Consider the following 115042-nt stretch of genomic DNA (forward strand, 5'->3'; position numbering starts at 1 on the left):
AGCTCTGTAGCCAGGAGCTAAGAGAGAGTAGATACTGTGCTAAAAGAAATGTATTCATTTCCTAGGGCCACAAGAACAAATTGCCACAATCTTGGTGGCTTAAACAAACAGGAATACATTGTCTCACACTTCTGGGGGGCCAGAAGATCAAAATCAAGGTGTCAGCAGGGCCAGGTTCCTACCACGGGCTCTAGGGAACTTCTTGCACTGCAGGGGGCTCTCAGCATCCTTTGGCTGGTTTTCACATGGCATCTGCCTCTGCCCTCACATGGCACTTTCCTTTCTCCTCAGTATGTCTTGTCTTCTGCCTCTTAATGAGGACAGTCATGGGATTTAGGGCCCATCAGTAATCCAGGCTAATCTTGAGATCTTTAATTTAATTACACATGCAAAGACCTTTCTTCCAAATAAGGTCACATTCACAGGTTGTGGGGATCAGGCCATGCCTTGGGGGGAGGGGGTGCCATTCAACCCACTCCAGTCCTGCTCCAGCAGAATGAATCAGAAGGAGAAGATGGATTCAAGAGAGTCCGTAGGTTTGATTTGTGTTGTGTTTGTTCTCAAGACCCAAGTATAAGTAGACTTGATGGGTTTTGGTGACAGATTAGATGTGGGGCATTTGGGAGGGGAAAGAGCTCAAGGATGGTGTTCAGGTTTCCAGCTTGGGTGGCAGGGAGTTGGTTCTGTCTGGAACATTCTTTTCCTAAGAGAGAAGAGAAAGCACAGGCATGGCATACTCCCTCCTTTTATTCTGGTCTCTGCTCATATGTCACATACTCAGAGAGGCTTCCCTTAGCCATCCTATCTAAAATGATAGTTAGATTCTCTGTGGTTTTCTATTATAATTTAGTTTTTCTCTCTCAAGCTCTGGAAATCTGGAGGTTGTCAGTGTAGGGCTGATATGGGGTCCCTGGGTGAGAGGGAAACAGGTTCTTTCTATTTTATTTTGTTGCTTTGTTTTGTATGGCTGCCATTCTCAAGGTTATCTCTTAATCCAAGACAGTTCCTGGATCTCCAGCCAGTCTGTCTGTAGTTCAGCCAGCAGGAGGAAAGGAGGTGGGATGGCAGAGGGGAAGCTGCGCAGGAATGGCTCTGGGAAGCTTCGATGAGATGCTCTCACTTTTTTTTCTGTTACTGATGGAACTTGGGTCCTACCGTCTGATGTGCAGCAAAATCAATCTACAGACACCGGGTGGGTGGTAGAGAACAAAGTCCCGAAGTACCGTCTGTTCAATGTTTACTGTGGGGCCCCAAGGGGCAGCTCATGCACAACAGACTTTCAGGCAAGGGTTTTTTTTTTTTTTTTTTCCAGGCAAGGGCTTTTTTAAAGGGAGCATTAGGGGTAAGGGTCGCAGGGTGTGTGATAGGTTAGCAGACATTCTTCTGATTGGTTGGTGGTGAATTAAGAGATGTTTTCAGGAGTCCTATTCATCAGTCTTTTAGTTCCAATCAGTCTGGGTTCTACATGCTTGGGGTCAGCAAGTTACCATCCTCCTCTGAGTGGGGGTCTTACTTTCTGCAGAACTACTCAAAGATACACACACGCTTCAGATGTTATCTTGGTCCCTTCAGGAGGCCCAGGACCATTGTTCTAATCATTAACTCCAGGAGTTGGTGATGGACAGGGAGGCCTGGTGTGCTGCAGTCCATGGGGTCACAGAGTCAGACACAACTGAGCGACTGAACTGAACTGAAATACTTTTGGGGGCTCAGGGAAGGCCAAACAAGAAGGCAGATGGGGAGCGGGCAGCATGGAGGGATTTTTGGCTGGGAAGACCCTACAGGGTCCCGCTCAGTTTCAGACCCCCTTTTCTTGGATATTCCTCAAGCCTGAGGGGAACAGGGTTGGGAGAAGAAAGGGAATAAAGTTTTGCAAAGAGAGGTTAATCATAAACTTGGCAGGGGAACTCAGTTTTGGGGGACAAGGGGAAATAGAAATTGTAAGAGGTAGTTGTGTGGCCAACACTTTGCTTTATTTTTCCTCCTACCACCTGACATAAGGTACCTTTAATTTGTGATTTGTTTACTGTCTCTCCCCACAGAATGTAGGCAGAGACTCTGTCTTTCTCACCTACACATTTCTAGTGAACTAGGAAGTACAGGGCACCTTAAGTGCTTCACAAGTACTTGTTGAGTGAGTAAATGACAAGGAGAGCAACCAAGAAGAAAATAAATTTAAGAAGAAATGACTGTGATGGGAGACAAATTGAGTTTCAGGTGCCTGTGGGAGCTAGGACTGGATATTTACAGGCAGTTGGAAATATGAATCTGGAGCTCAGGAGAGGTGGGGGTTGCAGTTCTTGACAAACAAGAGTGATTCTTTGGGTAGGGCAGGCTGGGATGCACCCACAGGAGACTCAGAGAGCAGGGAACACTCAGCTCCTTTGACCAAACTAGATGCCCCACCCCCACCGCACTGGGAGGGGCCGCTGCTTTCCTGCCCCCCTTACAGGCCCCTCTCACTGGATCAGCCTCAGCACTTGGTCTGAAAATGCCCTTTATAAGATGGCTCTGCAGAGCCAGGCTCCATGTGCTATGTTTTATACATCTAACCAAAAATGGCTCAGTACACTAGGGGAGACAGGCTCCCCAACTCAGTGCTTGGACCCAGCTGTGACTGAGCCATCACTGGGCTTGGGTGAAATGAATATTTTGCCTTCTTAGAGCAGCAGGGTGGTCTTGAGTCAGACTGCCTGGGCTTAGATCCCAGCTCTTCCAATCAGTAGCCCTGTAACCTTGGAGAAGTCACTTAATCTCCCTGTGACTTGGTGTTTACACCTATAAGATGGGGATAAAATTGGTTTTTACCTCATTGGATTGTTCTGTGGATCAAGCATGTTAACATATGTAAAGATTTTAGAACAATACCTGGTATGTAGCAAATCCTACCTAAACACTTATTATAAAGGGGACTTCCCAGGTGGTTTAGTGGTAAAGAATCTGCCTGCCAAGCAGGAGATACAGGTTTGATTCCTGGGTTGGGAAGATCCCCTGGAGAAGGAAATGGTAACCCATTCCAGTATTCTTGCCATGTACAGAGGAGCCTGCTGGGCTACAGTCCACAGGTTGTAAAGAGTCCGACATGACTTAGCAACTGTGTGTGTGTCAGTCGTTCAGTTGTGTCCAGCTCTTTGTGACCCCATGGACTGCAGCCCAGCAGGCTCCTCTGCCCATCAGATTTTCCAGGCAATAATACTGGGGTGGGTTGCCATTCCCTTCTCCAGAGATCTTCCTGACCCAGGGTTTGAACCCAGGTCTCCCACATTGCAGGTAGATTCTTTACCATCTGAGCCACTGGGGAAGCCTCAATTTCATGACTAACCAGCAGTAAACATTATTATGAAACCAAAGTATTTGATTGAAAAAGCAGCCCTTATTTTTACTTCTCTGGGCTAAAATATATTTTCCTTTAGGATATTATGGTAAGAGGAGATGGAAATTACAATGAAAAAAAAAAAATCAGCAAAACAAAAAGCCAGTGCCTAGGTTTTGTTTGTGTTTAATTTGCTGGCCTGTGCAATCCCACAGGCTGGGGACCCCGCCTAGGTGTTGACGTGGATTCTCCTATGTGAGCATTTCCCTCTATATTTTGGAGCTAATTCCAAGAGGCAGGATTGAGAAACCTTTTTTTGGACCCATGAGGGTGGTTTGTGTGGAGGCACTGGGGAGAAATAGCCCAGGAAACTCAGGGCAGCCAGCAGGGTGATTTAAGATTGCTCTGTTCCAACACGATATGGGTGTCCTTTGGGGAAGGAGCTGGCCTCAGATAAGAAGCAGGCCTGAGGCCAGGCAGGCCTAGCAGTCTGGTTAACCCTTCTTCCTCCAAGCCATTATTCTTTAAGCACAGGAAGCTCGTCAGGTTCAGAGGTAATGGGAGGAGGATGGGGTGTTCAGGGATTGACAAGACTGGATTGGGCTTCCCTTGGCATCCCTGAGGGAGTCATCCTTAAAGGAGAATAGAAGCCTTTTGGGGACAGAAGCGGAACAAGGTGTCTTGGAGGTGGGGGGTGGTGGTGGTGGTGGTGGTTTCAGGCCCTTTCTGAACCAGGTAAACAAGTCAGAGGTGAACAAAAAGCAGGCATGTGGGACCTTGATGATACCTGAGAGGGCTGGGACTTGAGTGAAGCAAAAGAAGTGCTAAGAGTAAAGAGTTGGAGATGACAGAGCGACTGAGCATGCATGCACACATGCAGGGTGCAAGGCCTCTCTTACTTCATCTCAGTACCGCTCTGATACCTGAGGCCTTGGGTCTGTAAATTCCAGTTATCAGTTGAAAGTTGAAATGCCTACCGGGGCCAGTCAACTGTGTGTACCAGTGAAGCAGGTGGACTGGGTGGGGTCTGGGGCAAGCCGCAGTACCTCGCCTTGTCTGAAGGGGGCAGTAGTGCTCAATGCCAGCTGATTGTTGTCAGTAATATCATGGGCTCTGTGAGGCTAGACTTTAGATGCCAGAAATCTGGATTTTAAAGTGACATCTGGGACTTCCCTGCTGGTCCAGTGGGCAGACCATGCTTTCAACATAGGGCATGTGGGTTCAATCCCCGGTGGGAGAATTAAGATCCTGCAAGCCAGGCAGTACAGCCTAAAATTTTTTTAAAAATAAGGTGACATCTCCTAATTTTCAAGGGTTGACCCATACATTTAAAACATTGTGCATGTGTGCTCAGTCATGTCCGACTCTTTGCACCCCTTGGACTGCAGCCCACCAGGCTCCTCTGTCCATAGGATTTCCCAAGCAAGAATACTGGAATGGGTTGCCATACCCTTCTCCAGGGAATCTTGTTGACCCAGGGATTGAACCCATGTCTCCTGCATTGGCAGGCAGACTCTTTACCACTGAGCCACCAGGGAAGCACATAAAACATGAGGTGGGTCCAATACCATGTTTCCACCTGGCAGTTGCCAATTTGTAACTTCTGTTTTGAGGCTGTTGGAAGGCAGCACTCTAGGCAAATGAAGGAGGAAGGGAGCAGGCTGAGGTGATTTTACGACCCCAGCCACTCCTTATCCTTCTCACGCAAGAAGCAGAACTGTGGAAAGTTGATGAGAAAGTCACAATGAACTTTCATCCCAGTGTTCTCCAGATTGACAGGATCTCTAGGACCCTGGAGGAACCACGGCCGGCAGTGTCTGAGGGAGCCTGCTAAAATTATTACCGGTCAGTTCATTTCAGACATTTCCTCCAGATGTCCCTTTAGAAAGTTAGGGTCTAAATTGGTCATTCTCATTCCTGACAGTCCTGGCATTCACCTAGGGAACCTTTAAAAGGCTGTTTGGCGTGCACCCCAGATCAATTCAGCCATCATCTCCGGGATTAGAGCTGGGACATTAGCATTTATAAAAGCTCTCCAGGTGATTATTATTATTTTTTGCTGCACTGCCTGGCTTGAGGGATCTTACGTTCCCCAACCAGGGATCGAACCAGGGCCCACAGTAGTGAAAGTGTTGAGTCCTAACCGCTTTCACCACCAGGGAATTCCCTCCAGGTGATTCATCTATGCACCCAGGTTGAACACCGCAGATCTAACTAACAGAAACACTGGGTCAGTCTCCCCTCCCGGTGGTGCTTTTCAGAATGTGTTCTGCATGCATGACAGGCCCCCCACTGTCAGTATTCCAAGATGCTGCCCTAGTGTGGGTTTTCTTTCTTCACTTTCTCTTTCTCTTTGGGACCTTAAACAAGTTCTATAAACCCCATAACCCTCATTGATTAAGGGTAGATAATGATATTTGCCCTTCTAACCTCACCAGCCTGTTATCAGGAGAAATGAGGCAATAAATGAGAAACTACTCTGTAAACTGTCAACATAATCCAAGCATTGCTGTTACAAGCGTGCTGCCAGATGCTGGGGTACAGCCTTGTTCCTCGGCAGAGAACTTCTGGAGTAAAGTTCCTAGTGCCCATGGGGCTGACGCGAATGGTTTCATTCTGACTTGGCTGCAGCCCTCACTTTCTTACCAGCAGGGGTGTTTTGTGGCTTGGTAGCCCAGCAGTCTGATCCTCTACCCCGCCCCCCCCCACAACTTGAACAGAGAAACCCAGCAGATGTCCAGGAGGAGGGGGCATCTAGAGGGGAGACCTGTGGAAGTAGGTTTCCTATGGTCCAGATCTTTGCTGCTCTTCCTCAGAGTCTGTAAAGTGATTAGCAAAGGGACTTCACTGGGGTCCAAGAGATCCGTGATAGCAACAAAAAAGGAAGCAGAATAATAAAGAAGTACAAGGGGTGATAAATGGCATGACATAAATGGGCAATTCTGAGCCTAGTATGGGACACAGCAGTGCAGCATGGGCCCCGGCCTCAGGAAGCTGTCTGATTGGGGCAGATAAGGCCACCCTCCCCCAGAAGACAGCCGGCAATATCAGGCTGACTGTCATGACTCAGTGTTACTTATCTGTGGACCAGGCTTACAGTAAGGTGGTGGGAAAGGATGAACAGGACACTGGCTGGGCATCAAGACTGGGTTTGAGTCCCAGCTCCAAACTCTACCAACCTGACGCTGGGCAAGATGGTCCACCTACTGCTCCTCACGTTCTTACTCTGTAAGGAAGAGCCTTGGTCTAGATCTAGATGGACTCTGACCACAGTCCGAGTTTGCCCTGTGGAAGTGCTGAGGCCTGGGAAACTGCAGTGAGTAGCCATGGTCAGGGAAGGCTTTATGGGGAGGGTGGGAGAGCTGGGTTTCCGGTGAGAGGGACACTGGTCAGGTGGAGGTGAGTGGAGAAGGCTGAGCAAGCAAGGAAATAGTGCAGGGACTCAAACAGGATGGACCTGGTGTGGGTCAAGGACAGGGGGAAGCGGCCTCCTTGGGGTGGAGAAAAGATAAGTGGGGAAGAGTGGAGTCAGATTACATAAGGCCTCAGACACAAGGCAGAGATGTTTGAATTGGCTCCATCAGGAAGGAGGGGGCCATCAAGGGATTTAGGGCACGGTTATGATGTGATTAGGCTGCTTTTTAGCAGGAATAATGTGGCTCAGACCTCAGAATGACTTGGATGGCGGGAAGCCAGGAGCCAGGAAGGGCAGCTAGAAGACTTGTAATATTTCTGGCATGGGCTGATGAGGACTGAGGGTTGGGAAAAAGCAGTGGGGCAGGCCTAGAGATATTTCTCAGGAAACCTTGATAGGCCTTGGGACCTGGCTGCATTCTGGGGATGGGGAGGAGTGAGTCCTCTTAAGAAGCAGATTCTCTCTCAAAGGCAGCGAAGAGAAAGTACTGGCAGCCTCCCTGCCTGCAAACAGAACATCTCAGGGTAGCCTGGCCAGTGGAAGGGTTAGTTTTCCCCTGGCTCTGGCTCAGGCTCAGATAAACATCTCAGTTGTAATGGGGGCTCAGTGATGATGCTGGCCGGGCCTGGGTAAAAGGGTATGTGTACTCCTGATCACTGCCCTGGACTCATTCCATCTTTGAGTGCCAGGCCCTGGGCTGAGTGTGAGACAGAGCAATTAACAAAGTACAATTCTTGGTCCTTGTGAGTCTGGCAGAATTACATTAGCAAGACTTGAATGGCACTTGAGAACAACCAAATTGTTCTCATCCTCCCAATTTTGCTTTATGGAATTGCAGGTGGTGTAAATGTTTGATGGCTGCCAAGAGACCTCTCTGTTCCTGGCTTATAAGGATACTATCCAGGGGGTGAGGCTTTCCTGATGGCTCAGCAGGTAAAGAATCTGCCTGCAATGCAGGAGATACAGGAGATGCAGGTTTGATCCCTGGGTCAGGAAGATCCCCTGGAGGAGGAAATGGCAATCTACTCCAGTATTCTTGCCTGGAGAATACCATGTACAGAGGATTACAGTCCAAAGAGTTGCAAAGAGTCAAAAAGGACTGAGCAACTGAGCACACATCTAGGAGGCAGAGCCAGGTTTTGTGAGGCTGGTAGCTTAAACAATTTGGGGGAGCGTCTTTGGAAAATAATTCAAAATTGCAAAATAAAGTTGATGGGTCCTCTCAGGGCCTAGACTCAGGGAAATGTGAGCATGAAGTCTCAAAGTGTAAACCTCATCAGCTTCCAAGTCAATCTTATAATACCCACCATTTATTATTTGCATATTATAAGCAAGTGTTTTATTTGACTATTTCACAGCAACCAAGGGAGGTAGGTGCCATTAGTATCTCCATGTTATAAGATGAGAAAGCAGGCTCAGAGAAGTGACTTTGGATGCCTCAGCCATAAAGCAAGGTGAGGGGCGGTGAGGGCTATGCTCTGGACTGACAGCTCTGGGCTCCAGGGCCACAACTGAGATCTTCTTCAATTGATGATGGCAAAAATCATGCTCCTGAGGTTCCTGAGAAATGTTCTGGTCCTAAACCATCCCCTCCTGACTCCACTGTACCTTTCTTAGGCCTGGCCAGGGGCTCCCAGGATCCAGGGCTTGCGTAGAGGTTATGGGGCTGGACAGTGGCCATCTCTCCTGCCTTGGTTCCAGTCCCATGGCCTGTTTAGGCAGAGAGGCTACCTACCACTGGGAGGACATAAAACCCAGGGGTGAGCACGGGTTTGAAAACACACTGACTCAAAGTCTAATCCTAGATCTACAGCTTTCTGGTTGTACAGTAAGACACATGGCCTCAGTGAGCCCCCACTTACTTGCTTACCTGCTGAATCAGTAACCACTTCTTTGTATTTTGAGTTCAGCTCACGTCCTCTCGTAAGGCAGTAAAGCGCCTGGTGGTGTCTGGCACACAGAAGCAATTAATCTAAGAATCCTATGGCTGCCATCAGTCCTAGTAGCAGCATAAACACCTCTGATGCCGCAACTCCCTTCCCTATTTTAGAATTGAATGGTTTTCCGGGGATTCCTCCCAACCTAGCTAACTTCCTTCAGGAAGTGAAAAAGGCGGCATCTAAGAGGGGCGCCCAAACTGTCCTCCACACTCCACCGAGTCTGGGTGCTCAGGAGCCCAGGGGTTGGGGCTAGCGCCTGCAGCTCAAGTCCCGCCCAACGGCGTGCGGCGTGCGCCCTTGGGGAAGACGGCTGAAAGAACCTGTGACTCAGGGACGGACGCTGTGGGGCGTCGCTCTTGGTTTAGCAATACAAATCCGCCAGCTGGAGGATCAGGCCTAGGGGCGCTGCAGCACGGGCGGGCCAGGGTGGAGTGGGGTGATGCCCGGTCGGTGAGGACCCAGGTGGGGCTCTGCGCTTGGCCCCTTGGGCCCGCGAAGGCTGGCAGGCGTGGGGCCCCGGTGCGAGGACCGCCAAGCCTCCCAAGCCTCCAAGTCTCTCGCATTCGCCGCCACAGGCCCCGCTCGCTTTTCAAGCCCACTTCTTCGAGTCCCCTTAGGGCGTCTCCCGTTCCTTGGAACTAACAGGGGCTAACCCTAATTTCCGAGGAAGGGGACTGCGTCCCCGTCCCTCTCCCCCCTCCCCCTAAGGCTGCCCAGTTCCCCAGCCAGCCGGGCCGGGCGGTGCCGCCTCCCCGCCTGCGCCCCGCCCAAGCAGGGCGCCGCCACGCGTGGCGGTGCGCGCGCGACAAAACCTCCCGCCCCTGCGCCGGCTCCCTACGTGGGGGACGTGCCGGGAGATGCCTGGCCGTGGGGGATTTCGCAGCGTCGCCCGCCCTCTTTCAGACGCTGGGAGGAGCGGCCACCGCGCCCCCCAGGTCCTGGCCCGCCCGCCGCCGCCCGGCACAGCCGAGGCGCGCGGCAGCCAATGGGCGCCGAGGAGGTGGGCCGGCTGGCGACTGTCACCCTCGCGCGGACGGGAGCGCGCAGACGGGGAGCGCGAGAGCCGGCGCCGCGCTCCGGGTGGTGGGGGAGGAGCCGCCGGAGGAGGAGGAGGAGGAGGAGGAGCCGCGGAGCAGCCGCCAGAGGACCACTGTTAGCCCGGGCTGCGGAGGACAGACGCCGGCCGCCCGCCTGTCGCCCCGAGCCCTCAACCGCCAGCATGATCGCCGCGCAGCTCCTAGCTTATTACTTCACCGAACTGAAGGATGACCAAGTCAAAAAGGTGAGCCGGGGCCGCTGCCGCCGCCCGGCGCTCTGCCCGCAGCCTTGCATTCCGGCATCCGCTCGCCGCCGCAGCCGCCTCCATCCTCCCGCGCCCAGCCTCCCTCAGGCCAGCATTGGTTGGATTGGCGGGCGGTGGGGAAGTCTTCGCCCTTCGATTCTTCCTGGGGCCGTCTGTGTATGTGTTGGGGAAAGACCCTCGAGACTGGGCTGCCTGCTGCAGTGTCCTTGAAACGGGCTGTGGAAGTCAAATGGGCCCCCGGGCCATGCGGGGAGGTGGCCATGTGGGGACTGGTGGGCTGGTCCGTAGGGCCTGTTTGGTACGGTCCTAGCGCTGTGGGCGGAGTGATCACAGAGATGCTGGGGAGGTGAGTGCGCGGCAGGCGGGGGTGCTGGCTGGAGGCCAGGCATCCCATATTTGGGGTTCCTGGTGGAGGGCGTCAGGGGTCCGGGAAAACTGGCACCCCAGCTCTCCCAGCTATTGCGGCTGCTCCCTTAATCTGAGGACCGAGCGACCCGCATGGCTTCCTGAAACAGGGAGGGGCGCGGAGGCCACCGGAAACTTTGCTCATAGGCCTCAGGTCTGGAGCGGTACGTCTGAATGGAATTTTTTTTTTTTTTAATCATCCCTTTATGTGACCGCTCTCTTATGCTGTAATTTCCAGCCAGCCCAAGGGAGCTCAAATAAGAGACTGCTCTTTTGAGTCGGATGGAGGTCTTGACTTGCATGCTTATGGCATGTGTGTTCTTGAACAAGGACACATCTCCCTCCCTTGACTTCAAACATAAAAAACTGTCAGCTGGCAGGTGTGAAAGGTGTATCTCTCCCTTCTACCAGCTTTGGCACCAAGTATTTAAGAAACAGCCTAAACTGTAGGGAAAGACGCCCATTTTATCATTGCCAAGCCTGGCATATGCTCCTGACCCACACCCAAAGTGAGTGACATTATTGCTGGGATAAGGTGGGCTGGAGAGCAAAGTCAACGTGACTTTGGAGTTCCAACAAGGGACCGCTACCTACAGGTGAGAGGCAGGAGCCGCAGACCTGCAGCCACCGGGAGTTCAGTGCTCTTCATAATCACCCAGGACAGCCCCCGCCTCTGGCACAAGAGGAAACAGGCCTGCTGAGGGTAGTGAGATCACCTCACCAAGGTCACCCGAGGAGTTAGGGGGAAAGCCAGGGTGTGACCCGAGTTTTTGCCTCCCTCCACTGGGAACTTGACCAAGGCTCCTCCTTGAAGTCAGCTGAGGGGGAGGCGCTGAGACAGGATGCTGCTTGGATCTTGGATCCTGTGCTCGGTGGGGACCAGAGTTGGGTAGTTAGGAGACAGGCCTGGGAACCAGCCAGAGTCCTTCATGGCTACAAGTGGCAGTGTCTGGAGTTGTCAAACCATGGGACTCCACTCCTGAGGAACACCCTGGAGCCTCCTGCCCACTGAGCTCTGGGAGCTGTGCATGCCAACGTGTGCATTTCACAGTTGTCTGCAGTGGTGTTGCGTATCACTAATGCTCTTCCCATTTCACAGTGGGGAGTTGAAGACATAGATGGGTTCACCGTCCTCTCCTTGCACGTGGTGCCCTCTGTAGCTCAAGACGGCCGATCACCAAGGTGGGGATCCAGATAACCTTGTAAGCCTCCAGCATCCACACCCACTATCATCTGTGGCTGCCAGGGGCCAAGTTGAGTTGAGGTTTGGACTGCCCTTGGTGGGACCCATTTTATCATGTGGGCAGTTTCTAGTGTGGCCAGAGCCCTCCACTCCTCGTGGTAGCCTGACTCACAGTCTATCCACCAGGCTCCTGTACACATCTGACTGTGTGATTTCTGAATCACTTGATCCTCAAATCCCTCCTCCTCTGAGACTGGCTTTCTGAAATTCCTTCTCTGCCTTCCTCTGACCTCAGAACCTTGCTGGAGGAGGGTCTTGAGGCCAAAGCTTCCACCAAATAATATTATTGGTCAAGGAGAGTCTTAAAAACAAGCTGGCATTCTTGCATCTCATGGAGGAGTTCTCAGGCTGCTTTCTATGGGGAGAGGATGTGGATTCCTGCCAGAGGGTCACCTTGGCCTTCATGATGGGCTGTGTGGCTCTTCCATTGTGTGTGTGATCCTCAGGAAGCTTCCTGGGCCCCCTGAACACATAGTGGGCACTTGTTCTGATAGCCTAGTCAGTTTTCCCAGCCCCTACTTGTGCAGATCCTGAGAGACTGCATCTGTTCTCCTGGGACTCTGGATTATTAGAGACCACTTACCGTAGGGATCCAAGGTAAGTCCTCCACCTGCAGGACTCCAAGCCCTGTTCTTCCTGCGGAACTGGGCCCTACTTGCAACCCGATGAGGAGCCAGTGAAGACAAGCCATGATGATTCAGCCCTCCAGCCCTGGGTGGCCTCTGGAGTACTGAAGACAGCTCTGGCACCCCCAACTAATCTTCATCCATCTCCTTGCCCTCTATCCTCGGGGTGGAAAAGGGGAAGATGGGGATGGTGCCAGCGAAGGTTTATGGGATTGCTTGGGATACAAAAGTGATCATGAAAGGGTATCTTTTCTCTCCCCATTGCTTATGGGACATCAGTAATTCAACCTCATAAATACATCCTGTGTTGAAATGCGCCAAGCATCTAGCTTCCCAGCATGGATCGCTGTTTTCCAGACTGCGTATGCATAGTGTTAGATGATGGGGTGCAGTGAAAAGGGTGTCCTGGCATTAGACTGAAGTACAAAAGTATAAAACATAGATATCCCTTTTACTCTTCTATTGCTTTTGGGAGGAAAAGGATGCTCGTGTGCATTCCATTCATCAGAATTCTAGCCACCTGTTAATTTTGCAGCTACAGCCTGTGTCTTTTGACCTCCAAGCAGCTTTTAACATGCCTCTCCTCTCACCTGCTTCCTCCACTTGGGTTAGCCATTAAGAGCCTGAAGAATGGTGAAGGATGTCATAGAGCTGCATTCCTTCAGGAAAGGAAGATTGGCCCCGCAAGGTTAGAACTTGGCTTCTAAAGAAAGGCTAGACTTCCTTTCCTCCAGAGTTGTCATAATGGTGAACAAATGCCAGTGGATTTTCCCTGGGAGGGATCCCCACGATCTGACAGAATCCCCACAAGCAGGTGAGCAACAACTGTGATTTGTCCAAAGTCCTCCAGTGCTTGTTTTGTGAAGACAGAGGAGAGTATGCTTAGCAGTTACAGGGCTACCGAGTTCTAGTTCCCTGGGGCCCATGTGTCCCAGTGGCAAAAGCAAGCGTTTAAAAAATGCTTGTTTCCTTATTGATTGGGGGTGGGGTGGGGGGAATGAGAGAGAAATGATAGAAAACCGTCACAGGCACCTTTTGATCTGGTGTTATGCAAATATTCAGAAAGAGCCTCACTCCCTGGGGAATCTTCATTACACAGCCCCTGTCCCCTCTACCCTTTGGAAGTTCCTTGGAGTTCTCCACCCAGAAAATCCCCAACACTTCCTTTGGCTTCACAGTTTGGGATTGTCTTGAGGGAATAAACTGGGAGTGCTGGTGGGTATGAGGGACTTTGACATCTGGCCATGCCGTGCAGTCCTCCCACACTCCTCCTGTTTTCTGGAGAAAGCATGGGCAGCTTTCTCCTAGAAGGACTGTGCTCCTGCAGTCAGGGGTTCCTGCCTGGTAGAATTAGCCACTGGAGTCAGCTCTGAACATTTCTGAGGAGGCCCTGGGGGAGATGCTGGAGAGGCCAACATACACCTCTGCGCCCAGGAAGTAGTCCTGGCTAGACCGCCGACACCTGCTTAATTGATTTGAGGACATTTAGAATCAAATCCGATCATGGGAGTGCAGTCATTTCTTCAGAAAATGTTTGAGTCCTTTATTTGGTGCAGAGTATATACTAGGCTGGAGTGCTGACTATAAACCTGGACAAAATAGTCCCTGTTTTCTCATGGAGTATAAATAATTATCTGCTGTCTTATGATAAGTGCAAAGCATAGAATGCTATGAGAGCTCTTGGGGCCATGGTCAGATCTTTAGGTGGGAAGTCACTAGCCTAGGAGTTGCTTAAAGTCAGGCTCTAGGGAATTCCCTGGCAGTCCTGTGATTAGTACTCCATACTTTGACTGCCAAGGGCCCTGGTTTGATCCCTGGTCAGGGAACTAAGATTACACGTGGGCTGTGGGGGCCTGGGGGGGAAGCTAGACTCCAAATGTACAAATGGGAACGTTATACTTAGAAACTTTGTAAGGGTGAGTCAAATGGATAGTTACCAAAATGTAGTTTTGCCTTTTTTTAAATGGTTCTCTTTTTAAAACACCTTCCGGGTGCCATGTGCATGGGTGGTAAGTCGCCTTCAGTTGTGACTCTGTGACGCTGTGAACCATAGGCCTCCAGGCTCCTCTGTCTGGGATTCTCCAGTCAAGAGTACTAGAGTGTGTTGCCATGCCCTCCTCCAGGAGATCTTCCCAACCCAGGGATCAAACCTGTCTCTTAACGTCTCCTGCATTGACTGGCAGGTTCTTTACCACTAGCACCACCTGGGAAGTCCTATCAGATACCAGTTGGGTGTGTAGGTATATATGTCTGTCTATATCCAACAATACACACAGACGTACTGACACCCACATGGGTATGTGTGTGCTTTCATCTGATCTTTCAGAAACCTCAGTGAGGTTGTCACGGCAGGAAGTGTTATCCGTCCCCCTCACTGCTCCTTCCCTGCACATTCTGCTGCCTCGTGTGTATGGACAGAAGGCAGAGATTTTATTCCCCTTTTAGAAACAGGGACTGGCTGGAGGCCCAGAGGAGATAAGTAACTTTCTCAAGGTCTTAGAAAACCTGGAATGGGATCCAGAGGGCTATTGTTTTTAGTGATTTAACTTGGAATCTGTATTTTAATTCTCTCCCCCCACCAAATCAGTACATAAGAGTTAATTTTTTATTGTGAAATATTCAAGGTGCACAAAAAATATTGAAGCTAATATAACAAACACTTGTGTATCCACTGCATAGCTTGAAAAGTAACAGACACAATTGCAATTTTATTACAGACACAACTGAATCCGTTTCTATGCCTGTCTTCAGTCCCATTCATTTCTCCTCCCAGAGGTGACCTCTGTCCTGAATTTAGTGTTTATCATTTCCTGCATGTTTAATATTTTTTTATTACATATGTATCTATTAAGCAGTGTGTACTGTTACTTTATATGGCTTGAACCTTTTGTAAATGGTGTTATTCTGGTCTGTATCCTTCTGCAACTGGCTTTCTTTAAAAGCTCAATATTGTATATTTAAGACTCTTCCATGTTGATCCATGTACCTGTGTTTCATCAATTTCAACTGCGGTATGCTCTCACATTGTGTGAACACACTCAACTAATTTATCAGTTCTTTTGGTGTGCTTTTGCATTTCTGATTTTTTAACTTGCAGTGCCATAGGGATCTTCTGTCCATAAAGAAGTTGCTCTAGGCTGTGATTCTAGGGCTGAAATTGCTTGGCGGAAGAGTGTGTATATCTTCCCATTGTTAACGTTTGCTAGATTGCTTTCGTGATCAGGCTTCCAGTTAGAAGTTTTGTACAGGTTCTGAACTTCGGTGGCCAGGGGGAGGAAGTGGGGAAGGGATAGCTAGGGACTTTGGGTTGGACATGTACACACTGCTATGTTTAAAATGGCTAAGCAACAAGGACCTACTATGTATAGCACAAGGAGCTCCGTTCAATGTTATTGGCAGCCTGGATGGGAGGGGAGTTTGTGGGAGAACATGTATATGTATAGCTGAGCACCTGAAACCATCACAACATTGTGAATTGGCTATCCCCCTATAAAAATAAAAAGGTAAAAAAAGTAGAAAAAACAAAAGTTCTGTACAGGTTCCTGTGGTTCCACAGCCAACCCTTGGTGCAGTAAAACCTTTAACATTTTTCATAGACAATTTTTAAACAGACTGTTTCTTCCCAGACATTTCCACGCACATGACAGCATTTGAGCTTGGTTTAAAAATAGCCATTTCCTAGTTTGCCTTACGAAGGGAGCCCTTGCTGCCAGAGTATTACTGACTGCGGCCGAAAACTCATTGTGAGCAGTGCCCGCCTCCTTGGCTGTTTTCTCAGTGCATGCGGAGGGGATTGGGGTGGGGGGTACAGAGACAAGCTTGTGAGGGCTCTCTGTGTCCCCTTGTGCTCTAGTGTGAATCGTCTAAACTTTCCTGGGAGTTGAAACACACAAGTGTGCTTTTGCCCGTGCGTCCTCTCTCTTCCTGGGTGGATCTGGGTGGGCAGGGCTGGCTTATCAGCCCCGTAAACATTTCTGTTAGAGAACGCTCAAAGCCGGCAGCCTCTCTCAGACTATCTTCCCTAAAAGGAGAGGGTGGCTGTGTCCCCCGCAGCAGGGAAACTGAAATGTGAAGTCTGCAGCCCAGCCCTTTGCAAATAGAAGCAGATCTTGTGAGCCCTGTGAGAGGCAGAAAATGTCGGATCATGTTCATCCAATTCCACGCTTAGTTACCGGCTTGCAGGCGCTGAGGCGTTGAGGGGACCTTGGAGGGAAGGTTGCACTGAATGCCTTCTAGGGGCCTGTCTTTCCTAAAATGGTTCTTATTTAACCGTCAGTAGTAACAATACTAACCGAAGCCAACATGTGATGCCTGTCCTGTTTACTGCACTGAAGGCATTGCATCCCCCCAGCTTCCCTGTTAGTGGGGATCTCTTATGATCACTGCTTTTGGATGAGAACCCTGAGGCTCAGGTATAAACAGAAGAGTCAGCATGCAGACCCATCAAGTCTGCTGGCAGAGCCCCTGCTTTTTTCTACATTGAGATATAATTCACATACTACAAAACTTAACATTGTAAAGAGTGCAAGTCTGTGGTGTCTAATACATTCACGAGCTTGTGTAACTGTTACCACCATCTCATTGCAGAACATTTTCCTCAACCCCAGGAGAAACTCTGTACCCGTTAAGCAGTCACTCCCCATTGCTCCCTACACCTTGGTATCTACTAATCTATTTCTTTTTTAAATGAATTTACTTCTTCTGAACATTTCATATGAACAGAATTGTATAATAATGTGACCTTTGTGTGTGGTTTCTTTCGCTTAGCATCTTTTCATGGTTCATTCATATGTACGTACTCCTAAGTACGTGTACTCCAGTTCTTTTTATTGCTGAATAGTGCTCATTTGTGCTTATCTACCACGTTTTGTTTACACATTTGTTAGTTCAGGATGTTTCTGTTGTTTCCACTTTGAGGCTGTTATGATAATGCTGCTGTGAGCAGTTTTCCCTGTGTGGACATACTTACATTTCTCTTGGGTATGTGTGTACAAGTGGAATTGCTGGAAGAGATCCTTCTTCTGCTTTCCTCATTTCTGGAAGGAAATGAGGAAACTGAGGCCCCAAGTGGTGGAGGGACTTGCTGACCACATGGCTTGTGAGTGATAGAGACAGAAACACCGTCAGGTCCCCTAACTCAGAAACCCATGTTCTTTCTACCGTAATACATCCAGCTCTCGTTTTGCTGTTGAGGGAAACAGATTCAAAGGAGGAAAGAGCTGGGGACAAGGCAGAGCTGGGCGCAGAATCCTCAAAATCCCCGATTCCCATCTCCCCTTCCTCCCCAGCACCAGCACCCTGGTTTGTGCCTGCCCATCCCCACCCTCTGCCCTCTACCTCTCCACGCCCCACCCCTCCACCTCCACCCCTCCACGCCCAGGCTGCTCAGTGTTGGCCAACTCCTTCCACCTGTGAAGGAAATGGACCCAATAAAGTCTTTTACAGTGAATGTCGGGGATTTTCTCTGGTTTTCAAATTTCTTTCTGTCCCATTTCTCCATTTGTCCCCCTCCCTCCATCCTGTTTGCATTTAAAAGAGGACTTTTGGGGAGGCCAGTGCTCACCGTGCAAGACCTCCCTATGCTCCCTGTAATGCATTATCAGTCTAGCTTTCTCTCCCAACGTCTGCCTGGCCCTTCTGTAAGCAGCTGTTTTCCTTGATTGATTGATGCATGGGGTTCGCCTGCAGCCTTGTTACTCAATCTGACCTCATTTCTCTGATGTCCCCCAGTGCCTTCCAGGACCCTGCCTGGGTGGGTGTGATGAATCAAGTAGGAGACTCCAGGCCAACATTGTAACAGAGACACTGGCTCACATTTGTAAAGTTCTGTTTCATTTTCAAAATACTTTTACATGCTTGATTTAGTGGAGTCCTTCTGGCAAGCTTAAATGTAGGTATTTCTTCCTACCTCTTATATGCGGGGCAGGGAAGCCTCAGGAAGTGGAATTGACATGATCTTTGTTGGCCAGAGAACAGAAGAGCTGGGATGGGGCACAGGTCTACCTGACACCAGTGGGTGGCTGTCACTGTGCATACAGATCCATGACTTTGGTCCAGGGCCTTAGGCTTCCACAGCAGTGCATGGCAGTGGCCTCCTAGCAGAAATTGTCACTCAGGGCTCCCATGATGGGGATGTGACTGGAGTGTTAGAGCCCTGCTGTCCAGAACAAGAGCCTCTAGCCACGTGTGGCTGCTGCTCCTGCTAAGTTGCATTAGTCGTGTCTGACTCTGTGCGACCCCATAGACGGCAGCCCACCAGGCTCCTCTGCCCATGGGATTTTCCAGGCAAGAGTACTGGAGTGGGTTGCCATTGCCTTCTCCACATGTGTGGCTATTGAGCACTTAAAATGTGGCAAGTCTGGTTTGAGATGTGCTGTTGAACTAAAATACAGGGTTTTGAAGACTTTGTATGACAAAGAAGATATATAAAATAGCTCATTGATAATTTAAAAGATATTAATTACATGTGGGAATAATAGTTTGGATATATTGGGTTAAATAAAATGTTATTAGAATTAATGTCACCTTTTCAAAAAATGTAGGTACTAGAAAATTTTAAATTACATATGTGCCTTGCATTATATTCCTGCTGGAAGCACTCTGTTAGAAGTGAATTTTATGGCTCAAAGGTTTGGACAGAGGCACTCTGCATTTAAAGCAGTAGGATCCTGGGGTCCTTGGGCCTCGATTTCCTCATCTGTAAAAGCAGGAGGCTGGAATCCTTTATCTCGCAAGGATCCCTGTAGCTGAAGCAGTTTTGTTAGGTGGGCATCAAGCTCTTTGGGTCTCAGTTCCCTTATCTGTCAGATGAGGTGATTTGTGTCTCGGTGCCCATTTATTAAATCAGAGAATGGGTATGGAAACCCTTGGAAAGTGTACTGAATTACATAAATGCCAGATGTTAGCATTGTTCATCCAGAGCACACCTGTAGGCACCTGCAGAAGGAGTGCAGCTTCCTCGATAACAGAGGTAGGTGGCCGGACCCCCGAGCTGGGCAGGAATCCTGGGTCCCATTCTGCTTGGCCACCATAGGATTCTGAAAAGCTTGTATTCTGAGGATCCATGGTGTCATGGAGCTCCGGTGCCCACCGTATGTGACGACGAGAGGGTAGTTTTCAATGATGCTCTTTTACTGATAGGAAAAACACAGATGGAAGTGATGTGCCCAAGGTTATAGGAGGAATCCGTGCAGCCGGAGGAGGCCTGAGGTCCTTTGCTTTCCAGACTGTTCTGCCCCCACCAATGCAGTACTTTGGAACCATGACTCCGGGGTCTCGATGTCTCATGGTGGAAGCAAAGCTCTTTGTACTTCAGATTTTCTCTTCCCCTACCTGGAGGCACCTGAGACGTTGGAAACTGTGAGTCTGGAGCCTGGCTCTAGCCCAAGCCATTGACCACGAGGCCCAGAATGAAGCCTGTTGTTCTTGTCCTGCCACATTCCAGGGCTGTTCTGTTCACCTTCAGAGACTGGGTACCTCCTTTATTTTTAGCTAGTTCAGTATGACAGCTGTGTTCTCATCCTGGGCAAGGGCTTGGTCTCTCACCAGCAGAAAGTGCCTCATAGCAGGAGCCAAGGTCACCAGGAGGACGTTGGGCGTGACCTTTGGCCTCCTGCGGTCCTCCTAGCAAGAGGAGTCAGGGGAGCACTGGGTTGGGGTCTGAACCCAGAGCCGCCCTACATCCTAGAGGCTGGATGCCTTTCCCTTGGCTGCTTGACCCCAGGTTCCTCCCATGAAAAACGGGGCTGACAACGCCCACCCTGCAGGTGTGCTGCTTAGATCGGGGCAGGTTGAAGTGTCCAGCAGGGGCTCCAGGCCGCTTCTGTTATCTCGGTTCCCAGAACCTCAGTTTCCTCATCAAGGATGGGGATCCCATTTTCCTCCAGATTTGTTGTGATTAAACAGAAGTGTTGTATGAACAGTACTTGGTGCTTAATACGTGCTCAGTCCATGCCCACTGAAATGGAACTAACTGTTCAGGAGCACAAAGGACCGAGAGCTGTATCTGAACCTTGGAAAGGGCCTGGGAAAGGGAGCCTCTGAGGACAGTGTTTGAACCTGCCAAAGGGACCCTGATGCCTTGGGGATGTTTGCACACACAGTTCTCTCTCAGAAGCCTCTAAAATGGAAATTATGTTCCCAAACATGTTTCCTCTCTCAGGTATTCAGCAGCCTCTGGCCACCTTGAATAGTGGAGACTCCTGATTATCTGTAGAACTTTTGTGTCCCCCTGGACCCCAGGGTGCAGATGTCGTGAGGGGTGGGGGGATCGGAGAGCGCCTGGAGCAGTCCCTCCCTCACAGAGGGGCTGTTGGCTCCACACAAGTCACTGTGAGGCTGAAGTAAGGGGCTGGTGCTGGAGAAGGGCTGTGTCGTTCAGGGAAGAGGACTCTGCTGCATTATCTGAGCTAGCAAACCCTTCTGAGATGACCTTCTGGGTTAGGCATCACTGGAGGCTTCTGTTCACCCAGGAGAGCAGCCATTCAGCCCAGCTGAGCAGCCACCTGAGGGGGTGGGGACACCAGTGGCCTGGAAGTGTGGCCCCTGCACCCCTGGCGCTCCTGGTCTGGCGGGAGGCACACACCATGCACATGTCACCGTGGTGCCCGGGGAGGACTCACTGCCACTGTCCCCAGGCAGGTTGCTTCCTCCACACTGAGCACAAGGGCCAAGGGGATGCTGAGAAGAGCGGCAGCTGGTGCTGGGCAGGCGGGTCACCTCGCCCTTTGGAGGAGGTGTGCGTGGAGAAAGGAGCGGGGTGTTGAGTGGCATAGACGGGCCAACGCAGTCAAATGGAAGTGGATCTGTCAGGAAGGACCATCGGTGGGGCAGAAGGCAGGAGGGTGCCCGGGACGGATGATTCTGGTAGGGAACCCAGGGCATCCAAAATGTCTCTCTTTGTGGCCAGTGCCCTGCCTGCTCAGGGACTAGCTGCCAAAAGTAGGATAGAAAGGTAGGTTTCCTGGGCCCCCACCCTCAATGGTGAGGTGGGGCTGGGCAGGCAGGAAGGGGGTTGGGCCTGCCAGAGCGGGGCTTGGGATGCTACCCACCATGGTGGAGGGTGCCATTAGGCCAGGACCTTTGGGTTTGCTATGGCCTTTGAGCATCCTTCCCAGGATGGTGTGAAAGGGAAAATGAAATGAGCAATTCAGATCGCTGGTGGCTGCTGGGGGGTGAATGAGGCCTCCAGAATAATCAGGCTGCAGGGTGTGCTTTTGATGAGGCAAGGGAGCCTGTACACTGCTTCTGTAGTGGATGGAGTGGTGGCATTAATGCCACCGTTTTCCCACATCTCCCTGCTCTCTGACCCTGAGGCTGGGTTCGCCCTGGGCTGAGCAAGAAGCGTACTGAGGAAGGAGCACAGAACCAGGAACTTGGTGTCCACTCCAGCTCTCTCGCTGACCAGTGATCACCTCGAAAGTGTTCATCGCTCAGTCGTGTCCGATTCTTTGTGACCCCATGGACTGTAGCCTTCCAGGCTCCTCTGTCCATGGAATTCTCCAGGCAAGAATACTGAGTGGGTAGCCATTCCCTTCTCCAGGGGATCTTCCCCACCCAGGGATCGAACGCAGGTGTCCTGCATTACAGGCAGATTCTTTACCGTCTGAGTCACCAGGTGGTCACCGTGGCCAATTGAATAACCTCTCTAGACTCTGATGTTTCCTAAGGGCATTGGATGTGATGGCACCTGCCCTGCTTCTCTGGATAGGATAGCTTAAGGATCATCACATGAAATCGCCGTGCAAAGTAGGCCTTCGTAGGTCAAAGTCAGGTGAATACAGCCACATTACAGATGGAAAGACTGAGGTGCCTACGAAATGGCAAAGTTGGAGTCCAACATCGGTGTCTGCACTGTTCAGTCCATGCCTTATCCTTGAACCAGGCAGGGTCCTAAAATCTAAGTTGGCTGTTAGTGTCTTAGAGAAAGTGCCCAGAAGAAACAGAGATGGAGTTAAGGTTTCAAGGGAGAAACTGTTTATAATAGCATTCCATTTTTGTAACAAAATATAAACAAACCAAGCTCTGTATGCATGGATGTTTAAGTAGGAAATCTGCCCTAGAACATAAAGCTGTATTAGCAAGGACTTCTCTGGGAAGATTGAGGGAAGAACTCAGACTTTTTATTAGTACTTTTATGCATTGTTTGTGTTCTTTAATAATAAGTATATATAACTTGCTGTTAGTTTAAAAGAAAAGAATAAAACAATCCAAACGTTTCAGAGGACTTTTGTGAGCATCTTTCACTTGCTATGATTTCATGCAAATGACCACCTGCCTTTCATTTTCTTTTTTACAAGATGGGTTAGTAATATCTGGTAATCAATGCATTTCTCTAGATATTTAGGTAAAAGGAATTAGGGACATGTGATCATGAGCTAGACAGGTGAGTGAGAGAGATGGATCCCCTTTTGGTAATTTCAGTGGAAGGATGGGAAGAGTTTTTGACACATTATTAAAATTCTCCCAGTAGCTTTCTGAGGTGAAAGTATTGCGTGCATGCTCAGTCGTGTCCGACTCTGCAATCCCATGGACTGTAGCCTGCCATGTTCCTCTGTCCATGGAATTTTCCAGGCAAAAATACCAGAGTGGGTTGCCATTTCCTAATCCAGGGGATCTTCCAGACCCAGGGATAGAAGCTGTGTCTCTTATGTCTCCTGCCTTGGCGGGCGGATTCTTTACCACCATGCCACCTGGGATGCAAAAATATTATTATTCCCATTTGAAAGAGGAAATCAAGAATCAGAGAGATTGAGTAATTTGTCCAAAGTCACACAGCTAATAAATGGCAGGTATTGAACTCGGTTCTCTTCATCCACAGCCCTGGGTTCTTCCCACATGTGAGAAAGAATAGAAATCCATAAGGAGGAGCCCCAAAAGAGGGGTTGGAACCTGGCGTCTAGATCCAGCTGCCACTTATAAACCACGTGACTGTGTGTGAGTCATGGGTCTCCATTTCCTCAGCTATAAAATGAAGATAATGATATCTTTCCTGCCTGCTTCACTGACGTATTGTGCTGGGAGAAAGGAAACTAACACACTGAGCCCCCACTTCATGCCAGGCACCTGACATCCACGAGCTCGTTTCTTTCCTTTCTATGACATCCAGATGGGAAATTTATGTGAAAGTCATGTGTGTAAGTGGCAGAGTCCTCTGCAAACATGAGCGCTCATTAAAATAATATTCATCACCTTGGACCCATTCTTTCTGAGTCAGTCCCCTTAAGAAAGAGAAGTGCATCTGATGTTGAAATCTCTGCTCTGCCCTTAAGCAAGAGTCCTTCTTAACCCTTCACTGCCTGTTCCCCAGTTTCCTCTGTGAGTAAAACATCTCACTTGGGACGTTCACTTCACAGGCCTGTGCTGAGCCACTTCAGGCACATCTGTTACTCTGCTGAGAGAGGCAGTGAAAAATTTTCCATGGCTGTGCCCCTTCCCATGAGGGGTCAGAGTGCCCAAATCACCAGTAGCTACGGTGCCTCCTGCCACAACTGGCCTATTCACTTGGGCATGTCCAGTCTTGAATTGTTTTTTTATGCATGTCTGTTGGGAGCAGGAGGTGGCGTCGGGCACAGATACTTTTGAGTTTAGACCAGTGTGGGGCGACTGGGTACTTCTGCTGGCTGGGTGGCTCTGCGGGGCTTGGTAAGGCTGTGTTCTCTTCCGACATCTCCCCCTTCCTCTAAGCTGAGTCTGCAGGATCCGGTGCAGCGTGTGGTGTCTGGGACCCTGGCATCCCTGCCCCCATCTCCTTCCCAGCCTGACCCGAGTCCTGCATGCTCATGTCAGACACCAAGTGTGAACATGAGCTCCCCAGAGCCCAAGGAGTTCCTATCACAGACTCCTGGGAGCCTCTGTCTGTGTCTGTGATAGACATCCTATGATAGATGGCTTGCAGCTTGAAGCCACCAGAAGAGGTGCCGTGCCCTCCTGTCACCAAAATGTAGGGCTAGGAGTTGAAGGCACATGTGGGATGCGTTGGACACCAGCGTTTGGCCAGAGCAGCAGAGTTTGGAGGCAGTATCCCAAGGGAAGAGGAAGGACTGGAAATGTGAGAGGTAGGGAGAGAGAGTGGGGAGGGAAAGATCTGGAGTTGTTTGGAGAGGGGACAGAAATGGAAAACTGAGAGGACCGCGGCTTCGGCCAAGTCTCCCAAAGCCAGAAGTTGTCCTTCTCCGGCCCTGCTTCCCTCAATTTCCCCCCCTGGGCTTCTGGGCCCACCTTCTATAAGAAAAACAGCTCTTGCACTGGGGTTCTTGCAGAGCTCTGGAGCAAACAGACAGGAGAACCCCCTTCCTTTCTACCTCCCTCCACCCACTGCCCATTCCCAGCTTCTTTCCCAGGTGGAACAGAGGGCGGCCCAGCCAGCTGCCAGGCAGGGCTCATCTGATGAACAAGAGGAAAGAGGCCCCTTGTTTGGTGAGGTTCTGGGCACTTCCCACGGAGTATCCTGCAAGTGTCTCTTGACGTGGCTCCAGTGCTTCCTGGGCTGCTTAAAGGGCCACAGTCCGTATGATGCGAGTCTGCTGAGCCCTGCACCAGGTGCCTGCCTGGCCGGGCAGGGTGGGGGGTACTGCAGCCCAGCCTCGGGATCTGTGCTATTGTTCAAAGGCCCCTCCTGAGCTTCTGAGGACCGGAAGGTACCACCTGAGATCCTAGAGGCTTCAGAGTCAGTTCCAGCTCTGCCCTGTGCTCTACCCTTTGTCTGGCCCTGATTTCCACATCTCTGCTGAGAGGAGTTGTACCATGTGATGATTCATGAACATGAACCAGAGAGGGAAAGCCCTTCTTCCTTCAACACTTGGGGGCCAGGTTGTCTGGCATCTGTGTCCCTAGCCTGCTTTCCTGTATGAGCTTCTTGGCTCTATTTGGGTTTGTCTCTGTGCTGAGCTGCACCTTGAGTCAGGAGGCAGGCTGGCTGTGGAGCCCTGCTCTTTCTAGAAGTTTCTCCTTGTCCAGCTAGAAAGTCTCAGCAGCTTTGCCTGGGCCTGATGCCTGCACCGTAGAGGGGACTGGCCTTCCCCAAGGGGTGGGAGTGGTTGTAGGCTCCACTTAGCTTCTTGAAGCCTCAGTTTCTACAACTGGAAAATGGGGCTTAAGAATGTCCCCCTGACAGGGTTATTTTGAGGGTAAAATGACGTATTGGATACGAAAGCACTTGATATACTGCAAACCCTGATATAAAGTATTCTTGCACCCAGCATTCGTTGAATTCCTCCTTTGTTCCAGGCAACCAGGTAGTTCCAAAGGTCTACTCGACATGTTTCCTTTCCCTGGGAAACTCATGAGTTATCAGAGGAGACAAGCATGTCAGTAGACAGATGATGTAAGAGGGTGAGGAGTGTGGTAGGGAAAACACGTCCAGATGCCAGAGCAGCGCCGTGACTGTCTCTTCTCTGCTCCTGCTCAACCGTCCCCTCCCCAGCACACAGCGTGATCTTTCTGAGCCACATCTCACTGTCGAATACTCCGTAGAGTCACATTTAGAGTCTAAATGTGTCCACCTGTCTTACCAGGCCCTGCACGGCTTAGCTCCTGACACCTTTCCAGTTGCTTCATTCTTGCACCTGTGCTCCGTCATCACACAGACCGCCCTACCTCCCTCGTCTTTGGCCTTTGCTCTTGCTTGTGCCCTGATGCACTCTTGCACTCAGTCGCTGCCCCCACCGCCGTGTGCTTCTGTGGCTCACGCATGAGCGACTGCCTCTTCCAACCAGCACATGGTCGCCATGACTTGCAGCAAGAACTGCCGATGGGCGCTGCCAGCCTTGGGGGTAGAACAGAGCACGTCTCCTGGGGCTGTGTCCTGGCCATTTCTATTCCAGCTCTCGGCGGTTTCTGATTGCCCTTCTCTTATTACGAAGGGGAAAGGAAAAAGGTGGTTGCAGTAGAAGAGTTGGGGGTGGGGACAGGGCACAGGCCGCAGAGGACGCTGGAGGACTCCTGCCTTGTCTGTGAGACAGGAGACAGGCAGGACTGGGAGCAGCAGGAGGCAGGAATCCAGAGCAAGAAGGCTGCCCGAGAGCAAGATATGCAGAAATTACTCTGTGTCCTTGAGTTGAATGTTTCCAGCCACCCTGAAATGTAAGCATGAGATCCCATTCTCAGAAGCCAGTCAACATCAAAGGCCTTTGTAGCAGCCTCATGGAGTCATAAATCAGCCTCTTCATCGACTGGGAGCTTGCTATGTGTGAGGCTCCTTGTGAGGCACTGGGAGGTCAAGGTGAATGGAGCAAACACTGTCCCCATGACGGGTCTAGCGGGCAGTGAGCCAGGCTGGACCATGTGGAGAGAGAAGTGCTGAGGGAGTCATTATCTGTACCCTGAGGGTCTCAGACATCTGCTGGAGGAGGTGACATTTGATTTGAACCTTGAAGGGGAGATGAGATTTGAGTAACTGGGAAGAGAAGGAAGGGTGGTTTGACAGGAGAGCCCAGGAATGGTAGGAGAGGTTTGGCTGGAGTTCAGAGAGCCCAGAGCTGCACCTGCAGGGCGTAGGGGCCTTGGACATGGGAGGCATTGCAAGGTTTTGAGCAGGGGAGTGAAGTGATCAGGGTCCCAGTTTAAGAAAGCGAAATATCCTGGACAAGCCCCCTGCCTCCCGCCCTCCCTTCCCCGCCCCCCCAAAGGCAAAATGTGGTCATGGTATAGAAGATAGATTAAAAAGGGAGAGAAATTGAAGACTGAAAACCATTGCAGTGAATGGGTCAGGAGTCAGGAATCCAGGCACATGGTTATCAGGACTTCCTAAAGCAGGACGTGGCAGAAAGAATGAGCCAGGAGACAGAGAGACTTCCGGTGAACTCCATGAGGACAGGTGTCTAACCCAGAGCCAAACATGTAGTGGGCGCCCAGTCAATACCTTTTGGGAGAGTCATTGGGAAGGTACTATGAAGAAAGAAAAACAAATGACAACAAGGAGGCCTGAGGTTGGGAGCCTGGGATCCTTGAGGAGAGCAGGTAGCCCAGGAAGATGGGCAGGTTGGTTCAGTCCTGGTTGAGTCAGGGGTGGTCTGATCTGGAAGAGTGGGCACATGGGCCCTGGCACACAGGCATGGGAACTTGGGCTCTTCCAGACCTTTTGGGGATAGTGAGGTTAAGGTCTCTGTGCCCTGGGCCTGAAGCACCATGTTCTGAAGGGCGCCAGCCCTTCACTCGCCATTTCCATTCACCTAGAAGTCATGCCCAAGGAAACCCACCAGCACCACTGCCTCACGATCCTAGCAATAGCTGATGTTTATTGAGCACTTTTCTGTGTTCTAAGGGCTTCTCTGTCTCCTTTGATCTTGTAACATTCCGCGAAGTAGGTTCTATTTATCATCTCAGTTTTTCAGTTGAGGAAACTGAAATTCACACAGCTGTTGAGTGATGGAGCTGGGATTTGAGCCCCAGGTGATGGCTTTGGAGCCCTTGTTCTGGGGCACTGCCATCCATGTGAGGATGAGCCAGAGGGAAGGAGTCACGTGGAGGCTTAATGTGTCTCTGGCTTGTACTTGGGGATCAAAGGACAGTTTCCATGTAATATTCAAGGGTTGGTAGGGACCTTGGAGGTGTCTCGTTCATTTTACAGGAGAGGAACCAGGGCTCAGAGCATTTGCAAACGTGCTCTGAGCAACATGGTTGATGGCAGCTCAATGATGGATCAGCATGGGTGCTCCAGAGCCCATGGATCTGTATGGTCTTAGACAGATGGGTGCCTCACCCTGCCGTCCCTGTCCTCCTCCAACCAGACTGGAGCTGAAACGACCTTCCTCAGCCTTGGCCTCACTTTTTTTTCTTTTCATCCTTCCTCCAGATTGACAAGTATCTCTATGCCATGCGGCTCTCTGATGAAACTCTGTTAGATATCATGAATCGTTTCAAAAAGGAGATGAAGAATGGCCTCTCCCGGGATTTTAATCCGACAGCCACAGTCAAGATGTTGCCAACGTTTGTAAGGTCTATTCCCGATGGCTCAGGTGAGTCTCACACCCAGAGACTGGGCTCTCAGGGCTGAATGCTCTGTGAAACCATCTTTCCAACTTCCATCATTTGTTCATTTATTCATTTACTTACCCACTCATCCAGTTATTCATCCATTCACTGTTCCATCCGTCTGTTCTCCCATCCATCCATTCACCTATCCATCCATCCATCCAATTTATGTTTGTTGAGATTCTGTCTTGTGATAGGGGACACCATGTTTGGACCAGGCTGACCTCCCCTGATCGTCCTGACTGTCCAGTGACTTGTGGAAAGAGAGCATAGTGTTCACGGATCTTCCAGATGCTGTGTGAATAACTCTTACATCTCCAGGACAGGAAAGGTTCCAGAACAAGCCAAGAGTTCATGTTAGGAGAATCTCTCCATCAGGGCACCAGGGCCTCCCTGTACTATCCCAGATAAGCAGCAATCCTAATGGCCAGGTGGATCTCAGACCCAGAGGGGAGATTCAGGTCCCCATTTGAACAAATTTCATAGATGCTAAGTCAGGGTAGCCCCTCAAGCAGAGCAATGGTGAGGGGAGTAGGATTGGAAAAGGGAAATTACCCTCTTGGTCTGCATCATGTGGCTCATGTCCCGCAGTGGGCATTTGGGGGCTTCCTGAGAATTGTCATTGCCCCCGCCCTAGGGGAGTGGCCTCAGTCCCTCCACTTGGCAGAGTGGAAGCTGAGAGGGCATAGCCTGGCCTTGGCCTGCTCAGTGGAGGTCGTTCTGTCTGGCTGACCCAGTGGTGGGTGTTGTGCCTACCCCAGCTTAGCACATGCCCAGGAATCCCGCCTTGAGCTGGGTTCTGTACTCTAGGCTGGGGTTCACCTGCCATGTGCAAGGGAGGGAGAAAGATTATGAAAGTCAGATTTCTCTTGGGGTTGTGAGTACGCACTCCGAGAGTGTGGCCCTTACACTCTCTTCCTATTTCCCCTCTGCTCTTGGGACTCATTTAAAGCTGGGATTTGAGGCATCTGATATGCAGCCTTCAAAATGGCCATCGGGAAAACTGCAGCTGTTTCAGCTGATGTTTATGAAAGATGGGCAGGTGCACCGTGTGTTGGAGCGACTGGCTGCAGTGGGAAGGTCCTCTTGTGCCAGCAGCCGGCCTTTAAAGTCCTAAACGAGATTGGGACACCGTGGAAGGGCGGGTGCTCTTGTGTGCGCTGTGGCCACAGGTGGGGTTTACTTCACGCACACGCACTGGTACTTGTATCTCTCATGTTTCCTGACTTTTTAAAATCTCCACTTTTATCCTTTTGTTTTCCTTGAGGTCTTGCTCACCAGCAGTTTAGGCTCTTTTATGACTACCGAAGAGACTCTGACCATCAGAGTGACCAGACCACAGTGTCCCCTGGGTTTTTTTTCTCATGTCTCTGGCTTTGTAGTTTGCTCCTACTTTTCCCAACCCCGAATGGCACCCGTGTCCAGAAGCATTTGTGTTTTTACCAGGTTCATTGAATTCTGTAGGAGAGATGTGGCTCTGCATGCTGTCAGCTGAGAGACGGGGGAAAGGGAGATAAGATAGAGGCGCGCCCCCCCAGGGCCCCCACTCTGGCTTTGCTTAGATAACTCAGAAGGATGCCTGATGCTTGGGGGACCCCCGATCCTGTGTGACTGGCCCCGGGCTGGCCTGTCCCATGAGACGTTTCTTCCCTTTCCTCCTAAATGCTGCCTGCAAGCCAGCTTCCCTTCCGTGGCCCGTGTGTCAGCAGGGGATGCCCTACCTCATACCTTCACACACCATTTTTAGGGCTGAGGGACTCAAAGTGTGATCCAGATACACTAGTAATCTAGCCATTTGAAAACAGGGCTCCAAATGCATTCTTATTTGGGAAAAACAACATTTCCAAAGATCCCTCTTAGAGATCCAAAGCAGGGACTTGGTAGTCCCGAGGTTAGGACCCTGCACTTCCAGTGCAGGGGGCATGGATTTGATCCCTGATCGGAACGAAGATCCCATATGTTACGTGGCATGGACAAATCAAAACGAAAACAAAAGAAATTGGAAGCAGATACCAGGGTGCTAAAGGCCCTGAGCAGTCCTACAGGAGAGAAACCTGTTAAACTCGGCTACCTGCCTTTTCCCCAAACCTGTTTGCTCTTTCCCCCAATATTTACTACTATATTTCATCTATTTTGAGACCCTATTTTTGTCTTCGTTGTTGAGTCCTCTGAAATCAGCAGTGCATTGTGCAGCAGTTGCCTCTTTAAATTACTGTGAGCAGAATTTTTTTTCTCTCTTCGCATTACATAAAATAACGATGTGTCCACATTCAGTGCTGTCTTAAATGTGATGATGTAGGTGGTGATCACGCCCATGTTGGGAAATGCTGTCCTAGGGTTTGTGGAACTGGAGCCAGCAGCCTGGGCCCCATGCCTCCTTCTGAGCCTCTCTCATGTCCAGTGTGAAGGGAAGTGAATGGGCCCGAATGTTCAGGGCCCCTCGGGAGCACAGAGCAGTGCTGAGAGCAGGAGAGGAGGAAGGGGAGACGCCAAAGCCCTGAGCCCCTGGCCTGCACGGCTAGGCCTTCCCCAGCTCCGCCTCCCTCTGCCCTCCCTGGGGACTGTTTCTTCTGCTCTGTGTTAGTTTCCAAGGCTGCTGTAATGAAGTACCATGAACTGGGTGGCTTTAAACGAGAGTGATTGTCTCACAGTTCTGGAAGCTTGAAGTCCAAAGTCATGGTGTCACTGGGGCCGTGCTCCTTCTGAGACACTGGACTAAGTCTTTTCTTGCCTTTTCCTGGCTTCTGGTGGAGGCTGTCAGTCCCTGACATTCCTTGGCGTGTAGCTGCATCTCTCTACTCTCAGCTTCTGATGTCGTGTGGCATTTTCCTCTAATAAGTATACCAGTCAGATTAGAACCCACACTCACGACCTCCTCTTCATCCGATTACATCATCTAAAAAGACCCTTTTCCAAATAAGACCACATTTACAGGTACCCAGGGTTAGGACTTCTACAGAAATACCTTTTGCGGGGGATACTGTGCAACCATAATATACTGTATAGCTCTTCTCTCTATGACTGTTCCTAATATTCACGGGTGGGTTCAAGTCAGGTGTCCAGGGGCCCACACTCCTCCAGGAATGGTCCCTCCAGCCCCACATAGACACTGACATTGATGCCAAGGCCCTGGACACCAGTCCAGTCCCTGCCACTTTTTGATGGAAGTGCCTCCAACCACGAGGTCCCTTGGAGGAGCCAGAATGTGGGTCTCCTTCATAGTAAACCATGGTGCTAGTCTCTTTTCGAGATGTTAATTACTGCTTCACCTGTATAATTAGTCAGTGACAAAATTAGTGGTAATCCCAAACCACCAAAGGATAAATTGGAGTCACTGCAGTGGAGAGGTGCCCCTGCCTGTCAAGCGGTGATGTGACTTCCAAGTCAGAGGGAGAAACAAACCTTTCCTTTCCTGCTGACCTCGACCTTGATGACTGGATTACTGGAAACTGTTGGCTTTTGAAACTGTATTGATTTTTTTGAAAATGTCATCAGCCCATTTTTGCTAATTTCCCCCCTTTTGACAATTTTAATGGGCAGTGCTTTTTCTTTAATTGTTCTCAAGTAATCTATACATTAGGTTAAAAAAAGATGCAAAACCCTAAAGTGGCTTTTAGCTGCTGCATATCCTTTTTGCAATGGGAAAGATATGAATAATACATAAAGGAGGAAGATACTGAAGCCTTTTTATGCTGGTGACTTGGCTAAACAGAAACCCTTGTTCAAAGGTGCCCAGTTTCTGGGGATAGCTGCCCACCTGGATCCAGCTTCTGTCAGAAGGCCTGCCCGACTTTGGTTCTCACTTGGGAAACTTCCCCTTTTTTTCTCATCTTGTCATTTATCACTCAGGATATTGTAAATATCAATTAGACTGTAAGCTTCTTGAGGGTAAATTGAGTTGAAGATTTCCTTGTTTCTGCTTTGTGGTTCCTTAGTGTGCTCTTCACCCAGAGGATAAGTTTAGAATGTTTGATTTGCGATGTGGTCCTGGGCTTCCCTGGTGGCAATACGGGAGACCTGGCTTTGATCCCTGGGTCAGGAAGAACCCCTGGAGAAGGGAATGGTAACCCACTCCAGTATTCTTGCCTGGGAAATCCCATGGATAGAGGAGCCTGGAAGGCTACAGTCCATGGGGTCGCAGGGTCAGACACGACTGGATGACTAACACGCTTCTTCCTGGACTTCCCAGGTGGCGCTAGTGGTAAAGATCACACCTGCCAATGCAGGAGATGTAAGATCCCTGGGTCAGAAAGATCCCCTGGAGGGAGGGCATGGCAACCCACTCCAGTAATCTTGCCTGGAGAATCCTCATGGACAGAGGAGTCTGGCGGGCTACAGTCCCTAGGGTCGCAGAGTCAGACATGACTGAGCACCTTAGCACACTCACAGTTAAATTGGTGGGGCTTAAGATATACTGCCTTCCAGCCAAAGGAAGGAAAACATTTCCTTTTCTCACTGCATTTGGGCTGTTCACTTACCTTTCTCTGTCCTTATGTGGGAAGATGGTTGGATTATCTCAGAAATTCTCTCATTTGATGAAATCTCCTAAATGCCTAGCATTCCAGTTGGGTTTCTGATGAAGGTGTAAACTCTCATTGGCTAGCAGGATTGCAGACAGGAGGCTTTGTGTCTTGTGTACAGGATTAATTCATGGAGCAGGCAACGGGAGGCATTTCATGAACGCTGAGTTCTGTTTGCGCTGTATTCCAGCACAGGTCTGGACTCGAGAGAGACATCTGTTTCGGTGTTTGTTTTCCATTATTTGCTGGTAATAATGACTGTCATTAGAAAGTGGAGAGTTGCCAGGGGCCCTTCAGATGCTTTGTTTAATGAGGCTTCTATAGAAGAGCAGTTCTTCTTGGCTTCAGTGGAAATGGGAAATGTAGGATGAAGTCTCGGCAGTGGCAGGCAGGAAGGTTGAAGCCAAAGATTTGAAGAGGAGAGGAAGTAAGAAGGAAGCCGACTGCTGCAAGGAGACTGAACTTGAAACTGAAGGGGAAAATAGAGTTTCAGACCACTGGATTAATCTCTGGCTCTGCTGCGTATTATCTGTGTGATCTTGGAGAAGTCCCTCAACTGCTATAAGCCTCCATTTCCTCATCTGTAAAATGGGCGTGGCAGTCCTGCTGTGCCTGCCTCACAAAGCTGTCAAAAGGATCAAAGTGCTTTGGAAACTGCAAACCACCATGAGAGTCACAGAGAGTCATTGTTCTGCTGGTCATCAGTATAACTTAATAAATGACTTTCTAAGAATTCTTAATGAGCTTCCCTGGTGGCTCAGTGGTAAAGAATCTGCCTGCCAATGCAGGAGATGTGGGTTCGTTCTGAGGGTTGGGAAGATCCCCTGGAGAAGGAAATGGCAACCCATTCCAGTATTCTTGCCTGGGAAATCCCATGGAAGGAGGAGCCTGGCGGGCTATAGTCCATGGGGTCACAAAGAGTCAGGCACAGCTTAGCAACTAAACAACAATGAAGAATTCTTTGGAAGAATTTCCCAACTTTGGAAGGCCCTTCTCATCTGATGCGGCCAAAGGACCCCTACCCATCAGACCTAAATGTAGAGGTCTAGCCCTGGAGGAAAATGTCAGAGCTTTTCAGAATTCACCAGCATCCCTGTGATGTTATGGGAGGGAGGAGACAAAAAAAGGGGGGAAGCAAAGGCAGGCTGTCTCCCCACCACCCCAAAACCCCTCATAATGTGGATGAGCCTACAGACTACAGCTCTGGTTCCTCTGCAGCTGGGTGATTGAACACCACGACTCTGAATGGGGGGACCAACTGAGATAAAGGGGAGGATACCTCCTTTATGGAGGGCAAGTTGGTATTTGGAGCGCCCATTGCCTATAAAGAATGTTGAACCCAGCAGCCTCTGCTTGTAACTGAAAGAAATCTAACTCAAAGTTGTATAAGCAAGAAAGGGAATTCTAGGTTCACATAATGGAAAATGTAGTTGTAAGTTGGCTCCTGTAACCAAGGCCTCATCTGTCTCTTAACCAAGGCTTCATTCGTAGGCTACTGCTGCTGCTGCTAAGTCGCTTCAGTTATGTCCGACTGTGTGAGACCCCATAGATGGCAGCCCACTAGGCTCCTCTGTCCCTGGGATTCTCCAGGCAAGAATACTGGAGTGGGTTGCCATTTCCTTCTCCAACGCATGAAAATGAAAAGTGAAAGTGAAGTCGCTCAGTCGTGTCTGACTCTTTGCGACCCCATGGACTGCAGCCTACCAGGCTCTTCCGTCCATGGGATTTTCCAGGCAAGAGTACGAGAGTGGGGTGCCATCGCCTTCTCTGCATTCGTAGGCTGCCTGTCCCTTATGGGGGCAGAGAGAGCCCCAGCGGCCGTAGCTGACACATCTCCAAACTAGAGGTCCCAAGGTTGTCTTGGAGAAGGTGGTGATTGGCTGATGTGGGTCACGTGCCCACCCTGAACCAATCACGTTGGCCAAAGTTGGGGACTCTGGATGCTCTTGGGTCACATGGAACAGGCTATCAACCCCAACCCCAATTCAGATGACAAAACAGGAAGGGTGATTATCTAAAGAGACGCCAGACAGCAAACAAAGCTTTTTTCCGGACACCTTGCTGTCCTTGCCAGAAGTCATTCCTTGATGCCCGTTGCCTGGCAGAGGTTAGGGCTGAACAGACCATGCATTTAACCCAGGTGTTCTAACTGAACTAGCTGCAAACACTTTCTGATTTGTCTACTGTATATGGGACTCAGTACTGGGAAAAAGGAAGTAAGCCTGCTAAATTACCCTTGCCTTCAAATTGCTCATCACCCGGATGAGGAAGATAAAACTTTTATGTGTATATGTGTGTGTGTGTGTGTGTGTGTGTGTATTAATGAGCATCCCGGTATTTGCAAGTATATGAGTGACTAAGGAAAGGGAAGGGCCCTGGCCTTACCACAGGCGTGACCATGAGCAAGTCATTCAGCAGGTTTGGTTGGAGCTACCTTATCCATAGATGGAGTAGGTGAGTTAATATTTGTCCCATATTTCCTGTGCTGCAAATGTGATTTACAGAAGAGATGCCAACTGCCATTTCTTTCAGCAAGCACAAACACACCCTGGAATCAGGGTCACTGCTCAGGAAGGGATCAGGGGCTGCATTGGGCTTAACAGTGTCTGCTTGTAAAATGCCTTCAGGGAAAGGCCCCTTCACAGATCATCTCAAGACTAACTTTTCTGGTCTCCTTCTCTGCCCCTAACTCCCTGAAACCCTATTGACCTGTGTTTGTTGAAAAAAAAAAAGAAGTGAGATGGACAGACTGTGGTGGGAGGCTGGGACGGGGCAGGGGTCTTACAGAGCTGCAGAAGTGTGGGCCGGCCCCATGCACCCTAAGGCCAGGTTCTTCCCTGACCTAGAGACAGATGAGATCATTTAAACTTATCCTGCTTGAAAACTTGAGACCTGGGACTTCAGAGGTGCTGCCTGAAACCTGATTCCTTCCTGCACAAAGGGCTAAAAACTCTTACCTGTTGTGTGTTGACAATGACACCAATAAGCAAGAGATCCCCCATCACGTGGAACTTGAGCACAAGAACCTGCTTTTACCTAGTCCCTTGATTCAACTGAAGATGAGACTTTTGACCTGACTGATTTATCAAGATTTCTCAAGCTATTTTTTTAAGTTATGATGAAAGCCAGTGCAAAACGTGAAATAAATAACTGTTTTTATTTTTTAAATTAAAACAGTAAATAAATTAATTAAATAAAAATGTTAGAAAGGAAAAGCACCCATATTTTCATCCTAACACAGTGTCCGCTTTTGCGTGTGTTGTTTCCCTGTATACAAGTGGTTTATAGAGAGATGTAGCCATTCCTGACATGCTGACATCTCACGCTAATGCTGTCCCTGGGGATCCTTGTTCCTGAGGTCTGTCCAAGAGGCAGTTGTATCCGATGGCTATGTATTTGGGCTTTGGATTCAAATTCTGGCTCTGGCAATTACTGGCTATGTGCTTGGGCAAGTTCCCTAACCCCTCCTAGACTTTACTTGCTCATCTGCAGAGTGGGGATCATAATAGTACCTACTTCACAGAGTGGAGAGGGGTTAAAAGTAAAATGAGACAGAAGTACTTAGCAACTGGAGAACAGAAGGGCTCAATGAATGATAGTAACTTAAGTGTTTCTGATGTTCTAGTAATTCATTCTCCTGGGAAGGGACCCTCTCATATCCCATTTACTTTTTTACCCAGTAGTAGTGTAAGCACTATAGGGATTAGGATTCTGATGGGAACTCAGGGAAAACCCAAAACTCATTTGAGTGACCTGTGACATCAGGGTCAGAATTTCTCACAAAGCTGAGACACCTTCTTCCTAGCAGCCTCACTTGGTCTCTTTCCTTTGGACTATCGGCTCAGATGCTAAGTTGTGTCCAACTCTGCGACTGATGGACTGCAGCACGCCAGACTTCCCTGTCCTTCACCGTCTCCCAGAGATTGCTCAAACTCATGTCATTGAGTCGCTGATGCCATCCAACCATCTCGTCCTCTGTCGCCCCTTCTCCTCCTGCCCTCAGTCTTCCCCAGCATCAGGGTCTTTTCCAATGCGTTGGCTCTTCACATCAAGTGGCCAAAATGTTGGCGCTTCAGCTTCAGCATCAGTCCTTCCTGAACATTCGGGGTTGGTTTCCTTTAGGACTGACTGGCTTGATCTCCGTGATGTCCAAGGGATCAAAGAGTCTTCTCCAGCACCACAGTTCGAAAGCAGCATTTCTTCAGTGCTCAGCCTTCCTTATGGTCCAGCTCTCACATCTTGTACATGAGTACTGTAAAAACCATAGCTTGAACTATACAGACCTTTGTTGGCAAAGCGATGTCTCTGCTTTTTAATATACTGTCTAGGTTTGTCATAGCTTTTCTTCCAAGGAGCTAGCCTCTTAATTTCCTGGGTGCAGTCACCATCTGCAGTGATTTTGAAACCCAAGAAAATAAAGTCTGTCATGGTTTCCATTTTTTCTGTATCTATTTGCCATGAAGTGTTGGGGCTGGATGCTGTCATCTTAGTTTTTTGAATGTTGGGTTTTAAGCCAACTTTTTCACTCTCCTCTTTCACCTTCATCAAGAGGCTTTTTAGTTCTTCTTTGCTTTGTGTCATTTAGGGTGGTATCATCTGCATATCTGAGGTTATTAACATTTCTCCTGGCAATCTTGTTTCCAGCTTGTGATTCATCCAGCCTGGCATTTTGCTTGATGTACTCTGCATTCAAGTTAAATAAGCAGGGTGACAAGTAACCTTGACATACTCCTTTCCCAATTTTGAACCAGTCCATTGTTCCATGCCTGGTTCTAACTGTTGCTTCTTGACTTGCATACAGGTTTTTCAGGAGGCAGATAAGATGGTCTGATATTCCAATCTCTTTAAGAATCAGCAACATCATGTGGTATATCCATAGTGTGGAATATAACTTGTCACAGAAAGGAATGAGGTACTGGTATATGCTTCAGTGCAGGTGAACCTTGAAAGCATTATGGAACATGAGAGAAGTCAGCCACAGGGGACCACATATTGTATGTGTCCATTGTAATGAAATGTCCAGAATAGGGAAATCTCGGAAACAGACAGTGGATTAGTGGCTGGTAGTGGATGAGGCAGTTTGGGAGGAAATGGGGAGTGACTGCTAATGGGTATAGAGTTTCTTTTGTGGATGATGAAAAATTTCTGTATAGTAGTGGTGATGTAAATATACTAAAACTCACCAAACTGTACACTTTAAAATGTGATAGATGGAGACTTCCTTGGTAGGCCACTGTTGCAGTTAGGACTTCACTCTTTTATTGAAGGGGGCATGGGTTTGATGCCCATGCCCCCTTGAGCCATGTAGCATGGCCAAATAATAAAAATAAAATCAAATGTGATATTTTAATTATTTCTCAGTAAAGCTGTTACTAAGAAAACAACCAACCAGTCAGTGGTATGACTGCTTCCTGTTTAATGAACAAGAAGCCAAACTTCCTTGAATGAATGAATGGGCCACCAACCCTTGTGATCAAGCAGCTACCAAGCACTTATTGAACTACTCTGGGTACCAAGGGCAGATATAAAGAATCCTAACTTGTGATTTTTCCCTCAAAGAGCTTGTGAGGATAAGAAGAGAAATTCAGTTGTAAATGTCTTTGGTTTATTCCTCGATTCCTTTGCCACCCTCATTAATTCAAGTATTAATATTGGTTGTGTTCATACTATATGCCAAACAACCATTCTAAGTTCCAGAAATAGAGCAGTGTGTCAGAGCCTAAAGTTTGTTGGAATCAAATACAAAGAGGGTGTCAGTTTATAAAACAGAAGTTTAAAAAAACCCAACAATCCATTACTTAAAAAAAAAATAAAAACTTCAAGGGGCTCAAAATAGTGAAAACAATGTTGCAAAAGAAGAGCAGAGTTGGAGGACTTTCACTTCCCGGTTTCAAATTTTCATAAGCAGTCAGGTCAGTGTGGTACTGCTGTTAGGATAGATATACAGATCAATGAATCAGAATTGAGTGTTCACTGTGTCAATTACATCTTAAAACAGGGGGAAAAAAAGAATTGAGAGTTCAGAAATAAATCCATACATTTATGGTCACTTGATTTTTCACAAGGGTGTTAAGACTTTTCAGTGAGGGCAAGAATAGTCTGTTTAGCAAATGGTATTGCTATTTGACAGTGCCTGCCTGGTAGCTCAGTGGTGAAGAATCTGCCTGCCAGCGCAGGAGATTCAGAGGAGACATGGGTTTGATCCCTGGGTTGGGAAGATCCTCTGGAGAAGGAAATGGCAACCTACTCCAGTATTCTTGCCTGGGAAATCCATGGACAGAGGAACCTGGTGGGTTATAGTCCGTTGGATCACAAAAAACATGACTCAGCAACCAAGCAGCAACAATCCATGTGCCGAAGAAGGAAGCTGAACCTCTACTTCAGACCATGTACACAAATTAACTCAAAATGGATCAAATACCTCAATGTAAGAACTAAAACTATAAAACTCTTAGAAGGAAACATAGGTACGAATCTTTGTGGCCTTGAATTTGGCAATGGATTTTTAGATATGACACCAAAAGCATCAGCCACAGAAGAAAAAAGATAAGTCGCACTTCATCAAAATTATAAACTCTTATGCTTCAAAAGTCATCATCAAGAAAGTAAGGTGATGGTGAGACAGTGATAATGTAGCATCAGAAGTAAAATTAACAGATTTTCATTGATTTTGGAGGGGACCTGGGATAAAGAATGCTGGGTGGAGGCTTAGTGGCTTGGTTTCTCATCGCGGCCACCTCCACTGGTGCTCTGTGGCAGTCTTGGCACACAGGCCTGTTGTCTTTCTCTAACCCACTGAGGTCCACCCCAATCACTGCTCACACTGGTCGTGAGGAATAACGCCGGTTCAAGCCGGTTTACTCTTGTAAACCGGTTTACTCTTGACCAGGAGGGACTTCTGTTAAAAACATCCCCTGGGCAGAAACAACATGCATGTCCAGTATCTGATGAATGGATACACATACAATGAAATATCACCCAGCCTGAAAAAAGGAGTAAACTACTGTTATAGGCTATAACATGGATCAACCCTGGAGACTTGATACAATGTGAAATATCTAGAATAGGCAAATTCATAGAAATAAAAAGTAGAATAGTGTTTGCCTGGGGCTGGGGACAGGGGAAATGGGGGATTACTGCCTAATGGTTAAGAGGTTCTGTTTGGGATGATGAAAATTTTTGAGAATGGTGGTGGTAGTTGTGTAACACTGTGGACATATTTAATGTCAAGGGGTTGTACACTGAGAAATGGTCGCAGTGGAAAATTTTATGTTATGTATATTTTACTACAATCTAAAAAAAATCCCCTGGGGAATCAGTGGAGCTATGAACTAGCTGGAATTGGTGTCTCAGCTGATGGGAAAGGAACTCAAGGCATGGAATAGACCTCGGATGTAGGGTTTTCTCTGAGTTGAAGTGCTGTTTTTATTTTTACCTTATGGATAACATAGCCATTTGTGAGAAGGGGTAAAGGGTTGGAGAACGATGGTTCGTACTTGAATGAAGTTCATACTTCCATTCTCCTGCAGTTGGGACTGAGCGGGACTGTGTGAAGCTGTCTGCCTAGGGACGCCTGGCTGGGAGAGGGCTTCTCTTGCCCACTCTTCCAGGTGGGGCTGTACTGTGATGGGGTCTACATGACTCCTATTTTGTGGCCGAAAGCACGGTGAAGTGGGGCCAGACCCTGTTGAGAAGTGGGTGAAGCGTGCGGCCTTCCCAGGGGGACTTGAATCTGATGTGATGTTATTGTCTCCCTAACAGAAAAGGGAGATTTCATCGCCCTGGATCTTGGCGGATCTTCCTTTCGAATTCTGCGGGTGCAGGTGAATCACGAGCAGAACCAGGCTGTTCATATGGAGTCTGAGGTTTACGACACCCCGGAGAACATCATGCATGGCAGTGGAAGCCAGGTGGGTCTCTACTTCCCTTCTGACTAGCCCCTGTGGCCTAAGCATCAGGCTCCAGGGTACCCCCAGGAACCAGCCCCAGAGCAGTGGTGGGCCGAGCCCTGGGGCGAGTCCATCATAGGCATACATAGAGAAGGACTCCCGGGTGGAAGGGTGTGACTGCCTGAAGAGATCCCCACCGTGTGAATGAGCTGGAGGGTTGGAGGGGGCTACTGGTCCTTTCAGCTGCGGGGCCTGTCAGGTGAGGGGTGTAAAGAGGAGGCCCAGCGGGTAAATGCATTCATTCCCTAAGGATCCTGGGGTGGTTCCCCAGAAGAGGGACAGCAGAGCCCTTGGGTGAAAGCCCTTCTTCCAAGTCATTGTCCTCCTCACCCAGTCCCCCAAGGCCTCAGCCTCGTCAGTTGTGGCTGTCACCTTGTGGGACAGCAGGAATCTGAGTTCAGAGCCCCAGGACTATTCTAAAGGGCTCCTGGCTTCCCAACTGAATAGTCTCCTACGAGACCTTGGCATGGAAAGCAGCGAGGGCAGGGCCTTGCCTGGAAAGTCACCATCCCTTCCTCTCACACTTGTAACCCCTGCCAGCGGAAGGGCTGCCTTCCTTTGCTGGCCGAGGCCATGCGCATGCTCAGAAGGGCCTGTCCACCCTCCTGCTTCCCCATCTGGTTGTGGTGGGTGGCAGGTCGCAGGCTCACTGAGGACCCTGTGATCAGGTTGTGGACAGCCCTTGACAGGCTTGCAGTCATTTCTGGTCCTGTTCTGCTCCTCCCCGTCTCCTGCAGATGTTCTGACCCCTCCCCTCCCATTTAGAGCTCGCCTCCTAGGTCATGGCTGTTGTCAGGATATGTATTATTCAGAGCTTGCCAAATATTTGTTTTAGGGAGGGTGTGTTCACAGCAAGGTTCATGACTAAGTTCTGCAGAAAACCTAATGGCTCTGGGCTGGACTTTGGGATGAAGCCCAGCACCTTCTCTTGACTCCTCCTTGTTCCTAAATTCCCATGGATGGGACCTAATGCAAATCCCACCTTTTCCTTCTACCAGAGAAAAGGGCTAATCCTGGTCTTTCACCTGCTGCCGAGGAGGGGCGGGGGTTGTGTTCAGAGCTTTTCAGACTGTGAGCACTGATGGGGACACTGTCCTTAGGCCACTTTTTATCAGTCACTGAAACGGGTGCATCGTTCATCAGATGCCCCTGCCCAGAGGTCTCTCCGCTATCCCTCCATAACAGGGCTGCAGAGATTGGCTCATTCATTCAGTGTGTGCATGAAGGTGTGTGCATGAAGGCTTCCAGCGAGTGGGTCTCCTCACCCTGCCCAGTGCTCGCCACACTGCTCCTTTCTGCAGGTGGCCAGCAGCCTCCGGTTGGCATCTTGCTCTTTCTATTTGCCAACAAATACTGATGAGTCACTCTTCCCCATGGCCCTTGGGAGGAGCCACCTCTGCCTCCTGCCTTCACCTCTGGGACTTGCCCCCCATGCCATGGACATTCCTGTGAGTCTTGGCTTTTTAGGAGCAGGGTTTGTAAATTAAGGGGATGCCCTCCTTCAGGTGCACACATGCTACATCACTTCTGCAGTGACTTTTTTTTTTTTTTAAGATTTTTAGAAAAACATTTATTTCTTAAAAGTTAACATGTGCATACTAGGAAACCAAAAAACACAAGAAGCAGAAGACACAGTCATCCAAACTCGTGAGCAGTTTACCATTTGATGTGTCCTTTTAGGTCTCGTTTGTGTATTTACACAACTAAGCGTCCATTTTTATGTAATTAAGATCATACAGTTGTGTATCATGCTTTCTCACACATCGTGAATATTTATTGTTTCAGAGTTCCGAAGCTAATGTCTCTTCTAATTGCTGCCCCCAGGACCTTGTCTGTCCCAGCCTCTGTCCCCTTCTTCCCAGCTCCAAGATTACTTTGTTTGCAGCTGTTTCTGCAGCTGCCCCTTTCAAGCAGTTTGCAGAGAAAAGATGTTGATGTTGATGAGGATAATGATAATATTATTAGAGCAAATACTTGCATAGAACTTGTTATGTATGTCACTGATATAAGCCCTTTATACAGATTAACTCATTTAATCATCATTACAACTCTGTGGGTAGATATTATTATTATTCCTGTTTCACAGATGAGAAGATTGAGGTTCAGATGTTAAGTGATCAGCCCCTTGGGTCACACAGCACATAAGCGATAAAGCTGGGATTTGAACCTGGGTAGTCTGGCTCCAGATGTGACAGTTTTAGCAATGTGGGGCACTCTTTTTAATTAATTAATAAATTAATTAGTGTTTTTACTAAAAATTTTTGAGAGTGTAGAAATGTATGGGCAAGGAGGAAAGTTCAAGAGATCGAGGGAGGAGAGGGTTGGCAGTTGAAAAATAGGGATGAAGAGGCAACCTCTCGTCTAGAAGTTTGGTGTGAGGTTAGCAATAAATATCGGTGGCCCATTTTTCTGATATGTCTTGTTGACCTATAGAATACTCTAGTCCACAAAGGGCCCCATTTTGCCCGTGAAGCAGCTCAAACTCACAGCCTGTGAATTGTGCTGAATTCTTGGGGCTATGATCTCATGTTCAAACATAGGCAGGAATTTTTAACAGATTTTAAAACCTTTTACTCTAAATAATTTTAAACTTTCAAAAAAACTTTAAGATAAGCACAAAGAGCTTTTTATGTCCTTTATCCAGATTTCCCAATTAACTATTTGTTTTACCCTTTTTTCTCTCTTGCTCTACACACACACACATAACACACACAGAAATAAAGTATCTTGAAAGAGTCAGCACAGTTTTAAGCGTTAATAATTTCAGAAATATAATTGCATCCTTCTTAAAACATCACTTATTTAGCTTGGGGAATTTTGAATACTAAATAAATAACTTAAATTTATTTAAATTAAATAAATGTGCATGCTGTCAGGAAAGGAAAAAAAATGTTTTTTAGTCACTAAAATTTTGAGTGCAGAGAGGCTGGATAACTTCCCTTTTTGGTTGGTCAGACACGAGTTAGCCTGGGGGAAGCTTCCTGTCTATTCTGAGCAGGCTTGTCACCCCTGCGTTGGGGCATCCCACAAATGGCATTTCCTTTTTAGCAGAGTGCAAAGGGGTGGGTGTGTTTGACTTCAATCCAGAGGCTGCTTCCAGCTCCCCAGCCCTGTGTAACTCACTTCCCTGCCTCTTCCTGCCCGCAGCCTGCCTGCCTTCCGCCCAGCTGGCTCCCCTGAGGGCCACGGGGAGCCTGGAGCTTCTTCCGGCAGATGACGTGGGGCGAGCTGTCGGGCTTAGTAACAGGTTTACGTTGCTCAGAAATGTAGGTCGCAGGAAGCTTAGCTGGGTTCTGCCAGGGAAGGTGGTCATGTGTCTCCTTGGTCAGAGTTGCCGCTGTCACCATGGCCTCAGTAATAGTGACTCAGGGACGGAGGCTCCCAAGTCAGAACTGACAAGGTTTCCTTTCCTTTGGCAGGAAGATCAGACTGCAGAGCTGGGTCAGAGACATCTGGGGAAAGATGGGGATGGGAATATTGACTTCCGGCCTCCTCTCAAGGAGACTCTACAGAGTGGCTGTAGGGGCAGCCATGGTGCCTGGCCCAGCTCTGGCTGGGTCCTTCCTGGGTTCCTCCTACACAATTTATCTGACGTTTAATTTTGGTTTCCTCTGTCCCCTCAGTCTGTCAGGGAGCTCCGACAGAGTGACCCGGAGTGAGTAGACCATGGTTTTGGTGAAACTGTCTCTTCTCCCCTCGAACCAGAGCCCTAGCGGGGAGAGGAAGTGGGTGCTGCTTATGGTCTAGTTGTGTTTTATCTGTAAATTCAATCTGGAATCAGAAAGCTGTGGATTCTGGCAAATGGTCCTTGTGCCATTCCCCGACTCCTCCCTGGTCTGGGTTCTTGTTCCTCCATAGCCCTTTATCCCAGGCACCACCCCCACAGCCTGGGGACCAGCCCTCTCCCCTGTATAGGTCTCCCCCCAAATCCCTTTAGATGAGGAGGGAAGAGAAGGAGAGGGGAGGGGACCTGCCCCCTCCTCAGGCATTTGGAGGGGATCTACCCCCATGGACTCCACCCTTTCCCGTGGGCTCTCTCCTGGACACATTTGTTAAAATCAAACCTGAATAGAACTATAAGTTTAATATGGTGGGGGGGAGGGGAAGGACCCTGCAGAGAAAGCCTTCAGGCAGTTGGCCTTGCCTTGGCTGAGCTTGCTTCCTGTGACCTTGGTTCAGCCCTGCAAACGCTGCATTCTCTGGGCTTCAAGAAGCTCCATTAGCTGTGTCAATCCCATGTACACGGGAGGCCTAGTGTTAGATGACAGCCACGTGAAAAATAAAAGAGGGGTTACCTAGACTGTGGCATGGTTGCCAAAAGAGCATATATATGGTTTGGTTATATTAATGGAGGTAGAGAGCTAAGAGAAAGGGAGGTTCTTAGTTCAACTAAGCTTTTTTTTTTTTTTTTATCAGAGCACATATGAAATATTATATTCAGTTCTGGATATACTTTAGAGAAAGAGGGAGGTATTGGATAAATCCAAGAAGTTGCCTTAGAGGTGATGAGCTTGCCGTCATTGACAGTATTCACACAGAGGCTAGGGGAACAGTGTTCTGACTTCTTTCTAGTGTATTCTAAGATACATATGCATATCCTGGCAGCATGTTGTAGAGCCAGCAAGTTCTACAACATGTCGTAGAACTTAAATTTCAGTTCACTAAATAAATCGTAGTCTATTCACACCATAGAATACTGTGCAGCAGTGAGAAGCAGTACACAACTACGTGGATGGCCCGCACACATAATGTAGTGGAAAGGAAGGCAGACGCCACGGAGTGCACACTGCTGTTCCTTTTATCCGTGGTAGACAACCATGCAAAGGGCGTTGGAAGTCAGAGTGGCTTGCGAGGCCTTGTGAGCTTGGGTGGCAGTAGCAGTGACTGCACAGGAGGGTGTCCGTGCTGACACAGGTGGGTGCACCTTGTGAGAATCCAGTGAGCCCTTCACTTAGGATACGTGCACTTTTTTGCATGCATATTGAACTTGAGTTAAAAGTAAAAATTGGATACCTCGAAGATTGTGAGATCACTCAAGTGGCCTGGAGGCTAGGGAATTGACTCACAGAGCTTCTGGAACTGACAGTGAGGGAGAGAGAGATGGAGTTAGAGAGAAGGGGCCAAATGGCCACTCTGCCTGGGTGGCTGCTGGCGGTCCATGGCCTGTGTGTAGTGGAGGATGAACTGTTTTTCTCTTATTTTCACATTTCCTAAGTACCCAGATGATACATCTTAGTACCCAGGTGATACACAAGAGGCCACGTGAAGGCTTAAAAAGGCCTCCTAAGCCGTGCTGGCCCACGAGGCAGGCTGTTTTCAAGGGACTCTTCTTTGCCAGTCATGCACTTCTTGGCTTCTCTTTTCCTTTTTTTTTTTTGACTGTGCTGCACATCATACATGATCTTAGTTCCTTAACAAGGGATCGAACCCACATCCCCTGTAGTGGAAGCATGGGGAGTCTTAACACTGAACCTCCAGGGAAAGCCCCACCTGGCCGCCAGGTGCCTTGGGATGGGCAGCAAGGGTAGCCAGGCTCCTTTCCGTGTTGGGCAGAGAATCCCTCACATTTTTCCTGAAGTGCTAAGTCCTCTTTTTCCTTCCCAACTGCTCTCTTGTGCTTCCTTCAGCTTTTTGATCACGTCGCTGAGTGCCTGGGAGACTTCATGGAGAAAAAAAAAATCAAGGACAAGAAATTACCTGTGGGATTCACGTTTTCTTTCCCTTGTCGGCAATCCAGAATAGACGAGGTAAGACGTTCTGGGATTATCAGGCTTCCCAGACACCCTAGAGGGGAAATGCTAAGGAACCCTTTTCCTTTCTCTTACTGGATGGTCTGCGTGTGTTGTATTTTTTTTTTTTTAGAAGCATTTGTAGAATGAATGTAAGGTCATGATAACCATGTTTATTTTTCAGTTGCTTCAGTTATATGTGTATTTTTCGTGACAAATCACGGTATTCGTGGCCATTTGGTAGAGAAAACCATTTCTTAAACTCAAGCATGTGGAGGAAAACAAAGCAGGGTTAGTGGCCTTTCACGAGGACCATTGTCAGTACTGGTTTCCTTTGGCTTTTGAGAGCTGAGGCTTGACAGCCACGCTCCTGGGCAGAAGACAGGGTGAGACTTCCCTGCTCCCGCCGGAAGAGGCAGGAGATGGGCCGGGAGTGAAGCGGCTGCTGGCTGTTTGCCTGTTCATCAGTGGCCGTGGACCGAGTACCGTCCTTGTGGGTTGTGGGTTGGGCTAGGCCCTGGGAGAAAGCTGCACACAGATGTGACCTGCCTGGCAGAGGTGCTGTCTTCCAAGAAAGAAGGCGTTGCCGAAGTGGATAGGGAACGTCCTCGGGGACACAAGAGCCCCACAGGGCAGAGCAGAGCAGATGGTGCCTGGCGGAGAAAGAGCCAAAAGTGTGGCCGCCACCTGCCAGCCTTGACCCTTCTCTGGGGAGGGCTTGCTCAGCCGGGCATGCTGCCTGCTGGGAAGCCAGTGGATCCCAGGGTCTTATTACCCATCTGGAGGCCTGTGCCCGCTCCTCAAGGCTGCCTGGGACCTTCAAGAGTGTCTAGACCAGCTGCCTTTTTTGACAGATGAACAGAGTCACCCTCAGAGGAGTTGGGAAGACTGCCCACGAGGAAATGGACAGAAGTGGTGGGGATAGGATCGATGTCCTGATTTCCAGTTCACGTTCTTTCCACAGCACTGTGTTTTCCAAGGCTTTGGGGGGCCTGAGCATTGAAGGGGTGATAACAGCGTCTGGGGGCTTTTGGAATGCCTGGTCAGCTGCAGGCTGCTGCCTGCCCTTCCAGATGCAACCTTCATGGAGGCTACCCGGCTTTTGGAGCACAGGGCGACTCAATGTGGACATTTCCCCGTCCCTGTGTCACCCTGGAGACGACAGGGCCTAAATAGCAGCTCTTCCCAAACAAGCCGCATTTATAATGACTTCCTGCACTCGGGGAATAGTCACATAGAACAATATTCTTTTCTTGGATCCTTGATTTAAAGAAAAAGATACAGAAGCAACATGTAAAACTATTGAAATAATATAAAGGTATAAAGCACAACGTAAAATTCCTATGCTTCTATAGTCTCAAGTGAATAACCGCTGGGTATCTGTCCTTAGTGTTTCTCTAGAAATATACACACGGAAATGGATTATACTGTATACATAGAGTCATCGCTTACAAATGGGAGTTACATTCCAAACTTGTGGAAGAGGCATGAATCACAGTTAGTGTTATCCTTTAAGCTCAGGACTTGGCTCTTAGAAGCACAGTAGCCCAGAATTATCTTAGCATTTTGTTTCTCTTCGAAATTTGGCTCTGACGAAAGAAAGTTCCTTGGGGCCATGGAAACCAAGGTCTGGTTTGAAGATACAGAAAGGTGATCAGGTAATAACAGCATTTCTCTTTCTAAATGAAGTCTGGCTGTGCAGTTGACACCAGTTAGATCTGCATGCTGTGCGACACCACCGCACTAGCCAGCCACTGACTGTGTTTGAGTGTGAGCAGCAGGGTTTTTTTTCCTGTGGCAGCCCCCAGAGAATTCCATTGTGTGGATGGATAAACAGGAGATAAGAGTCTGGGTCTGTTACCCGATGTGATGTGTCCCCCGCCAGCCCCCTGGGCCTTGAGCAGACTCCCTTGAGTCACTGTCTTTGAGCAGACTCCCCAGGGACCTGGAGATTGCGGAGGCCTCCTAGCCCTCTTCCAACCCCTCTGTGCTCTCCTATGCAGGCCATCCTGATCACCTGGACAAAGAGATTTAAAGCGAGCGGCGTGGAGGGAACTGATGTGGTGAAGCTGCTTGACAAAGCCATCAAAAAGCGTGGGGTAACTTCTCACTAGCCACTTGCCTTGACCACCTAGAGCTGGGGAGTGTGGGGAGAAGGCTGTGTGACTAAGGTTCTTTTGGGGCACAGTAGTGCATGGCCTGTAGCAGCGGTGTGGTGGGTGTGGGTCCTTGAAGACCAAGGCAGGTGAGCAGTGAGAGCTCACAGTCTGGAAGATTGGGGCTGGTTCAAAGCAGAGCCGTCCGAGGTGCTACCAAAGAGCCAAGCTCTTGGGCAGGGGTTGGCCTCCTTTTGACATGAGGGCAGCTGTGCAGGGAGCTGGTGTGATCGAGTGCAGCATGCCAGGGTTGCAGCAAATGCAGAAGGCACACGGATGCATTGGGATGTTTACACAGGTCTGTGGCCCTATGAGTCAACTGCACATTGAAAAGAATTGTAAGCCAAATAACGAAGGGCACCTTTTTGTCTCCATAACGTGATCACTGGGCTTGAATGTGGTGAATTTGAGTGCCTGCAGTGATGAAAGCAGCAGCGGAGACTATGAAATGGGAGCCCTCCAGCCAGGCTATCTCAAAGGCTGGTGATCTCTGCTCCACATGTGAGTGGGCAGTGACCCCCTCTTCTCTCCCTCCAGGACTATGATGCCAACATTGTGGCTGTGGTGAACGACACGGTGGGGACCATGATGACCTGTGGCTACGACGACCAGCAGTGTGAAGTCGGCCTCATCATTGGTAACGCCCACCCTGTCCTTGTCCCTTCTGAGGCTGGTGTTTCCAGCTGGCGCTGCCGTCTCTCTCGTGACGTGGTGTGGTCACAGCTGCTGATCTCGTCTCCCTCGTCCAGGTACCGGCACCAACGCGTGCTACATGGAGGAGCTGAGACACATCGACCTGGTGGAGGGCGACGAGGGGAGGATGTGCGTCAACACCGAGTGGGGGGCCTTTGGGGACGACGGGGCCCTGGAGGACATCCGCACCGAGTTCGACCGGGAGATAGACCGGGGGTCGCTCAACCCCGGGAAGCAGCTGTGAGTCCCACCCTTTCTTACTAGTCAGAGAGAGGACCTACGGGACGCTTAAGGGGAGATTTGGGGTGGATGACGAGAGGGGCAGGAAGCCAGGTGATCACAAAAGGATCACCCATCAAGTGTATATTATCTCACTTTTTTTGAGACACACACAGCTGTGGTGTCTGCAACATTGAAAGTGTATTTTAAATTATTTTCTCCTTATTAATTTTATTGAAGTATAGTTGATTTACAATGTTGTGTTGGTTTCTGCTATACAACAAAGCAAATCGCTTATATTGATACATTTATCCACTCTTTTTTAGATTTCTATTCTCATATAGGTCAGTGTATTGAGTAAAGTTCCCTGTGCTATACAGTAGGTTCTTATTAGTTATCTGTTTTATATACAGTAATAATATGTATGCATCAATCCCAATCTCCCAATTTACCACCCCCCACTTCACCCCCAAATTTCTGTTTAATTACACTGTGATTGTATTCTTGTAAACATTTTAAAAATTAAAAGCACAGAAGCATTAGCCTGAAGCTAAGGTTTAACAACATTTCCATATGCTGTCCTCAGTAGGGTTTGCTGCTGAGGGTGGGAGAGGCCACTCAGCATGTGGGGTGTCTGGCGAGCAGGGAGAGCGAGCAAGTGTCCATTCATTCTGCACACACTTCTTGAGCACCTGAGATGTGCCAGCTCAGTGCTTGGCTCCAGGCATACAGAGTAGCACCTTCCATTCCAGAACTTAAAGTCCCGTTGGGGAGGGAAGTCACATATACAAATACCTGTCATGCAGGGGAGTGGTTGGGAGCCATGTGAGTCATGCAGACTGTGGGGAGACCTTCTTCCGTGTCATGTTTAAGCCAGATGGGTCACAGCTGATAACAGACACAGTCTGATGTCATAGCATCAGACTTCTCTGGCAAGTTGGTCTTGGTCTTGGAGAGCTCTGGCCACAGAAGTATGAGTGATATTATTTAGGCTGGCGTGGACATTGCTTCCTGTGAGCTCCTTGTTTCCTGAAGTGCATATTCATATTTCTCTGTGATGCTAGCATGCTGCCTTCTTTGACCTCCCAGCAGCCTTATTCTGAAGTTGGGTGCTGTCAGCACGCTGGGAGATGTTCATTGACCCTGTGAGCTTAATTGCCTTTATCCTTTGCCAGAGAGACACTGTCAGGGAGTTTTTCATTTTGAAATCTGTCACCCAAAAGATCTCAGTCCCCCAGGCTGGCTGACTGGGCCTTCCACCTGAGTTAATGGAATTGCATAAATGGCCAGCCTCCCTCCACTGGGAGTGGTGGTGGTGAATAAATGAGATCTCTCACTGGGAGAATCCTGAGTTCTTAGTCCCAGTACTGAACATCTGCTCTGCATGCTGAAACACCAGCTGGATAATAAAGAGCCCCAGCTCTGATAACCAAAGGTTTTTTCCCCTCAATCCATTGACCTAAACCCCAATTCTAAAACCTGACCCCAGCTGCCTTGAAGCTATTTACTTGCGTGTTTATATATGTCACTGGAGATGTGTGCTTGATTATAGTCCTGCTTCAGACACCCTGGGGCTATTCTGTACTATGGGGCATGTGTACCATATTCCATCTCTCAAATCCTCAAATGTCCACATTCCCAAGCATATGTGACCCCAGGGGTTTCAGATAAGAAACGATGTACCTGTAGTTACTGTCAATCACTGAGTCTCAAGTCATCCCTCTCAGCAGAGCAGGTTGGGCAGTTGCCTGTGATAACTGAGCAGATAAGGCCCAGGGCCTTGGCTGTTTCCTTAGCCTTAATGTAGGGATCCTGCGTGGCTTGGCTGGAAACCTGGATTTTCTGTCATCTGTTTTGATGTAGTTCTGAATTTCTCTAAAGAGTTGAACTGTATCCTCGGGCTGAAATGTGAACTGGCCTCCCAGTTGACTTTCAATAAACCTATTTGGAATAGGGGATGGATAGAAGATGGACACGCGAAGATAGGTGGATGGATGGATGGATGGGGGTTGGAGGATGAGTAGTGAATAAGAAGTGCGGCTGGGAAATGGGTGGGAAATACGTGCGTGTATAAAAGAGTGAGACAGGTGGGATAAGGTCCATCTCCACCTTCCCTGCTGACTGAACCATAGGTCAGGTCTTGGGAAGAACAATCCCGAAGAGATGACAGATCTTGAGTTGTATCATATATTGCTAGAAATAGGCTATTGGTCAGAGGGTTTTTTGCCAAAGTTAATGTAGCTGGTCTCCTAGGCATCTGCCTGATTTTGGGGGTCTTCCCTGTGTCTTCTGTACAATGTCAAGTTCTTCAAAGCGTTTCATTTTCCTTGTACCAGGGAAAGGTGTTTGCTCTGTTTGACTGATGGGGAAGTTAAGGCACTAGGACCCTGGGACAGGGCGGCTGGCTTAAATTGAGGTTTAATTTGGCTTAGGTTTGTGGTTTTCTGTCCTGCTGGAAAGTACATGTTTTTCATAGTGAACTTCCAGAATGTCTTAAGAGGCATTTCATCATTTATGAACAAACATTATCATGAATGGTCTAAAGGAATGTTTTTCTTTTTTTTGGCTGTGCTACACGGCTTGGGGAATCTTAATTCCTTAGAAGAATTCCCCAGGACATCCCCTAGAGGAATGTTTTTCACTAGAATTACATTAAAACATTTTTTTTTTTTTTTTAAGGGGAATTCCCTGGTTGTCCAGTGGTTAGGACTCTGCGCTTTCACTGCCAAGGGTCTAGGTTCAATTCCTGCTCAGGGAACTAAGATGCCAGAAGCTGCATGGCATGGCCAGAAAAAATAAAGAAGAATTACGTAGAGACCTTTAAAAAACATATTATTGCCTAGGTATTTTCCCACCCTACCCACATTCCCTCCCAATCCTACTTGGCCTAGGCTGAGGCCTGTCTTTAAGACCCTGCAAATGATTCTAGTTTTTAACCAGGGCTGGAAACAGAGGTGTGCTAGCTAGCTAGCTAGTATCTAGCTAGCTCTACCTAAAGGCTCTGTGCACAGGTGGGCTCTAGACCGCTGTGCATCCACTCGTTTGTTTTGATTGAAGTTTACATTTACTGAGTACTGACCATATACAGTGGACAGGAAGGGTATCAGTACAGTGGCTCTATGGCTCCTGCCTCCGTTGCTGACAGCTGCTTCAGGACCCCTCCCCTAGCTCCCAGGTTAGAAGGTTTCTCCCTCTAAAAGGGATTGGCCTTGGCCTTCCTTCCTCCCTGCTGCCCTCTGTCCTGGTTCCACACCTGTCTCCTACTGTAGATGTAGCTCCCACTTCTTTCATTTTTAATTTTCCTTCTCCTCTTCTTGTCTTCTTAGGCCTTTTGCTCTTCTATTTTCTTTTATTTTCTGCTTTGTTAGGAATTCTGAATCCCATTCCCCTGTGATTCCCTCTCACATCTTTCATAGTGAAGGAGACACCGCCCCCCAGAGCAGCAGCAGCAGCAGTGATTGTGACAGCAGGGAGGTCTGGCCTGGAGAAATCTTTGGCCTTGATGGTGGTGGAGTAATTGCACCTCTTTTCAAATCATCCCCCAAACACCTTCCTTACTGTTGCTCTGCCTGCTCCATAGACTCTCTCAGCAGTTCTAATCCTCTTTAAGTGCTCACAGACCTCACCTTCCTTCTCTGACCCTGAGCTGCCCGTTGGAGCAGACCCTGGCTGCCAAGGGCATTCCTTGTCAGCATCCAATCCCCTGCCCACCTTTCCCAGACTCCCCCAGGCCCTGTGGGCCACAGCTCTGCCTGTGCCCACCAGCATGCAGCGAGGCTGCAACACCATGGTGCCACCCACTGGCCTATGGTCATAGGTATCTGACTGCTGAGCAGCAGATCACGGCTTGCTGGCTTTTGCTGGAGGCTTCTGATAAGTGCTGTTTCCTTGTTCTGCTGCTCCAGCGGGGACTCGAGGGACTGGGAAAGGACAGATTCTTGGCCTCAGGCTTCCTTTATCTGAAAAGGGGGATGGCAGTGTCTATGTGTCTAAGAGACCATCATGTAGAAAAGGGAGCAGATCATTCTGAGTGTCTCCAGAAGGCAGAACTAGAAGCAATGGGTGGGACTTCTCTGGTGGTCCAGTGGTTTAGGAATCCACCTGCCAATGCAGGAGGCGTGGTTTGATCCCTGGTCTGGGAAGATCCCACATTCTGTGGGGCATCGAAGCCTGTGCCCCACAGCTGCTGAACCCCGATAGCATTCGAGCCCATGCTCCGCAACTAGAGAGTAGCCCCTGTTCCCCGCAACTAGAGAAAGCCTGGGCACGGCAATGGAGACCTGGTGCAGCCAAAAATAAAAAAGAAGCAGCAGCAGCAAGGTAGGGAGGTGTACAAGGCTGACTAGTCCACCGTAAGGGGGAAGAACCTTCTTGTTGTCAAATTTGCCCAGTTAGCGGGGGCAGACTGCCTAGAGGAGTGAGCTGGAGGTAGCGAGCAGAGGCTGGGCTGGGCTGGGGCTGGTGGCTGCCAGCATGACAGTAATACAGGTGACTTTTAATGACACTGTCCATGGGAGAGACAGAACAGCACAGTGCTTAGAGCTTGGAATCCGAAGCTAGATTTAACTGGATTGAAAATAATTTGCCACTCATCAGCCCTACAACTGTGGGCAAGTTATATAACCTTTCTGTGCCTCAGTTTTCTCATCTGTGGAATGGGGATAATGATAATATCTATCTCATAGGGTTTATAATAAGGATGAAATAAGTTAATACACATAAAGTGCTTAATTAGGTAGGAGACACAGCAAGGACCATGGCTCAGTATTAGTCAGGCACTGGAGCATTTTACCTATATCCACCTCTATCTTTCATACAACAACCTTATAGGTGGGCCCTGTGTGATCCCCATTATGCAGGTAAAGAAACTGAGGCCCAAAGAGGTAAGTAGCATAATAAAGTGGTAGGGCTGGAGTTCCGTTCAGGCAGTCTGGCTCCTGTCTGCTGAGATTCCAGTTTGGGTGGCACTAAAGCTGTTCCCACAGGTGCCTGGGACAGGAGCTAGGTGGGGCAGCAAGGACTTAGCAGGGTGCCCTCCTGCCAGGGATCCTCAACACAACCGTGGCCAGGGCAGTCCTGTCTGGTCCTGTCTGAACAATGAGAGCTCATGTTTCTCCACTCCTTGATTTGGGGGGAGGGAGGGCCGCGTGTTCAGGTCCCAGCAGCATCCCTGGCTCCCGCGCCCGGCTCTGAATGGAGCAGATTCTTTTGCTGTGTCACAGCCAGCCCTGGGTGTGCCAGCTGGGCTCCCTCAGAGCAGAGGCCAGCCGCCTGGATGTGGACCTGCCTCTGATCTGTCCTGCCCTTGGCTTCCTCCTGGCCCCTTGTCAGCCAGGACTCAGGACCTGGCTCTGGCTCAGATATGGCTTCGAGCCCTAGTTCCTGGCTGCCTCTGCCCTGCAGTGTTGGGCTCAAAATGGCTGCTGCAGTCACAGCACTCACACCGCCCACCACACCTCCCAGGGGAGGCAGGAGGGCCGATCCACTGTGATTGGTGGCTGAATGTGTCCGGAGTGGTAGGAGGAGCTGGTTGGTTTTAAGCTACTCGGGGAGCCCTCTCCTGGAGTGTAAGGGCAGGTCAGTGGGGAAGGAGTGAGTTGCACAAAGCACTTTCTTGGAGACCTTTTTTCTTGGTCTCTCTTGGCTGGAGAAGAGAACATCGGTGCCACGAAGGTGACCAGCGACAGAGGTCCCATGGGGAATGGCTGCGTTTCAGCCCTGTCATCTTCCCTCAGAGAAGACGTCTACACTTTCTGAGCTGGGAAATGGAGAGAATACTTCCTGACCACCTTGCCTGACCAATCAGGAATTGGAGAGCTTCCTGATAGAGGGATAAAGATGAAAGCCCTTTAAAAAGTACAGTAATTGGAATTCCCTGGCACTCCAGTGGTTAGGACTCAGTGCTTATACTGCTAGGGCATAGGTTCGATCCCTGTTCGAAGAGCTAAGATCCAGGCAAGCTGAGATCCTGTAAGCCAGGTGCCATGGCCCCAAAATAATAAAAATAAAAAGTAAGGCATAAAGCTTTGCACAAGATGATCATATCCTACTCATTCCTGTCTGGGTCCCTCCTCATTACTCTCCATCTAAATCCTGATGTTCCCTCCACTTCCAGGCAGCCTTCCCTGACTGCCCCTGCCCCTGGTGTTCTCCTCCTGTTTCCTTCCTTGGGAATGGGTGTGGGGTCAGGATAACCCTGCTCCCCCACCGTCTGTTCATTGTTTACTCACACACATGTGTGGTCTTGCCTGCCAGGGAGACTGTGCGCTTGTGATAATTGAGGCCGTGTCTTCCTCTCCTTTCACGTCTCTCCCACCACTCATGAGATGCCACAGTGGTGAGTACCTAGGAGGGACTGACGAGTGCCTGGTGCTTTGCTCCTGCAGGTTTGAGAAGATGGTCAGTGGCATGTACCTGGGCGAGCTGGTCCGACTGATCCTGGTCAAGATGGCCAAGGAGGGCCTCTTATTTGAAGGGCGGATCACCCCAGAGCTGCTCACCAGAGGGAAGTTTAACACCAGTGACGTGTCGGCCATCGAAAAGTAGGTGCCTCCCCTCAAGGCTTTCTAGGGGGCATGGGGCAGAGAAGAACAACGGGTCTCTCATTACCTGCTTGAGTCCTGGTTTGCTGGGCTTCTCCTGAGGAGTGTTAGGGCTTTCTGGGCCGGTCTCCCCTCTCACTTGGCTGACCCACCCTGGGCTGCTCTCCCTGCGGGCACCTGGTGGCAGCACATTAAAAAGTTGTCGAGTTAGGGGCAAATGCTTCTTGAATGGTGTGATTACCAAAGCATCCCCTTCTCCTTCACTCTCCCCCGACCCCACATACAGCTGATCCTGGAGATGAACAGGAACTGATTGAGCTCAGGCCTGGGTTAATCCCGCCTTGGGATATCAGGGTCTTCACCAGACAGTGTTCCAGGGAACCCTACTGACCTCAAGATCATTAGATGTTCCCCGAAGAAATGGGTTTTGTGGTCACTAGGACTGGGAAATATTTAGAGAAGTATAAGTACTCATTAACATATAAAAGAAAGCCTAGTTCACTTTGGGTAACTGGTCATTTCCCACAATCCTTTTGAAACTGAAGCACCCTCTGCACTCTCCCTACCCCACTCCCCTCTCTGTCTCCCACCCTCCACCCCCCCCCCCCCGCCCCGTTCTTTCACTTGTTCACAGCCACACATGTTCCTTGGCACAAGTTTGAGAAGCACTGGTTAACAGATGAGATAGGACAGATAGACACAGAAGGACAGAGTCCAGCCAGCAACCTAGCTTCTATCTTTTGACCTCAACATAAGAACCCCAGACTTCTCTGTCTCAAGTCCACCCAAGGCCTGCAAATAACAGGCCTTGATGTAGCCTAATGTCTGAAGGGCACCTGTCCTGTGACTGGTTCCGTGTGCCACCAGGTTCTATTCTGGATTCAGGAGACTCCACATAGCCATGTGAGGCCACCTGCTTAAAGATAGGGTTAGCCTGATGCTAGAGATGCCCTTTCATGCCCACTGCCCATGGTGTGGTCCTGGAAATTCAGAGCTGGTGGCATCGTAGCTTGGCTCCAGGGAGAAGATGCTGATGTAAATGGAAAGGGGTTTATCTGAACCTACTCTTTTTGAGTCCTGGCCTTTTCTTAGGACCTCTCCTTCAGGACCTGCAGTGCTACAGTCAATAGGGAGCCACACTCCCGAGTTTCCAACAGTCTCCCTTCTCAGGTCTCCTGCTCAGCTGTTGGGAGGGGAGGGAGCAAGAGACTTGTGGCTTATCTCAGAATCATTGACAAAGTCAGGAAATGCCTGCCTTCCTCTGGGCCTGTTTACGGTGTTGGCTCTTTGGTTACCAAGAAACAAAACCCACTTGAACTAGCTCAAGAAGGCATCTATGTTGTAATAAAGCCTATCTCAAAAAAAAAAATTTATTAAGAACATCTTACCAGTGAAGATATATTGGAAGCATTCTCTTTAAATTCAGGACCAAGATAGTATCACCTGATTCTTTTTTTTGTTTGTTTCATTGGAGGATAATTGCTTTAACAATGCTGTATTGGTTTCTGCTATACAACAACATGAATCAGCCATAAGTATGCATATGTCCCCTCCCTCTTGAACCTCTCTCCCACCCCTTCCCACCCCTCTGGGTTTTCAGAGCACCTAGTTAAGTGCCCTGTGTTAGTAGCACCTGTTTCTATTTAGCATTGTCCTGGAGCCTTAGCTCCAATATTTTTTTACGAAACAAAAAAGGAAAAGAAATTAAAGGCATAAGAATTAAAAAAGAGGAAGTAAAACTGTCATTAATTGCAAATATATTTGTATGGAATACCAACATATCTAGACAAGTGATTAGAATAAAAAAGAGGTTAGGAATGATGTCTGGAGATAAGATACAAAAGTTAATTATATTTCTATGTATTGACAGTAATTAAAATATGTACATATTTTAAAATCTTTTAGACTATTTTTAGAATTACAGAAAAACTACAAAGATAGTATGTATCTCTTACCCAGTGTTTCCCGTTGTTAACATTTTAATATGGTACATTTAAAATACGTGTGTATATGTACTTTTTTTTAAGACAACATCTACAATAGTAATAAAACTATATCCTCCAGGATATACTTTAAATTCAACAAAAGCTATACAAAGCATATATGCAGCAAATTATGGACTTCCCAGGTGGCTCAGTGGTAAAGAATCCACCTGCCAAGCAGGAGAAGTGGGTTCGATCCCTGGGTCAGGAAGATCCCCTGGAGAAGGAAATGGCAACCCACTCCAGTACTCTTGCCTGGGAAATCCCATGGGCAGAGAAGCCTGGCAGGCCACAGTCCATGGGGTACCAAAAGAGGTGGACATGACTTAGCGACTAAATAACAAAAATGCAGGAAATTAAACGCTGACTGGAAAAATCGTGGAAGAATGTGTAAGAATCCAGGGGCATACTACAGACCCAAAGACCAGGAGATTCCCTCACATCTCTGAAGCACTGAGCCCTGGGATGCAAGCAGCTATTTCTCCACCTGTTCCGGGCCCATGTGGTCTGCCTCTCTTCTCCTCCATGTGCCTGACATAACTTAACCATCACAGTTTTTCCTCCTGCTGCTTTCTGACTTCTTAACGGAGGAGACCCCGTCTCAGGCACTTTTCCCTTGCCACACACACATGATGAATGATCAGTTCACCTCCCCAGGACCTTCAAGCCCCAGTGCTCACAGCAGTGCACTGCCTGCTGTAGTCCTTAACTAACGAGTTTTGGCCTCTGACTTCACAGGAATAAGGAAGGCCTCCACAATGCCAAAGAAATCCTGACCCGCCTGGGAGTGGAGCCGTCTGATGACGACTGTGTTGCGGTTCAGCATGTGTGCACCATCGTCTCATTTCGCTCTGCCAACCTGGTGGCGGCGACCCTGGGTGCCATCTTGAGCCGCCTTCGAGATAACAAGGGCACGCCCAGGCTGCGGACCACGGTTGGTGTCGACGGGTCCCTTTACAAGACGCACCCACAGTGAGTCCCCTTTGCTCTAATTGGCACTCAGCACCTGCCCTGGCTAAGGACCGTCTCCAGAGGTCAGACTTTTGCACCCAGTGAAAGTTTTTGGCAGATAAGACAACATCTAGTTTTGGACAGAAGGGTCAGAGTTGCCCACTTGGAGAAATGTCTGGCTCTCAGCTGATTCCCACTGGTGTTGCTTCTGCACTGCTCTGTCATCTCTCCTCATTTCAGAAGTCTCGTTAGAGACGTCTCTAGCTGCCGGGAGCACTGGGTGGAATGTGTCTGTATCTTCAATTCTTTTACTTGTCTGCATTTAATCAGGGACCATCATCCTCACTGTAGTTTGGGTCATACATGTGCTGCCCACATGCCTGTGTTAGAAGCTCCTGTGAGTTTCTAAAGCTCCCCAAACACTCAGATAGTACACAGGCGGCTTGTCGACGCTTTGCATCTGCAAGCCAATGAGAGATTAGGTTGTCAGTGCTGCTGCTGCTGCTAAGTCGCTTCAGTCGTGTCCGGCTCTGTGCGACCCCATAGACGGCAGCCCATCCAGCTCACCCGTCCCTGGGATTTTCCAGGCAAGAACACTGGAGTAGGTTGCCATTTCCTCCTCCAATGCATGAAAATGAAAAGTGAAAGTGAAGTCGTTCAGTCCTGTCTGACTCTTAGTGACCCCATGGACTGCAGCCTACCAGGCTCCTCCATCCGTGGGATTCTCCAGGCAAGAGTACTGGAGTAGGGTGCCATTGCCTTCTCCGATAATCCTGACTAAACCAAATACCGAAAGGTTGTCAGTAGTCCTCACTTAGACGCTGCCTTCTTGTCTGTTGGACTCCTTAGTGTCAGAAGCCTTCTTTGGCCACTAAGAACACGGTTTGTATTTTTTTAAAAAGCTAAAGGTGAATTCTAAGTCTTTATGTACTGAGTTTTATTTGTTTATTTTAATTAATTTTTTAAAGCTTTTTTTGATGTGGGTCATTTTAAAGTCTTCATTGAATTTATTACATTGTTGCTTCTGTTTTTTTGGCCATGAAGCATGTAGGATCTTAGCCCCCCTTTCAGGGATTGAACCCACACCCCTGCATTGGAAGGTTAAGTCTTAACCCCTGGACTGCCAGGGAAGTCCCTGTATTGAGTTTTTAAAATGACTGCCTATAAGTTGTTTTTTTTTTTTTTTTTAACACATGACCTCAGATATTTCTCCCATTGTATACATAATGTGCCTGTGAAGTGGCTTGCAGATACTGTGCCTTCATACTAGGTCTCGAAACAGTTAAATGAAGACTGACTTAAACAGATAATTCAGTGTTACTGAGGGGATGGGGTTTGAGCTAGTTAGCTGTTGTTATCTGCCAGGTTCACAATTTTATTTCTTTGTATTCTTAGAGTGTTTGTAAAATTTTTGATAATGCAATTAGCCATTAAAAAATTCCTTGGCTTATTTTTGGACAAGAAAGCTTAGGCATTTACATCACATTAAAATAATTTTCTAGTTGTGATAAAATGTACATAATATAAAATTTACCATCTCAACCATTTTTTGAGTGTACAGGTCAGTGAATTTAAGTTCATTCATACTGTTGTGCAGCCATCACCACCAGCCATCTCTTGAACTCTTCATCTACAACATCATATTAAAAAAAATAATTGTTTAAATACAGATTAAAATACAAAGTAACATATTTTTGGTATAGAAACTTCAAATAGTTCCAAAACTGCCAGAGGGAAGTCATTTTTGATCCCATCCCCTGGAACTGACCATTCTTATCATTTTGGGGTTCTAGATTCCCATTTTCCTTTGGCAAGCAGCCTTCCATACTTACAACAGACCACAAACCTGGAGAAAATTCTGTGTCATACTGAGTCCTGTCCTAAAGTCCTCTTCTAACCACTAAAAAATATCTCAGCTCTTGGGGACTGAGGGAGAGGGCCAAGTGAAAATGAAAAACAAGAGCAAGTCTTTATTGAGCCCCTGCTTAGCGCCAGTTATTCACTGAAGCATTTGATGAACTCAGTTGAGTTCCTTCCTCATCATTGTCAGCCAGATGCTGCCATCTGAATTGACTCCAGGATTAAGTAATAGGCCCAGGTCCCCTGGTGTGGAAGTGGGGACTTTTTTTTTTTTTTAAGATTTTTTTATGTGGACCATTTTTAAAGTCTTTATTGAAGTTGTTCCAACACTGCTTCTGTTTTACATTTTGGTTTTTTAGCCCTGAGGCATGTGGAATCTTAGCTCCCTGACAATGGATCTAACCTGTACCCCTTGCACTGGAAGGCAAAGTCTTAACCACTGGACCTCCAAGGAAGTCCCTTCCGGTCTGACTTTTAAGCACTGGGCTCTTTCTTAACCAGTGAACTGTATTATCTCTTTGTCAGGGTGGACAACAGATTTTTGAACCCTGAATTTTCTGTACTCGATACAATTTTTTTTTTGGCTGCACGGTATGTGGGATCCTAGTTCCCTGGTCAGGGATCAAACCTGTGCCCCCTGCACTGGAAACATGGAGTCCTAACTATTAGACCACCAGAAAAGGCCCTCGATATTCGTCTAATAATGAGAGCCCCCTCTTTTGTCTGTGACTATGGGTAATTTCAGTTTTCCTTTTTCCCTGTCTGCGGTCGCTAACTTGTCTACAGTGGATGTGTTGTAGACTTGAATAACGAGGAAAGTGAGTGTAGAAGATGGAATTAAAGTGTGGAAAAAGAAGGGGATCCTAGGGGTCCCTACAGTCTGGCTCAGTCTATCTACTGTGCACCCCTCCCCCCAGGTATTCTCGGCGTTTCCACAAGACTCTGCGGCGCTTGGTACCCGACTGTGATGTGCGTTTCCTCCTCTCCGAGAGCGGCAGTGGCAAGGGGGCCGCCATGGTGACTGCCGTGGCCTACCGCCTGGCTGAGCAGCACCGGCAGATAGAGGAGACCCTGGCCCACTTCAGCCTCACCAAGGAAATGCTGCTGGAGGTGAAAAAGCGGATGCGGGCTGAGATGGAATTGGGGCTGGGCAAGCAGACGCATGACAAGGCTGTGGTCAAGATGTTGCCCTCCTTCGTCCGGAGCACTCCTGATGGGACTGGTGAGGACCTGAGCTGGGGGTTCACACGTGCCTCCTGCTTCTAATACCAGCGGCCAAGTCACTGGGGCTGCCGGGAGGTTGGCTTCTCCAGGGGACACATTGACACTGGGATGGGTGGCATGATTTTGGCAAGAGTTAGAAACTCACTGAAACCTCTCAAAGATTTTTTTTTTTTTTTATGTAGACCATTTCTAAAGTCTTTACTGAATTTGTTACAATGTTGCTTCTGTTTTATGTTTTGTGTTTTTGACCATGAGGGATGTGGAACTCCCCAACCAGGGATCGAACTCATATCCCCTGCATTAGAAAGTGAAATGTTAACCACTGGACCACCAGTGAAGTCCCTCTCTTCCACATTTACCACTACTTGCTTGCTGCATGTGAGACTCCAGGCAGCTGACCTCCCCTGGTCCGGACTCCCACGCAGGCGCTGTCTTTAAAACCACAGCCCTGACTCGGAATTGTTTAAAGAACAGAGCTGGGCGGATTCTGAAGCACTGAGATTGCTTGTAGGTCCTTTGCTTAACACAGTAAGGCAGAGGAAGGATAACACTCAGCTCCTCCTTCCCAGGTGGAGAGTGTGAGAGGCTCACAGAGGCCTGGGGAGTTTTACATCCAGGCACATCGGAGCTCAGCATCCAACCTGTGCTGTGACCTTGCTGATCCAGTTGGTTCATCCACGGGGCCTTTTGTCTTCTGGTGTGACTTGGAGACTGTAGTGGTCATGAGTTCGTGCCCACCTCTCTGAGTCTGGGCTGTATGCTGAGAAAAGACTAAACAGTTTCTCCCCTGTGTTTGATAAGGGTTTCCTCCCTTGAAGGTTTGAAGTCTTGGACTTACTGGCTGCCAGGAGGTGAAATTCACTCTTCTTGACCTTCTTAATGTTCTTGACTACAACAGAGAACGGTGACTTCTTGGCCCTGGATCTTGGAGGAACGAATTTCCGCGTCCTGCTGGTGAAAATCCGTAGTGGGAAAAAGAGATCGGTGGAAATGCACAATAAGATCTACGCCATTCCCATTGAAATCATGCAGGGCACTGGGGAGGAGGTAAGATAGTGTTGCTTTTCCCTCACCAAGGCACGTGTGCGACACACACGTGGCCACTGGCGTTACTGGGCCCAGAGCCTCCATGTGATACGCTCTCCAGGGCAGTTGGGTCCGTGCTGCCCCAAAGTGTCAGGTGCATTCAGCCAGTCTGGGCTGCGGATGCTCGGGCCCCTCTGAAGATCCGAGGGAGGGCACCTTGCTCTGCCTGTGTCATTGTGTGTGTGTGTGTGTGTGTGTGTGTGTGTGCGTGCGCGCTGAGGGTGTGAAACCAGAGCTGCATGAGTAATCCCTTCTTTTCTTCTAAAGCTGTTTGACCACATCGTTTCCTGCATCTCTGACTTCCTGGACTACATGGGCATCAAGGGCCCTAAAATGCCTCTGGGCTTCACATTTTCGTTTCCCTGCAAGCAGACGAGCTTAGATGCGGTGAGTCTCTTTTTTTCCAGGCCTCAGACGTCGGGCAGTGCTGACCGACTGTTGGCCGGTGTGGGTCAGCTCTTGAAGCCTCCTCCAGACTCTGTGTCACCCCTCGATTCTGGACAATTTAGCTGTCACAGAGGGTTGACCCAGCTCTTAGGCCACACCCTCCGAAACATCTTCAGACTCTTCTCTACTCTTCTTTTATTACTTAAAGCATGTGCCTCTTCTGGAAGCCTTCTGGGCCTCCAGGCAAAAAGAATCTCGCCCTCCTTAGTGTCTCCTGTTTCTTCTCATGTTGCCTGGTTATAGCACTTTTTACCCAGTTTTTAGTGCTCTTCTGTATCTTTCTTTTCTTCAATGTCATTTGATTCTTGAGCCAAGGACCTGTGTTCCCCACAGGCCCTAGCCCAGTGTGCCAGCAGAAAAGATGCTTCATAAATGTTTATTCAGTAAATGGAAGGACACAGGGTTCAAGGTCAGGGCTTGAGCACCTGCTGAGGACTGAGAACACTGGGCAGGCAGTTCCTGCCCTCAGGGAGCCCCCAGTCAGTGAAGCATCCCAGCCCTTAGACCAGCAGCTCCAGCGCCACGCTTAGGGGTCCTGGTGGGGCAGGGGGACAGTCCGTGTGGAAGGAGCTGACTGTTGAGAGTCATGCAGGCAGGCCCCATCCTGTTGTTGCGGGTGCCTGTGTTTTCCCAGGTAGGGGTATGGCCAGGGAGGAAGCTGTGGTGCTGGCATCACATGACATAGGTCTTAGGCCAGGGTTTGCAGCATATGATTGGCAGCAGTTGAGAGGCTGGGTAGGGCCACCTGCCTCTGGAAGCCAGTTAATCCAGTCACAGTGCTGACTCGGGGCTTTTTCCCTCTTAAAGGCTTTGAGATCTCAACAGGTGGATCCACGTAAACTTGTTTTGGGCAGTTTTTAAGGGTGATTTTTTAAAGGTCTGGTGGTTTTTAAAAGCAGTTCACTTGTACCGTCATCATAGTGAGTACATAGCTGGCAAGTATATAAACTCCAGTCAAGCCTAAAGTTGACTTTAGGTAGTAACAGAGTTACTGAAAGTTTGCATTTCTGCACTTCTGTTTTGGGCAAACTGTTCTTCAGGGGAACTAGTTGGTTATACCACGGGCAGCACCATTAACTCTCTATGCTTCAGTTCAGTTCAGTCGCTCAGTCGTGTCCATCTCTTCGTGACCCCATGAATCGCAGCACGCCAGGCCTCCCTGTCCATCACCATCTCCCGGAGTTCACCCAAACTCACGTCCATCGAGTCAGTGATGCCATCCAGCCATCTCATCCTTTGTTGTCCCCTTCTCCTCCTGCCCCCAATCCCTCCCAGCATCAGAGTCTTTTCCAATGAGTCAACTCTTCGCATGAGGTGGCCAAAGTACTGGAGTTTCAGCTTTAGCATCATTCTTTCCAAAGAACACCCAGGGCTGATCTCCTTTAGATTCTCCGTTTGTGAAGTGGCACTTATAAACCAGACCACTGTGAGAACGGTGAGAGGGGGCAGGCCTGGGAGGACTCTTCATATTCTACTCGTTTGTGCCTCAGATTTTCCAGCGTCATCTCGCTGTACTGTCTTAGCAGGTGTTTACTCTGGAAGGAGGGAGTGGCATTTTGTGTTCTGCCTGGAAGGATTAATGACACAAGACTCTGCGGTGCCCTTCTTGTTGCAGGGTATCTTAATCACCTGGACCAAAGGTTTTAAGGCAACCGACTGCGTGGGGCATGATGTAGCAACCTTACTGAGGGAGGCGATAAAAAGGAGAGAGGTAACTATTAAAAGGATGTTTTTAAAAATCTTTACTGCTTTTTTCAGGTTATGTTTTGATCTTTTGGCTGTACCACATAGCATGTGGAATCTTATTTCCCCAAGCAGGAATTGAACCCTTGGCCCTTGCATTGGAAGCTCGGAGTCTTAACCACTGAACTGCCAGTCTTAACCACTGAAGTGCTCCTTTCTTCAGATTATAAAAACTGTACTTGATTGGGAATTCTCTGGTGACCCAGTGGTTAGGACTCCACAGTTCCACTGCAGGGGGCACAGGTTTGATACCTGGTTGTGGAACTAAGATCCCACCAGCTACTCTGTACGACCAAAAAAAAAAAGGTTGTACTTGTATAGAATTCAGTCGATATAGAGGTATGCGACAAGAATACTAACATTCCCCGCAACCGATGGCAATAAAATATCAGAACAGTTTCATGTTACTAAGGGATAGTTTAAGGAATGTAAAGTCATGGCTCTCCTCTAGCTTGAAAAAGGGAAAAGCAGCTCCTGTCTATGCGGCACAGCCTGGCACTGTCACGGGGCACAGCCACCATCACAGCCCCCCTGCGACAGTGATGGAAGCAGGTGAGAAAGAAGCACTCCATCATCACAGCAGAACTTGGCTCACACTTGGAGATGGCCCTGCCTCCTGACTGCACCCAGTCCAGAGCCAAACCCCACTTCTTGGCACCCTCCCTAAAACCACCAGCACAGGCTCAAATCCCATTCTTGTGCTTTTTAACACATTCTGAGTCACCCCATGGGATGTGTTTGCCTGTGTTGCAGCCAACCAGCCAGGAAGCCCAGCTTTATCCACTGTGGGTGCGTGTCTATGGGTGTGGTCTTTGGCTGGAGGACATTGACAAAACGTAAAGTGAAAAATCAGCTCCTTAGTTAATGAGAGAATCAGTAAGAAGTTAAAGAAAAAAATCCATTCAAGTCTCTCTGGTTCAGAAGAGCAGATAAATACACAGGCAGTTAGGAAGGCTGAAATGAATAGGCACGAAGAGGAGCTGGTTGTTCCTGGAAGAATATGCTAGACAACAGTTAATGTTTCATTGAAAAGTAATCTGATGACTTATTTTGCCCATTTCACAAACTTTTAGTGTTATTCCAGTGTACTTTCCATGTGTATACAAATACACACACATTTTAAAAATGGGAGTCATTCCATATTTACTATATTACAGCTGCTTGGTTTTTTTTTTTTTTTTTTCCATTTAATATGAAACCAGGAGTCTTTCACATTACTACATAGAGGCCAACCTCACTCGCTTTCTTGGCTGCACAGGATTCCAGGGTTTGCCTGCGTAGGCCTTCCATAGCCCCCTTTGATCTGCATTCCAGTTGTTTCTCCTGGCTCTCCTGAGTCACGGAGAAAATACGCTTGTATGTGCCTTTGTGTACTTGCTTGCCTGGACAGATTCTGAGACGTGGATTTGGTATTTCTGTCACACCCTCTGAAGGCTATCGTTTTTACCTGCTGAGACGGAGAGCTGCGTGGCCATGATCCCTCGGCTTTTCTCCGTCCCACAGCGCCCTCTGGGCTGCCTCTCTGGTGCTCAGTGGCATCTTGGAAATGGGTAGAATGCATCCTTCTGAATTCAGGCTTCAGATGCACCTTTAATAGCAGATGTTTAGTGAAGGAGCATCTCGTTACCTTTCACAGGCTGGTAAGGAAACAGTTTCAGATGACGCACCAGTGGCTTTCTGACTGGCATGCAGCAGAATGAACCTGCAGACCTCAAGCCGGGCAGTGCGTGTCCTTCCCCTAAAGCTAAACTTGTCTCTTTCTTTCCAAAGGAATTTGACCTGGATGTGGTGGCTGTGGTCAACGACACGGTGGGCACCATGATGACCTGTGCTTATGAGGAGCCCACCTGCGAGGTTGGACTCATCGTAGGTGGGTGTCCTAGAAGGTCTTTTTCCGTGGCAGGGAAGGCTGGGTTTTCCTGTTTTGTGGGGCCCTGAGTCAGCATCTCAGTGCTCGATGGGAGACATCGTACATCTGTCAGCACTGTCCCTTTACACTGCCAGAGTTGCATTGTGGACTGAGGCTGCAGGGCTCTCCAGAGGTTTCCCCTCCTAACACCCACCCCAGGAGGCTGTGCACTGACCATGAGCAGATTGTCAGAAACTGAACTTTCCGGGAGTGAGGCTCCTGGTAGCTCTCATGGGCCCAGTGGACAGGGTGGGAGGGCCTGGAGCTGACCTACTCAGCAGGGCAACTCAAGAGGGCTTGTATGGAGGGACTTGGGCAGGTGTTGCAGGGCCAGGTCTGTGGCTGGGAAGGAAGCAGAGCCTGCCCTTTTGCTGACTGTAGAGAAGGGCCAGAGGGCAGTCTGGATGCCATTTGGCCTTCAGCAGCAGTGGCCCACCAGCTGCTGAAGAGAGAGGCATGTTACTGAGCCAACCTAGGTCTACTCGCCCAGTAAAGCCAATCTACTGACACTGGGATATGGTGAAGGGAAAACCACTTTTTTTTTTTGGATAGAAAAAGAGGTAGTTTATTAGCATAGGATAAAAGTACAGCATTTATTGTAAGGCACCATACAAGGAATCCAGGACAGTCAGTGCTCAAAAAGTCTGAACTCCCCAGTTGGTTTCAGCAAAGTCATTTTAAAGGGCTTCCCTGGTAGCTCAGACGGTAAAGAACCCACCTGCATTTCAGGAGACTGGGGTTTGATCTCTGGGTTGGGAAGATCCTCTGAAGGACAACCCACTCCAGGATTCTTGCCTGGAGAATCCCATGGACAGAGGAGCCTGGTGGGCTACAGTTCATGGGGTCCCAAAGAAGGCCAGGTGAGGGAGGGAGTCCCAGAATGTGATCATCTCATGCACAATTCTCTGACTGGTTGATGGTGAGACAGCAGGGTGGTGTCACAGGGGTTAACATTATCAGTCCTTAGGCTCCACCAGGCCTGTGGGCTGTGTGCCCAAGGTCAGCAAGAAGCTAGTATCTTCCATTTGGTGGGGGTTTTGGCATCTGTAAAACAACTCAGGAAATGTTCTTCGGATGTATTATCTAGGCACTTCAGAGAGGAGCTAAAGCAGACTGTGGGAGAAGGGTCTGTCCAGGGAAGGCCCCATAGGTTCCTGCTTGGTTATAGGCAGAAGGATTATCTTTTGGCTTTTCAGGCTTTTCCTTTATAATCCAAGTAGGGGTCTGGGCCTTCAGAGCACAAAATTCCAGAAGCATCTTGATTTAGGTTGCAAGAAAACCATTTGTTTAATTGATCCTGCTCCTAGTCTCAGGAATGCTAAGAAAATGCCTGGTTTCTTAGTCAACACCTGCAGACCTCCCTGGGCAGAGAGGGTTAGCACCCTGCTGCGTAGACCTGGGCGATTGGGAGAAGGCCCCAGCAGGCTGCCTTCCTGGTGCCAGGAAGACCTTTTCCTTTATTAATCCACTTTTGGCTTCAGTGGAGATTTAAAAGACTGAGGAGCAGCTCCAGGGGAAGGTTGGTTGAGGCCTGACTTTGGGGCGCTTTGTTTCTTTCTTTCTTTTGCAAAGCTTGCTTTCTCCTCCTGGTCCCTTCCCCTTTCTGCTTATGAATGGCCTTAGGTGTGAAATGCAAAGCTAGAGTGACTCAGCACTTTCTCTGCTTCCGGCCTGACTGAGTAAGACCCACAGATGTAGGGACAGGGGTGTGGGGGAGGTGTAGGAGGGGTTCTGCTGCCTTCAAAGTCACTCTTTGCCATCAGTTGATCTCAGCACAGAACTCGCCCAGCAAGTTTGCATATTTCATTTTTTTTTTTGTACCCCTTCCATTTCTGGGCCTCTTCTCTCAATTTTACACTCTAGGTGAAAGAGAACTGAGAAAGCAAAAGTAATCCAGTGATGTTAATCCAAAACTGGGCTGGCTTCTTGGTGGGCATTGAGCCCAAAGACACAGCCAAACCAAAGATCAGAAGGAGAACATTGGGGATCTTTCCCAAAGCAGTGTTGGGGAAGTTTTAAGCTAAGGGTACTTGCATATGCATGAAATACCTTGGGCTTGGTCGGAGGAGAATTCAGTATAGAGTTGGGGCAAAAGTTGACAGTCCAGGTTTAATTTGATTTAAGTCACAAGGGTCAGAAAGGTCAACATCATCATCCCTTCAGTCAGTTCAGTTGCTTAGTCGTGTCCGACTCTTTGCGACCCCTTGGACTGCAGCACACCAGGCTTCCCTGTCCTTCATTATCTCTCTCGGAGATTGCTCAAACTCATGTCTATCGAGTCAGGGATGCCATCCAGCCATCTCACGCTTTGCTGTCCCCTTCTCCTCCTGCCTTCAATCTTTCTCAGCATCAGGATCAGTTCTTTGCATGAGTCAGTTCTTTGCATCAAGTGGCCAAAGTACTGGAGCTTCAGCTTCAGCATCAGTCCCTCCAATGAATACTCAGGACTGATTTCCTTTAGGATTGACTGGTTTGATCTTCCTGCAGTCCCAGGGACTCTCAAAAGTCTTCTGCAACACCACAGTTCAAACGCATTAATTCTTTGGCGCTCAGCTTTCTTTATGATCCAATTCTCACATCCATACATGACGATCTGGCAGTTGAGTGCCTGAGCAGGGTTTAAAGTCTGCAAAACAGCTCAGGAAAGTGCTTCAGGCTAATCTTTAACATGAAACAGAACTAGGAATCTTTACAACTGATTTATTATTTTTGCTATTATTACTTCTCTTGCCTGATAATAGTTTATTCTTTTGTCCCTTAAGATCATTATTATTGAGATTTGTTGAAGAGCAAGAATTGTGGCCAAACTTAGATCACAAAATGCATTAGGCCAAAATGGCTTCACTAATGTCAAGAAAGTCATGCCTGTTTATCTTTCTCCAGGGACCCCCTACCCTATCTGCTTATAGTTATACAGTCAGAAGCATCTGCAAATTCTACTTAAGTTTCTTTAAAGGGCATAAAACAACCTGAGCCCACTTGTCTAGTTGGTAGGGGTGTCTTTGTGTCCCTTAATGATGTTGAAAATCCATCTACTGTGCATCCCACCCAGGGTGGGTCCATGGTGCTCTAGGGCCTTGTGAATCTCACGTGTGGTCCATGGACCAGCAACATCAGCATCATCTGAGAGCGTATTAGAAATGCAGGGTCTTGGGACTCACCCTTCACCTCCTGAATCAGGAAATCCATCTTAACAACTCCTCAGGGGATTCAGGTATATAGAAAAATATCTGTGTGAGGGACTCCTTGTTTGGTTGATTGGTTTTTAAATTTCCCGTCCATTCACCGAGACAAAGCCAACAACCACAAGTTTGATATCTGGCAATTAAAACTGTTATGAAAGTTTTAGAACACTTCCTCCCAACATCTGTACCTAAATCCTCCTGGATGAGAACAGCAAACAGTTTGGGTTCCAACCCTAGTCCTTAAGGGGCCACACTCCGAGTAGCCCTGTCCTGGGAGATCACGGATGGAAATCAGAGGCTCCTGACCCCCTGGAAGCCATTTGTCAGACTATGTGTATACAGTGTGTGGGTGCACCTGGGGAAATGGCCCTTTTCTCAGGAGTGTGTGTATGCTAAGTTGATTCAGTTGTGTCCGACTCTTTGCCAGGCTCCTCTGTTGGATTCTCCAGGCAAGAATACTGGAATGGGTTGCCATTTCCTCCTCCAGGAGATCTTCCTGACCCAGAGATCAAACCCATATCTTTGACGTCTCCTGCACTGACAGGAGGGTTCTTTACCACTAGTGCTACCAGTTCCCAGGCCAGGGATCGAACCCCGGCCCCCTGCATTGGGAGCACACAGTCTTAGCCCCTGGACCACCAGGGAAGCTCCTTTCTCAGGAGAATCATCAGAATTTCAGAGATCTGTGATACCAAAATGGTGAGGAACCATTGCTTTAGAAATGTACCCTGGACATGCTCAGGACGCTGTCCTTCGGTGAACTAACCACAGGCCTCATTGTAGAACACGCAGGAGAGTTTATTCAGGCAGAGTCCATGACCAAGTTTGATAAGATATATGGACATAAGTGGCTGGATAGTAGACAACACCTCCATGTATTAATAGTATTTTATATATGCATGCGTGCTAAGTCGCTTCAGTTGTGTCCTACTCTTTGCGACCCCATGGACTATTGCCTGCCAGGCTTCTCTGCCCAAGGAATTCTCCGGGCAAGAATGTTGGAGTGGATTGCCATGCCCTCCTCCAGGGGATCTTCCTGACTGATCTCCTGCTTTGGCACGCAGGCTCTTTACCCACTGGGAAGCCCATTTATATATATATATACACATATGTGTGTGTGTGTCTGTGTATCTGTGGCCAGTGTGTTGGGGGGGGTGGGGGAAGAGAGATGGAGAAATACCCTTTCAATCTGAATGCTGCATAAACCTCCACCACTTTTAAGATGCATCCCTTTGCTCTAACACCATCTTGTATTAAAGTAAGCATAGCCCTGCTTGGTGGAGAAGGCAATGGCACCCCACTCCAGTACTCTTGCCTGGAAAATCCCATGGACGGAGGAGCCTGGTGGGGTGCCATCTATGGGGTTGGACAGGGTAGGACACGACTGAAGCGACTTAGCAGCAGCAGCAGCAGCCCTGCTTGGACAGGTGAACATATGAGGCTCTTAGTATTGGTGCCTTTGTATAAAGTGAGTTAATCAAATGCTCTGGGCAGTTTTCACTCTAACTTTCCCATTATAGTTTGAGATTTTCCTGGAAGACATTGGGAAAGTGAATGTTCATCTCAGAAGCGTGCCCCAGTGGAGCGCCAGGCCTGGTTGCAATCCCCCTCCCCACTAAGGGCCATTCATTCCCCACTTTATGTATTTCAGGGACTGGCAGCAATGCCTGCTACATGGAGGAAATGAAAAACGTCGAGACGCTAGAAGGAAACCAGGGACAAATGTGTATCAACATGGAGTGGGGTGCCTTTGGGGACAACGGGTGTCTGGATGATATCAGAACAATCTATGACAAACTGGTGGATGAGTTTTCTCTAAACTCTGGGAAGCAAAGGTAATTCCACCTGGTAGAGGAGACAGGATGGTGGCGGGTGGGTGGGGGGCGGGGGTGCAGGGTACGTGGCTGTGTTTCTGCCTGTGTTTGTTTATTTTTTGGCCGAGTCATGTAGCGTGTGGGATCTTAGTTCTCTGACTAGGGATTGAACCTGGGCCCCTTGCATTGAAAGCATGGAGTCCTACCTAACCACTGGACTGCCAGGGAAGTCCCCTGCCTGTTACAGTGAAAGAAGTTTCTAGTGGGAGGGGGCTTTGCACAGAGCTTGGAGACTGTGGTCCCTCAGGTTAACTCCTAACCTTTTCTTTTGGCCCAAGGAGAACAGAGAACTTAGGGGTAGCAGTAGCACATGGTACAAGATGGCCCAGGTTGATGTTCTGTCCAGGTGCCTCCTCTGGGTACAGGGTGGCAGTGGTCACACCAGTCCTCTCAGTGACCATGTTTATTCTGGAACATTCTGGTCTTGCTGTTGCTCTATGTTTCCTCCCCATAGACTAATAGAAACCTCTTGGTCAGCAGGCTGCTCCCTTGTTTAGTGGAAGCAGAACACCCTTGACTTGCAGCTGTTAATGGGCAAGGGAAGTTAGGATGTTGCCAGGGCGGGTGGGGATGGGAGTGGGGGCTCCAGGTCAGGGCTGAGGCTGAGGCCCGCCTCCCTTTAGCCTTCCCACAGCAGACCTCTAGCGCCTAGTGGCTATTGGAGCTTTGCAACTTGGGTTTCAGGGACCCTCCCCAAGATGCCAGTGTCCCCCTTCCCAGCAAAGAGACAAATGATCTCTTGTCTCAGGCTCCCAGGTATCAGGCCATCCTCTGCCACAGCCAAGATGGGGTGGTCAAGTCACGTCCCCAGGAACAGAACAAAGAGCTGGGGTAGTACCTCTCAAACATAAGTGATTCTCCAGCTAATCTCAAGATTTATGTCTTTTCCAAATACCACCTATGCTGCATGTTTTTCTTTAAATCAGCTTGTATTCTTGAGTTTAATGAGGGAGGAAAAACCAGTATTATTACCATAAAATGGATATAGTGAAGAAGAGCATTATTTCAGTCCTACCTACTGTGCCCACCAGCGCTCTACAGGAAGACCCTCTTTGTTAAGAGAGAGATGTGTAGGGGTTGGAAGGGGTTAGAGCCATATTAGCACCAAACTGTTCCACACCAAGGAGATGTCTCCTTGGTGAAATGAGAAAGACTAGGTGAGAATTGAGGATAGTTGTGCTATTTCTTGTGTTTTTTTTTTTTTTCCTGTGGAGCACCCCAGATCTTCTGGAGTATACAGATTCCAGGAGAGTCTTCCCAGCTTAGGGACACTGAGACATGGGGTGTGTGCATGGAAGCAATTAAATCTCTTGTCATTTCCTGAGGCCCTTGAGCATGGAGAGGGCAGGAATTAAAAGCCCCAAGAACAGGTGGCCCCCAGGGGTGTGGTGGCTGCCTGGGTCCTCCAGCCCGTGTGGCTTTGTCACTCTGTGGGTGCTTGACAAGCACCCTGGGTTGTGGCAAAACCTTCGGAAAATCTAGTGGAAACATTCCCCGTGTTCTTATCCCTTTAAGCTGCTTGCTAGTTCTGCAGTTAGGTATTGAGCGCTTGACCGAGAGCAGCCCTATGTTGTGCTAGGCCCTGGGACACAAAACTGAGCAAGGTACTCACACTCTGTCCCCTCGAGGCTTTCACTGCAGGGATGCTGAGAGGGCGAGGACCCCTGTGTGTTGGGAAGAACGGAGGGTGCCTGGAAGCTGAGCAGGCAGGTGGGGAGGACAGACCCCTTGGAGCAGTGATGGTTGAACTGAGAGCTAGGAGCTTGAGTGGGATTTCACCAGGCAGAGGCAGGGAGTCGGGTGAGGAAGAGGATGATCCAGCGATGAAACAGCGCCGATGGTAGATACCGCATCTGATCCTGGGAGGGTTGGGGATTCCTCAGTCCTTCCCGGTCTTGCACTTTGCCTCTGCCAGGGAGCACAGGGCTGGGTACACGGGGTGGTGATGCCCGTGAGCCACAGGAAGGCGCCCATGGTTACTCGAGACCAGAGGCCTCCTAGAGATGCCCAGCCTCCCTCCTCTCATTCCAGGTATGAGAAGATGATCAGCGGTATGTACCTGGGTGAGATTGTCCGCAACATCTTGATCGACTTCGCCAAGAGGGGCTTCCTCTTCCGGGGGCAGATCTCTGAGCCGCTGAAGACCCGGGGCCTCTTTCAGACCAAGTATCTCTCTCAGATCGAGAGGTGAGCGGGCAGGGCCTTCAAGTCACAGGTGGGCCTGGCCAGGGGGCTGTGATGGGGGTGGTATGCAATCTAGGGGACATTCTGGCCGTTTGTGAGCGTTTTCTTCTTCTCTGGAGTAGTATACCCTGAGCAGTTGCATGTTGAAGTTCCATAATTTTACTGTAAATCATTCCCTTTTATTCATTCTATATGTTAGGGCGTTATATTGATTTGTTTGAAATCGTCCTGTGTGTAATAGGTTACATTTCAGGATAGGAAAGGTGCATCGCAGATATTTGAATTGAAGGAGCATCGAGTCCAAAAGAGCCAAGCGCCACTGGTCTGACCTCACCCTCTTCTCCGAAAGGCAGCTGCGGACTCAGGGCTCACCACCCACAGTGTCCCAGCGAGCTGCTTCTGTCTTCCTCCTGTTTTTCTCAGATGGAGTGAACATTTCATCTCTACCATCGCCATCTTGCACAGTGAACTGTGGGAGAAAGTAGGAAAGTGCTCAGCAAAAGCGCTTGTGCAGAAGCCTCCTACATTTTAGGATGGTCATGATAGCGGCACTGGGCCAGGGCCTGCTCCTCACTGTCCCCCAAGCCTGGGTCTGTAACCTGCAGGTGAAACTCCTTGCCCCCCAGAACCCATGCAGTAAAGTGCTCGCTGCTGTAGACAGCAGCCCCGAGGCCCCGACCTTGGAGGTCTTGAGCATCCAGAGTGGTGGCATTTCACAGTCTCAGGGGAGGGAGGGGCCATGATAGGGAACCAAGTTTCCCACTTCCTTCTCTCTTCGTTCTCAGTTCACCCATGAGCCAGGGTGTGGAAAATAGCAGCCAGAAAAGAAGGAGAAGAAAGTATCAGTGAATATTTCTTGTTAATACTTTTTTATCATGGTCAAGTGAAAAAGTCTGACTTTTCACTGTCGAGTCTGACTCTTTGTGACCCCGTGGACTTCTTTACGACTTTCATCTGTCCATGGCATTCTCCAGGCCAGAATAGTGGAGTGGGTAGCTGTTCCCTTCTCCAGGGGATCTTCCCAACCCAGGGATCAAACCCAGGTCTCCTGCATTGCAGGCGGATTCTTTACCAGCTGAGCCACAAGGGAAGCCCTTTTTACTGTGGTAGATACACATAGTGTTAACTTTATCATTGTGACCATTTTGGAAGTAGACAGTTCAGCGGCATTAAATACATTCACTTTGTTGTTCGACCATCTGCACCATCCATCTCCAGAACTTTTTCATCTTCCCAAACTGAAATTCCGTACCCATTAAATACTAACTCTCCATATCCCCCCTCCCCCAGCCCCTGGCAACCACTGTTCTACCTTCTGTGTCTATGACTTTGACTTCTCTAGTGACTTCATGTAAGTGGAATCATACAGCCTCTGTCCTTTCACATCTGGCTTACCGCACTTAGCATAGTATCATTAAGGTTCATCCATTTGTAGCAGAATTTCCTTTTTTAAGGCTGAATATGAGTAATTCCTTGTATGGTATACACCACATTTTGCTTATCCATTCATCCATCCATGGACACTTGGGTTGCTTCCACTTTTTGGCTGTTGTGCATAATGCTGCTATGAACATGAGCGTGCAAATACATGATCACATCCCGGCTTTCGATTCTTTTGGTTATATACTCAGAAGTGGAATTGATGGATCACATAATTATTTTATTTACTTGGAGGAACTGCTATACTCTTCCACAGAGGCTGTACCATTTTACATCCCACCAACAGTATATACAAGGGCTCCAACTTTATATCCTCGCCAACACTATTTACTTTCTGTTTTTATTTTTCTTTTAATAAGAGCCATCCTGATGGGTGTGAAGTGCTGGGGAAGGTCTTTTCAAGTGTCATATCAAAGGGAGAAATAATAAAGAGAAAATTGCAAATTTTAGCCTCATGGTTTCTGTAAGTTAAAAACAATATCAATCATTAAGCTTAAAAGACAGAACAGCAAACCAAAGAAAGAAAACATCTGCATTCTATATGACAAGATATGGCATGGTGGGTGAGAGCTTTGGTAGTTCTGGTCCTGAGACCTGCTCTACGTCACTGGCTGTGAGCTCTGGGTGAGTTACTCAATCTCCTCCAGCCTCAATTGCCACATCTTTAAAATGGGAACAGTCAAATGTGGATCAGTTGGCTGTTAGGAAGAGGAATGAAGTGATGTATGTAAACACCTGTCACATAGTGAGTCCTCAAAAAAGGCTCACTGCTCTTGTCACTGTTGTCGTCATCGTCACTGTTTCATTGTCAACTCTTTCAATTTCATGAAGAGACAAATATCCCAGGAGACCAAGAGTCAACTTTCAGAAAGGCACTTGCCTTCTGGGTCAAAAGCCCTTTGACCCAGAAATGTATCCTAAAGGAAAAATCTGAGTTGCACACAAAGACTTATAAACAGGAATGTCATCAGAGTGTAGCAAAAAATTTCAAGTTAAATTTCTCTAAATAAATTATGGTCATTCCCAGAATGAACTACTATGGCAGCCTTTTTCAATCCTGGTCTTGGATAAGGAGGTAGGAACTCCCTCAGATATATGAAGTAAGAAAAAAGCAAGAAAGAAAACCATATATAAAGGGCAAGCCCACAATATTATTATCAACTATGTGAAAGTGAAAGTCACTCATCATGTCTGACCTTTTGTGACCCCATGGACTGTCCAGTCCATGGAATTCTCCAGGCCAGAATGCTGGAGTGGGTAGCCTTTCCCTTCACCAGGGGATCTTCCCAATCCAGGGATTGAACCCAGGTTTCCTGCATTGTGGGTGGATTCTTTACCAGCTGAGCCACAAGGGAAGCCCATTTATCAACTATACTCCAGTAAAAATAAAAATTTAAACATAAATAAATGACAAGCCTATTTATATACAGAACAAATGCAGTTTAATGATATTCCAGAAAAACAGATTGGAAGGAAATATATTTAAACCTTAATAGTATTTTCCCCCAGTGTTGGGGCTGTAGAGTTTCAATTTTCCAATTTTTCTAGAGTTGCCAGTTTTTCTACAACTTAACTTGTAATACTTGGAGGGTCATTAAAAAAAATATTATTTTGAAGGGAAGAGAAAGCCCCATAACCCTTTTCGTGGATAAGCTCAGTTTTTGGGGGCTGGCCCCTGCTGCTCTCCAGCGGGTTCCTTTTCATCCGGCCTCCTGACTTTCGTCCCCCACAGCGACCGATTAGCGCTGCTGCAGGTCCGGGCCATCCTCCAGCAGCTGGGCCTGAACAGCACGTGCGACGACAGTATCCTCGTGAAGACCGTGTGTGGGGTGGTGTCCAAGAGGGCGGCGCAGCTGTGTGGCGCAGGCATGGCTGCTGTGGTGGATAAGATCCGCGAAAACAGGGGGCTGGACCGCCTCAACGTGACTGTGGGCGTGGACGGGACGCTCTACAAGCTTCATCCGCAGTGAGTGGGGCTTCCATTGGTGGCGGGCGCGTGGGCGAAGCCCCTTTTGGTTCCGGGACACCAGGATGTGATTTCCCGCCCTCCAGTAAAACTCCTCACCAGGAACACAGCCGGCCTGCAGGCTGTGCGGTCGGAGCGGGGCTTGTTTGGCATGAGGAGGCGGGTGCAGGGCGGAGAAGTGGCTTCACTTGGCCAGTTCACCCCGTGGTCCTGACATTTCCTGCTTGCTGCTCCTCCCGGGCCCCTTGTATCCTGGGCGGGGAGCAGGAAAGCAGGAACAGGTGGGCGTGGGCTTACCCATCAGCCTGGGGGAGAAGCTGTTTCTTAGAAGCCAGGAGAGGGAGTGAAGGAAAGGGAGAGGACCCACTGTCTTGTTCTGCTACATCAGTCTGTCAAGAGCCTTGGAAGGCAGGAGCAATCGTGGCCCTGGGCTTTGGAGCACGGAGGCGGGCGGGATCAACCTCCTTTGGGCCCGGTGTCCCACATCCCATGCTGGAGGAGAATGGGTGGGCCCATCTGCTCTTTGACCCGCCGCATGTCTCAAAGCTGGGCTCTTACGAATGGAGTGACCTTATTATTGTCGAAACAGAGGTACTTTGGCCAGTTGAGAGAGGGCTACTAATAATTACAATGGGACCATTCCCCAGTAAACGAGCCATAACGTCACCCTACTTTAAAGCAGGCATACCCAACTCAGCATGAACAGTGCCCGCTTACCTCACGGCCGTGGCTTGGGATGGGACAGGCTGTCTGGCTCCATTTCTTCACCTTTGTCACTGTCCTCCTTGTCACTGTGTTTAGAGCTAGTCTCTGGAGCCCAACGTGGACAGGCTTGGATTTAATCCTGACAGCACCCTTTAGAAGCTGTGCTCAATTCCTTCGTCTCTGTCAAGTCTCCTCTTCTTTGCAGGATAATAACCATTGGCAGACTGGACATTACGTATATCAAGTGTGGGACACCTAGGAGATACTCAGCAGAGGGCAAGCAGTATTACCTCTAGGAGCCCTGCTGCCCTGAGCATTCTCAGCCTGGCCCTATCTCATTTGCACCACAAAATGCAAGAATCCAGAGTCGCTTCTCATTTAGAGATTGTGCTTCACTTGGGGGTGGAAAGGAAGGCTCCCTCTCAGCTTCAGGTGCTGATGGGCTGGGGTCTCAGAGGGCTGCAAGCTAGGGATGGGTGATGTTTGTTTCCATGAAGCCTGCTGAGCTAACACCTGACCTGGCCTGGCGCGCCTCAGTGGTCCACGCCCAGGTCTCGACACCCCCTTCTTGGATTTCGGTCCTCTCAGCTCCTCAGGCTCTGAGGATGGGAGCTGTCTGGGTGTGTTACTCATGCGTTGCCCTCAGGAGCTGTCCAGAGGAGCTCGTTTGGGATTCTCCGTCGTGTCTCCCTGCTGCAGAGTGTAATTAGGTTGGCAGTAAACCTGCTTGCCTCCCGGCCATTCTCAATAAGTCTCTGCTGCTTCAGAGCAGCCCCACCCCGCTCCTTCCTCGCTTCCCTCCTTCCCTTTGGCTGCTTCAGCATCTTCAGGTGGGTCCGGCATCTCTCCTATTCCTCTACCAACCCATCTCTATTTTTCGTCCTTTTCAGCTTCTCCAGAATCATGCACCAAACCGTGAAGGAACTGTCACCAAAGTGTAATGTGTCCTTCCTCTTATCTGAAGACGGCAGCGGCAAGGGAGCCGCCCTCATCACAGCGGTGGGCGTTCGGCTCCGGCAAGAAATGAGCAGCTAAGAGTCCTGACCCCCAGCCTGCTGCCCTTCCAGCACTTCTCTCTTCAAGCAGTGACCCCTTATTTTGCCCAGCGAGCTGTGCTGGGAGACGCCGGCACCAGAGCCCGCCTGCACCACCACAGGGAGGAAACCAGAAGCCCACTAACGGCGCGTAACGTAGGGTACAAAATAGAGTGTGTGCTGTTGATAATCTCCCTGCCCTCCAGGTCCCTCCTCACCTGCCCTACCACTCTGCATGATTTGATTTCAACCCGGTCGTACGTTCCCCACGTGTGAAGTTTAGTGGCGTCCGTTTCTAATTTATGCATTCGTCCAACAGTTATTTATTGGCCCAAGATGAAAAGTCACACTATCTGACAGGCCTTAAGGGCCTCCGCTGCCCGTCCCTGGGGACCCGTCCCCCATGTGCAATGTATTATCACCAGCAGACACTGCCGGGACTTCTCCTCCCATGGGTGCAGTGGCCGCCACTTCCTCCCGGCCCCGCACCCGCTGCTGGCTGGTGTCCCAGCTGGGCATGGCAATGCCACTGAATTATGTGTCCGTGGAACTGGTCATAGCCACAGTGTGACAGTCTTGCCTTCTGTCTGTCTTGGGGAGGGGAGGTGGGCAGTCCTGCGGGCAAGTGTCTTGTCTCCATTCGGGTAAAAGGAACCAATCAAGAAACAGTACGCTCATTGGAATTACCCATCGCTTTTGTGAGCCATGTTGTATGACCTAGTAAACTTTGTACCAATTCAAAGACCCGAGTGATGCTTAATGACTGGGGAGTAGGGAGGATATTGGGGGATGTGGCAAAAACCAAACCCTGGGGGGTTTTGTGGCCTTCTGGGTCGGGGGCAGTTTGAAATGAAGGCTGTGTTCTTCAGCCTTCAGCCTTCTTTTGGCTCAAGGATGCTCTCCCCGTGTCTTCTAGCACCTGCCCTCCAGGCTCCCTGCTGCAGCCCCAGGGGCCTGCCTTGGGGAGGGATTCCTGCACTCCCACCTTGACCCCTTTCAGAAGGTAAAGGCTTCTGTCTTCCAATAGCCTGTCTTCCTCACCTGTAGTTGGAACAAAGTAGAAGCTTGGCTTGCAGGGGCTGTTTGGGTTTCCCGAGAGGACGGGGCAACACTGGCCCCCGCTGCTCCCGCTGTTCCCGAGCAGGTCCTGTCTTCATCATCCTGTCCGCCAACTCCAGGCCAACAGATGAAGAGACCCCCTGCCCAAGTAGATGAAGCCTTGCAGCAGCCCTGGGTAGCAGGGTTGTGGTGCTCTCCCCACCCCCACCCCACACACATCCCCATTGAAAATTAACCCCTTCTATGGGAAACTGGCCCTTGCCCAACCCTTCCATCCCTGCCCCACCTCAGCCTCGAGGGTACCGTTCCACTCTGTGGCTGCCATTTTGGATTCCTCCCCCCAAGCTGGTCAGTGGACCCCACATCAGTCCACATTCTGGTGCCCTGTGATTGCAGTGCCATGTCACACCTCTGCAAGGTCTTCCCCAGGACTGACTGCGTGTTCACTTTGTTTTGTGAGACCAGGGTCCCTTTATTGGCACTGCCAGCGCCTACGGCACAGTGATTTTGTGGAGAACACAGGTAACATTAAACTCTAGGTGTGCATTTACAGCATTATGTGGTTCTTCTGGAAGGGCCCGAGGCAGGAAAGGTGAGTCAGCAAGCAGGGTGAGGTGTGGACCCGGCTGGGCCTGGAGCTTTCTAGGGGATGGAACGGTTGGTGTTCTCTGCCTGCCAGCCTCTTGAGCGGAAGTTAGGGTGACGGCTGTGTTGCTGACTCGAAGAGGCATTCATGTCAGACGGCTGCCATGGCAGTAATGAAAGTCACGGCTGCTGTTTATGAGGGCTTCCCAGGTGACTCAGTGGTAAAGAATCTGCGTGTCAATGCAGGAGACACAGGTTTGATCCCTGGGTCGGGAAGATCCCCTGGAGGAAGACATGGCAACCCACTCCAGTATTCTTGCCTGGAGAATCCCATGGACAGGAGCCTGGTGGGCTAGAGTCCATGGGGTCACAAAGAGTTGGACATGACATAGTGACTGAGCACACACGCTGTTTATGAAGCACTTAACATGTATTGGACTTGCTAATTTATAGGCATCTCTCCCATCATCCTCAGCCTCCCTGCAAAGTAGTTTTGCAACTGAAAGAGGAAGGCAATGTGAAGGTCATTGTCTTGAGACCACCCAGCTGAGGCTTCTTTTGACCCTTAACCACCATCTCCCCTGGGGTGGACCTGGGTTCTTAGATGCTAAAGCAGAGAAGCCCTGGATTGGCTCACAGGTTAGGGGCTTTGCAGAATTAAGCAGCTTCTTTCCTTGTGTCTTTATCCTGATAATAAATCAGTGTCATGGTTGAGTACTGCCCACGGGTGTGTTTTGTTTGGTTCGCACAACATTTATAACAATGTGAGCCAAATTTAACAATTCTGGAAGTTTCACAAATTTGGATTTCTGGCTTCTCTTGAAAGATGTAGAGGATCAGTCACATGGCAGCATTTGCCCAGAGCTGATCAGCTACTCTCCCCTTTGGATTCCTATGCCCTCCAGTTTGCCAGTCCCCACCATTCCCTATTGGCCCGACACTGAAGTCAGTTATCTTTTATCAATATATCTACAATTTTTCTTTCATACCGGGTTCAATTTACTCTATGTTGTATGCCCCAGGAAGGCATTCGACCTTGCAACTCCTGGATTAGATAAGTGTTAGCTCACCCTGTCTTCTTTGAATTATTGGATCCCCTGAAGCACTGTCTGAGGGGCTGGCTGGGAGAGGCAGGACCCACTGCAGAGTTCCTGGCCCCATCTCATCTTTCCATTGATGTACTGAAGGGTGAGGCACGGGCCAAACTTTCAGAGGTGGTCCTTTCGACTGGCTACTTCTCAAGGGTGCGGAGCCTCTCCCTGCAGCCAGGCACTAGGCTTTAGGGTTCAGTAGACACTCCAGCCTGGGGGCTTTCAGCCTGCCCGTTGACAGCCTCAGAGGGGGCCACATCCCCAGACATGAAAAAAATCTCTTTAGTGTGACACCTGTTGACCCTCGTGGAGAGGGATGGAGTGTAGGTCAGCTCCATCTTGTCCTCCTCGGTTGGTGTGACCCATGGACAGCAACGGAAAGCAAGCCGGAATCCAGAGCGAAACCTGAGGGGTGGAGGGGTCATCTTGAGAAATGAAGTGAGGCCAACAGTTATGGGAACTGCCCTGTGGCTGCCCCACCTCCAGGAGCCGATCTCCCCTCCAGAGTAAAGTTGCTTCAGAAATTCACTCGTAAGAGCTCAGGGTCTCTGGAGGACTTCCCTGGTGGTCCAGTGGTTGAGAATCCTCCTGCTGATGCAGGGGACGAGGATTCGATCCCTGGTCCAGGAACTAAGACCTCACATGCCCGTGCAGCTAAGCCCGTGACCACAACTACTGAATCCCGAGCGCCCTAGAGCCTGTGCTCCACAAGAGAAGCCACTGAAATGAGACGCCTGCGCACCGCACCTAGAGAAAAGCCGGTGCGCAGCGAAAGACCCAGGGCAGCCAAAAATAAAGAATTTTTAAAAAAGAGCTCAGAGACACATTCTTTAGTGGGTTGGAGTTTTGGAAACAGCCAGAAGTAATCTGGAGCCAAGTCCAAGTTTGAAGTGGGTGATTAAGCTGGACAAGACCATTTGTTACAAACAAACAAAAACAAACCAAGTACAATTATAACACAACAGATTTTCTTGTTTGATTTGTTAATTGGCTTCTAAAGGAGTATGCAAAGAGGAATCTTAAGAAATTGGGGCTTTGGCAATGTTGGCAGCAATAAGGATGCTCTCCAAGGGGACTGCTTTGAAAGGAAATATGCGCATGGACCTACTAAGTTTGGGGACATTTGCTTAAAAAATAAGTGAGCTTTCCCCATGGCAGCACAGAGGGTCCCCATGTAAACGAGAGATCAGAGGAAGGAGAGAGTGAGTAGAAAAAGTGAGACAGAGCTGGCAGAAGGTAGACACTGTCCTGTCAGCAGCAGAAATAAATGAGGCCCTGTGTGGTGCAGAGAGGCAGACAACTGAGTGAGTGGTCTGTTCCCAGGAGAGGCAAGCTTCTGTGTTGCAGAAGCGCGGACCTGACGTTGGTTCCTCCCCCTGTAGCTCTAGAGATTCCACGGTGCAGCCCAATAAATGCCTTTATTATGGGAGCTTCATGGCCACTGTCCCTTATACCTACATTCAGCATGTCCCAACCTGAGCTCCCTATCCTCTTCCCCCCATGTCCCTGACAGTCGTCCTCATCTCAATTCCTGATAACTGACCACCCAAGAACCTGGAGTCATCCTTGACTTCCTCTCCATCAAAGTCTGTTGACTCTACCTTAGCAATCTCCAGGTTCTGACCACTTCTCATGCATCTAAACCAACCATCTCTTGCCTGCTGGGATAACTGCAACTGCCTAATCCTCTCCCTGCTTCTCCCCCTTGCCTTGGGTGTTCCCTCTGCCTGGAACTCTTATCCAGACAGCTACCAGGGCCCACTCAGTCCTCAAATGTGCTCAAAAGGCCCCTCAGTAAGGCCTACCCTGAGGCCCTTCAATAAGGCCTACCCTGACCATCCTGTAAAATTGCAACCTTTATGCCCATTACTTCCCCCATTACTTCCTGTCCTCCCTTACCCAGTTCTCTTTTTTTCTATAGGATTTATCACCTAATACACACTGTGGCTCATTGACTCATTCAGTTCAGTTCAGTCGCTCAGTCGTGTCCGACTCTTTGCGACCCCATGAATCGCAGCACGTCAGGCCTCCCTGTCCATCACCAACTCCCGGAGTTCACTCATAGGTTTGCTTATTGTCTATCTCCACCTGCTCCCCAAGAAGGTCAGCTCCCTGAGGAAAGGGATCACTGTTTTTGTTCACCAGCGTATCCCAAAGGGCCTGGAACAGTGCTGGCACACAGAGCCACTGGAGATTATTTTCTGGAGAAAAGAAGATGGCACCAGGAGGAACAGTCCTACTGCAGAGCCAGTGTCTTCAAATACTGAAAGATCAGAGGTTGTTTCAGGAACTCATAGAGCCGTGGGGTGTTGACTCCCACGGACTGTCACTGGGTAGCAGGGCACAGACACAGAAGGCTGGGGGCCCTCCCTGATGTGACAGTCCCTGTCTCTAAGTTCTCACTTCTACAACTGCATGAGAGAAAAATGTGTGATGTGGGGATGAGATTACAGACCTTGGAAACATGGAATTCTTGTTGTATGAGTTTAGGAGAGTCTTCCTTTCTGAGACTCAGTTTCTTTATCTGTAAAATGGGGATAACACCTCCATCCCATTACATGGGTAGCCCTGGTGGCTCAGATGGTAAAGAATCTACCTGCAATGCAGGAGAGGCAGGTTTCTCCCTGGAGAAGGGAATGGCAACCCACTCTAGTATTCTTGCCTGGAGAATTCCATGGACAGAGGAGCTTGGTGGGCTACAGTCCATGGGGTATACTTGCCTGTAAGGAGACAATGGAGGGTTCTGACGCCTATTAAACATTCAAAAGATAAAAGTCAGTCTCTCACTTCCTTCTGGCCTGCCCCAGGTGGGTAGGATGTCTGAGCAACAAAGGCTCTATTGGCCTTATGAATGGCCTGGATATCAGTGCAGAAAGGTGATACAAGAGGCCCAGGGTCAATGTCACCCACATCACTGCCTTGTTAAGGCCAGGACTCAGTGTTCACCTCTCACCGACTCTTCCCTGGCCCCACCGTTCTGAGGCTGAGTGGCCTGCTCTACAAGAAGGACTCCTGGGCACTGGGGCTCCTGCCTGGCCCAGCATCTCCCACCTGTGCACGTGCTCCAGAGCAAATGCCAGCCCCTCAGTGAGACTCCACTTCTCTAGAGGTATGAGAGCAGCAGGGAGTGAGAATTGGGCTCCTTCCTCCCTGGCAGTCTCTGCCAAGGTCATTTCCTAGTGCCCCTGAAAGCCCCTCCTGTGATCTTCCAGGAAGCAACCCGTTTCCCCTCCAGCCTCAGCCCCAGGCCTCAGGCTGAGTGCTTCATTCGCTGCAGCTGGCACTGTCCTCACCCACAGACAGTCCTCAGCGCCTCCTCAATGTAGAAGGCTCTTAAAAACATCAGTACCTCCCTCCTTGTTTTTTTTTTTTTTGTCTTTATTGAATTTCTTACAATATTGCTTCTTTATGTTTGGTTGTTTTGGCCGACAGGCACGTGTGATCTTAGCTCCCCATCCAGGGATCAAACCCACACCCCCTGCGTTGGCAGGCAAAGTCTTAACCACTGGACCACTAGGGAAGTAGCCAAGTCCCTCCCTCCTTTACCTGGCTCCTTCCTTCCTCCCTCTCGGCTGTCCTTCTGCCTCTCTGCCCCTCTCTCCATCTCTCTGTCCCTCCCTTCTCTCTTCTCCTTGTCCAGGTGCAGCCCCCAGAAGAAAGAGCAGGAGCAGGCGGTCATGAAAGCTGTGGGCTGGGCATTGGGCAGAGCTTTGGGGAGGGGGTGGGGCTCAAGCGAGGCCCAGACGACAGCGAGGATTATGCTCAGGGATGCCTGTGAGGATGGCAATCCCATGGGGGTGGTGAAGCTGTGCAGGGGGGCCCAGATGGAACCAGGCTGAGGAGAGGGGCTGGGATGAGGGCTCACCTGTGGTTGAGGCAGCAGTAAATGATGGGATTGTACATGGTGGAGCTCATGGCCAGCCAGAAGAGCGCCAGGTAGACCTGCTGGATGAACTTGTGGCAGTAGATGTCCTCCTGGAAGGTGCCCAGGATGAAGTAGAGGTGGTAGGGCAGCCAGCAGATGGCAAACGTCACCACCACCAGCACCATGGTCTTCACGAACTGGTCCAGAAGACACTCAGGTCACTCCTCAGCCCGGATGCCCCAAGACCCACCAGTCTTCCTGAGGGTGAGGGTGGGGCACCCCTCATGCCAGCCTGAGAAGCCCTCAATAATCAGGTCCCCTCTGCGTCCGGAACCTCAGTCCCCCAGAACACCTACTACCCATGCACTCCTGGGCCCTCTACCCAGCTTTTGCTCAGGCTGGTCTCTAGGCTCACACTGCTGTCTTTTCTTCTTAGTCCTCACTCCTCAAAGCCCAGTTCAATGCCACCTTCTCTAAAAAGCGTCTTGGATCCTTCTTTGAGCAAAGCAGCTCCCCTCTCTGGAGAGTGGATGAGCTCTCGCTCCTAACCCCATCCTTAGGAGACACCCTGCCAGCTATGGGTCCGCAAGACCCCCACTCGCTGCAATCTGTGTCTGTCACAACCCAAAGTCTAAAGACAAGTCGGCCGGCCTGGGGAAGCAGGAATGAAGGCTCTGGCCAGAGACTTGGGACAAACGCAAGGTACATGCGGAGTCTATACTCCGCGGCGCCCTTTTGGGGGTGGGTCCGGAATGGCCGATGCCGAGGCGGGGCCAAACTTCCGGCCCCGCCCTGACCCCGTCCCCTCCGCCCCCGGAGTTCACCTTCTTCTTGGCCTGCAGGTGGCGCAAGTTGGCACCATGAGCCTGGTGCCCCGGGACAGAGCGTCTCCAGAGCGTGAGTCCGATGACACTGTAGGCGACGAACATCACCACGAGAGGCAGGAAGTAAATGAGGGCGATCACTATGAGGTGGTACCTGGAGGGAGAGTCAAGGGCCTGGGCACCTGGCGACTGCCAGAGCTCAGTCCCCAGGCCTTGCGGTGCCCCTGAGTTTTCCTGGCAGGCCACCTTGGGGCCGCCTCCCAAGACCTTGGTTTAATTTTTTTTTTTTTTTTTTAAGGCAAATCAACTAGCATATGTGCCCAGTGAGGGCTTCCCCTGCCGCAAAAGGGACACCAGTGTAAGCTCGGAGTCCTTCCAAGTGGCAGACAAGTTATCAAACGAGGAAATAAATAGGAATGAAAAAGTTAACCAATACTTTTTTTTTTTAATTTATAATGACATTAAGCACAAATGAAAGTGGCTCAGTCGTGTCCGACTCTTTGCGACCTCATGGACTATACAGTCCATGGAATTCTCTAGGCCAGAATACTGGAGTGGGTAGCCTTTCCCTTCTCTAGGGGATCTTCCCAACTCAGGAATCAAACTGGGGTCTCCTGCACTGCAGGCAGATTCTTCACCAGCTGAGCTATCAGGGAAGCCCCATTAAGCATAAAAGAGGAAGTAAAATTACATATCCCACCCCCACCACTATTAACGATTTGGAATATTTTCTTCCAGAATCATGCATTATATGTGTGTATATACACAGGTATTAGATTATATATATCGTCTATATCTGCATCTGTCTGTCTAAATAGATTTCCTGGAGTTGATACGTTTCTATCCTGCACCAGCATCCCTACCAGGGAATGGGGCAGTGAAGACAGGCCACATGGTTCAAGCTATCGGATCACCTCTTCCTGACTGTGAGCATTGTTGCAGCATCTGCTGCTCACATCAGCAGACACAATTTCTGCTGTGAGCAAGTGGCCTAGAACACCACTGATGGTGCTCATCCAGTCCTCGTGGAGGACACCCGGGGCTGTGTTGAGGCCCTTTTATTTCCTTTGGGGTAAAGGATATGCCTGCTGCCCCTTCTGGTTTCTGAGTGATGCTACAGTCACGCTCCAACAAGACCCAGGCAGCAGCATTTGGTGAATGGACCCGAGCCCCCTGGCCCTGTCATGTGACCTTCTTCTAGGAAAACTGAGGTGTTCCCAAGCCACTTTCCTCCGCACGTGCCAGCCTTTCTGGGCCCCTTTCAAGAGGTGCTGCCACCTGGAGGGAGGAGAGCAGACGGGTTCTTCCCTAAATACCTTCCCTAAAACCTGAGTTTAGAATTCGACTTTCTAATTACAACATGTCTGGCGCCTCCTAGACACCCTGATCCCCATCTGTCCTCCTGTGGAGCAGATAAGGAGAGGAGGAGCAGTGAGTGCCAGGCCCTGTCACCTTTGATTGTGAGGTCACAGATGGACCTTGAGGATCAGCTGCGCCATCTGCCTCAGTGTCCACATCGAGGAACCGAGGCTCGGAGAGGCACAGGAAGTCTGTGTCATGTGAAACAGCTCTACAGACTTAACACCTAAATGATTTCCCTTTCACTGAGAATGAGCCCTGAGGAATCAGAAGACCTGGGTTCTTGTCCAGCCTCTAATTTAAAGCATGACCTTGGGCAATCAGATCTCTCCTTCAGTCTCAGTTTCCCCGTTTGTAAAGCATGGAGATCATCTCCATCATGCTTCCCGAGTATGAGTGATGCCCCTTTGGTGCCTCATTCTTTTTTGGGTCGGTGCAGGATGGGGATTCACTCTGGGCTAAGTTCCCACCAGAAGGGAGAGCCAAGGAGCTTTGGGGACCATCTTCTAGGGCCTGCCATTATCAGGAATGGCTTCTCTCACACCTGAGACTGCCTTTTTTTTTGGCATTTTGATTTTGAAAGTGTATGTGCATTTTCCTGGAGAGGGCATCTGTCATTTTATCAGATCCATACACACAGAATGTGAGCCTGTAAGGATGGAGCCCCCAGTCTAAATCTCAGAAGCTCCCTAACCCAAGAATGAATAATAAATTCTCACACACAAGAAACCAAGCTTTCGCCCAAATCCTCTCAGAATTCGAAGTATCACCAACGTATACCCTCCTAGCCCACCTCTGCCCTCTTGCTTTCTGCCGTTGTCTGAATCAGGGTCACAAATCACCCACCCCAGAAAACTGGTGGTTGGTACCTTGAGTTCTCACCACTCCGTGCCTCCAGGAGAAAAGCTCCATGTTAAGGTGGAAAAAGGTCTGTCTAGTCAAGGCTATGGTTTTTCCAGTGGTCATGTATGGATGTGAGAGTTGGACTGTGAAGAAAGCTGAGCACTGAAGAATTGATGCTTTTGAACTGTGGTGTTGGAGAAGACTCTTGAGAGCCCCTTGGACTGCAAGGAGGTCCAACCAGTCCATCCTGAAGGAAATCAGCCTGCGTGTTCATTGGAAGGACTGATGCTAAAGCTGAAACTCCAATACTTTGGCCACCTCATGTGAAGAGTTGACTCACTGGAAAAGACCCTGATGGTGGGAGGGATTGGGGGCAGGAGGAGAAGGGGACGACAGAGGATGAGATGGCTGGATGGCATCACGGACTCGATGGGACATGAGTTTGAGTGAACTCCGGGGAGTTGGTGATGGACAGGGAGGCCCAGCCTGCTGCGATTCATGGGGTCACAGAGTCGGACACGACCGAGCGACTGAATTGAACAGAACTGAAGGTGGAAAAACATCGCCCCCCAGTGGCCAGTCTCGAAATGTTCCGCTCCCATCCCTTCCCTGAGCCAGGAAGAGGGGCGAGTCCCTACATGGACACCGCCGACGAAGCATTGAATCCTGAGAACGTGAGGGTACAGGGTGAGGGCAAAGACCAATGGCAGGGCCTGACCTCGAAACACAGCAGTCCGCAGAAACAGGCTTCTCAGAGGAATGGCGCCTTCTGGCCAGTGCTCGGGACTGGAGGAGAGGTAGGGGCCGGCGTCGGGAGACAGGGGGCGGGGAGGGGCCTGAATTATTGCCGAGATCTGGCGGCTCTGGGCTCAGAGCGTGTACAGCCTTATACTTGCGGCAGCCAGGCTTTTCTTGGACTAAGTCTGACGGGTTTGTTTTCGTTTGCTCCGGTTTAAACGACCACATACTGGGCACAGGTTCTGCTGCAGTGCCTCACAACAACCCCTGAGCAAGGTTCTCTTGCGAATCTCCTTTGAGAGAGAAAGAGCCAAAGGCTCAGAGAGGTTAAGTGACTCAAAGGATCCTTGAGCCAGCAGGGGACAGAGCAGGATTCCAACCCGAATACTGTCCCCAGAACCTCAACCGATTCTTTATCCTCAATTTTGAATTTCCAAGGTTCTTGGGGACGACAGAGCCACGTGAGAACTAGGCAAACTGAGGCCCAGAAAAGAAAAGGACTTATCCTGGGTCACACAGCAGCTGCACCGTGTCTGAGTTCTGCTTTCTGCCCCCATCCCTTAGCCGATGGTGCCTGCCTCATCTCAAGGCTATCTCCAGGCTCCTACTGAAAACATCCCAGACTCCATCATCTGCCCTTTCTTTCTGCCTCAGTACCCTGCTACCCCCCTTATTTAAGCAAGAGTGTTGACGAGATTGGACTCTGAAGCAGGACTGCCTGAATTTAAATCCTTGATTTACCACCTAATAGCTGTGTGGTCCTAGGCCCTTAGTTTTTTTAGTGCTTTGGTTTCCTCATCTGAGAAATGGAAATAATAATAATACATACTCATACTGTTGTGAGAATTAAATGAGTCCATGTATGTAAAGTGCTTAGACCAGACCTGACATTTACTGAGTGCTAAGTTGATCCTGTGCTCACATTATCCCCAGTTCACTCAGATACCTGTGCACTCACACTTACACACTGCACACGTGTACACCATGAATGTGCATGCACGCGCACACAGGCACATGTGCACACACCATGTTCCCCCATCCCCAGGCCTTACAAAAGGAGCATCTTGCCACCGCTGTCTTCAGGCCAGGCCACCACGCACTTGGTGGCACCCTCATCCGTGGTGATGGTGGAATAGAAGCATTGGGGGAAGGCGAGGGCCAGGGCCACCAGCCAGATGCCAGCAATGACCGCTCTGGTGCCAGGAGCTGAGAGCCGGGGCTGGAAGGGGTGGACGATGGCCATGTACCTGTGAGCAGAGGGCGGTGTGAGCGGTGCACACCCTTGAGACCAGTCTGCACCGGTGTGAGCAGTGCACGCCCTTCAGACCAGTCTGCACCTCCTCTTCCCACTCCAGGCCCACACTCTCCCGTCCTATTCCCCACACCCTGCTGGTGACCTGCAGAGAGCTGCCGAACTGGTGACTGTCTTGTAGACACGTGGCACACTAGCGCTCTAAACCTCTGTCCACCTCATCGCCTCCTTCTGAGCGTGGACATGCTCTCAGAAGGCCACAAGAGGGCAGTGTGGCCACACCAGAAGTCCATCTGGGGCATTGTCCTGCAGCTCCGCCCTGCCGAGTTCCTCAGCAGCTCAGCCTCTCTTCTGTTCAGAAACTTTAACAGAGCCCGAAGTTCTTCTGCACAAAGCCCAAAGCAGCTGCCTACCAGCAATCTGCAGTGAAGGAAGTGCTCTACATATGCAGAAATGACCTTGGTCCTAGATGACCCCCCCAGGCTTCCTCCCTGGGATTAATCTGAACCTTGAGACATGGCCAGGACAATAAGACAAAGCTCAAAGCCCACCCTTTCGCTGATCCTGACATGATATCTGATATACTACCTGCCCCACCCCAAAACACAAACCCTAGCGCTTCGAATCCCCTGCTGCTGCTGCTAAGTCGCTTCAGTCCTATCCGACTCTGTGCGACCCCATAGACGGCAGCCCACCAGGCTCCCCCGTCCCTGGGATTCTCCAGGCAAGAACACTGGAGTGGGTTGCTATTTCCTTCTCCAATGCATGAAAGTGAAAAGTGAAAGTAAAGTCGCTCAATCGTGTCCAACTCCTAGCGACCCCATGGACTGCAGCCTATCAGGCTCCTCTGTCCATGGGATTTTCCAGGCAAGAGTACTGGAGTGGGGTGCCATTGCCTTCTCCATTGAATCCCCTATCCCCTTCCTATATTTTCCCATAGCCCTCATGACCTCAAAATACAATGTATAATTTATTTAGTCTTGTATTTCTATTTAAGTTTTCACCAGGGCAGGCATCTTTATCTGTTTTTACCTGAATGTGCAGAACAGTGTCTGTACATAGTGGGCACGGGGGGAATTTCTTCCTATGACTAAGAATGAATGAAGAAATGAATGGACGCGTCTCCATTATTACCATCCTGACCCGAGCCACCGTCTTCCCTCCCCTGAGTTACCTAGTCAACCGCCTCCTGCCTGTCTGGACTCCTGGCTCCACTCTGCCCTCTACAGTCCATACTACCCACCCCCCACCTGAGCTTTAAGGCGGAAGTTCCATGAGACCACACTTTTCCCACTGCTGTATATTTCCCAGCGCCTGAAACAGTGCCTCAGATACTTATTGAGTGAATGAAAGTCTCAGGTGACTTTCAGATCTGCTGACTGATCACTCTTCTACCCTCCTGTCCCCTATTGCCTGCAGAGGCTCAGTCTGCAGCCCCAGAGATACAGCACCTGGGAGGTAATTGGCCCCATCGTAATTATGTGGTAACTGCATGCAGTGTTTAATTTTCCCCTCAAATAATCTATCTAGGAAGAGGAAACAATATAAGCAATTTCCTTGTAAAATAAAGAAACCAAAACAAAAATCAACTCCAGAGAAGAACACTCCAGAAGGTCCCTAAAACACTGTTGTTCTTCCTTTATAGCCTTGAACACCCATCTAGGGCAAAGTTCTTTCTCGTGTCTAACCTTATCCTTTCTCGTCTCAGTTCCACAGTCCTCTGTGAAACTATTCCAGATGCGTAGTTTAGGATCATGAACAGGTTAGGAGGCAATTAATTCCCTGGGTTCCACACTTAACTTGCTGTGTGACTATGGGTGTGTTATCAGCCCTGTCTGAAGCCAACACAGTGAACCGGCTCCCCATAACTGCCCCACTACCCCGCTGCCCCTACTTGCCTGTCAGCAGCAATGGCAGTCATGGAGTAGATACTGACGAACATGGCTGTGATGGGGAAGAGGTTTTGGAAGTAGCAGAAGGCACGGCCAAAGTACCAGATGTTGTGGCTGGCGTAGACGAAGTTGAAGGCAGCGTTGAAGGCAGCCATGCAGAGGTCGGCCAGGGCCAGGTTGACGATGAAGTAGTTGGTCACCGTGCGCATCCTCTGATGGGCCAGAATGATCCAGATGACTGTGGCATTGCCCATCACAGCCACCAGCACCAGGGCCAGGTAGGCTGCGGTCCACAGTGCCAGCTGCCAGCCGGGCATGGAGAAGGCTGTGATGCCCGTGGCATTGCTGTCAAGGCCAGACGAGATGTTGATATCGGTCATCACGACACAGGCCCCCATGGCCGCCTCTGAGTCTGGCACAAGAGGTAAGGCTCCTTGGCTCCCTCCAGGCCCTGGTGCCCTGTGGGAGCACACAAATCCTCTCTGAGTGCGGGGAGCAGGAGGAGTAGGTGCCGAGCCAGGCGCGTCCAGGGAGCTGGGGGGTCACTCCCAAGTCTCAAACAGAGATGAGTTAGGCTGAGCAGACAGCCGGGTCCAGAGCCCTAGGCACTTCAGATTCCCATGTCCTGGCCAGCCTTCTCCAACGTCACGTGGATATCTAGAATCCAAGACGTGGTCTCAGAGTAAGAGGCATCCTTCTAAATCATCAGCCTGCATCTTCACTGCAGAAATGGAAAAACATTCCAAGTGGGGACCAGCCCAGGTCATGTAGTAAGTTGGTGATAAACTCAAACCCAGGTCCCTCCTAATGTGGTTCAGGAGACATTAGGGATCAGACGTGCGCAAAGCAGCTCTCTGGATCCCGCAGGTCAGTTGTGCAGCAGGCTGTCTCTCCAGGCGCTGGGGTGCAGGCGGGGAGGCCTTCCCGCTGCTCTCTGGGCGGGGCCGTGTGGTGCAGGGCGACGAGGGCCTTGGCAGAGGTGCTGTCTTCTCACGAGCTGGGGCTTTGCCTCCGCCCTTCGTCCCACCTCCTGCGTGGATGGCCAGGCTTCATCTCTTGAGGAAAGATTTAGGACTGGCTGCTGAGGCAGGGAGAGACCCAGGGAAAGTTGAGGGGGTGGCAGGGGTGGGGCCTGGCATGGAGGGCACAGTCCTCAGTAGGGTGTTTACATTCAGTGGGGCCGGAGCTACATCTAGAATGTGACTAGAGGCATGGGCTTGGGAGCCTCGGGGACTCCAGGCAAGGACTCCTAAACCTTTCCGAACTTCAGTTCCCATCTGAAAAAAATAGGAACCATACAGCATGCATCTCACAGTGTGCTGGTGAGTTTTAAATGAGATAGTGTGTGTTAAGTCTGATTAGCACAGGAGCTGACGCATAAAAGGCGTGACAAGGAGTCGCAGTCCTGTGGGAGGCCCCCGGGCCTGCTCAGGGCTCTGTGACCAAGACGGAACCCAAAGCATGTCCAACACGTTCTCGGGTGATGTTAATGCTGCTGGCCCAGGGACCTCACTTTGAGAACCACTGTCTTAGGACAAGGACAGGGGTCACCGCCTCTCCTGTGAGCTCCAGAAAACCCCGAGGGGCGGCCCGCAGACTCCACTCTTGGGCACTGACTGTGTGATGTGTCGGGCACGGCCTGAGGCTGCTGTGTCTGAGTGACTGTATGTGTATGTGACTGGCATGTGTAAGCGCATGCACATTTGTGCACCTGTGCACACCTGTGGGGGTGTAGACCATCAAGACCCAGCAGCCTCAGAAGGGCAGGGCATGTCCCTCCTTAACGCTTGGAGGGTTCTCAGTCACCAGCACTGGCAGCCTTGCTGTGCTAAGGGTGTGCTGTCTCCTTGGACTCCAGCCAGCTTCCGGGGACCCCTACTCTTCTTGTGGGTATGTATACTGTAGGACCCTGGGCCTCCTGCCCTCCCAGAGTCAGCTTAGGACACAATGGCTCCCACCCTGGCCAGGCCACGGGGCAGAGGGAGGCCTGTTCCCTGTCTGGATTGGGCCACCAGCCTCTGTTTGGACAACTGCCTTTTGCTGAACGACCTCTGCCTCTGATGTTTTTTGGCGGGAGAGCCGCAGACACTCCAGTTTGGGACTTGTTTGTCTTATGCACCGCTGACCAGGGTTTTGAAGGCAGAATGTGTAGAAATAAGGATGTCAGCTGGGGCAACCTACTCTGTTGGCGGTTCTGCCTCCTCCTCCAGGCTGTCAGAATGAGTTTCAGGTACAAGCAGAGCGCAAGGATAAGACACCAAAGCATGTGTCACCCATCAGAGATGCCCCAAACAGTACCCGTTTCTCCTCCCTGCCAGCATCCCACCACCTCCAGTGTTTACGTGAGGATTATGTTTTGGAGCTGTTAAATCTAAGAGTTTTATTTCCCCCTTAAATCATGTGCTCTTGTAGCTTTCCAACTATGTACTGGTGGCCTCGTAGAAGGAGAGGGTGGGGGCCGCCCTGGACAGAGGGGCACACAGAGCTGGCCTGTGGAGTCCATCACTAAACAATGGCCGTGAAAGCCGGTCTTTCTCAAGACAGGAAAACACTCCGAATTCCTTTAGCTCCTCTGCACACGTCCAGACTCCAGTTTGGTCTTCGAGGATTTGTATAGGAAGTTCCCGCCACCAGGAAGTGGAGGAGAATGCTGCCCATCAGTCTGTTTGGATGGGCTGAGCAGCAGTACAGGTTGGGTACCCCTGGCAGGCTACTCTGGTTCTGACTTTAGAGTGCAGGATGTTTATTAAGGAGCACATGGGATCAACCCCTGGGGAAGGGAGGGGAGAGAAGCCGGTGAGGGCAAAGGGGGTGGCTGAGCAGTGATGGTGAGACAGTGGCCTTGGACAGCCCCAGGTCGGATCACTCTGAGCTAGAAGGACCCCTTAGAGTTACCCTCATGGTTTGTGCTATTGTGGTTTTGAAGCTGGAGTCCTGAAGACTAGAATGGGAGAGGAATTGTATTTCAGGGAGTTTGGAGGAGACAGTGGGAACTGCTGCAGGGGTAAGGGATGGGAGAAAGAAAAGGGTTCCAGGAAGCGCTGTGGCCCAGATGCCCCTCAACAGTGTCCCAGAGATGCCTTTGGCAGTCGCCTGACCATGTCTCTGGCTGGGCTTGGACCACCTGGTCACGGCTTCAGTGGGTCACATGCGGCGGCAGGTCATCTGGTCACCTGGGCTGGGCAGAAGGAGGACGAGGACAGCACAGTGAGCCGTTTATTTGGGTGAATGAATCCCATTGGAAAAATCAGCCTTCATTCCGAAACTATGCCCTTCTTGCTGTGGGGGTTACTGTGTCCTCTCTCGCATGAAACAACGGAGATGGCAGATGGCAGTTGCCTCCTGGTTCTTCTTTTCCTTGTGTGTCTCTTACTCAATGGAATACCACGCTGGTGAGCTGTACGGTTCCCTCAACTAGGTGTTTTGAAATTTTATTGGTCCATGAAATTCAAAGACACAGGAGCCCTGATCTAGTTCCTCTTTTGGAGAAGAGAGGGGGAGCCCCGGGTCCTCTGGCCTGTGAAGGGGGCCGCTTCCTGATGGCTTCCCCCGTCCTGCACAATCTGCACTGGCTTGCCTGCCTCCGCTCTCAGGAAGCCACTTCTTGGTCACCTCCTTGTCACACAGGTGGGGAGCTCCTCAGGGCCTGGGCTGTGTCTAGTTTATGTCTTTTCTCCAGGAGAACAGCGAGCATATCACAGGTACCCTCTACACGCAGACTGAATGAAAATGATGAATCAAATTTAAAATGACTCAGAGGTGAGGGATGGTAAATTGTATATATTGCATATATCATCTATTTATCCATCTATCTATCTATAATGCTGTGGCCTAGTGGCTCAGTTGTGTCTGACTCTGCGACCCCGTGGACTGTAGCGCACCAGGCTCCTCTGTCCATGGAATTTTCCAGGTAAGAATACTGGAGTGAGTTCCCATTCCTTCTCCAGGGGATTTTCCCAACTCAGGGATCAAACCCGAATCTCCCACATTGCAGGCAGATTCTTTACCATCTGAGCCACCTTGGAAGCATCTATCTATAATAGGTAGATACACATCTAATAGAGAGATAGATACTTTACAGATAGATAGATGTGAAAACCTTAAACTAATGGGATTGGCAGTGATGGGATTTTAGGGAACTTTGAGTGGGCAGGGCAGTGTAAAACCTGGCACATTGGCACACAGTAGGTGCTCGATAAATCTCAGATGAGTACATGAATAACAAATAATGGATAAAGTTTAGGACATCACCCGGTCAGGGGTGTTGGGAGTAGCCTTCTTATTTTCACAGAATCTAAAGCTTAAACTAAAAAACATGTCTGTGTAGGTCAGGCAGAGCGTTTGGAGGATGCTGAGTGTTTCCACAGCATCTCAGGATTTATTCCTCACAGTTTGCCTCGCCTTGTCCACAAACCAGAGGGTCCCAAGCTGGCCCCTTAAGAAGATGAACTCTGGGCCCCCCAACCCCCTGGCCTGAGCATCAGTGGCCCAGAATCTGGGACTTCAGCTGGGAGAGGGAGAGTTGCAGTCTGCCAAGAGCACGCGCTACAGCTGACACCTTTTTTAAACACTGTGAGTGTGATGGGGCGGTGCCTCCCCCTAAAAGCCTGAAGTTTATCTAGCCAGAGAAGAGAGGCCGTGAGTGTTTACATCTGCTGTGGTGCTGGTGTACACAGAGCTCAGAAGCTCTTAACACCAAACGGGTTCATTTCCCAACATCAGGCTTTTGCAAAATCTGCCCATCTATGGCAGGCCGAGGAGGAAGTGGGCGAGGCTTGCCTAGGAGGGGGTTGCTAGTTAGATGACTGGGGTCATCGCAGAGGCAGCCTGGGTGTTGCAGACAGAGGGGCCTTGGTGTCTGCCCTGGTGCTGGCAATTGTTCTGTGGTGAGGAAGAGGGGAATGCGTGAGGAAAGGGAGGGGACAGAGGGTCAGGGTTTCTGCTGAAAGACCTGAGTCCTGGGCCCTGCAGGGGGTCTCTCAACTGGACTGGGAGTTGAGAGACTCCCTGCAATCATCCCAGAGTTAGGAGAAAGCGTCATGTCTCTACCTTCATGAAGCTTCCAGCCAAGATGGAGAGCCAAATCCTGAAAGAGCAGAGAGAACTTACCACCCCCTGTATTATCGGTCCCCTCCACTCCATCCTCTGCCACAGTGATCTCTTAAAAATACAAATCTGACCGTGTACTTCCTGCTTAATCCCCATTGCTCTCTGGGTTGAGAAAAATAGCCTCATTCCTTTACTGCTGCTTCTTTCTCAGGACCACTTTCCCCTTGCTTCTTTTAGCAATAAAACCTCCTCTGTTGTTACCTATTGTCACCTGGCTTCCCAGCTAATGGACTGTATTTCCAGGCCTCCCTTCCAAGCCAGATGTGGTCACATGATTAAGGTCTGGCCAATAGGATGTGGCAGAAGCGATTTATATGTGTATACAGACAACTTCAAGGTCTCATCTGTTTTTTTTTATTTTTTTAAACAAACAGCTCGGTTTTTAAAAAATTTAATTAATTAATTTTTGGTTGTCCTGGGCCTTCATTGCTGTGTACAGGCTTTCTCTAGTTATGGCGAGTGGAGGCCACTCTAGTTGTGGTATGTGGGCTTCTTGCTGCCGTGGCTTCTCTTGTTGCAGAGCACAGGCTCTAGGCAGGTGGGCTTCAACAGTTGCGGCCCACAGGCTCAGTGGTTGTGACTCGTGGGCTTAGTTACTCCACGGCATGTGGAATCTTCCGGACCAGTGATTGAACCTGTGTCCCCTGCACTGGCAGGCAGATTCCTATCCACAGCACTACCAGGTAAGTCCTCATCTTTTTTTTTAATTTATTTTTTATTGAGATATAGTTGAATTACAATGTTGTGCTAATTACCGCTGTACTGCAAAGTGATTCATTATACATATACGAACGTTCTTTTTCATATTTTTATATTACGGCTTATCACAGGATATTGAATTTAATTCCCTGTGCTGTACAATAAGACTTCTGTCATTTATCCATTCTATATATACTAGTGTGCATCTGCTAATCCCAAACTCCCAATCCAACCCTCTCCCACCCGTCTCTGCCTTGGCAACCACTGGTCTATTCTCTATGTCCCTGATTCTATTTCTGTTTCATATATATGTTCATTTGTGTCGTATTTTAGGTTCTATTTATAAGTGATGTCATATGGCATTTGTCTGTCTTCCTTACTTCACTTAGTATGAGCGTCTCTAGGTCCATCCGTATCGCTGCAAATGGCATTATTTCATTCTTTTTTATGGCTGAGTAGTATTCTATTGTATACTGTACAACGTCTTTATCCATTCATTTGTTGATGGACATTTAGGCTGTTTTCATGTCTTGGCTATTGTGAATTGTGCTGCTATGAACATAGGAGTGCACGTATCTTTTTGAATTATAGTTTTGTCTGGATATGTGCCCAGGACTAGGATTGCTGGATAATATGGTAGTTCAATTTTTAGTTTTCTAAGCAGAATCTCTGTACTATCGTCCATAGTGACTGCACTCATTTACATTCCCACCAGCAGTTAAGGAGGGTGTCCTTTTCTCCATACTCTCTCCAGTATTTGTTATCTGTAGACTTTTTGATGATGGCCATTCTGAAGGTCTCATCTTTAGAGAAGGAGCTGGCTGCTTTCCACTTCCACTCCCCTCTTCCTACTGGGTGGGAAATGGTAACAACAGGAGCTGACATTTTGAATCCAGAGAGGGCAGCCCTGTGTTATGGCTGGCAAAACCCAGGGTTGTTGCATGAAAAAGAAAAACAAAGCAAAACAAGCTTCTCTCTTATTTCAGGCCTTGCATGTTAGGCTCTGTTACAGCACTGAACCCTTCATGATACACTATCCTTGAAGCATTTCCTTGATGATTGCACAGGTTGACTATCTTTGTTCTATACTCCAGTAGATTTCTGTGCTTTCCTTCTTGTTAATACCCTGACCCATGCTCAGAAATTCATGAGGCCAGGAATCCTGTCTGGATTATAGTCATATCTTCCTTTCCCTCCATTATGACTGACACATTGTACGCCAGATGCTATTTGTTGCTTAAATGAATGAATGACTGGGCAAACGAATGAATATATTGAAACAGCTTGGGTGTAATAGTAGAAAACTTTTTGCTATAAGCAATAGTGACTTAAACAAACGGGGGCTTATTTTCTCACATAACCAGAAGTCTGGAGGTCAGTGATTCCATGCTAAACAGTGCAACGGTTTCAAAGTTCTTTAGGAATTTTTTTTTCTTGACCCTTGCCTCTTGGCTGTTAGATGGCTGCAACAGCTCCAAGTAGCAGTTCTTACATACGGCATTCCTATTCCAGGAAGGGAGCAGGAAGGAAAAGAATTCCCCTTCCAGGTATTTCTCCTTTGTTAGGGAGGGAAATCTTTTTTCAGGACCCTCCCAGCAGATGTCCTTTATATCATGTGACCAGAACAAGGTCACATGACCACCCTTAGCTACATGGGAGAGGAAATGTTTTCCTTTTTTAAGACCCAGCTGGGTTTTGGTACTGTGGGGCCTCACTGAGGCTGGTAGGAAGAAGCCAGTTCTAAGAGCTCATCCCTTTCCTTAGCCAAATGGTCCTTCCATTCAGGAAGTCCCATGGCCTACAGGGTATCATGATGTGGTCACAAGTAAAAGGATCATGCACTGTGCTTAATGCTTGCTGGAGAATGTCACTTTCTGTCTCATGAAATTCTTTCCTAGACACTGACCTTCCCAGAAGACTGAGCTCTGCCAACAAGCTTACCTGTTCCAGTAAAATCCACTGACTATCATCTCTGTGGTCACAGCAGTAACTGTCCACCAACCATGTGCCCATGTGCCTGGGGACTGAACCAGCGAAATAACCTCTTTGTGCCTTCTCCTCGTTTGTCAACTGGGGCTAGATATCTCGTAGGATTGTTGTGAGGATTAAATTAGTTAATACATGCAAAGTGCTTAGAATGGTACCTGGTGCACAGGGCTAAATGAGAGTTTGCTGTTGTCATTTCATTATATCCCAGTTTTATACATGAGGTTATATGCTCAGAAAGGTTAAAGAACTTGCCCAAGGTCATGCAGCTGGGGGAACCATCAGTCAAGCCTGGTCTGTCTGACTCCAGAGCCCATACCCTTTCTTCTCCGACCACAGGCCTTCTCTAAGATGACAAGTTTCTCCTGAATGTCTCAAGGGTGGGGTGTCTGGCCACAGACACTTTAGGGCCCGGATGGAATGCTACCTCCTTCCAGAAGCCTGCCTGGAGACTTGCTCTCTACTCCTCACTGGCAGCCTTTCTGGAGAACGTGAGAACTGCCACTTGTCTCTTCCTTGGAGGCAGAGAAGGTCAGTCTTGTCCACTGTTGTGATCATCAACACAGATACACTGTTAGTCCTCCAGGAGCACCTCATTATGATAAGGACACTGGTGCCCAGGTAAGGTGCTCACTGCAGGTCGGACAGCCAGTACTGGCAGAGCTGTGCCTGCAGCTCCCACCAGCAAACTCCCCATTCAGTAGTCTTTCCTCTGCTCAAGGCTCCTTCCATGAGGTAAGGGAACTTTGCAGGGACAGCGGCTTATCCCAAGGAGACCTTATTCAATTTGGGGCAAGCATGGGGCCCCCTGGGAGACTGTAGCCTGAGCACTAAAAGAGATCATCTCTGATCACTCACCTCCAGCCCCTGATCCTACCTGGGCCCGGGTCCTGGGTCCATCTGCGTGTGTGTCAACTGATGCCTGAGTGCCTGTAATACACAGATAGTGACACCAGAGGGCGACATCATTACTTTAATCCTTGTGAGCACAGGGCTTCAAGCATCCTCTCAGACTCACGGGGATGAGGAAGATGGTGCTGATGATAACCACGGCCAGGGCTAAGATTTTTTAAGCCAAACCCCTTTGTAATAAGCATGCATCACTTCTAATCAGGAGATCTTCCTGCGCGCACCCCCTTTCTCCTGCTGTGTTCTGCATCTCAGAAAATGGACCACATGCCCCCAGTCACCCAAGCCTGAAACCTGGGGATCACGGACAGCAGCTTCTTCACTTGCTCCCTCCCCAGTATCACTCACTCCTGTCCACTCTACATCCTAAATCTTAACCCATCCACTTCTCTCCATTCCCACTGTTTGTCCTCTGCCTCCAATTCCTTGTTCCATCTATAGAGAGCCACAGGCTCTGGCCTCAAGCTTGGTGTAGGCCCGTGGTTCCCAGACTTTGCTGCTCATTAGAACCACCTGGGGAGCTTTGAAAATGCTTGCTGCCACATCACAGCTCAGACGAGTTAAGGCAGGAGGCAGAGGGCATGGGTGCCTTCCTGGTAGCTCAGCTGGTAAAGAATCTGCCTACAATGCAGGAGACCCCAGTTCAACTCCTGGGTCGGGAAGATTCCCTGGAGAAGGGCTGGGCTACCCACTCCAGTATTCCTGGGTTTCCCTGATGGTTCAGACAGTAAAGAATCTGCCCACAATGCGGGAGACCTGGGTTCGATTCCTGGGTTGGGAAGATCCCCTGGAGGAGGGCATGGCAACCCAGAGTACTCCAGTATTCTTGCCTGAGAATCCCCATGGACGGAGGAGCCTGGTGGGCTGCAGTCCATGGGGTTGCAAAGAATCGGACACGACTGAGCGACTTAGCACAGCACGGAGGGCATGGGGGTGGGAGCCAGGCATCAGTACTTTTTAGAGATCCCTAGGTGGTTCCAGTTTGCAGTCAAGTTTGGGAACCACTCTCCCCTTGTTCTGAGACCCTCTTACACATCCTTTCACTGGGACAATGTCCGCTTAATCTGGCAGGCCTCTCTTTAACATTGCTGCCTCCTGGAAGCCTTCCTAAACACACAGATCGAAGCAACTGCTCCTTCCCGATGTTGACACTTACCACACTGTGTTGTTATTGCTTTGTCAAATGTCTGTCTTTCGCCCGCCTTCCCCCACTTACCACCACCTCCTTCCCCACTGAGTGGATACATGCATGCAACTAATCCTCACAAAGAGAGGCAAGTTTTATTAACCTTATGATTTTGAATGTTGCCCAGATTTTTATTTTTGCCGTTTATCTGTTTACAGTGTTTGAAGCATGAAGAAAAGCATTTTCTCTTTAAATGTGGATATAGATATAAAGGGGGCTTCCTAGGTGGCTCAGCGGTAAAGAATCCATCTGCTGATGCAGGAGATGTAAGAGACACACAGGTTTGATCCCTGGGTCGGGAAGATATCCTGGAGTAGGAAATGGCAACCCACTCTAGTATTCTTGCCCGAAAAAGTCCACGGACAGAAAAGCCTGGTGGGCTACAGTCCATGGGGTCGCAAAGAATGGGACGTGACTGAGTGACTGAGCACATAGATATAAAGATGTCTGTTCTTTGAACTCTTCAAGCCAGTTTTTTATCTGTTTTCTATTTGAAATTCCCAAGTTGTGGCTAATAATTACCCAGGGAACTTGAGACTGGAGAAAATACCCTGTATTTAAAACTGATTTGTTATTTCCTGTCGATTATCTGTTGACATTGCTTCTCTGGTGTCCAGATTCAAGAGCTAAAAATGAAAACTCTAATGTTTGTTTGATGTTTTTCCTCTTTTAAGGAAGCTGCTCTCTCTGCTGTAAGACTGTAGCTTTTTCTCTTTTTTTTCTGTGGAATTCAGGTATAAATTGACAAATTTATATCAGGTATATAAGGGTATTGGTTTTTAAATATGGTACTCACTGAGCCCTTTCAGTTTGAAAACAAGTTTTTCTTCACAGGGAAATTTTCTTTATTTCTTCTCATATTATGTAAGAATGTAGCAGAATAATTGAGTAAAGAATGACTTGAATAATAGGTGCTTATTTCCCTCAGGGCTTATTTCCTTATTTTCACAGGGCTCTGGGTAGGCAGCTGTTGACTTGGGTTCTGTTGTTCGACAGCATCAGGGTTTCGACTGGTATCTCCTCAATTCTCTTGGCCTCTTTCTTATGATTACAGGATGGCTGTTGCAGCTCCAGGCATCATGTTTGCATTCAATGTAGGAAGAAAGGAGAAGAAAAAATGCGACACTAAATGTATCAGAAAAGACAAAGAATCTTTCTGGATGTCTATGGCCCATGAACCAAAACAGTCTCAAGCAAGGGAAGCTGGTAATAAGTATATTTCACATGTCCAGCCTCCACAGTGAAGTCAGAGTAGGGAGGAGGTTGGGAACAGGGTTGAGTTAGTCAGCAGCAGCATCTACCACATTTTGTCCTGGACCTGGCCTCCACATCTCTTATCTTTTTTTTTTTTTTCACATCTCTTATCTTTTTTTTTTTTTTTCCACATCTCTTATCTTTTTCTTCTAATCCACCTCTTTGTGTTTTTCCTCTGAATTCTGAGATACTTCTCTCTGTCTTTCAGACCACTGACTCAATTTGCAGCATGAACTCTCTATTGGATTGTTATATTTGAAAGTCATACTTTTTAGTTTGCAGGAATCTTTTTGTGTGTGCTCCAACTACATCTTTCCATGACCCTTTTTTCTTTCTTTGAAGTCCTCTTCTGTCTGTCTTGCTAGTTCTAATTTACATGTTCACCTAGGGCTTTCCCCCTTTGTTACTTAGTCCTTTTAAGCAAGTGTGATTTTTCTTTACTTGCTCATATTTTTTCCCCCTTGGTCCCCCTAGGGGTCAGGCTATTGACATGTCCAGAGCGGGGCCGAGCCAATAAGTGGTGGAAGACACAGCCCTCTCTGCTCTCCTGGGCCTTTGGCAAAACAAGGGTCTGGCAAACAGTATTCCTTCACCGCTGTCCACCCGAGGCATCCTCAGATGTTCACTGGCCACCTGGGATCCACCAGTCCTCCAGTGCAGTTCCCCTCTGGTCCATGGTGGTCAGCTGGGTGGAGCAGGCCCCCCAGGACCACACACAGCTGGAAGACAGAAGCAGCCCCCTCCCTGAGAAGAGTTCGGGTTCCACTGTTGGGGGGGGGTTCATCTCTGGGAACCAGGAGTTCCTTTCTACCTGGTGCCAAAAGGAGCTGTGCCTTTTTTCCCACCACTGGTCCTTGAGCTGTGGCTCCGGAGGGCGGGGCCCCAGACCTTCTCTTGTCCTTGGAGATGTAGGGGCTCCCTGTGGCCTTAGATGCTCTTTCCTGGCTTCCTGGTTATGTCACCCAGAGAGTGAGTGGCAGGCAGGGCGAGGGGATATGCACTCAGTGCTTAATCAAGGCAATCTCAGGATTCACTTGAGCCAAGTTTGAAAGGGTTTTGCTTTTGCTTGATACCTGGGTAGTCTCTGTATAAACAAATGTTATAATAAATCCAGGTGTAACTTACCTGTTTGCTGAAACAGGCCTGGTAGGGCTTCTCTGGAGGCATTTGGTCAGCAGTTTGAATTAGTGACTTCAAACAGTGGGTGATGACTAGTGTTTAAAGGGAGACCATAGGAAATACAGGAATGCGTCCTGTGGCAAAGGTGACTTTGTTTCACGCAGCTTTTGCTGAGTTGTGTGTTTTGTACACTGGACTGTAACGTAAAATACAGTTCTGCATCATGTTATAAAAAGTTGTTTAAACAGGGGAATTCCCCGGCAGTCCAGGGGTTAGGGCTCGGTGCTTTCGCTGCCACAGTTGGAGTTCGATCCCTGGTTGGGGAACTAAGATCCCACAAGCCACCAGGTGTGGCAAAAAAAAAAAATTATAAGCGGTATTGAATTGGAGGATGTTCTAAGGGCAGTTGTTTTGGCTTCACATGAAAATAAAAATAGAAGAGGATTAGATCCTTTACTAGAAGAATTCCATGACTCCCTCCACCCCAGCTGATTTTAAACACAGGTTCCTACGACATACTGAACTAACTAGTATTTAGCAGACTAAATTCTCGGTGTTCATTCCCCACTCGACCCTCCAGAAGTCAGACTAGCCTGCTTTCTCTGCAGTTCTTGTGAAGGTTTGGGGCCATTTGCTGGGGGCAGAGAGGGAGCCCGCTTTGCTCCAGTGTTTGGGGGGACGATTGAGGAGGCTGAGCAGGAGGCGGAACCAGCCCTAGCTTGCGTGGAGCCTGTAGGGCTTCGTGCCTTTGGGCACACACTCCTCGAAAATAAAGCAAGAATTATCCTCCTTGTCTAGTTTCACACCCAAGGCTATTCTGATGACCCATGGAAAAGAAAAAAATCCCTCAGTCAACACATGTTTGTAACAGAAAATGGTGTTTTGCTAATGGAAAGCCTTTTATTTTCTCTGAGCTGGACAGAGAGGGACTTGGGAGTGTAAGACAGAGAGTAGGAGCTGTGCCTGATGCAAACTGCTCAGCAAACAGGAAAGAGGAAGTTGAAACGGCCTACAGGGATGTAGGCCTTAGGAGTCGGCAAGTCTGGGAGAAGGGAACTGGCTCCTCCCAGGACAAGTTTTACATCAAATGTCTGTGGGACTAGGTTTCTGGTGGAAGCCCCAAGGGAGGCCGGAACCTGCAGTCTGAACGAAGCTGCAGGCAGAGCCGGCTCGCCTGGCCAGGGACAGCCAATTTGTGGCTTCCGTGTTTAATGAGCAGCTATGTGCGCCCAACACCCCACCAGGCCCTCAGATGAGATGGTCCTTGCTTCATGGAAGGAGGGTGATAGCCAAGTAAATCTAAGAGTGGTAAGGGCTCTAACATGTGGGTGAAAGCACTTTGTCAGCTCTAAACTGGGTGGTCTGCCCTTAGGCCTACCCTTGCTGGGGGTCCCCTAGCAACCAGCACAGGGCAGGATGCTGTGGCTTGTAAACCTTCCTGACATAGATCAGCAGGTCCATGAACGTTTTCTGAGAGTAAGAGCCTTATATCCCTTCCTCAGTAGCTACAGGATCAGGTCCAGACCCCAGTTATGTGTTCCCCAAGGCCCAATCTTGGTACCTTCTGACTGCACTGGGGGCCCAGCCACTTCCTCTAAGGCTCCCCTCCCCCAGCAGCACCCAGTCTTCCAGAAGCAGCTGCCCTGCTCTTCCGCATGACAGGTGGGACCACTGCTGCAGCCCTGATACCTGGGTGCCCGCCACTCCCAGTGAGTCATACAGGCCTGGCCCAGCGCCAGTGTACCCAGGCTGCTTTCCCAGAATTCCCGGCCGGGCCCAGTGAGGTCAACCCCTGCAGGTGGCCGGCTCCGAGACCCTTCCTCTGTCTGAGAGGCCAGCCTGGAGTCTTCTCCAGAAGGGCCTCTCCACTAGGGAATGGCATTTCCCCAGTCTGTCAGCCCTTGGCATTGCCTACTTAAAGGAATCTATTAGTTAATTTTAAAGTGTACAAAGGGGAAAAGAGGATTTCCCTGGTGGTTCAGTGATCAAGACTCTGTGCTCCCATTGCAGGAGGCATGGGTTGGATCCCTGGTATGGGAACTGAGGTCCCACATGCTTCACAGCGCAGCCAAAGAAAAAATATACAGAAGATAAAATCAGAAAATTTGTAAAACTACAAATGACTGATCAACATGTAAAAATACACTTGACTTCACTAATCATAGGGGATATGCATATTTTAAAACTGTTTTCTTTTCAAAAAGCATTTTTCTTTTATTGTGCAACATAACACATATAGAAAAGGGCATTAGGTATAAATAGACAACTGTGAGCAGGATGTTGGCTTCTTTTACCTTGAGTTCCTCTGTTCATTTATGAGAGCTGTGGACTGAATGATATCTGAAGATCCTCCCAGCTTGGCCACTCCCTGAATCATGACTGTCAGACTTGATTTACTGCTTAATTTCCTTTGAGGTCGGTGGGGGTGGGGTTGATGTCCTAACCACCCTCTTTTCTCATTGGTAAGCAGGCACACAAACACGGAGTCAGCCTGCCTCCCAGTGCTGGCAGGTGGCTCCAAAAAGTTTGAAAGAGAAAACCAGCCAGAGGATAAATGCCCTGGGAGGGTCAAGGCAAGGCACAGGGTCAGCACCCGGGCTGTGAGGGAAGGAAGGTCTGTGAGGTCGGTCCCACCCCGCTGTCTACTGGTCCCCAGTGGACTGGGCCAGCTGTAAGCAGATCTGACTCAGTTCTTCAGGACCAGCTTTGTTCTAAGGACAATGCTCAATAATTTCATTTGGTTACCTTGAAGGGTCCCATTTCACAGATGGCACTGGTGTCCCAAGAGGGTAACTCGGGTTCCCAGTGCCTCATTCAGAGTTGATTGGCGTGTGGTAGGGCTGGCATGTAACCCTGCCCCCACCCCAACCCCCTAATCCTGAATCACAGTGTTTTTCTCAAAGCTGTGCTGCTTCAGGGAGCTTGACTCACCCTCAGCGTGTCTCCCTGGTCCCTATCCCAAGGGATCCCTTAGAATGAACTTTTCCCTTTCCTCTCATGACAGCCTCCAGAACCTGAAGACACTGGTCCTGTCCCCTGAGTGTTCCCTTCCTCTTTCTCTGACTCTGGGGGGCACAGTCTGAAGCTGTCTTGCTCTGGCTACACCCTTCAGAACATCTGTGAGATGATGGAAAGGATGGAAAGAAATGATGACCAGTTGTCCTGCTTTTGCACTGGTCCTTCCTAGTTTTAGCACCCAAACCCCTCCAGTCCCAGGTGGACTGTTATGGTTTCTTGGGACTGTCCCAGTTTTAAAAGTCCCACAAACCACTGACAGATACTAGTGTTTGAGATGTTAACAGCTGGTGTCTGGGGGAAGATAGAGGTGTGCAGTCAGATATAGTTGAGAAAAGCCACATCCCCCTCTTTCTTCCTGGAGAGAAACAATATCTGTTCTCATGGTAAAGGCTTTGAAACAGTCCTTCAGCATTTCCCAGACTTATTTGATAGATCCTTTTTAACAAAACACTTATCTCACAGAACTACTATCTTGCAGTAATGCACAATAATGCTACGTAAAGTTGCAACTCTAACAAGTATTGAACTCAATATCTGAGCTATGGTGTATTATTTCTAGCTGCTTTTTAAGCCACATAGTTAACTCATTTTACTCTAGCACAGCTGGGCCACATCTGCATTTGGTAGAAAGCATATCATTTGCCGGCTCACAGAGCATTTGGACTTTCCACTGAAGAAAAATCAGTTTACTTCTTTGAACCTCAGTTTCCTTCATCCTTCATCCATAAAGTGGGATTCATCAAATCAAATTCCATGGGTGGTGAGAAATTAAGAGGTAGTTATGTGAAAGCCCACAGCTCAGGGCCTGATGCTTAATAAATAACTGGTTGGGAATAAATGGAGATCTTTGAGAGTTAAGATGGCATGGGAAGGAAAAGTGGCCTAAATTCTGAGCCATGAGATGGCCCCCAAAAGAGTCAAGGAAAACCTGAAGGACAGCAAAAGTCCCTCCTCCAGAAGAAATAAATAGACTCAAACATGCAGTTCTTTAGGGGAAGAACTGGAGGAATGATTTAAATTGATCTGATGACTCTCAAACTTATATCATCTAACTTAAACCTCACTTCCGAGTTCCCTGGACAACTCTACCTGGGTTTTGAAAAAGTACCTTAAAAAATTAAATGGCCAAAGTAATTGATTTTTGACCCACTTTCCCCCCAGCAGCATTTTTCATAACATCCTTCACGTTTGTAAATGGGAGCAAACTTTACCTGGTTGCTTAAAGCACAAACACTTCGGAGTATCTTGATTTCTCTTCCTCACATTCCACACCCAATCTGTGAGTAAACCCTGGTGGCTCTGTCTCCAGGATCCATCCCCAGCGCAGCCACCTGTCACCATTCCCGGTGCGCACCACTAGTCCACAGCCCTTCACACTGACCCTGTGCAAAGGCTTCCTAACCAGCCTTCCTCGCCCCCAGCCCTGGCCCCCTCCTGTCTGTCCTCCATGCTGAAACTGTCTTCTGTTTTTTTTTGGTTGTGTGGCATGTGGGATCCTAGTTCCCTGACCAAGGATCAAACCTGTGCCCCCTGCAATGGAAACTCGGAGTTTTAACCACCAGACTGCTACGAAAGTCCCAGCTGCAACCTTCTAAAGCTTAAATCAGATTCAGGATCACGTCCGTGCTTAACACAGTACCCATGGCCCTCACTAGACCTGGAAATAAATCTAAACTGTTTACAAAAGTTGTCTGGCTTCTTCCCACGCCACTGATCTCTCCCCATTCTATTATATTCTGAGGTCCTTGCACAAGCCACATGGACCACAAGCTCTCAAAGCTGCAGCTTCTCTCATGGCCTTTGTACCTGTTGCTTCTTCCACTCAGAAGGTCTTCTCCTGCATCTTCAGCGCTTGTCAGTACCTGAAATTATCTTTGTCTTGTATTAGTGGTCATACATGTTGCATATCCCCACCCCACCCCACCCCCCACCCCTCCAATGCCTCAATAGAAGAGAATAGACGCTGTTGTCTATCTTGTTTACAGCTGTATCCCCAGAGCCCTGGGCAGGGCTTGAGTCACAGGAGAAGCTCAGTGTTTATTTGCTGACTGATTTGTCTGTGAGGACTATAGCTAAGATTGTTAGAACTAGAAGAGAAACAGTCCAAACTGATGGTTTCACAGAGCGGGAAACAGAGGAATGGATGCCAACTTATGCAAGCCGGGCTGGTTGTGCATAATCGGTAGGTTTCTTTTTCATAGGCAGTAGTAGCCACTCCAGTACTCTCGCCTGGAAAATCCCATGGATGGAGGAGCCTGGTGGGCTGCAGTCCATGGGGTCGCAAAGAGTGGGACATGACTGAGCGACTTCACTTTCACTTTTCACTTTCATGCACTGGAGAAGGGAATGGCAACTCACTCCAGTGTTCTTGCCTGGAGAATCCCAGGGACAGCGGAGCCTGGTGGGCTGCTATCTATGGGGTTGCACAGAGTCAGACACAACTGAAGTGACTTAACAGCAGTAGCAGTAGTCACTAATGGAGAAGGCAATGGCACCCCACTCCAGTACTCTTGCCTGGAAAATCCCATGGACAGAGGAGCCTGGTGGGCTGCAGTCCATGGGGTCGCAAAGAGTGGGACATGACTGAGTGACTTCACTTTCACTTTTCACTTTCATGCATTGGAGAAGGAAATGGCAACCCACTCCAGTGTTCTTGCCTGGAGAATCCCAGGGACGGGGGAGCCTGGTGGGCTGCCGTCTATGGGGTCGCACAGAGTCAGACACGACTGAAGTGACTTAGCAGCAGCAGTAGCCACTAAAGGTGAGGTTAGTTATTTCCCCCTACAATCTCCCTGCCAGGTTATCATGAATTAGGTATCAGAACAAATCCTGCTACCCATGTAAGCATCTATACAGCAAGCATTTACTAGCAAGAAGCCACAAAGCCAGTTCATACAATCTGTTATGTGAAGTCAGTGAAGCCCCAGTTCCCTGTACTTTTAGGTGTTCTGTCACCTTGCATGAAGGGTCCACTCAAGACAGATACAACAGGGACTTCTCTGGTGGTCCAGTGGCTAAGACTCCATGCTCCCAATGCAGGGGGCCTGGGTTCAATCCCTGGTCAGGGAACTAGATCCCACATGCTGCAATTAGGCTCTCGTACCACATGTAAGAGAAGCCTGAGTACTGCAACAAACAGCCGGCATGCCGCACTGAAGACCCAGTACAGCCTAAATAAATAAAATTAAAAATGTAAAAAAAGATTCAATCTCTTAAAAAAAATACAGTATTCAGTTAGCTAGATGGTTACATTAGGAACCAGAATCCCTCAGGATTTGGGATGCCTCAAGGGTTTAGCCCAGTGCATCACCCTTAAGTAAGATTTTTTTACTCTGAAGAAAGAATGAGTAGTGCCCTCAGTCATTTTAGCCAACCCATACATCTTAGAGAAGGAAATGGCAGCCCACTCCAGTGTTCTTGCCTGGAGAATCCCGGGGACAGTGGAGCCTGGTGGGCTGCCGTCTATGGGGTCGCACAGAGTTGGACACGACTGAAGCGACTTAGCAGCAGCAGCAGCAGCATACATCTTGAATGCGACAGGCACACCTTGTTTTGCCACACTTCACTTTATTGCATTTGGAAGATACCATGTTTTTTTACACATTGGTTGGTGGGAGCCCTGTGTCAAGTCCAACAGCATTTGCTCACTACACGTCTCTGTCACATTTTGGTAATTGTCACAGTAGTTCAACTGTTTTCCTTATTTGTTATGGTGATCAGTGATCTGTGATGTTACTATTGCAAAAAGATTACAACTTGATGAAGGTTCAGGTGATGATTAGCATTCTTTAGCAATAAAGTATTTTTAAATTAGGCATAGACATTACATTTTTAGACATAATGCTACTGCACTCTTAACAGTCAATGGTATAAACCTATCTTTTATATGCACTGAGAAACAGAAATTCAAGTCACTCACTTTATTGCAATATTGGAACCCTCGAAATATCTCTGAGGTAAGCTGGCAGTAACTTCATCAAAGGATAGCTCATTTCTAACACCTGTTGTGCTAATTAATAAGCCAGGAGTTTCACTGATGCACTCATTACGGCACTCCCTATGCTAATCAGTATTGAGATAAGGAAAGCTGTGGGGCTGTGTTGAGCTCACTGGGTGTGACTGTGCACATCTCAGACACGGTGGGAGTATTTACACTATGGAAACTGGTAACAGAGTCCCCCTCCCCACCCACTACCAGAGAGCTAGTTATTTAACTTTGACCTGCATACCACTGGATAGCTGTGTCCTCAGGAATGTGACCTTTCTGATAAAATTCTGACTGACTACCTCACCCTCATGACTACCTCTAGACTGGCAATGCCTGCTCTTTAGAGATTACCTGGGACCTTTACAGCAATACTGATACCTGATATGCAGGTCCCTGTTGGTGGAGATGCTGACTTGACTGGACTGGGGTGGGGCTTGGAAATCAGGAAACACTGAAAGCTCACCACGTGGTTCTAAATTGCAGCCGGGGTCACACTCACGCCTGTATGTCACATTGGGTTGGCCAAAAATTTCGTTCAGCGTTTGTTTCTGTAAGATATTAGGGAATATGATTTATGCCACGTATTCTAACAAAGTTCATGACTAAACCCGGCTTGGCATCAGACCTGCTGACCCGCAAGCCAAGAGTTTCTGGCAAAAGGAGAGAAAAACTGGCACTTCCCTGGTGGTCCAGTGGCTACGATTTTAAGCTCTCAATGCACAGGGCCTAGGTTCGATCCCTGGTCAGGAACGAGATCCCACATGCTGCAACCAAGAGTTCACGTGCCACAGCTAAACATCCTGCGTGCCACGATGAAGATTAAAGATCCCATGTGCTGCAGTCACCCAGTGCAGCCAAATACATGAAAATAATTTTTTTTTTTTAAAGGAGACGCTGTCATGGCTTCTGAGATTTCAGTGTTTGCCAGGGTGACTGAGGAGTAGTCCATGGCACTTGTGATCAGGTCGGGGCTAGGGAGGGACAACAAACTTGCTCAGGAACTGGGGAAAGGCTGTGCTAGCCCCAAAGAGCTCCAGGCTTCCTCTGCAGAGGTGTCTCCGCCTCGTCACCCCAGGCATCATTGTACAGGGGCTCAGGGAGAGCTGAGAGGAGGTGCTAAAATGTGTGCATGTTATTAGGGAAGATCTGTAGAGGAGCGAGTGCAGCTAGCTAGAAGGCCAGGACTAAGACAGGGACAACTGAAAGAAAATCCCAGTAGGGAAGGAGGCTAGAAGGCTAACCCCAGGGAGAAGGAGACAGACAACCCCTCCAAGGGCATGGAGCTGAGTCAGCCCTCCTGGGGATGGAGCACCTCAAAGAGTGGGTGTAAGGTGAGGGCTGGTGAGGAAAATTAGTCCCGTAAAGAGGGGTAAAGAGTTAGTTTTTTCCTCCTTGAAGGACAGAATAAGGGCTTCTCTGATAGCTCAGCTGATAAAGAATCTGCCTGCAATGCGGGAGATCCCGGTTCCATTCCTGGGTCGGGAAGATCTGCTGGAGAAGGGATAGGCTACCCATTCCAGTGTTCTTGGACTTCCCTTGTGGCTCAGCTGGTAAATAATCCACTTACAATGTGGGAGACCTGGGTTTGATCCCTGGGTTGGGAAGATCCCCTGGAGAAGGGAAAGGCTACCCACTCCGGTATTCTGGCCCAGAGAATTTCATGGACTGTATAGTCCATGGGGTCTCAACGAGTTGGACACCACTGAGTGAAACCATTCAAAGGACAGAAATGACAACTTCTAACCTTGAGGTAGGATGCCTTTGAAGTCCCAGATTATTCATTTGAAGGTGACCCTCAGCAGTCCCTGGTTCCATGTCTCTACCCAACCTTGCAGGGTTTGCTCCCTTGTACCAGGAAACTGGCTTCCTTTCAACCCCTGGGCATGGCATTGCTTCCCTCCCAACCCAGACCTTACTTGCTTCCTTCTACAGTAAAACCGGCAGAACTTTGGGGGCTGGGCCGCCGGTCTCTGTCTCTGGCAGGCTTGGGAATTCAGATCCCGGGAATGGGACAAGAGTGCCATTCCCGAAGTCGCCACCAGGGACCCCACCCAGCCCTGCCTTGAACTCACAAATTTAATTCCTGAATGCCACAAACATGGATTGCCTGGTTCCCAAGTCCCCAGCTGAGCTAGGCCTGCGGGGAAAGGAAAACAGCAGTGAGTCAAGCAGGGGCCGTGGGAGACAGACTCACAGCCAGGAAGACAGACTTTGACCCCAGACAGAGGAAAGGCTGGGCGGAAAGAGGCTGGGTCAGACCTGAGCTGTGTGCAAGGGCTGAGGCCCCTGAGTTGGGGCTAGTGGGTGAGGGCTTTTCGGAGGAGGAGGTCATGGGGGCAGGGTTGCTACCTCACCTAGTCCCAGTGAAGGAGAGGATCGGAGACTTGGGGGAAAGCCTTCCACTGTTACAAAAGGAACTGTGGGGCCTTCCATGAGGGCCCTCTGCCCCACCCTGGTCTGCGGCGCCTTCCCAGATGCTACCTTCCCGCCTCGCTTAGACTGAACAACTCCATTTCCTTATTTCATTCGTGCCTTGCACACTTAACTGCACATTTTTTTCTAACGCTTTAAGCCATAAATTCCTGCTCTTTCCCCATGGTCTTCCCTCTTGACCGCAGTAGAAAGCGGGCATTCTGTGTGCCCCGAATGAA

At 49.2% G+C, this 115042-nt stretch overlaps 2 protein-coding genes across 4 annotated transcripts; one reads left to right on the forward strand and one right to left on the reverse strand.

The window, feature by feature from the left end:
• Window positions 1-6465: 6465 nt before the first annotated feature.
• On the forward strand, window positions 6466-80357 carry HK1 (hexokinase 1). Of its 2 annotated transcripts, none has more exons than XM_027530891.1 (18): window positions 6466-6629; window positions 28039-28201; window positions 40499-40647; window positions 46314-46433; window positions 48419-48514; window positions 49109-49208; window positions 49321-49504; window positions 55870-56025; window positions 58746-58979; window positions 61736-62040; window positions 62941-63089; window positions 63396-63515; window positions 65191-65286; window positions 67089-67188; window positions 72064-72247; window positions 74318-74473; window positions 77643-77876; window positions 79472-79996. In XM_027530891.1, the coding sequence occupies exons 1-18, from the start codon at window positions 6570-6572 to the stop codon at window positions 79614-79616; spliced, it is 2751 nt and encodes a 916-aa protein (XP_027386692.1). In that variant the 5' UTR covers window positions 6466-6569; the 3' UTR covers window positions 79617-79996. The 2 variants fall into 2 exon arrangements, with proteins under 2 accessions (XP_027386692.1, XP_027386691.1); XM_027530890.1 differs by lacking the exon at window positions 6466-6629 and adding an exon at window positions 9717-9950 and having other exon boundaries at window positions 79472-80357.
• Window positions 79866-93958, reverse strand: TACR2 (tachykinin receptor 2). 2 transcript variants are annotated; one of them, XM_027530893.1, is made up of 6 exons: window positions 93130-93877; window positions 91032-91226; window positions 87040-87193; window positions 86216-86412; window positions 82645-82755; window positions 79866-81541 (listed from the first exon to the last, which is right to left on the reverse strand). In XM_027530893.1, exons 1-6 carry the CDS (start codon window positions 93519-93521, stop codon window positions 81475-81477), a joined length of 1116 nt encoding a protein of 371 aa, XP_027386694.1. In that variant the 5' UTR covers window positions 93522-93877; the 3' UTR covers window positions 79866-81474. The 2 variants fall into 2 exon arrangements, with proteins under 2 accessions (XP_027386694.1, XP_027386693.1); XM_027530892.1 differs by lacking the exon at window positions 79866-81541 and having other exon boundaries at window positions 81671-82755; window positions 93130-93958.
• Window positions 93959-115042: the final 21084 nt, after the last annotated feature.

Source organism: Bos indicus x Bos taurus, chromosome 28, assembly GCF_003369695.1.
Source record: "Bos indicus x Bos taurus breed Angus x Brahman F1 hybrid chromosome 28, Bos_hybrid_MaternalHap_v2.0, whole genome shotgun sequence".
Lineage (NCBI taxonomy): Eukaryota > Metazoa > Chordata > Mammalia > Artiodactyla > Bovidae > Bos > Bos indicus x Bos taurus.

Bases quoted from the DNA above. Each gene is read 5' to 3' on its own strand.
- TACR2 (XM_027530892.1), bottom strand. From the start codon at position 93,521: ATGGGGGCCTGTGTCGTGATGACCGATATCAACATCTCGTCTGGCCTT. The intron at 91,227-93,129 runs GCAAGTAGGGGC...CTCTGCTCACAG, and splicing joins ACTGCCATTGCTGCTGACAG to GTACATGGCCATCGTCCACC. The intron at 87,194-91,031 runs GTAAGGCCTGGG...CTCTCCCTCCAG, and splicing joins GGTGGCAAGATGCTCCTTTT to GTACCACCTCATAGTGATCG.
- HK1 (XM_027530890.1), top strand. From the start codon at position 9,888: ATGATCGCCGCGCAGCTCCTAGCTTATTACTTCACCGAACTGAAGGAT. The intron at 56,026-58,745 runs GTAGGTGCCTCC...CTGACTTCACAG, and splicing joins GACGTGTCGGCCATCGAAAA to GAATAAGGAAGGCCTCCACA. The intron at 62,041-62,940 runs GTGAGGACCTGA...TGACTACAACAG, and splicing joins GAGCACTCCTGATGGGACTG to AGAACGGTGACTTCTTGGCC.